Raw genomic sequence first — 121,896 nt, 5'->3', positions numbered from 1 at the left:
GCATCTACCGTCTTTGCGTTGTTTTCTCACCTGTAAAATGAGGGTGTTGAAAAAATAGCACACGACCCCTTCAGTTTTATGAGCAATACAACAGTTAATACATTTCAAGCGCTTATGACTTTACGTAGAACAAAGGAAGCCCTCAACTTAAATACAAATCAGGGTGGGTGGGAATGGTAGTGATTTGCAGCAACTTCGAGTGAATGTCGGGGAAAACCTTGTGGCGACACAGAATATTTCCAGAGCCTGTGTGAACTAGAGAACAGGAGTACATAGGGGCCCCCGGGCCCAGGATGAGCCGGACGGGACTCCCGGAAGATGACAGCAAGGAGGGCAGCGAGGTGACGGTAGGTCAATGATGAGCTTGGGATAGGGAAACACATTCCCAACCAGACACCAGGAAAGGACGCTTTAGCCCTTCAGTCTTCGGGCAACAAGAGTGCGGTGTCGTTTCCTCCTTTAGCCTACAGGATCGCGGGCTACAGCCCGCCAGGCACCCGGGGCCGCGAGCTCTCGTCTGGGGAGCTGGGACGGAGGCGGAGCTTGAGGGTCCCCAGCCTGGGCTGGGTTAGGGGCCAGGCGAGCCGGGGCTGGGACCCGGAGGGCGGGGGCGGGGCGGGGGCGGGGGCGGGCGGGGGCGGGGCAAACCCGGGAAGGGGCGGGGTCGCTGCCGTGGCGCCAAAAGGCGAACATGGCGCCGGAGCGGCTACGAAGCCGGGCGGTCTCTGCCTTTAAGCTGCGCGGCTTGCTGCTCCGGGGGTGAGTCTTCCCGGGGCAGTTAACGGGACGGGAAAGCCAGGGCCAGGCGACCGCGCCGGGCAGCCGTGCGCGCCGCGCGCCCGTCGGCGGCTGGGCCTTAAATCACAGAGACCCTTAAAAAACTTGAAGAAGTGAAATTGATGTGGCAGGGTCTAAAGGCTGCGATTCCTTCTTAGGTTTCCCCGACGTTCGCGCGGAGTCGAGACGTTTCTCCCAGGTGGGATGTGGCTGTCCTTCGGCATGTGCCCCATTGAGCCGGAGAGGCGGCCGTTTATTGGCACTGTGACTTGGGCACTTCTCAGCTCCCCTCCCCCAAGTCTGTGCCTTAGCAAAATGGGAATAATAGCAGAGCGACTTCACGTAGTTTGTGAATCATCAGTTGAGCGACCTGGGAAAGCCCATATGCGAGTCAGTAGTTGTCACCTTATTTTGTGAAAACTGTGAGCCCCCCCTTTCTCAATTTTGGGTTAGGTATTCCTGAGTGAGAATTCCCAGAGAGTTAAAAAGTGGGTAAGTTTGAAGCACGATACTAGATCTCCCTCCTACCCCCTTAAGCATTCCCTTTAGAACTTATCTGATAGGTTTCCTGGCCATAATCATGTTTTCTTGTACTTACAGAATGCACTTTTCTAATATTTTTCTCACTAAGTCTGTTTTGTTTTTTAGAATACAGTATTTTTTTTTTTTTTGGATACATATTTAAATACTTGCTGGATGGAATATACTTTTTTTGTACCAGGTTATGATTGCACTCGCTGTGTGTGGAGAGTTTTTGTTTGTTTTGAAATAATGAGTTTTATGAACCTTTTAACTTTGCTTTTGGCTTAGTAGTGAACAAGGGCAAGAGTGGATATGCTCTGGGAGAAAATAACGAATTGATCCCTGACATTTTACAAACATGAGCAGTTGATCAATTACCTTTTCTTTCTTTTCACTTAGAATTTGACCTAATATTCAGCGTCATTCATTAATTAATTTAGTCAGAAATATGCTGAAATCCTGTCTACACAGATCTGAGCCAGATCATTATAGCTTTTACAGGCTTTGATCTATCCTAAGATCACTGTGCTGGGGCAAGGAGTGCAAGAGAGAATAAGACACTGTGGAGCTTGGGGGACAGATAGCGTATTAGTTACTTATTGCCATGTAACAAATTACCCCAAAACTTAGAGGTTGAAAACAGCACACACTTATTATCTCATGTTTTCTGTGGGCCAGGAATTCAGATAGGCTTAGCTGGGTTCTCTTATTTCAGGGTCTCTCATAAAGCTGCAGTCAAGATAGGGTCATCTCAAATGTCAGTTGGACAGGATTTGCTTTCAAGCTCATTCAGTGGTTGGCAGGATTCAGTTCCGCCAGGACTCTTGGACTTGGGGCCTCAGTCCTTGCTGGCTGTTGGCTGGAGGCCACCCTCAGTTCCTTGCCATGTGGTCCTCTCCAACATGGCAGCTTCCTTCATCAAAGCCAGCAAAAGAAAGAGTAAGCCAGAAGTCACAGTCTTTTGTAACCTAATCAAGGAAGTGACATCTTGTTTTAAAAATTTTACTTTTAAAAATACAATACAAGAAAATGCTCCATTACTTTTACTATAGCCTATTGTTAGAAGCAAATTACTAGGTCCAGCCCATACTCAAGGCGAAGGGCTGCACATGGATGTTAGTACCAGGAGGCATGGGTTATTAGGGGTTGTTTTAGAAGTCTGTCTACCATGGATATTAAGTAGTTCACAGTTATTTAGTTTCACTTGTGAAAAGGATCCCAAGAAAGAAGTGCTCTGATAATGTATAGCAAGGTAACTACTCTAGAGTTAAAGAAGGGCTTCATTAAAGAAGTGGTTTGAACTGTGTTCAAGGATGAAGGGGACTTGAGTAGGTGAAGAAAAGAGTGGGGAGAAATGACCATATAGAGGCCCTGAGGCAGGAGAGCACTGGAGGAGCCTAAGAAGATTTGGCAGGGGCCAGATCCTGTATCCTAAGAACTTTCCCACCATTCACCCAAAATGTGTGTGATTTTTAGGGACTTCTTTTTTTAAAAAAAAATTTTTTTTTAAAGATTTTATTTATTTGCCAGAGAGACAATGAGAGACAGAGAGCATGAGAGGGAGGTGGGTCAGAGGGAGAAGCAGACTCCCTGCTGAGCAGGGAGCCTGATGTGGGACTCAATCCTGGGACTCCAGGATCATGACCTGAGCCGAAGGCAGTCGCTTAACCAACTGAGCCACCCAGGCGCCCTTTTAGGGACTTCTTACTCATCAAATATCTATGGACCACCTTCAGAATGCTTGGCACTCTGCCAGAGGATGGCACGGTTCTAGTTTTTAATTAGCATCATGATAAATTGGAGAGTCATGATACCCACACATAAAACAATCACTGAGCAACCCAAGTTAAGAAAATTAGTATGATGACTCTAACAATAACATTGACATTAAGTGTGAAGTTGTATGCTACAAAACAGAATGGCATGCAATTAGCTAATTGTTTAGACAGTCTTCATTCTGAGCCCAATTGGTATTTAAATCAGGGATTTGTATGGATTTTTTTTTTTTTTTTTAAGTTCAGCCTTATTGAGTTCTTTTGGAGCAGGGAGATTCTTGTGATTTCAATGAGTGTTGCTTCTATGACTATATTCATATGTCATAGTTTTTTCTAGTCTAATTTTCTAATTTTAAAATTGAAAACAGTGATGAATTTACTGGAATTTACTTTAAGCAGATCCATTAGCAAATCAATAAATATATACTTAAGTGTCTGTTATGTTCAGGACATTGAAGCAAATGAAACCCTGACTTAAATGTAAGGTGATAACTGGTACAAAGCTATTGTGATGTGTCAGATCTGAGGTGTATAGGAATTTTAACAATTCAGAAGGGAGGGGAGGTTGCAGCAGGTAGGGCTGGTCTAGGAAGGCTTCCTAAAAAAAGATGTGATTTGGGGCTTTAAGAATGGTTATGTTGCAGGGGAGAAAAGGAAGAATTTGTTCAGAAAGGACAGGAGAGGTGAGCACTGCTTGCAGCGAAGAGTGAATAGATTTTAATTTCAATGCCACATTGATGAGTATTTGTCAGTTTTGGGCATAAAACTTTGAGCCTCATCTTTTCTTTCCGTCCCAGTGAAGCCATTAAGTACCTCACAGAAGCTCTTGAATCTATCAGTGAAGTAGAACTTGAAGATGCACTGGAAAAGATCATCGATGCAGTTGAAAAGCAACCGTGTAAGTAATATTTTCTGATAGCTCTCACATTGTTAATATAGTTCTACATTCTCGATTAGATTTATAGATTTAAGTGGAAGTTGAGGATTCCATATTAAGATATTCCAGTGATATGAGACATACCCATGGTAGCACTTCTTCCCAAGGGGTAACCTCTGGTTCCGTTGCAACTTCAGGACGTTCCCCAGAGACCCTTACAGTTCTTTCCCCTCACGGAGCTCTCACTGCTAGCTGTCCTGCACTTGACTTCTGATTCTGATCTGGTCCCTACGGTCACTCTTGTCTCTCTGCATGCCTACTACTTTGTCTTACTGAGGTTCAGTACTCCTAAAAGTTTTTTGGGGAAAAAAGAATAAGTGAGCAGGGCTAATTCTTCCTTCTGGCTTCAGCCTTTCTCGAGGGATCTTTCTGTTAAATACTTAACCTTTTACCACAAGCCTGGGCCTACAAAGGAGAAATGCTTTTCTTCTAGGTACAGACGTCCAGTGTTTCTAGAACACTGAGGGACAGAAGCAGGTATGGCTTGCTCTCAGGTGTTGTATCGATGCTAGTTTCTTCAATTATGTAGGAAGACATACGTTTCATGATACAGGAGAGATTACCATTATGTCTCATTTTCAATTCTAAAGGCGGAATTTTAAACATACCTTTGCTTTTAAAAACTGCTTTATAGTTGAAAATTTAGAAAATTATTAATTGTGAAAAAGTAGTATATATTCCTTTAAGATGGCGCATAGTATTTTGCCTGAGAACATAACAAAGTGTTCAAGGGTGCCCACTCTGGAATCAGGTGTGGGTTTGTGTTGCCATGTATACTTTCTAGCTGGGCAATTTATTCAGTCTCTCAAAGTTGCACTTCCTCCCCCTTTTACATATTAGCATATGAACAACAATCTATCTATAAGGACAGCTAATCCAATGGCATAATGCTTGTGAAGTATTGAGCATAGTGTCACACATTTAGTGAGGGCTTAGTAAGTGGTAGCTGTTATATCTGCTACTATCATGCCTATGGAAACGTAGCATTGGTGATACAAAGTTCTACTAATGTAACCTTGGACCTAGGAGTTTACAGAAGTGTTTGTATAACTGAATTTATATTATTAGACAGTATTTAGAAAAGTAAGTCATTTGGCTATGTATTAAGATATTATAAGCGTATTTGAGTGTAGGAGATGAAGGTTTTTTGAGATAATGGCTTGTGTTATTGTTCTGACCTAACCCTTTTTTTTGTCCTGAAAACTATGTAATGAGAATCTCAGGGTTAGTCTTTGCAGATTATTTTTAGGAAAAAAGCGATCTGTGGAAATAAGTAATTTTTATGCCTGTTTCTAAGATTGAACTTCGAAATTCTCTTTTCAGTGTCATCAAACATGATCGAACAGTCTGTGGTGGAAGCGGCGGTCCAGGAATGCAGTCAGTCTGTAGACGAAACTATGTATGTGGATAAAATGAACTTTTCCCCCTGCTGGCGATATGAAGTGTTTATTTTATTTTATTTATTTTTTTAAAAGATTTTATTTATTTATTTGACAGAGAGACACAGCGAGAGAGGGAACACAAGCAGGGGGAGTGGGAGAAGGAGAAGCAGGCTTCCCGCAGAGCAGGGAACCCGATGTGGGGCTCGATCCCAGGATCCTGGGATCATTACCTTAGCCGAAGGCAGACGCTTAACAAATGAGCCACCCAGGTGCCCCTGAAGTGCTTATTTTAAATGATTTTCTTGGGGAAAGAATTAGTGGTCAGTATTTTTACAGTGGTTATTTCTTAGTGTTTCTTCTTAAGTGATAGCTTGCATTATAAACCTCATTAAGTGACTCATCTTTACTACTTTTTCCTGGGGATTTGAGATTACAGTGTTGTTTATACCATTACTAACTTTTGCCACTACCCATCGGATCTGACTTTATATTCTGTATGCTGCCAATAAATTGAATTGAATATTCAGAAGTATACTTTTGCTTTTGCTCTTAGGAAAGTGCAGCGTCCAAAGAAATTCAGCGACTTACGTTGGGTCACATGGTAAATGGCAGGGAGGGTAGAACCTTAGTTTTATGATTCTTTCCGCTAACTCATGTTATGAGAGCTTAGGAATTTATATGGCAATAATTTTTCTGGGTTTTATTTCTGAGTGTCCGTCTTTCCTTTCCTCTTTTGAATATGATACTTCTTTCCAAATTCACAGGATTTAACTGGGAGGAGAACAACTGGGAAAATGCATAGAGAGTATTAACTTTAATAGTTTTTTCCTCTTTGGGGCAATGGGGATCATTGGCAGGAGTCATTACCGTAAGAAAACAGAGAAATTGAGGAATTTTATTTATTTATTTATTTAAAATATTTTATTTATTTGACAGAAAGAGAGAGAGAGAGTACAAGCAGGGGGAGCGGCAGGCAGAGGGGGAGGGCGAAACAGACTCCCCTCTGAGCAGGGAGCCTGATGCAGGGCTCAATCCCAGGACCCTGGGATCATGACCTGAGCTGAAGGCAGCCACTTAGACTGAGCCACCACCCAGATGCCCCAAGAAATTGAGGAATTTTAATTTTCACCTTGCAAACTCATTACTTAAGATACTAGGGTACAATGACATACCCCTAAAGCCATCAATAGAAATTCAAAATGACTGTATCGAAGGGGAAGGATTGTAATCATAAAGTAAGCATTAAAGTTAACTCTTGTTTCTTTCTAGCTCTTTATATGCCACAGTTAGCCAATGCAGAGGTCCAGTGGGACTGAATGGTAAACAGTCTTTGCAGCTTCAGTTGTCAGAAAATTATTATATTATAGCATAAGAGAGGCTTTCATTTTTATAGATGAAGAAGTGACATGAGAAGTCAAATAACCTGTCAAGATTGACCCATAAAAAATGGTGGAACAGTACCTGGAATCTAGGTTTTCTTCAAGTCCATAGGTTCTCTGCTACTCTATACTAGGTGTTAGCACCAGGGTAGCAAGAATGTTTTTGACCATATTCAATCTGGGAGATAAACAGATAAAATTTTAGGGAAGATTTTTTAGGTTGGAATATTTATGCAGTAGTGCTGTGAATCTTTTTAAAACTTCGTTCAAACACGGTTATGTTATTAACAGTGTCTAAAAGTAAGTTATTTTGTTGAATTTCTGTAACACTATAAGCGTCAAGGATGTGGCGAGTATTTTGGGGGTTCTTTTTCTATTTTATACCTGGTTTCTGGGACACTTTTGCGTAGTATTTTGGATTAAAAAATTGTTGGAAGTGAATTGTATTCTTTAATAATATTATAGCTCATAACAGTAGTACCCATGGGGAGAGATTTCTTTCAAGATATAACTATTTTATACATACATGTTCTTTTTCAACAGATGACATTCTTAATTAGAAGTTAACTTGATGATGATGACGATGATGATTATTTTTGCTTGAGAGTGTTGGCAATGCTTTCTTGTCTCCGAGAGGAAGATTTTGCCCCCATATTATGACACTCTAAGAAATTATGTATATGACCTGTGGAAAGTACATTCGTATACCATAAGATTATAATAAAGTTTTTATGCTCACCTAAAATTCTTATATTTTAGTAAATCAGGTCTGTGTTTTTGTGGGCTGTTTTTCAGAGAACATATTTTCAATATCATAGGAGCATTTGATATTCCACGCTTTGTGTACAGTTCAGAAAGAAAAAAATTTCTTCCGTAAGTATACCATCTACTGATTTTAAGCTCATTTCAGATGTACATTTCTTTCAGAAGGCATATAGTCCATGATTCATTTTTGGCCTACCTTTGTGTATTGTGATAGGTATAAATAGGCATTTCTTTCTTTCTAGTCTATTAATGACCAACCACCCTGCACCAAATTTATTTGGAACAGCAAGAGATAAAGCAGAGCTGTTTCGTGAACGATATACCATTTTGCATCAGGTAAGCTGAGGGGGGAGATGAGACTGTAGAAGCTTAGGTAAGACTTAGTGTTAATTAGAGGATGGAATTTTGTAGTTCAGTGTTTGTCATTCAATAGACTCTTATTGGGCTTTCTATGTTTGAAACCATATGGAGGATAGAGAAATAAAAACAATTGTTTTTGTGATGATAAAAATAGCAGCTAACATTTATTACCTACTTTTAATATGCCAAGCACTGTGTTTAGCATGTTATGGACATACTTACCTCATTTAATCATCACAACGTCAGTGTATGTATAAATGCTACTATCCTCATTTTTTCCATTATTTTTAAAGAATATTATTTATTTATTTGACAGAGAGCGAGCACAAGGGGGCGGGGGGTGGGTGGGGGTGGGCAGAGGTAGAGGGAGAAGCGGGGCTGATCTGGATCATGACCTGAGCCAAAGGCAGACACTTAGCTGACTGAGCCACCGAGGTGCCCCACTATTATCCTTATTTTACAGATGAGGAACTGAGACCTAGATAAGTTTAGGAACTTGACCAAAGATCACATATAGTCAGTATAGACAGGATTTGAATCCAGTGTGTCTGACTCTGGAGCCCAACCTTTGCCTACTACACTATACTAGCTTCTAGCAGCTTACAGTCTGTGAAGTTAAAGACACAAATAAATATAAAGTAGAATTTTCTATGTGCTATAAAAGAGATACAAACAGAATGTATTCATTGGAAAAAGAAGGGAAGCCTTTGGGGAAATGATGGCATTTGACATGGGCCTTGCCTGCTTTGATCTCGTGGTGGATTACGAAATGGTGAAAAGGTGGTGGTAACAGTGTGAACAAAGACACAGCAAAGGGAAATAGTGGACTCTGCAGGAAATGATGAGCAGTTGGTCCATTTTGTGTTTGGAGGAAGGCTCATGAAGAAGAGTAGTATAGGATAGGTTTGGAAAGGCAAGTGGGAGCCAGATTGTGGGAACGCCTTGGATGCTGCTCTCGGCAGTTGGGATCTGGTTTCTTGGTACAAGGAGCCTTGGAATATCAGAGAGAGACCCAATCACAGCTGGGTTTTGTGAGCACTTCTCTCCCAGAAGATTTTGAGATGAATTAAGAATGCGAGAGAAGACTTAGGGGAGTCTGTGGTATTAGTCCTGCCAGAAATGACAGCTGGGGTGGGGGGGGCAGGAAGTGGCAAGGGTTGTAGACAGGGGGACCCCACCGGAGCAGTGGAAGCCATCATTCATGGTGACTGAGTGGATGTGAAGGAGAAGGGAGAGAGCAAAACTCAGAGATGATTAAGGTTGTGAGTCTGAGAGAGTAGGACAGTAGAATAATACATTAACAAATAAGAAAAAGGGAATGTTGGGCGCCTGGGTGGTTCAGTCGTTAAGCGTCTGCCTTCGGCTCAGGTCATGATCCCAGGGTCCTGGGATCGAGTCCCACATCGGGCTCCCAGCTCGGCAGGAAGCCTGCTTCTCCCTCTCCCACTCCCCCTGCTTGTGTTCCTGCTCTCGCTATCTCTCTGTCAAATAAATAAATAAAATCTTTTAAAAAAAAAAAAGAAAAGAAAAGAAAAAGGGAATGTTGGGGAAGATGATGCAGATGACGCAGGTTCTGTTTTAAACATTTGAGTTAAGGTTGCCAGTGGGATGTCAGGTGAAAAGTATACCTGGAGCTGAAGAAAGAGATCTGGGCAGAGAGAGATGTAGGGGCCATCTGCCCAGAGGAGTAGATAGAGCTGCAGGGATGGATGAGACCCTCTGGGAAAGAGAGGCAGCTGTGGGGAGGCGGCGGCAGAAGGGAAGAGGAGAGAATTGAGGGGGCCAGGCCAGGATGGTGTTAGGTGGCAGAAAGCATAAGAAGGTTTCAAGGAGAGGATGGGCAGCGGGAGGAAGCCTGAAAAAGGATGAAGAGGGTGAGCACTGGGGATGCCTATTCTCTCCTGCTTCCATCACCTACATAATGTTGCCAGATCAGTCTTCCTGATGTAGAGCTCTGGTATTGTCGTGATTTTGCACAAAAGTCTTTCAAAAAGGAGGCTTACTGCCTATTGAATTAAATACAGATTATACTTAGTGTTTAAGATCTTCCGCTGCATCTTTTTGGCCAGATCTCTACTTCTCCTCTAAAAGTTCCTCTCTGCTGGAACCAAAAATGAAATACAGAATTATTGTTCATTTATTCTCCTTTTTCTGTAACTTTGCTTATACTATTCACTCTCTGGCCTGCTCTTCCCTCTTTTCTCTGCTGCTGAAACCTTCCTAATTCTGGAAAGGCCTTCTTAAATTCCTCCTCTTTTCTAAACCTCTTCTTGATTGGTTGGATGCAATCTCTTCCTGCTTTAAACCACTATGTCAGTATGTCTCCTACAGCATTTACTAGAGTTAGCCCTGCCTTGCGTTTGGGGTGTTTATTCCTGTTATCAGACACTCCTTGTTTATTTTCTCTGCCACATTTGGCACAGTGCTTTCCATAGAGAAGATGCTCAAGTAAATACCGCATTTCTTTTTTGTTTCTGTGCTCTATCTCACGACCCTGAGATCATGACCTGAGCTGAAATCAAGAGTCAGACGCTTAACCGACTGAGCCACCCAGGCACCCCTTAAAAATTACGTTCTAAAGCCTATTATATTATTTTGGGTGTGTCACTTAACCCTTCTGAGCCTCATTTATTCTTATCTGTGAAATAAAAGGGTTGGATTTTAGTCCATTCACATTATTTATTGCAATTATCTCCCTGAGAGCAAATCTGATCGTATTATTATCCTACTTCAATATCTTTGTTTTCCATTGTCTATAAGATACACTTCCTGGCTTGGCATACAGAGTCTGTGTTGTCAGGGCTCTTTTACTGGGATTACAGAAACTCTGACCGACTAAAACAGAAAGAGGCATTTATTGGCTTTAGAGGTCCACCAGTTTCAAGCACGGCTGGATCCAGGATCTCACACGTCATGAAGCATCTACCTCTTTCCATCACCCAGCAATTTTTAAAAAATTGATTTCACTTTCAAACAAGTTCTCGCTATGAGATGACAGAGGCCCCTGTAGCCTCAGCAGCACTTGGAAAGGGAGCTCTTCTCTTCTCATAGTTCTAGCAACAGTCTCCTAGCGGCTCTTAGCTTGAGGCGCTTGCTCAACCCGGAACCATTCACTGGCTAAGGGGTGGAGGACTTTGACTGACTAGGCCTTAGTGGCCTGTTTACAGAAGGGGGAAGGGACACCAGCCCTGGCTAAACTCAGTGGATCACAGTGGGACGGGGGGAATGGTTCCCCAAACAGAGGCTCCAGCTCATCTCTTACCTTGTCTGACACTCCACTTTGTGCACCTCGCGAGCCAACTATACTAAACTTTGTATCACTGCCCAAATACTCTTTTACTCTTGTAACTCTTTCTTGTGACACATCCCTTCCTCTGCCTGAAATGTCTTGTCTCTTTGGTTTCTTACTAGCAAAGTCTTATTTATCATTTAGGGTCTCGTTAAATGCCCCCTTCTGCCTGGGGTCCTTTGTTGTATGGTGGCCCTTGACTTTTCTCTCTCACAGACTCCTGTGCTCTGAGGGTGACACTTGGTTCATTGTCTTCATATCCTCAGCTGAGAGTGCACTGCTGCCAGCTACACAATAGAGCTTTTTCTTTTAAAAAAAAATTATTTTAAATACTTTTTTATTTTCAAAATTGCATTGCTAAGTATTTGTATATTAAAATATGGGGGCTTTCAAATTTGTTGAGACTAGGGGGTAGTAACATTAGGTTAAGGACAGTGTTTTGTCAGAGTACTACTTTAATGAATTATTAAATTTTATTTTAATGAATTTTAGTTTAAAATGTCTGATTCAGTAATTCATGTGAATCTTTCTTTTTTTATAGAGGACCCACAGACATGAATTATTTACTCCTCCAGTGATAGGTTCTCACCCTGATGAAACCGGAAGCAAATTCCAGGTTAGAACATTACCGTAGTTGTTTAGGGGGGTGTAAGTATACAAGTTAAATATTTATTGCTTAATTTTAATTTATTAAAATTTAAATGTAAATGAATCACTGGTAACTGTTTAACCAACTAACTGACCTGGGCATGCTCACTGTTAATCAAGTCCATGCCCTGGGTCCTGGGTTCTGCAAATCTCTAATAGAAGCTACCACTTCCTTCTTTGGGACAGGCCCGGAGACTGTGGTAGCCCCCAGATGGTCTCTGGCCACCAACACACAGATCCCTAGTCCTCCTGGTCTATTTGCTGGATATGACATTGGCTTTCTGATCAACTATCAACATTACCCTTCCTCCCCTCACTCAAACTCCAAAATCCTGGTCTTGTTCCAGCCCATCCCTCTGGTGACCACCACACTTACTCAGCTAAAATGTGCTCTATCCGTTGAAGTGAAAAGTTTACTTAAGGCAGTAAGGAAACAACATTTATAGGATAAATGAGATAGCCAGACAGGCCACAGGGGTGTTGGGGCCTGAGGAAGAGGTGAGAGGGAGAATTTTTTCTGTCACATGCGCTCCTCCCACTTTTATACTCCTATACTCTTTGTTCCCTTTCGTTCCAGCAACAGTCACTGTCAGGGTTGTGGGGTCGAGCCCCCTATCGGGCTCTGTGCTTAGCTCAGCACGGAGTCTGCTGGGACTCTCTCCCTCTCTCTCTGCCCCTCCCTACCCCCCCATCAAATAAATAAATAAATCTTAAAAAAAAAAAAAAAAAGAAAAGCATCAGAAAGTTTTTTTTTTCTTTAGAGAGGGAGGAAGAGGGTGTGGGGGGAGGGGCAGAGGGAGAAGGAGAGAGAATTTTAAGCAGGCTCCTCACCCAGCATGGCTCTCACAACCCTGAGATCATGATCTGAGCTGAAATCAAGGGTCAGATATTTAACCAACTGAGCCACCCAGGCGCCCCAGAAAAGATTTTTAAAAATAGTGTCCCAATCATTACCACCTTTAACTTAATGAAAAAATATAATGGTCAGATTGAGAATGTAAATAATAATGACAACCTTTCAAAATACTAGTATAACTTTTTAAATAGCCCACTAATTTGCAAGAGGTACCGACCAAATAAATAAAATTTATGTTCTTTTCTATCTTTTAAAGGTAAATGCACTTACCATTATTCAGAACGCAGTAGTCCCTCTCTGTCCTTGGGGGATATGTTCCAAGGCCCCAGGGAATGCCTCAAGCCACAGATAGCACCAAACCTGTATAGACCATGTTTTCTCCTACACATACATACCTGCGGTAAAGCTGAACTTACAAAGTAGGGACAGTAAGAGAGTCACAACAATAATTTATACTCAAATAGAACCATTATAACAATATACTGTAATAATTATGTGAATGTGGTCTCTCTCTCAAAATTTCTGATAGTATTGTAACTCACCTCCTTGTGATGATGTGAGATGATAAAATGCCTACATGTTGAGATGAAGTGAGATGAACGATGTAAACATTATGACATAACTTTAGACTACTGCTGACCTTCTGACAATTCATCAGAAGGAGGACCATCTGCTTCTGGGCCGTGGTTGACAGAGGGTAACTGAAATCACGAAAAGTGAAGCTGTGGGTAAGGGGGAACCTGCTGTAATATGGTATGAGACTTGAGTCATTGCTAAGAGCCTGAGTTGGTATTTTAGCTTTTTATAGGATAAATTCTATTTTCTGAGTTTTATTTGATTTTCTGCTGTACAGTGGTGTAAATACTGAAATGTGTACTCAAAATTTACCTATTTATAAAAATATTAGTTTCTTCAAAAAACTTATTTTCAGTCTTTAAGAATTTATTTTGTCTTATTTTAAGCTTAAAACAATAGAAACCCTCTTGGGCAGTACAACCAAAATTGGAGATGTGATTGTTCTTGGAATGATAACCCAATTAAAAGAGGTGAGTTAAACTTAATAAGCATCAGACTGTTGTTTTCAGCCTTGGGACTGGTGAAATGTCAGTTACTATAGCATTCCTGCGGAGTGTACAGGGCCGTGTTCTTCATGGAAGGCTCCTGCCTCAGTTAGCAAGTGGCCTTTGCCCCCGCGTCCTGTTTCCTGACTAGACATCAGGAAGGAGAGTCTTACACAGGCCACTGATTTGCATGGTCTGAAAGTAGTCCCCAGTGACCTCTGGTTGAACCAAGAGGACCGAGTTTCTGAACAAGCAAGGCTGCAGACCACATCCTGCTCCCTGGGAGAGGGACACTGTTGACTCTGTCAGGTGGAGGTACCTGGTGAGGCCCGCAGGGCAGTCCGCCAGCGTCCTGCTTGCCCTCTCTGGATTTGCAGCCGTCGTTCTCCGTGTACCCTTGAGGAGGCTCAGTCTCAGTCAAGTGATGAATCTGAGGTGACCAGACTAGCAAAGGGAAACGCCTAGATGAGGAATTGCTCATTTTTAAAAAAGCTACTGTACTCTACTGTTTTCTGTTGTCAATGTTGTATTTTAATTATTTTCACCTAGTATTCATTTTTACATAAATACAGACATATTTCTTTTAACTTTTTTAGGGAAAATTTTTTCTGGAAGATCCTACAGGAACAGTACAACTGGATCTTAGTAAAGCTATATCCTTCTTATTTATTTATTTATGGTTTTCTTTATTGAGATTTTATTTTTTAAGATTTTATTTATTTATTTATTTATTTATTTATTTATTTATTTATGGGAGAGAAACAGCATGAGCGGGGAGAGGGTCAGAGGGAGAAGCAGGCTCCCCAGGAGCCCGATGTGGGACTCAATCCCAGGACTCCGGGATCATGACGTGAGCCGAAGGCAGTGGCTTAACCAACTAAGCCACCCAGGCGCCCTCTTTATTGAGATTGATGATAGTAGTTTTTTTTATTTTTTAAAGATATTTATTTGAGAGAGAGAGATCATGAGCAGGGAGGAAGGGCAGAGGGAGAGGGAGAAGCAGACTCCTCGCTGAGCAGGAAGCCCAGTGTGGGACTTGATCCCAGAACCCTGGGATCATGACCTGAGCCGAAAGCAGACACTTAACCGACTGAGCCACCCAGGCGCCCCTTTATTTTTATTTTTTTAAATCTATGTTACATGAGTTGGAGATATTGATTCCATATCATTCTCAAGTTAGCCTATTTGGGTTCCCTGTAACTTCCATATGGCGATGATATAGCAATCCAGACCTAATCCTAGGCAGAGACAAAAAAAAAACTTTAATTCTCCCTTATTTGGAGAATCCAAACAAATCACTGAGGAAGTTTAGAACATGTTAAGAATGATCCATACTGTCACTTTTACCAAACTACATCTTAGAATCAGACATGGGACATTTAAACCTAAAATTTTTAAAGCTGTCATCTATTCACAGTTTCAAGTGTGAAGCCTTTGCATTTATTATTTAGAAGGCCTTTGGGCCCAGAATGTGTATTGACTTTATCATCACCTCAAGCACAGAAATATTTTCCTCAACTGTTGTGTACCAGTTCCACAGTGGCTTATACACAGAGTCATGCTTTGTCTTAGCAGAAGGTAAGTCAGTATACTTTTTTCCTGTCCTCCTCATCATACTATAATAAAAGCATTTCTACCTTGGTTAAAATATATTAACATAATTTGGGAGAACATTGCTTATAAGAGCATACTTTTGACAACATTAAATAACTCTCAGACTGGTAAATGGGCCTGAGGTTTCTTTTTGGGGTGATAAAAATATTCTGAAATCAGTGGTGATGGTTGTACAACTTGTGAATATACTAAAAAAAACCACTGAATTGTATACTTTAAAGGGTAAGGTGTAATGACATGTGAATTACATCTTAATAAAGTTGGAAAAAAAACCCCAGATTTTACATAGGGTCATAAAATGAAGCATTTCCTAATCTTTATACCTTATCTCTCTGTACTCTAACATGTATTGTGAAATTAAGAAGTGGCAAGTTTTACTTCTGAACCTATTTCTATTTCATGACCTTTTTTTTCTATAGAACTGAGACTGTCTTTGGCTCTGAAGCTGTTATGTAGCTTGGGGGGGCTGGCAACCTCTGTGGTTAGTTGACAGAGGGTGAGACAGAAGTTTAGCATTACTGCTTTGTGTTCCAGTTTCTTTCTTTCAAATGAGAAGGAGAATTGGACAAATGAAGGTGATTTGTTACTTCTCTTTTTTCAGGGTGGTTTGAAGATCAGGTGTTTCATGTCAATGCCTTCGGATTTCCACCCACGGAACCCTCTAGTACTACGAGGTATAAGATGCTGGACTGCAGCTCTATGGGAATTTGTAATATTGGCAGTAGTGAATGTAAGATAGGATATCGTATCTCAGTTATTATAAGGCCTCAGGCTTTGTGTCAGATGCAAAAAGTAATAGACGGTGAGAGTCAGAAGACTGGGCTGTGTATGTAACTGAAAACTAGCACATTGATTCCTGACAACTTTCAGTCTCATCTCCATACCTTGGCTTTTTATGGGAAAGATTTCTAGTCTTCCTGTCTCACTTATCTGTAAGGTTGATTAGAAGTTCAACTGAAATAAGAGATAGGAAAACACTTAGAGGAATATAACTTTCATGTTAACATAAAGCCTTATTTTGTTTTCTACAAGTAGGCTCCCTGCCTGCTTATGATTTATTTTAATATTTGCTCTAGTCAGTTTTAAAAGACTCAGATACAACCTATTAAGTATTTATTTACTGTTTTTGTATTTCTTATTTTAGGACATTTAAATGTTTGCTTTTCAAGAGCTACAAATAGTATATTTTCATGGTACTATGTACACAGAGGGGAAAATAACCTCATTAGAGAGAAAGAAGCTAAATTTGTAAGATTATTAGAGAAACATCTCCAAAAAGGGGCACCTGGCTGGCTCGGTCAGTGGAGCATGCAACTCTCGATCTCTAGAGATTACTTAAACATAAAATCTTAAAAAAGAACGAAAGAAAGAAAAACCTCTCCAACAGAATATAGGGTAGAAGCTAATATTGTGTCATCATTACCTAGGGCATACTATGGAAATATTAATTTTTTTGGAGGGCCTTCTAATACGTCTGTGAAGACTTCTGCAAAACTCAAACAACTAGAAGAAGAGAATAAAGATGCCATGTTTGTGTTTATATCTGATGTTTGGTTAGACCAAGGAGAAGTGTTGGGCAAACTTCACACCATGTTTTCTGGTGGGTGCCGTTCTTTTCTACTCTTTTGAACTCAGTACAAGGGATCATATCTTAAAACTAAATTGTTAAAAAATGTATCTTTCTGAGTAGTCTATTTTCTTGTAAATGTTGATTCAGCAGTGAGGTATTTTAAATGAAACCATCTTAAACACTTAAATTTTTACATTTGAAAAATTACTCTGTGTGTTTGTGTGTGTATTCATGAGAAATAAGAATTAGTCCTAAGTATAGTATGAGAATGGATAAGAGCTTGGGCTTTGGAGTCTGACAGGAGTGGGTTTAAATTGCAGCCTTAGACCTTGGGCAGGTTACTTAATCTCTCTCTTAGCTTATAGGGATGTTGTGAAAATCAAGCCATTGCAGGTCCTGGCATATAGTAAGTGCTCAATAAATGGGCAGCATTGCTACTATTATTTAAAAATAATAGTTATTAAAATAAGTTATTATTAAACTAGTAAGTTTTTATTATTAAAAATTCATGGTTAGGGGCACCTGGGTGGCTCATTTGGTTCAGCGTCTGCTTTCGGCTCAGGTCATGATCGTGGAGTCCCAGGATCGAGCCCTGCGTGGGTTTCCCTGCTCAGTGGGGAGTCTGCTTCTCCCTCTCCTGCTGTGCCCCCCACCCCAGCTGTTGTTCTCTCTCTCTCTCACTCACTCTCTTTCTCTCTAAAATAAATAAAATCTTTAAAAAAAATTCATGGTTCGTTTCAGTTGGTGGAGCATGAAACTCTTGATCTCAGGGTCATGAGTTCAAGCCCCATGTTGGACCTGGAGCTTACTTAAAAAACAAAACAAAACAAAAAACCCCTTTAACTATGAGGGGTTTTAATCTGATTTCTAGACTCAAAAACTGATATTCATTTTATTCTCTTATTTTTAGGTTATTCACCAGCACCTCCAACCTGCTTTATTCTGTGTGGTAATTTTTCATCTGCACCATATGGAAAAAATCAAGTTCAAGCTTTGAAAGGTATTGAAGATCTACTGAATAAGTATTTCTACATTTATATAAACTAAACTGATAAGAAGTGATCTATAATATTTTAATTTCATTTAAAAGCTGTAGGATTGCATCTAATCAAATATAATTTGATATTTGTGTGTATTATATTCAAATTAAATTTAATATCCCTTTAAAATTTTAGATTCCTTAAAAACTCTGGCAGACATAATATGTGAATATCCAAATATCCACCAGAGGTAATGATTTCTACTGCTATATTTTTAAAAGTTTTTTTTTTTTTTTAAAGATTTTATTTATTTGACAGAGAGAGACACAGTGAGAGAGGGAACACAAGCAGGGGGAGTGGGAGAGGGAGAAGCAGGCTTCCCGCCGAGTAAGGAGCCCGATGCGGGGCTCCATCCCAGGACCCTGGGATCATGACCTGAGCCGAAGGCAGACGCTTAACGACTGAGCCACCCAGGCGCCCCTTAAAAGTTTTTTTTTTAAAAAACAAAAAATGAATTCTGTTTGATATCCATGATTATTAAGAAAAAAATGAAAGAAAAATTTGAGAAAGTTAGTATGCTAAGAGATAAAATTATGATAATGTATGTTACACTGTACTAGAGATTTATAGTGAAAAATATTAAAAGGAAGAGTGATACTTTCAACTATATTTTGAATTTCTTGGTGACATTAAATATCTAGAGCTGCACTCTTTAGTATGATAGTCACTGGCCACATGTGTCTCTTTAAATTTAAATTATTTAAAGTTAAGTAGAATTTACAGTTCGCTCACACTAGCCGTAGTTCAAGCACTCAGTACCTGGACGGTGCATATACAGGCATCTCCGTCACTACAGAAAGGTCTGTTGAACAGTGGTAGTCTGGAGACTTCTGGTAGCTCATTTATTAAAATGCATGAAATTTAAAAAATATTAAAAATTCATTATTGAGTTAAAGGCAATAACTTGTTTTTAGACTATTGCACAGTGTTGCAATAATTGTTTCTTTTAATGAATTATGTTAAATTTTGCTATAGTAGTCGTTTTGTGTTTGTACCTGGTCCAGAGGATCCGGGGTTTGGTTCCATCTTACCAAGGTAAGTTTTGTTTAGATTTTTCTAACAATAAAAAAAATTTGTACCATTCAAAGATATATTCTTTACCACATAAATTGTTTTTATAGGCCACCACTTGCTGAAAGCATCACTAATGAATTCAGACAAAGAGTACCATTTTCAGTTTTTACTACTAATCCTTGCAGGTAAATATTACCATTTTGTGTTACACTTTTTTTCCTTTCATTTCAAAATTAACTTGATTCTTAAACTGTGTCTCCGAACTTTGAGTACTGTGAGATAGAGAAAATTTCTCTTTATTTTAGGTTTCTCAAAACTTTTTTTAAAAAGTATTTTATTTATTTATTTGACAGAGAGACAGTGAGATAGAGAACACAAGCAGGGGGAGTGGGAGAGGGAGAAGCAGGCTTCCTGCCGAGCAGAGAGCCCGATGTGGGGCTCCATCCCAGGACCCTGGGATCATGACCTGAGCCGAAGGCAGATGCTTAACTGACTGAGCCACCCAGGCATCCCGGTTTCTCAAAATTTAAAAATATTTTAATATGATTTAATTGACTAATAATGAATTTAGAAGCTGAAAAACAGATGGAGATTTAAAAACTGATATACATTACACATCCTTTAAGAAAAGTTACAATGGAAAAGTAAAAAGATTATGCATTTACTGCATGTGCCGCTCACTGTAATCATAGGCTGTTACCCCCAGTCCTTGGTTCTCCTCTCTTTTCTGCCTGCATTCACTCCTTTGGTGACCCTATCCACTCCCAAGGCTTTCAGTACCATCTACCTATCGCCCTGTCAGCTCCCGACCCATTCTGTACCCTTCTTTATCAGAGTTCGTGGTACCTTTATCCTTCCAGTCACTCAGGCCAAAGACTTTTGGGTTTCTCTCACGTGTAGTTTTTCAGGAAGTCCTTCAAAAATTTGAAGGAAGTCTTCAAAATATATGCAGAATCTGGCTGCCTCTCACCACCTCTGCCTCTGTGACCCTCTACCATCTTCTCTCGCCTGGATTCCTGTGGTAGCCTCCTAGTTGGTCTCAAGCTTCTCCCCTTGCCCTCCTTCTATAGTCTGTTCTTAACAATGTGTCAGAGTGATCCTCTGACACACAGGCATATCACATCCTCCTTACTGATCCTGAAAGATGGGACCCCCTTGCGCCATTCAGTAACAGCCCGCATCCTGGCAGTGGTAGTCAGGGCCCTGCATGATCTAGCCTCCTGTGCCCTCTCCGAGTTCTCTCTCCCTCATTTATTCCAGTCGCTACAGCCTCCTTTCTGTTCCTCGAACATGCCCGACATGCTCCATCTCGGGGCCTCTGCTGTACCCGCTCCCTCTGTCTTCACCTATCTGCTTGACTAAGTCTCTCGCCTCCTTCAAGTCTGCGCTCAAATCAGACTCCATTACCAGCCCTGCCTGTTTTGATCATCCCACTTAATAGTCCAGCCTTCTGGCCCTTTTCTCCTCACAGATGATCGATCCCTAATAGCCTGTTTTTCTTTTTCTTTTTCTGTTTTCTTTCTCCCATACAGTTACATACCTACATCTCCCAATATCCTTATATAATTATCATGTTTATTGTTTATTTTCTCAGACTGTCCTGCCTCCATTAGAATATAAACTGCATGAGGACTGCGATCTTTTTGTTTTGTTCATTCATCCCTAGAATTGTGCCAGACACATATGAAGAGCTCAATAAATTACTGTTGAATGAGTGGATTAATAGATAGATTCTAGCTGAATTTTTGCTGTGGTAAACAATGGGAAGGGGGAATGGCTTTTATCATAAAACATTTTGCCTTTTAAACTATCTCCTATTTTTTCCTGAGGAAGTCAAATTCAACAACTATTTTCATTTCAGAATTCAATATTGTACACAAGAAATTATTGTCTTTCGTGAAGACTTAGTGAATAAAATGTGCAGAAACTGTGTCCGTTTTCCTAGTAGCAATTTGGATATTCCTAATCATGTAAGTTAAGAGTCTTCTTTATTAAACTGTCTTAAGTATTGCATTATATAAAATTTTGTTAAGCCACTTAATAATTTGCCCTTTTATGTTTATTTATGGTTCAAAATAACTTGAACATACTTTTGTTAGTAAGTTAATTTTTGTTACTAAGTCAGTGTTTCTCAACTTTCTCACTGAAGTATCCCCTAATGGGCAGAGGAAAACCTTAGAACAAACAGGAAATTTCTTTGAAGCTTCCCATTTTGCTTTTAAAACTCATAAATCTTACGTTGTACTTCAAAATATATGTATATTTGTCTTAAAAAAAATGCTTATGTTCCTCACATTCATTATATGGTATGTCCCCATCCCAGAGGATGTGTAGTGTTTTATCTTGTAACTTCAAGTTTCCCTGACATAAGCTTTTCAATCCCCGGTTACATGTAACCCCTGTACCACTTTGGGAAATGTGGAAGTAGATCATACAGAGCATGTTTAGTATTTATTTTATAACACTAAAGTTTATGTAGGCTGCATATCTATTCTTGGCATTACTGAAGCTGTGGAATTATTTTTAGATGAACATAATTAGTAACTGAGTTTACTATACAGCTATAATTGTTCCAATATGACTATTTGGGGGAGTAGCTTTTATGATACATGGTATTAAATGAAAACTTACAGATTTTTCCTAAAATACAGGATAGTTAATTTCATTTCATTTTTTAAAAAAGATTTTATTTATTTGAGAGAGAGAGAGAGTGGTGGGGCGAGGGAGAGGGAGAAGCAGACTCCACACTGAGCAGGGAGTCTGACCTGGGGCTTGATCCCAGGACCCTGAGATCATGACCTGAGCTGAAGGCAGACACTTAACTGACTGAGCCACCTGGGCACCCCTAGTATCATTTTGTATCAGTATTTCCTAAAGCTCTGTGATTCAAAGTCCTCCTAATTGTTTCTCAAATTTTGTAAGTCATTTTGGTAATTGATATTTAATTTAAAATGATTTGTTAGCAGTTTTAATTTTTACAAATGAACTGACATTTGTTTTATATCATTCTTTTATAGTTTGTGAAGACTATCTTATCCCAAGGACACCTGACTCCTCTACCCCTTTATGTCTGCCCAGTGTACTGGGCGTATGACTATGCTTTAAGAGTGTACCCTGTGCCTGATCTCCTTGTCATCGCAGACAAATACGATCCTTTCACTCTGACCAATACAGAATGCCTCTGCATAAACCCTGTAAGAATATAGTTAATGTTATATAGTCCTAGTTTGTCAAGATTAGAGTGTTATTTCTTTAAATTTAAAAAATATATACTTAGTAAAATTATTGTTGTATAAAAATGTACTATAAGTGCAACATTGAATTAATTTGGTATACACAGAAAGTTCTTCAATGTTCAGGAAAGCATGTGACTATAAAGTAATGTGACTTAAAAAAAAAATACACCAGGGCGCCTGGGTGGCTCAGTTGGTTAAGCGACTGCCTTCGGCTCAGGTCATGATCCTGGAGTCCTGGGATCGAGTCCCACGTCGGGCTTCCTGCTGAGCAGGGAGTCTGCTTCTCTCTCTGACCCTCCCCCCTCTCATGCTCTCTCTGTCTATCTCATTCTCTCTCTCAAATAAATAAATAAAATCTTTAAAAAAAAAAAATACACCAAAGCTTATAAATCCAAATGAGTATTTTCCCCTTCAAAGTAACTGCCTTGGGATTCCTTTCTGGGAATTGCTTTCAGAGCCTATATCTCAGTCTCTTTAAATATATTAATGTCCTTTGTGGATGATTTTGATTTTTAGAAATTTGTGCAAGTCCCAGAAATGCGTAAGCCTGATGAATATGGACATTCTTACTGGGATACAATTTCTACAGAAGTATGATTGCCTTTTCAAATTTTGGCAATGATTACTGCATAAATATTGATGTGAAACAGTATCTTCACTAGTGATTTTTAATCTGTATGTTTCCTTGATTCTTGTGAATTTTAGACTGTAATACTTTTTTTTGCTTCATCTAGGTCATTTCTAGAAACATCATGACTGTTGGTTACTGCTTTCCTCAAACACTCATTTATTTTGTCCAACTTCCTCCAAGACAGGGTTTCTCAACCATAGAACTATTGACATTTTGAACTAAATAATTTTTTGTTGTGGAGCACTGGCCTGTCCATTGTAGGGCGCTTTGCAGCATCCTTGGCCCTCATCCATAGATGCCAATGGCAGCCCCCAGTTGTAACAATCAAAAATGTCTTAGGATATTTGCCAGATGTCCCCTGGGGGACATTTTCAGTGGTTGGGAACTGCTCTAAAGATGAGCACAGTCAATGGATTTGGTTTCATGGTTTGAAATTTATGGCCTGATTTTCATGGAATCTTTATTCACTTTCCACTATTCTTTCACAATAAGGCTATTTATTTAAATTTAACTCTTTGGGTGTTCTCATAGTTATTGCTTTATTTGATAGCACCTTATTTCTGAATTTTTCCACTTTCTCTTCCTGTAGGCCAGTAAAACACCACCTCCTACACCATCATTATATAGTTTTTTACTTTATTTATACCTTTTGGGCAAGCCCAAAACTTGCTTTTCACATTGCTTCATCCCTTTCTTTTCTTTTTAAAGATTTATTTTATTTATTTAATTGACAGAGAGAGAGCGTATGCGAGTGCACAGGCAGGGGGAGGGGCAGAGGGACAGGGAGAAGCAGGCTCCCTGTTAAGCAGGGAGCCTGATGCGGGGCTTGATCCCAGGACCCTGGGATCAGGACCTGAGCCACCCAGGTGCCCCTAAAGATTTATTTTAGAGGGAGAGAGAGTAAGAGAGAGAGCACGAGTGGGGGGAAGGGCAGAGGGAGAGAATCTTCAAGGAGACTCCCCGCTAAGCGTGGAGCCTGATACAGGGCCCAATCCCCAGCCCAATGTCACCACCCAGGAGATCACTACCCAAGTCAAAATCGAGTCGGACGCCCAACTGACTGAGCGTCAGGCACCCTTCTTCCATCCCTTCTTGATACTTACTCACCCTAATGAATGCCTGCAATGGGCCCGACGTTGAGTTAGTGCCAGGGACACAGAGACTGAAATGAGAAGACCATCTCTGCCCTAGTTTAATAGTAGACAGTTGCTTTGGGGGCACCCCAGAGGGCCATCAATGCCGATTTTCACTGGAGAGAGGGGCAGGAAAGCTGTCTTGAACGTGATGTTCAAGTGTCTTATGTGCATATGTAGCATCACATGGTACTATTTATTTCTTACACTCCTAAGAATTTCCAGTTGCATCTGTTGGTATAAGGCTGTCTAGCCAACTTGAAAGACTTGCTTCAAGTGGAAACATTTTATAGTAATACCTTCGCTCTATAAAGATCAGGAAAAAAAATCTCTCACTACTTTACATCTTATAACTTTACTTTTAAGTCATGACCAAGGAATTTAATCTTAAAAATAGGAATTCTTTTACAAAGTTGAGTATTCACTTACTGGCATTTTTTTTCTCCAAAGGGCTCTTTTCCAAGAAGTGGATTTTCATTCAAAGTTTTTTATCCGTCCAACAAGATAGTAGAAGATAGGTAAGTGAACCCCCAGAAACGGCAAGTAGGCACTGTCTTTTGGCGTCGTATTGCTGAAAATCAGATGTCCTATAGGTGTGTTGAGGTTTTAAAAAATGTCTGTAGTGGTCCTTTGGAAATGTTTCAGGCTGAACTTCTGGTCATACTGTGGGACACAGAATTGTATGTACTTTATAAAAGAGATTAAGAACTGTCTTCTGAGGGATATGTCAGACCAGCCAGGGAAGTGGGCTAGTTCTTTTACAGGCTGACTCTTCATGATGTTTATTATTCTGAGAGGTCAGCCCCACCCTCCACGTGGTTGATTCTCAAAATCTAGGTAATCTGCCTTAAATTGACATTAAGGAAGTGTGTGGGGGGAACCCGGGGTGTTAGTGTGGTGATGGTGAGGGGTTGGGGTTGGGGGGGTTGTCTTGGGAATAAAGAATAATCCACCCGGGGGGGGGGTAGTGGTTTTCATAGGGTGATCTATAGACTACCCTCATCAGAACCCTCTGTGATCCTTTTTAAAAATGTTGTTCTCACTTAACCCTGGCAGGGGAGATACCATGATCATGAAAGTGGTTTTCCCAGGGCGAGGCTTATCCGTTGCACTCCCTATGTGCTGACCCCTGCGATTTCCCCAAAGTGGGAAATCTAGATGCATAATTTATGGTAGTGGGGGACTGTGTTTGTGCTCTCTCCTGGGGGAGGGGTGTTAAGTTCCAGGATCCCACTCCAGACTTACCAAATGACTCTCTAATTGTAGGGCCCAGGAATAAGCATTATTGACACTATTTCTCTTGGATTCAGGCATCCTAACATGCGATTTCTCAGTTAATCATATTTTGAAAAAGCTCCCCACCTTAGATAAGAACAAGTGACCAAATAACTGCCTTACAGGTTCTTGTCAGAGAATGTAATCTTGAACACACAGCCCAGTTGTCTTTATTTTTTGGTAATTAACGTATTTATTTAAATAAAAATGAACACAAGTACATGATAAAAATTTCAAACAGTGCTTAAAGTATAAAATTGTAAAGGAAAAAATACATCTGCTTCCTAACCTTGAAACCATGATTAAGTTTCTTGTATATTTTAAAGATTTATTTATCTGAGAGATGCGCATGCACCTGAGTATGGTGGGGAAGGGCAGGAGAGAGAGAGAATCCTCAAGCACACTCCTGGCTGAGTGCAGAGCTTGACTCGGCTCAATCCCAGGACCCTGAGATCATGACCTGAGCAGGTATCAAGAGCCAGACACTTAACCAACTGAGTCACCCAGGTGCCCCTCTTATATATTTCTTGAAAAAACAATTATGCATTGTTCTTGCTGCTCAGTACTCATGGAAGATGTAAGTCCATTCACTTTATGAGATATTGTAAGTTTTCCTCTTTTACTCATTTGACATATATTTGATTCTTACTGTATTCCACACACTGCTTGGTTTTTGGAATGAATATAACCAGACAGATACTGTCATTAAGGTCACAGATACGCTATTCTATAAGCCCCAAAAGTGTTTGACTTTACCTAGCCCATGTTGAATCCTGAAAAACCAAAATTGATTTGGAATGCCCTTAGGTAAGAGCAAGCACTTGCCTCCAGAGTCTTGGCTGCCTGTTGTCACCTGGATGCCCCTGAGGGCATTTGATTTTGTGACCCCAGGATTTTACTGAGGGCTGTCTGCCTGGAGCATATTTTGTCCACCTTTAGAATGACTTTTACTGAACTGCAATTTGATGTGAAACTTACTCTGCTATTAAAACCAATACTGGGAACTTTCAGCAGGGCTCAGGACAAGAGGATTCTGTGTCTATCCCAAGCAACTGTTTATGTTTATCTTAGGGGAGACTGTGAATCTTCTAATAAACTCCCTTTGCTTTAGCTGTTAGGAAGCCCAACCAAATGTGTAGCCTACTCCTCTACCTGCGGAGTCATTACTAGCGTAAATGTTGGGTGCAGCCCTGACTTCATCTTTTTTTTTTTTTTCTGAACTGTATTTTCCCATTACTTGAATTTCCTCATTTACTTTTATCTTTTTATTATATCTGTCTCTGCAAACCATTTCATATTCTTTTTTAAAAAATGAGCTGGGATATAAATAAGTAAACCACAATAGGAAATTAATTGATTTATTAATTAGGATAGTGCAAGACACTTCAGTTACATTTCTGGTTAATGTTCCCTGGCTGCCACGCAGAATTGTTTTGTGTTCTAAGCACTTTTTACAGAACTCTGTGATAGTTTCTACGTTATTGTATTAGAAGTCACATATGTACCTGTCTTCCTTAAAAGCTTCTAATATAGCCCTTGACTTGAGTTGATGCTCACCATTCATGGAGTTGAAATAGCTGGTTCCTTTATCTTCTTTTTTTTTTTTTAAAGATTTTATTTATTTATTTGACAGAGACACAGCAAGAGAGAGAACACAAGGAGGGGAGTGGGAGAGGGAGAAGCAGGCTTCCCGCGGAGCAGGGAGCCCAATGCGGGGCTCGATCCCAGGACCCTGGGGTCATGACCTGAGCCGAAGGCAGACACTTAACGACTGAGCCACCCAGGCGCCCCTCCTTTATCTTCTTTATAGACTCAGATACTGAAAAGCCTTGACATGATTTCCAAACTATAGTTTTTTAGTGCTTGATCAAACAGGTTGACGTACGTCTATTTTTGAGAGAACAGAAAAAAATTTCAAGATATAGTGGAATCATTTGGTCTTCCTGCTACTTAGTTTCTCCAAAGAAGAAATCTTTTGGTAAATTATTTGTGAAATCATATTATAGCGTTAATCACAGAAATGTAGTTAAAGTAGGTAAGGTTAACCCTATTTCAGCAAGGACTCTCATACGTTGTTTATTTAAAACATAGTATTGGTGATGTAGTGGAGAAATACCCATTTTCACATATAGTTGGTCGGAATAAAAAGTGGTAAAAACCCTTATGGAGGGCAATTTGACAGGATTTCTTAAGACCTAGACTGTATATACCAGCATGCACATTTCTAGGAATTTATCCTACAGGTATACTTGGGCTTATGCATAAAAGTAGATACAGGTGTTTTTATTGTAGTTTTTATAATAGCAAAACAAACAGTTTAAATGGTTACCTATATGGAGGCGCCTGGGTGGCGCAGTAGGCTGAGCATCTGACTCTTGGTTTTGGCTCAGGTCGTGATCTCAGGGTCATGAGATCGAGCCCCGTGTCAGGCTCAGCGTAGAGTCAGCTTGGGACTCTCTCTCCTTCCCCTGCTGCCCCCCAGCCAGACTCTCTCTAAAATAAATAAATCTTTTTAAAAAAATAAATAAATGGGTCCCCACTTAAATGTGTCTACTTCTTCAGAACTTTTCGAATGTATTTAAATTTCAAAGCCTTAAAGGAAGGGATTAGTTTTAAAAGTTATAGGTAAATATATTACTGATTGAAAAAAGGTGTAGAAGTGTTCATTGTATTCTACCACTTATGTATATGTTTTTAAAGCATATACCCCCCCAATAGATGCTTATATATGATTAGACTGTCTTTATAAGGATAAATAATTGCTTCCAGGAACAGAAATAGAGTGTGAGACTGACTTATTTTTCACTCTGTCCTCTTTTGAATTTGGAACAATGTGCATGTAATGACCTATTTTTAAAATTAAGTACTTAGAAATGTACAATAACTTAGGTTTCCAACATGTTTAATTTTATGAATTTCTATTTTCAGCAAACTTCAAGGGTTTTGAGATTCTTAAAGAACATCTGAAGAAAGAAAATTCATCAGTTTCTGCTTAATTTTATATTTATGTGATTTTGATAAGTTCCAGTAAAATTATGATAAACTCTACAAATGTTCTTAAATTTGTATTTTATGAAATTTTGGTATTAAGTTATAATAAACATGGTACACTCTACAAAGGTTTATAGCAAAAATATTTTCTGTATAGTCTTAATATGAAAATATGCATGAAGATACAATCCGATTATACATTTATGCTTAAAAACTGGTCTTATTATTTCTAGACTAGCCATATGCTAATATTCATTTTAAGAAAAATATTTAAAATTTTCTGAATCCTTATTTTGTCTAAGGTTTTTATCACCATAAGAGTTAAGAGTCCTAATGGTAGATTTAGCAATTTTCAAACTAAATTTCAAGTCACAGAATTTATTCTAATGATAGTGAAAACCTTTGTGTCAGGATATTACTAAGATAATCATTTCATAATTATCTTTTGGCACTGGAGAGTTTTTTTTTAAGATTTTTTTTAAGGTTTGGCACTGGAGAGTTTTTTTTTTTAAGATAACTAAGAAACTTAAGATTCACAGAGAGAGACAGTGAGAGAGGAACACAAGCAGGGGGAGTGGGAGAGGGAGAAGCAGGCTCCCCGCTGAGCAGGGAGTCCGATGTGGGGCTCCATCTGAGGACCCCGGGATCATGACCTGAGCCAAAGGCAGATGCTTAACCGACTGAGCCACCCAGGCGCCCTGGCACTGGAGATTTAAAAACACATAGTTGCCATAGATTTTACATTTAGAAGACACATTATTTTGAAGCAGCAGGTTTTGCTATTTGGATGTGATCACTTAACACCATCCCCTTACTTATCTTTTAGTTTACAGCATTGCAATAATAGCCTAGAAATGAATCTGAAAGACAGGAAGTCAGGGGTACAAAGAATGTTTCACATGTAGGAGTAATCTTAATATTACAAAAGGCCTAGAATGGAAGACATCTCTTTGAAAGAAAATTAGCTTTTTGGGGAAGAGAGACTGATAAAAAATAAAAATGACATATTGAAGGGAAAATTCCTCAATGAAATTTTATCTGAATGTAGTGGTAAGTGAATTAGTAGTTAAGGGTGAAGTGGCAGTTTGAGAAGTGGTTTGAAGATGGAAAATTTGGGGAGGTTAGTAGAGGCCTGATGTTAGAAGAGCACGATTTAGCTTTAATTTCAAGAATAGCCTAGAAAAAGTTAAAGATGAAATTAAGGCATAAATTCAAAAGCTATATTGCTTGGAAAATTTATAATCTGGGCTTTGAAAGTGGTAGTGAAATAAACACTGCAAGGCTGTTGGTCCAGTTATGAGAACCAGAGCTACATATGAAAGATGACGAGTAGGAAGTTATAAATGGAAACTCATACAGTGTTCCCTCATTCATTTGCTTCTATAAGATGAGCTTTTTGAGATCTTTTTACATTTAGTGGCTAGAAAGACAGGGTGCATTTAGGACTCAGCAAGGTGAAGTGAAGCAAGGCAGTTAACTACAAGCAGGTACGTTGCCAGAACCAAACACGTGTTAGAACAAGACCGGAACTAGAACCGGGTGGCAATCCTCACCGTCCAGAAATGCAAAGCAGAAGTCTGAAAGATGGGGCAGCAGGGGAGCAGCACTGAAAGGGTATCCTGCGCCTCTGTCTGGGGGAAAAGCAGAGAGGTGGTGTGCTCCCTGACTTGGGTGCTTAATCAGCTGGAGCGTGGCTGGCTCACTGCCAGAAGTCTGGGTCTGAGGCACTGTCATGAACAGGGGCCACGTAGATCACACAAGAAGACAGGCGTGGGTAAGATTTCTCTGCTGTGAGAAAAGCAACACTTGGTCTCATGTGGGGAAACCACAGGAAGTGCGACTGGAACACACAGGTGCACCTAACGGCCGCACCTGCCGCCATCCGCACCAGCCAGCTGTAGCCACGTGGGAAGCCGAGCCTAGCTGGCCATTCTGGAGAAATCTGAATTTTCAGGTAAAGCATCCTGACTTTTTAATCACCAGTGATTTAAATTACAGTCTGCACTAAGGAAGACATGATTACAGACTGAATTGTGCCCATGAATTGCTTTCTCTGCCTGATAAGCACAGGAACTTAATCCGGTGTTCTGTAAAATATACCTATTAAGTAAGATGAGTCGAGTCCCAATCATTCACCAAAAACGATTGTGGAATTTACTATGTCCTCTTATAGTGGTGGGGACCGCTCAGAGCAGGCAGGGTAAAATTAAGACGGGATGTTTCAGTACTGACTCTGTGCACATTCGTGTGTTTTCTGTGCAATGGAGGCCCTCACACACCATGTTCAACCAGCAGCACAGGCTACCCAGGAGCAAGGGTGTTCTGCCATGGAGGCCGAGGTGTAATGATCCAGGGGCTGAGTATGGAGAGGGCTACGGATCAAGGCATAATGGCCTTGTAGACACAAGTAAGGAATCTGGACGTGGGGCTCCTGAAAGGCATTCAGCAGATCTGGTTTTCAAGATCACTAAGGTCACTGTGTGGAGAAGAGATTGTAAGAAGGGAAGAGCTGAAGAGACCAGTCAGGAAGCTACTGCAGAAGCCTGCGATGGAGATGATGCAGTGGCTCAGACCAGAAATGGAAAGAAGTGGGTGTATTCGGGGTGTGTAAGAAGAGACCACAGGCCTTGGTAACTGAACAGTGGTGCAGGGTGGGGGTAAGAGGAATCAAAGATTACACTTAGGTTTCAGGCTTAAGCAGCTGGGTGGACAGTACTGTTTACTGAGACTGGGGAAATAACAGGTTTGAGAGGGAAAAAAAATCAAGATTTCTGTTTGGATGGGTGACTGGCTGGCGTTCAGTCAGTGGAATGTGCAACTCTTGATCTTGGGGCTGTGAGTTTGAGCCCCACGTTGGGTGTAGAGATTACTTAAAAATAAAATCTTAAAAAATTTTTTTTTCTATTTGGAGACGCCTATCACACATCCAAGTGGAGGTATCTGGTAGGTAGTGGCATGAGCCTAGAGCTCAGAGGTTAGATGTGACTGGAGATAAAATTCTGGAGTCACTAGTCTCAACCCACATGAGATCCATGAAGGCACGGATTTTTTTTTTACAAGTACATTAAAAAACTTTGCAACTGAAGTATAAGATAACATACATAAAGTCCCCTATCGTCAATGTGCAGCTCAATGAATTTTCACAAACTGCACATCCTGTTAGCAATACCAAGATTAAGAATCAGAACACTACCCCTCACCCCAGAAGCTCACTCCTGCTCCCCTCCAATCACAACACCCCACTCCCCCTCGAAAGGACAATCACTAGCCTGGTTTCTAGCAGTGAGATTCATTTTGCCAAGCTTTGCCTATTGTAGAATGGAATCATATAGTTTGTATTATTTTGCATCTGGTTTCTTTCATACAACCTTGTTAGTAACATTTATCCACATTGTTCATTCATGTCCATTGTGTGGATATACTTTTTATTTGTCCATTCTACTATTGATGGAAACTTGAGTAGTTTCTACTGTTTATCTATTGCAAATACTGCTATTATAAATATGCAAATTCTAGTATATGTCTTTTGATAGGGATATGTGTTTCTATTGGATATATATCTAGGAGTAGAATTTTTTAGTTATGAGATATACATTACAGTCAACAAAAATTTTCCAAAGTAATTGACCCAATAGATACGTCCAGCATATGAGAGTGCCAGTTGCTTCACGTCCTTGGAACACAATGATTTTGTTTTGTTCCATCCAGTGCCTGGAACAGTCCCTTACTTATATAAGTAGTAGGTGCAGCAAGTGTGCAATAAATATCTGTTGAAAGAATGAATCTAAACTTAGATGGCATTTAAAGCTGTGAGCTTGATTAGGATCATCTGGGAAGGAATACGATTAGGTAAGTAGTCTGATGAACAGACTTTGGGTGACTCCTACATTTAGAGGACAGGCGGGAAAGGAACAAGCAAAGGGGGAGGAAAATGGGAGAGCATGGAGTTCTTCAAACCAAGAGTAAAGTATATTTCAAGAGGGGCAGTCAACTGTTTTGAATACAGCCAAGAGATCATAAGATGAGGGCAGAGGTAAAGAAGTTAGATTTTTGGTCATTTCAAACCTGAAGGACATAAGCATTAAATCATTGAAATGGAGACCTCAAATGGGCAACTGGATATACGAGTTTGGAATTCAGAACCTGATATATGTCTGGTATTTGTGAGTGTAAAAATATTTGTGGAGAGAATGTAAATGGAGAAGAGACAGGATCCCAGCCTTGAGGCATTTCCACTTACAAGTGGAACAGAGGCAAACACGTGCAAAACAGACTATATAATGTCACGTGTCTGGTGAGGTAGGAGAGAAATCTGTGAAGTGTCTTGTCACTGAGGTAATGCCAACATCAACTGTGTTAAATGTGGATGAAAGTTTCAACAGAATGAGAACAGAAGAACAATCACTGGATTTAACAACTACAAATTAATAACTACCTTAGTCAATAAATATTATTCTATAACACCACTTTTGAATGCATAAAATCCCACTGTATGGCTATAGCAAAATCTGCTCGCCCAGTCCCACTGTTGAATTCTTGGATTCTTCCCAGACCTTTACAATCATGGGAAATGTTGCTTTGAGCACGCTCTTAGAATTGCTGGATGGAAAGAGTATGTACCTTCTAAAGGCTTTTATACAGCTACCAAACTACTCTCTAGAAAAGCTTTACTACCACCCCAAGGAAATACAGTAATTGTAAAAACAGCCCTTGCCATTTTGATAGGTAATATGTGGGATCTTACATTCGCATTTTTACTATTAAAGTCCTGGGGGGCCTGGCTGGCTCAGTCAGAGGAGCATGCGACTCTTCATCTCGGGGTCCTGAGTTTCAGCCCTAGGTTGAGTGTAGAGATTACTAAATAAAAAAAATAAATAAGAAACTAAAAATAAAAAGTCCTGTATGCTTATTGATCATTAGGTATTTATGAATAACCTGCCCATAGCTCTTGCCCCAAATGTGAGTTGTCATAGGGCAAACTTTATGGTGAAATGTCCAGAAAACTGAAATGTCGGTTTGGTAAAGTAAAAAGTGTACATAAGCTTAAACTTGAATTACAGCTTGTGAATACGATAACGTACATAAATGCTGGAAATTACAATTATTGTGACCGTTATTCTGCAGAAGTAATTGCACCATGGCACAGGAATCTAAACAGGCAGTATGTGGCGTAGTGGGTTGATCTGAAGGAACTAAGGCTATCTGTGGCGCTTCCGCCAGCCGGCTCCAAGTCCTGCCCCTCCTCCCGGCTGGTGGCGGTGTCACTATGGCAACGACCACGCGCTGCCCCAGGCTCAGTTCTCTGGCGGTTACCGAACCGGGCCGCCCCACTCTCCGCAGACCAGCGACTCCACGGCGCGTCCCACCCACCTGGCCTCGGGTCCATCTCCTCCCGCCCGAGGGCTAGGAGCCGCGGGGCAGCATGGCCAAGGCGGCAGCCTCTTCGCCGCTGGACGACTTGGACCTGAGCGGGGAGGAGGTCCAGCGGCTCACCTCAGCCTTCCAGGACCCGGAGTTCCGGCGAATGTTCACCGAGTACGCCGAGGAGCTCACGGACCCGGAGAACCGGCGGCGCTACGAGGCGGACATCACCGCGCTGGAGCGTGAGCGCGGAGTGGACGTGCGGTTCGTGCACCCGCAGCCGGGTCACGTACTGCGCACTAGCCTCGACGGGGCGCGCCGCTGCTTCGTGAACGTGTGCAGCAACGCGCTGGTGGGCGCGCCCAGCAGCCGACCCGGCCCCAGGGGCGCGGCGGCCGGCAGCCAGTGGTCTCTGCCCTACAGCCTGGCTCCCGGCCGCGAGTACGCGGGGGGCCGAGGCACCCGCTACACGGTCTACGACGTGGTCTTCCACCCAGACGCGCTCGCGCTGGCCCGGCGCCACGAGCGCTTCCGCCAAATGCTGGACGCCACGGCACTGGAGGCCATCGAGAAGCAGTTCGGCGTGAAGCTGGACCGCAGGAATGCCAAGACCCTGAAGATCAAGTACAAGGGGACTCAGGAGGCCGCCGTGCTGCGCACGCCCCTTCCCGGGGGCGTCCCGGCCCGGCCCGAGGAGGAGCTGGAGAGCCCTCTCCCCGATTTCCCCTACCCCTACCGGTGCCCTGCGGCGGCCGGAAACTCAGTGGTCCCCCCACCCCAGGCGCCCTCTCCTCCGGAGGCGGTCCTGCAGCCCGCCCCCACAGAGCCTCGCTACAGCGTGGTGCAGCGCCACCACGTGGACCTCCAGGATTACCGCTGCTCCCGGGACTCGGCCCCCAGCCCGGTGCCCCGGGAGCTGGTGGTCACCATCGAGCTGCCGCTGTTGCGCTCGGCCGAGCAGGCGGCGCTGGAGGTGTCGGGAAAGCGGCTGTGCCTCGACTCAAGGAAACCCGACTACCGGCTGCGGCTCTCGCTCCCGTACCCAGTGGACGACAGCCGCGGCAAGGCGCAGTTCAACAAGGCCCGGCGACAGCTGGTGGTCACGCTTCCCGTGGCGCTGCCCCCCGCGCGCCAGGAACCCGCCGTGGCGCCGGAAGAGTCCGTCTGCATGTCCGGAACTGACGGCGCGACCTGCGCTTCCGCTCGCAAGGGGGAGATGGGCCCGGTAGGGGGTTGTGCCGGTAACGGTGGCCCGGATTCCAGGCCACCCGGGGCTGCGGACGCCAGGATCACCACCCCAGCGGCCGCTGCGGAGGAGCTCGTCTCCGAGCCCGAGGAGCAGGACTTGGACGAGCAAGCGGTGTGGACAACGGGCATCGAGGAGGAGCCGCCTACCGTAGCAGGGAACTCACCTGGGGACGGTGGAGGAGGCTCCCCTGGTACTTCATCTGGGGACCTTGACAGGGGTTCTTCTGCAGGAAGAGAGAGTGCTCGTGGAGACCTCGGCGTTGAGACGCGAGTGATCGGGGAAGGCGCGGGCCGGGAGCCCTCCGATCGAGCCATGGGTGGTCCCGGGACCGGCAGCAAGGAACCTTTGTGTCCTCCTTTGCATTGTAATCAGGATGAAGAATCCCTGACCCTGCTAATTCAAGTGCCTCGGATCCAACCGCAAAGTCTTCAAGGGGATGTGAGCCCCTTCCGGTACAAATTAGGCTTCTCCACCCAAGACTTAGTTTATTATTCCTTCTTTTTGCAATTTGCTCCGGAGAATAAATTGAGTACCAAAGAACCTGTGGCTAGTATTTCTTCAAACAATGCAGTGATAGAACTGGCTAAATCGCCAGAGTGCTATGGACATTGGAGAGAGTGGTATTATGGTTTAAACAAGGATTCTTTGGAGGTAACAGTTCTTTCTAGACTCTTATATTTGAAATATTCCGTACCGCTTTTATAATTGACCCTTGAACAACACAGGTTGGATCTGCCTGGATTCACTTATAAGCAGATCTTTTTTGATAAATACAGTATAATACTATAAATGTATTTTCTCTAATGATTTTCTTAAAAACATTTTTTCTCTAGTTTACATTATAAGAATATAGTATATAATACAACATATAAAATATTAGTTAATGGGCTGTTTATGTTATAGGTAAGGCTTCCAGTCAACAGTAGGCTACTAGTAGTTAAGCTTTGGAGGAGTCAAAAGTTGGAGGTTGATTTTTCAACGGGGGGGGGGGGGGGGGGGGTGGAGAGGAGGGAAGTGTCGCCTAACCCCCTGCTGTTGAAAGATCAACTATATAAATATTTGTTAGAGTGAACATCAAGATCAGCTACACCTCTTGTGGGCAGGTACTCTAGAACTTGGGGCTGAGCATTACCTAGTTTACTTAGGACATAATTTTCACGAATAGTGTGTTCGATTGTAGTTGCTACTATACTTCTTAGGTTATTGAGGTTCTTGAATTTCAGATTCAGTACTCCAGTATAACTGACAATTTTTTAAAAAGATTTATTTATTTATTTATTTATTTACTTACTTACTTACTTACTTAAGTAGGTGAGGGGCAGAAGGAGAGAGAGAGAGAAGCAGACTTCCCCGCTGAGCGGGAGCATGCACTGGGCTCATCCCAGGACCGGAGACCATGACATGAGCTAAATCAAGAGTGGGTTCCTCAACTGGCTGAGCCACTCACACGCCCACCCCTATTGATAATTTTTTTAAAAAACTTTGTAAAATTTTAAGTTATAAGGAAAATTTTAAATTCATAAATTAACAATTGGTGGTTTTCATTGAAGTATGTATCAGTTTTACATGTAATTTTTTTTTAGCTTTTAACAAATTCAAGGGTTAAATTCCCATAAATGAAACTAGTTGCAGATTATATACTGAAAATTAAGTTTTTAGCCTTGGGTTTTAACTTGCCAGAAATTTTCGTTTCTTCCCTATGATTTTCCTAGATATTTGCTAATAAGTCATATTTTAAGAGGGGTATCTTCTGTGAGAAGTGGTTAATTTGAAACTCTCCCAAAATGGTAAAATAAATAGCCAGGGTGAGGTAAGATACTTTGTGAGAATATAATATGAAACTATCTGTTTATATCATCAGAAGGGGGAAATTTAGGAAAGGGCAGTCATTTTCCTGTAATTGTTTTATTTATCTATTTGTTTTTAAAATTTATTTATGTAATCTCTACCCCTCTACCCGGTCCTGGGGCTCGAACTCACTACCGGAGATAGAGTTGCATGCTCCTCCAACTGAGCCAGCCAGGTGCCCCTGTAATTGTTTTAATAAATATAAAAATAACAACTGGGAAGAAAGTTTTATGGATAAGCAGTTGAGAGAATACTAAAGGCTATTATTTTAATCTGATTTTCTAGAAGGCTAACATTATTTTAGCAAAGAAACTAGACCAAAATGGGATTAGGGCAACTGTGTTTTATATCTTTGATGCTTGAAATAGATTTGTAATTATTTTGTTAATGATCACATTTGCTAAAGCTGATGGAACCATTATATTCAGTTATTTTTCTTTACATTTCACTGGACTAGGGTCTAAGTATTAAAGTAAAATTTTTTAAAATCACAAGAGTAATGTGTGGGTAGACATATATAATGATTATATTATATGCATCATATGAAAATAATTAGACTGATTTGTGACTGTCAAGGTCAGAATTGTTACTTTACACATAAACAAGTATAAAATAGATTTATAAAAGCCTAAATATTCACTGGAAATTTTCCTAGAGCTTTAGGACCACTGAATTCAGTATCTTTTAGGGTAAAATCAGTCATTAGAATAAGGTGAGTTTATGCAAATACTTTGTTTTAATCATAACCATTTCCATTATAAATATTATTTTTCCTTGGGTTAACTAAAGACTAAAAGTATTTGGTGTATTTTTGTGCAATTAATGTGTCTTTTCCAGGGGCAGGAACCTTACAAATGCTTTTAATTGGGGGATGTTTCTATAATACAGTTATTCTGGAACTTTAAAATAATAGTAAGGAAATTACTCCAAATATAAGATTTTTCTGTACCCAACGTTCATGGTAGGTATTCATAAGTTTAAATACTATTTAATATAAGGGAACTTTAAACTTGTCTCTTTCTGATTTTGCCCTCCTATTTGGACCAAATAATGAACTGTTTATTTGGAAATTTGTTTTTATGAAAGTACTTTTATTTTGGGCAACATTAAACTGATTTTATGCATTTTAAATATGGTTATCCCTTCAGCACCCTAACTGTATACCTGTATTCACTTGACATGAATATGCACAAGTTGCTTTGTGTTTGGGATTCTGGTAAAAGTGACTTATGCGCTTCTTAATTATAGTTTGGAAATCTTTCCATGTCAGCCTCTTGAAATCTACCTCATTCTTATAAATAGCTATATGCTACTGTCACAATGGATTATCTCAATGCGCAAAAACAGAATATACTTCTCTTAAATATTATATTTGGCTCTTACCTGGCCAAGAACTAAAAGGCAAACTGGTCACACAAAATTTAAATAAATCCTGTCATATATATTTCTTAGCTGTCTCATTAGGAAGTATTCTAAAATTATATTTTATAGCAGCAACTGCATTTATAGCCCTAGAGGTGATGTTATTTTTATAAAATATTAAGAGAAAAAAGGAAAGGAAAATACCATTTGTAAGTAAGATTATCTCAGACTGTTAACAGAGACTTAGAGAAGGAACTAAGACTTTTTTCTTTTAGGGTCTTTTCTGGTATATGTATATACTCCTGCTATTCTTACTGCTCCGTACAATACTGTTTTCTTCTGCCAAGACAGCATAGGAGTAACATTAAACATTTTAGAAGTGTAATCCTGAAGTGTGTAAGCACTTGTATGAGCTGTTCTTAGATCAACTGTGTCAAAAATGACCTATAAGGCAGAATATGTTTTCTCATTTTATTTTAGGAAAGACTGTTTGTCAATGAAGAAAATGTTGATGAGGTTCTTGAAGAGGTCCTGAGCCCTCCATTTAATCAGACAATGTCCTTAACCCCACCATTAATTGAAGTTCTTCAGGTTACTGATAGTAAGATTCAAATTCATGCAAAGGTAAGGATTTGGTGGCCTCTGTAGTGATTTAGGACAAGGTTAAAGCCTGACAGATAACTTAATTTTTGATTTCTTGATGTCATAACTTTAAATTAAATGTACATAATGGCTGGGAAGACTTAAGAGGAGTAAAGACTTTTTTCGCATGTATTTTACTATGTGCCAAACACTTTGTGACATTCATTTTCACATATATCTCATTTAATCCCAAAATAACTGTCCACTGAGGAAGAGGAAAAAAACTAACATTTGGGAAGTTTGAGTATGAGTTCGGGGACAAACAAGTCTTTTTGACTCTCAAACCGTGGGATGGAGCTATGTCATCCAGTTTGTTTATTCTTTCTAGTTGAACCTGAAGTGTGGTTATTTTTAGTCTTCAATATTGGACACAAATAATTTAGTAACTAGCACAATTGATTTACATATGAATTGGGGAGGAGAGTGGTTTGAAGAATCACAGAAATTCAAGAAAATTCAAGAAATTAAAGAATGTCCTTTTAAGAATGACTACTGGGGCACCTGGGTGGCTCAGTCGTTAAGTATCTGCCTTCCTTCCACTCGGATCATGATCCCAGGGTCCTGGGATCAAGCCCCGCGTCGGGCTCCCTGCTCCGCGGGAAGCCTGCTTCTCCCTCTGCCTCTACACCTGCTTGTGCTCCCTCTCTGGCTGTGTCTCTCTGTCAAATAAATAAAAATAAAATCTTTAAAAAAAAAAAGAATTACTACTAAAGGGTTTTGTAGGCCAGGATTATTTTATTCTGAAGGAGATAAGGGGTCAATTCCTTAATTAAGGAATTAATCAAGAATTAATGCCAGGTTTGCACTGTCTGCATTGTTAAAAAATAACTGGCAGCATTTGGAAGATAACTTTGAGGGGGGAAGCCCAGAAGCCTATTTGCAGATCTGTAAGCATTATATATTAAAAAAAAAAAAAAACTTAAGAAAAATTAAAAAAAAAAAACCTATATCCAGAGAGTACAATTTAATTTTCTGTTTTTTTCAAAGATTCTTAATTTGTTGTTTCTCTTGACATAGTTGCAAGAATGTAGTAACTCTGAACAGCTTCATGAAAGGGAAGAAAAAGGCGCTGAAGGAAGTCATCTAACTGAAAAAGAAAATACAGAACATCCTACCACCTCAACAACTGATTCTGATTCATCTACAGCAGTTAAAGTACTAGAAACAGACAGTTGTGGTTCAGTTGTATGCTTGCAACAAGGGTCTCTTGATGTTTCTCACATGCTGTTTGGAAAGTCTCAGCAACCTGAGTCAAAAATGGAACCTGAATTTATAAAAGAAAAAAGTCCTGTTTACTCAAATGAGGAAAAAGATGACTTAAAAAAACCAATGATAACAGAAGAGAAAGAATTAGATGGAGATGACCTATCTTCATTACTAAACAAAACTACAGTTCACAATTTACCTGGTCTTAACAACATAAAAGAAACCAATATGCAGGACGGTAGTGTGCAGTTTATTAAAGATCATGTGACTCAATGCGCATTCAGTTTTCATAATTCTTTGCTATATGACTTGGACTAATTCTATATAATTTTAGAGTTTAAAAGTAAAAATTTTTTGGACTTAAAATAGATTATCTGTTAACTACTATCTTAAAGTATTCAAGAAAGTATAAAATTAAAATTTGCAATTTTGATTCTAATGGGGAAACTAGAGAGAATTTTTTTTTTTGCATGTAGAGTTTATACAAAGTTTTCTTAATTACGGAGATTTTTGTGATTCCTCTGATAGATGTATATTTTTTCTAATGGACAGTTAAACATTTAGTTTTAATACAACCTGTATATATTTGCTTGTTTGTTTTTGGCTTCTTTTGTTTACCATTACTTTAATAAAGTTTCAAAGTAAATATTCACTAAGTTGTGTCTGTTACAAAAAGTAATTTTCAAGAACGCAATTTACTAGAAATTAATCTGTATGTGTGTGTGGGTAGGGGTAGACATCTCCAAACTATGCCTTTAGGTTTCACTAAATAGGATGTATTTATGCTTGAAAAAGAGATTCTTAGAACTTTACTAACCAATATTAACCATCCAATTACAATACAAATACACTGAATGAAATTTAGTATTTTTGCTTCAACTCTGTATTTTATGTGTGTCACACACACACACACACACTATATATATATAGAGAGAGAGTTATACAGGTTATTTAGTGATGCCTTTAAAATTCAACTTAAAAGATGTTTTTGGAAGTTACTGTTGTTAAAACATTTCTTGGTTTTATAGAATACATTTATCAATTTTTTAAAAAGCTTTTAAGTTATCTCTATACCCAAATGTGGGGCTCGAACTTACAACCCTGAGATCAATAGTCAGACACTCCACCAACTGGGCCAGCTAGGTACCCCTACATTTATGAATTTTAGAACAATTAAAAATCTGGGAATTTGCTCCCATAGGAAAATTGTCTTCACTATATTACATGAAAACAAACCAAAAAGCCAGTGTTTTCTAGTCAGTTTCTCTTGTAATAGCTAAAAAGGGCAACAGATAATTTATCTTAACAGTGGCTAAGTTATTAATATTTATATTGGAGGCCAGGAGAAAATCCGAATAGGTTTTTTTCTCACAAAAATTTTTAGTACAGCATGAAAGAAAATGTAGAAAGGAAAATATTTGTTGATCTAATTGCAGACCCCAAAGCCATGAGCTAGTTTATCTGATCTATTTCTCATTCAAAATAGCTAATTCAAACCTCTGGCTTCCCTTAGTCCTGGAAATTAACTCATTTTTTTAGTCCTTTGAACTGGTGAAAGTCAGATCAGAGCACCAAAAGCTAGTACAAAGCCTAGCAATTCATCCTGATTTACATTTAGAACCCCTATAAAATCTGGAACCAAACTGGGCTGTGAGGGTAATAAAAATATAGCTCATAAAGCAAGAGATCTATTTTGTTCCACCTAGAACGACCACATGCATTTTGTCAACCATATGACTTAATTTGACGAAATAATTTCAAAATTGTCCATTTAATACACAATTTTCTTAGACTGAAATGATGTCCTATCTACACAGAAATTAGTGTCTGAGTAACTTCTGGGTGAATGCAATTACATACTATTAAGAGAAACTTCCACATTAAATATGGAATAAATTTTAAGCGTGTTTCCTATTATTTACTATGTCCTTTTAACAAGTATAATTTCAGTTAGAGCTGGCACTAGAACATTTTCTCTTTGGCATGACTGAACTTTCTATCATTTCTGGCTTTTGAAAACAATTTAGTCTGTATTTTACTTACACAGCAGCTTTTTATTGTTCATTATCTATGCTTGGCTAATTTGAAAGCCAGTCTCTTCTAAAGGGAATGCATTGTCCAGAGTGGGGTTTTCTTTATTTCAAACTCAGTTATATGATGTACAAATAGTACACATGAAGATGTAATGTAAACTTTAAAACTTCTAGAATGCCTTCACTGAATTTTGGTGTAAAGAGTAAACAAAATTTCTTCTGCAAAATAATTAGGAACCTTTTTATGCAAAAATGAGTATTTTATTTTGGCAGCACTAAAAGAAAAAAAAAAACCCACTGTATTTCTACATTGAGGTGAAAACAGTGTTTAAACTTTCTTATCAAATACATTCCAAAAGAAAGTGTGTTCCAAGAAGGTTCCAAAGCACAGGCAAATCTTAACACAATAATAGAGGAATCTGTAATACTGAAAATGTCTGTTCTGATAGGGTGTTTAACAAACATAACTTTTGAATTATAAAACCAGTGAAGCAATCCCTTCCTAGTAACCGTGTAAAGAGTGAAATTGGGCTTGTTCGATTAATACTAACAATTCCATTGTAATACTTTTTACTGCTATGACAGTTTTAAATAAAGTCTGCTGTACTTAAAATAAGTTTTGAAAGTGGAAAAGTGTACAAAGTTCCAGATAAAAAGATTAATAGATGCAATTTAAATAAAATTTCCCCTCTTTTCTTTTACCAATTAACAATGATTACCTTTAGCAGATACAGATTGAACTTTAAAACCCAACTCCTGAAATGAAAACTTGTGTTTAAATTTTAATCAGACATAGAAGGAAAAGATTACTATATTTGGACACCTTTTACAAGAATTTTTTTTTTTTTTCCGTATTAAAGCAGAAACCAGTTCCTAAACCCTTTTAGTCAATTGTATATTCTGTTTGGACAAATATCAAAAATAGAAGACTGTGACTTTTGCTTTTGTAATTGTGATTTTTCACTGCAGTCTTCTATAACTTTTACAGAGTTCATGGTCCCTAATATCTCCCCACCCTCCATTTTTCCTAGGTGGGGAAATGGCTGCCACAAACTTCTCACTGATAATTAGAGTTTCTGGAAACAAGTACTGTTTGTTATTATTTAAGAGTGACTCAATTTGGGCACTCTGGGTGGATGGTCTACAGGTTTTCTTGTGGTGCATACCACAGTCTCCAGCATGAAATATCCTAGGAACTTGAGGAACCAGTACTTTCCAGAATTTTGGAAGACAAGATACAGTTAAATATTGAAGAGTCCAGTCCCAGTTATAATCATCATAAGTACAGAAAGTGTCTGTGCACTCAATCAGCTTCTGATATGCATCCCGGGTCAAGGCTAGACCCATATTGTGCTCTGTGGATTTCCAAGTTTTCACATCTACCTTGTCAGCAATGCCATGGAAACTGCGAATGGCCGTATAGGTCCCCAGCGAGAGAACATCACACTCAGGACACTCTTCCTGCTTTAACTTCCACATCTTTTTAAAGACATGGTAAAAGTCTGGGGCTAAGTAGTGATCCTCCTCTAGGAAAAGTATGAGGCCAGCATAGTCTCGAAGAACTTTGACTCTTTCCCATACAAAATGCAGCTTCCACCACCAATGGTGTTTGGTTTGGGAGAACTTGGCCTCTCTATAATGGCCAAAGGAGTCGGGATACTCAGCATTAATGCATCCCATCTTCAAAGCTGCATTCTTCTCCAGGTCTCTTGGGCAATCTCTGGGGTCGCTGCCTGGAAACTCGCTGGGGTACAACTGAATGCTGAAAGGAAAGAACACCTGCAGAACCGGACAGAAATCCACCCCAGCGATCAGCTGATTGATCTCTGTCGACCAGAAGTCATGGCTAAAGATGACGAGGACGTTGTCAATGCCCTGGGCTTTTCGGAGTGAGTCCAGCAGCAGTCTGAGGTAATCCGGCCGGTTATGCACCTGGACCACCAGCACCAGCTCTCGGGGGGCCCAGGAGCCGGCCTTATCTACATTCCTCAGCGTCTGGTCAAAGTTCAGCTGGTACACCAGGGACCTGTACCGCAGCGTCAGGTTGTCCGCCTCGGGCTGCGGGGCCGCCGGGACCAGAGGAGCCGCCGACTCGTTGGAGACCCGGCGGATGCCCACGGACACAGCATAATGGTCCCCGCCCCGGCCGCCCGCTCCTCGCGCGAGCTCGGCGTCCAGCAGCGGCGGGGCGAGGGCCTCGTTCTTCCTTTGTCGCCCATTGCTGCTCCAGAGGACGAAGCCGCAGGCGGCCACCACGAGCGTCAGGATCAGCACCTTCCGCTTATAGATGCGGAACCTCATGGTCTCCAGGGCAGGGAGAGCGGGCGGGCGGGCGCGAAAAGGAGCTAGCGGCTTCTGCACAGAAGGGGCGGGCGGGTGGTGGCCGTCGCCTTGGCCTGTAGCAGTCAGAACTGGCCCCCGCGGCTGCCCCAGCTAACTCATCCCGGACCCCGGGAGTCCAGGGGCCCGAAGGGTCTCAGTTCCCCCGCGCCGCCCGGGCTCCACACATCCTCGCCTGGCAGCTGCAGCTCGGGCAGCGGCCCCGCCGCTAGGAGCCGCGGCTCGGCGTCGCCTCGGTCCTTTCCATTCAGCACGGGTCCCGGAAGAAGTCCCGCCGCGGCCCCACCGCACCCCCGCTTGGTTACCTGCGCCTCCAGCGGCCCTGCGTCCTCTGCGCTCTCATCCTTACGCGGGCCCCAGACCGCCAAGACCGAGCGACGTAGCCTCGCCCCACTCCGGCGCCGACCGTTCTGACAACCCGCGACTGGCCCGCGGAGCGCCGCGGCCCTTGGGTCCACACCCCTCCGGCCCGCCCCTTGGGCCGCTGGTTGGAGCTTCCCGGACGCGTCCGGAGACGACAGGCCCCCGCTGCCTGCTGCCTATTGGGCCGTAGCACTGTCGCTCACGCTCAGTTCCTACTTCCGCTTCTTCCTCCCTTTTCCTGTTAGGCGCGGGCAGAGCGAGGCGAGGAGCGCGGACGTCGAGTTTCCAGGTAAGCTAAGACGGGAGTGTAGCGGTCTCAGCAGGAGCCTCCAGTGCTCAGAATCTGGGGATGGACCAGGCCCTTGTAGGAACTGGAGGGCGAGACCCGCTGTCTTGGCAGAATTAACTGGCTTCTCCCCTCGGCAGGGGGCTCACGAATGGCGGCTAGTGGGCCGGGAGACACTTACTAAGGACACGTCAGCCTTCAGGGCTGCTGACGGGTGCCGGTGCCCCGGAGGGGAACAGTGAAGCGAGACTGCTGCGGTTCCCGGAGAAGGAACGGAGGCGGGCCGTAGCTGTAGCTACTGACTGAAATCCCGCACTGAACCGGGCTATACCCAGGAGCTAGAACATGGAGGAAGAGGGTGCGAGGAAGAGTCGGAGACTCTAGCTTTGGTCCTGTCTGAGAAATAAAATTAGATAAACACCACTATGCTTTTCTTCTTGGGACAGCCACTGTAAATTAAGCTCCAAAGGAACCCACTTTGTACGGGGAACTGGCTGCTGGGCGCCCCTGTACTGCTTTTTGCTGATTTTTCGTCTCATTCCATAAACGCTCTAAGCATTCCAAAAAGGTGTGCACTTCTAGGTGTATTGACTCATACGTAAAAGGAGTACTTGGTGGGTTTATACATTACTGATTTATGTAATTTTGTAATGTGTCCTATATTCTTAAAGCACTTTATTAAAAATGTTTGAAGTCTGTTATTGTAACTTAAAATGTTTTACATTTTCATCGTGCAGACAGCGCTACTGCAGAGATGGTCAACGTTCCTAAAACCCGAAGGACTTTCTGTAAGAAGTGTGGAAAGCATCAGCCTCACAAAGTGACCCAGTATAAGAAGGGCAAGGATTCCCTTTATGCCCAGGGAAAGAGACGCTATGATCGGAAGCAGAGTGGCTATGGTGGGCAGACAAAGCCAATTTTCCGGAAGAAGGCTAAAACCACAAAGAAGATTGTGCTGAGGCTTGAATGTGTTGAACCTAACTGCAGGTCCAAGAGGATGCTGGCCATTAAGAGATGCAAGCATTTTGAGTTGGGAGGAGATAAGAAGAGAAAGGGTCAAGTGATCCAGTTCTAAGCTTTGAGATTCTTCTTTTATTTTTGAGAAGAAAATGTTGACGCTGTAGGAAAATTAAACCTGTATGAAAATAAAGAGAGTGATATTTTTACCCAAATATTTTGTGTTTTTTTAGAAATCTAAATAGAATGACATGCTTAATGTGATTCAAAATTAAGGAAATAGCAAATGTGTCAATGAACTAAGGTTTATCCTCAAATTACTAAATTTAGTTCCACAAAATTGGAATTTTGTATTTATATATAAAGAAGACAGGAGTTCCACCTCCCAACTTTACAAACTAGGTTATGGATATAAACCACATACCAGGGAAAGAACTGCTACTTTCTTTACTTTTTCTGGTCAATTTCAAATATATGTGTTAGGTTAATTCATAATCACAATTGAGCTGCTGGGAAAGGTCTCAATCAGATTTTAAAAAAGGAAATGAGGATAAATTAGGCAGACTGAGTGGGGCAGAGTATCCAAGTTGGGGTATAAAAAGAGCTGACTTGCAAATTAGTGTCCAGTAGGGAGGACTAGCCATATATAGATATTTAAATAAGAAATGCAGTTCCTCAGTTACACTAGCTACATTTAGTGCTCAACAGCCACATATCCTGACTGGCTAACCTATTGGACAACACAGATACAGAATATTTCCATCAGTTTTTTTGGACAGCACTGTGTTAGACTGGTCCTGAATGTAAGGCAGCAGTTTAAAACTGACTTCTAACTGCAAGACATTCTGAAGCTAGTGAAAAAAAACCAGGAGTCCATGATGGCATAAACTTTTTTGATTCTTTTAGAAGTTACTCTGGGAGATACTCAAATGTTACAACTTCTTGGTTATTGGGAGGTTTGAGAAAGTACGCAGTTACCACTGAAAATAGAATGGAAGGCTGAAACTCAAAGTGAGCCTTGTAACCCATGGAAGGCAAAACATGAGTATCAAAAGCAAAAAGTGACAAAGGGTATGGGTTGTGAGAAGACAAATTCTGCATTTTGTACAAGAATTTTTAAGTTGGCCTAGATATTCACATGGGATGGCTGTAGATGAGTAATGCAAAGGGCTAGGGTGTAGGAGTAACAGCTGGTTAGCACTTAGTCCCAACATAGATACATCTGCATTTGTTGATGAAAAAGTAACTTTTGGGGCGCCTGAGTGGCTGTCAGTAAGCGTCTGTCTTTGGCTCAGGTTATGATCCCAGGGTCCTGGGATCCAGCCAGTTTCTGGCTCCCTGTTCAGTGGGGAGTCTGTTTCTCCTTCTGCTGCCCCTCCGCCCCCTTGTGCACACTCTGTCTCTCAAATAAAATCTTAAAAAATAATAAAAACAACTTTTTCTACAAGAACATGTAAAAATCAGATACACACAAGTTAAATATGCCACAATACATTTTTAAAAGAACCATGTTTTAATGTAGTTACATATTTATTGGTAATCCCTCACCATTTTGAGTTTAGAAAATTGTAAGATGTTTTACTTAATTATAGAATTCTTGGTTTTAAAGAGTAAAAGTGAATTAACTTTAGAAGGCGTATAAAGCCTGGGCTTAAAATCTCTGATCTGGGTTCATGGTACCTCCTAGGGTAATTTGTGAGGATTAAATAAAATACTGTATGTAAAACACCTGGAACAAAGATGCAGCTAAATGGCAGCTCTTTTTATTTAAGTCATTTTTGCATTATATATGAATTTTTTAAATGAAAAACTAAAAATTATATAGAAATCTTTTGCGGGAAGAACTGAACTGACCACAAGAAATACAAATTTAAGGTCACCCAAGAATTACTCTGGACAAAAGAATCCACTCTGAGAAGAAACTATGTTTTGGAGATCATATACATAAAGTTTTAATAAAAATCTAACAGTTAAAACAGTATTTACTCAGGAATATTCGTAATTTCAGAAAAGAATAAAATGCTCCAAATAAATATTTTAGGACAGAGGAAGTAGTTACCCTAAACCATAAGAAATAGTCTTACACAGACTACCTGTAACTCCAGGCCCAAAACAGCAATGATATGCTAACACCTAAGAGGGTTTTCTCCAGTAACTTTTACTCTTTCACCTCCTTTGTTCCCAGAAACCAGTTATGAGGCTATTACAATGATCTAAAAAAGAGGCTGATCTGAAGGACCATGGGAATGAACAGAATGGAGCAGTTCTGATTCCATTTTCCACAATTCTTTCAAGCAGCTTCATTTTCCATTCCTTCGCCCTAGTTCAAATCCTCATCATACTATAGCCGGTGTATTACCACTTTTTAAATTAAAAACATAAAAATATTAAGTGACTAAAATAATAAACAGAAAAAAGAACAACCTTCAAATACAGAATGTAGTCAGTAAAAAGTAGCAAATTTCTATACCTCCTACCCAACCCTAAAACCTTGTTCTAACTCTGAAAGTTAAAAAACTTAGAAATCACAACAAAGATGTGAGTAACATTATAAAACTTATAAAAGCTGAAGTCTGTTTATCCCAAAGCAACTCCAACTTTATGCTTGAATATAGAATTCCATATGTAGAATAATATACCTGAAAAACACAAAAAGGGGTATGCTTATGTAGTTTCATACCAAAGTTTTCACTAAAATTTAGACTTAGTCCTCCAAGATATATTTTCCACATACAGGAATTCAATTTCTTTAACCAAAATTCAAGAAGAAAATTGATAAGAAAATTCTATGACTGGAGCGATAGGAATCAGTATCTGTTTAACATTAAAAGATAATCCCACAACCCATTCTGGAAACACTAGGCTGAAATCAACACAAGTGCAATAAACTGATAAAAGTTTCCTCACAATAAAATTAAATAGGTTTTAATGAAATTAAGGTTTTACAGTCAAATGATCGAATATGTTAGAGTAACACCTTCTTCCCCTCAAGTACACGAAAGGCTTCCCTTTCTCCAGTTTGACACAGTTAAACCATAAATGAATCCCAAACTGGTCTGTAACTAAATGGAATTTCTTTTTGTGGTATCACCTATTACTTTAACATATCACAGGAATTTACATAACAGGCTAGAGAACAGAAGTAAGAGATAACAGGTGCTTCAGTACCACCCATATTATCTACTAAGACCACAGTGTGAGCCACAGAGTGCAGATTCATGGTAGTAGTTCCCTGAATAAAAGAGTTTAGACAGAATCTTCCACAAACACAGGTTTTTGCAGTATCCAAATCTTGGCAAAGATGAAAAGGAATGATATGAGAGCCATATGGAATCCTATTGGAAAAAAAAGTTCAAAAAATATTTTTAAATACGTTACTAGATTCAGGACTTCATGTATTAGGTCATGAATTACTGGACACTGAATTATAACCATGGAAAAATAAGATTACTCTATTAAGTGACTCAGTATATTGTCCTCTCTTCCAGTTAAGAATGGGGAAAATACACTAAAAACATCATATGACATATTGTAAACCAAAGAGGAGCTATACTACTCCATAAAGTATCTTTCAGCACTGTCACTTAATAGCAAAACCCATGGAATAGAATGAAGAGAGTCCTTTATGCATCTACACTGTATACCAGTATAACATGATCGTTTAAAGGTACAGTTCTGTTATACAATTCTCATAATGGTAATGGGGAACTTACTGACTTCTGTGAAGAAACATTTATGTAAATAAATCCAAATATTCTCCTAGGCATCCACTGTTGCAAAAGGGACTTTTAAACTGTGAAACAGATTTAAAACACACATTGTTTGGGGTATTTGTTTTACTTTACTAGCTGAGCAAGTAAGGCTGATCTCACCTTGCTTAAATCACTCACCCTCCTACTTAAAACTTCCAACGGTGCCCAGTGCAATTAAAATCAAGTCAAACTCTTTACCCTCATCTATGAGCCACTACAAGATGGTCTCTTGAGGTTGCCTGCCCACTGTCCAACTCCTTCCCCCAAACTCAACCATGCCCCAAGTCACTTTGTCTCCCACAGAGTCTATTCTTTGTTCTCTAATCCCTAGCCTAGGCCGGCACAGAATAGGTGTTCAGATCTTTTTCAACAAATAAATAAAACCTACTCATAATTTAAACCGGGGTTCAGCAGCCCTTCTAGAACAAGTCTGAAAAGATACATATCAAATAAAAAATAGTTTCCTTTTCATAAGGGATTAGGAAACAGCCTTGTCTGCAATTCATTTTTTTTTTCACATGTACTAATTTGTTGCTTGTATAAATAACAATTTTTTTTAAAAACTGTGCTAGGGGGACGCCTGGGCGGCTCAGTCAGTTAAGCTTCTGCCTTCGGCTCAGGTCATGATCCCGAGGTCCTGGAATGGAGTCCCGAATTGGGCTCCCTGCTCAGCAGGGAGCCTGCTTCTCCCTCTCCCTCTCCCTCTGCCTGCCACTCCCCGTTTGTGTGCTCTCTCTCTGACAAATAAATAAATAAAATCTTAAAAAAAAAGAACTGTGCTAGGAAGTGTCTACCACATGTTTATGTTAATCTCTTTCAGGCTGTTGGCTATAGCCTAAGGAAACAGGTTAACAGTTAAAAACTGTATTTTCTATCTTAACATAATTTAAATTCCCACATATTTTTCTAATAGACCATAACTTTGTTTGTAACCAGTAGTTAGGGCAATTTCTCATAGCTTTGGATCTGTATTCTTTTAATAACAAGTGGGCTGAAAACATGCAAAATTATACGTTAGTAAAAGTTAAGGTCACATTAAAAGAACCTATATCAGGAGAGGTCAAGTTTAAAAAACAATGTAAGTACTACAATGCTAAATCATTCAGCACTAACAAATTATTTTTCTACCTTCCCTATTATATCATATTTTGATAACCTATTTTTTCTTTCCACTTTTCTATGTTGGATGTCAGTCCTGAGCCAGCCACGTGCCCCTAATCATCAGAATTTTTTTTTTTTTTTTTTAAAGATTTTATTTATTTATTTGAGAGAGAGAGAATGAGAGACAGAGAGCATGAGAGGGAGGAGGGTCAGAGGGAGAAGCAGACTCCCTGACGAGCAGGGAGCCCGATGTGGGACTCGATCCCGGGACTCCAGGATCATGACCTGAGCCGAAGGCAGTCGCTTAACCAACTGAGCCACCCAGGCACCCCCCCTAATCATCAGAATTTTTAAAAGCTGCTCAGGTGACTCCAAATGTGAACTAAAGTTTGAAAATCACCACTTTAAACCGAGAGCTCTTAAATAAAAATGGTGAGGAGGGAGGATTGGATTGATTTCAGAATCCATGAGCATTATAAAGCTGTATGCAAAATTGTGTATTTTTCTAGGCCCATAATGTCTGTTTTTTTTTTTTAGACCTTTTCCCCAATAAAAAACCAATCCTGTCTTTGAAATGTAGTCTTCCTACTATTTTATAGGCACTTGATAATAATTTGGTCTACATCTTAGTCTCCTATATGAAAGAAGCATGAACCAAATGAATAACTAGAGTTTGGTGTCTCATGAAACCAAGTGCAGTTAGTGTTCAAAGACAAAGGGAAGAGAACCAATAGCTATTGAGGCCTACTATATGCCAAATACTTTGGCATTACATTAGCTCCTTTATCTTCACAATTATGTTAGGTGGGTATTATTGTTCCTATTTCACAGATGAGAAAATTGAATCAAAGAGTAACTTGCTAAAGCCATACTAAGGGGTGAAGCCAGGAATCAAACTCAAGTCTGACTCCAAAGACCACATTTGATGGCTATGACAGACTGTAGTTCTCAAACTTTAGAGTGCCTGGAAGCACTGATTAAAACACAGAGGGCTGGACCCACCCTCAGAATTTCTGATTCAATAGGTCTGTAGTGGAGTTGAAAACCTTGCATCTCTAACAAGTTCCTAGGTGATTCTGATAACTGTTGGTCAGGGTACCACACTTTGAAAAACAATTGCCATTCATTCATTCAAGTATTAATTAAATGCCTAATATATGGTAGGAACAGGGGAATATCACATTTTAGACCCTGGGGAAACAGTGGGTAATAAGAAAAAGTCCATGCCCTCATGGATCTTACATTCTAGTGGGGAAAACTGACAGAAAAACAATTGTTAAAAAAGATGTAATGCCAGGTAATAAATCCTATGACAAAAAAGTCAAGCAATGTAAGGGGGTGGGGGATCAAACTAAATAGAGTCAGGAAAGGCCTTTCTGGGTGCCACTGGGGAAGAGAACTGGATGAAGTGAGAAAGTGAGCTATGGAACCTTCTGGAAGAAAAGCATTCCAAGCAGAGGTAAGGGGCATCAAGGTCACTGGAGCAAGGGGTCAGTTTGTGCACAGCATTGTAAACTACGTTAAAGACTGTGACTATTACAATGAGGATGATGAGAATACCAGAATGCTAACAAAGATGTCACATTTTATGACTATTAAAAGTCTTACCTATTACATAATACAGCTTGTGCAGAGGATTCCAATAAAGTTAATGGTGTTTGAAGCATTATAAGTGGAAGGATTTTTGGTTGTTCAAAAGTATTTCCAAAAAGATCCAAGTACTCAAGGGATAAATTTTTAAATTCACTAGGCAAAAAGGGAAGCTTATTTCGAGCTGCTGACAAAAAACGCAGTTTTGTCAACTGTCCCATCTTGAAAGGAAATCGAATCAATTCATTATCATCAAGTTTCAAATCTGTAAGTTCTCGGAGATGGCAAAACTGCACAGGGAGTGCCTTGATTTTGTTCTTGCTGAGATCCAAACTCCGAAGTGACGTCTGGAGTGTAGACTGACACAAGGCTACACTAAATGACTCCAAGTGATTGTCATTCAGGTTAAGTTCTTGAAGATGGATGAGGTCTCCAACTGTAGCAGGAAGCTTTTTTATATGGTTGTGACTCAAGTCTAATTTCCTTAGGTTTCTTAAGCAAAGCATACGCGTATCAATTCGGACAAGCCCACAATAAGAAGTCTGAAGATGTTCCAGAGAATATGGGAAGTTCTTGCTTAGAGGATAGTCCTTTTTGGATGTGATAACCATTTTAGTTTTCAATTTTTCAAATTCTGAAGTCTTCACTGGAGTGAAGGTTGAAAGTGGTACTTCAATATCACAACCTCTATGAGCCAGTCTCACAGCTGAAAGGAAACTCTTTAAACTGCTGGAATTGGCCTGAATAAATAAAAATAAGTCGTACAATTATAAACTCCATTTTAGATAATACATGCATGCTAATGCATCCTATAACAAATTCTGTAAAGTTATACATGCAAAATGGTGCAATCATTTCTTGAAAATGGCTGTAAAAATAAATTTTTTAGTATTTTATTTTGACTAAAATTCAATATAGATACAAAAACTGAAAATTTTTGAAAAAAGATTATGTTGAAAGACACACTCTAAATAAAACCATTCAAAGGGGAACCAAAAGAGCATAAAATAAGACGAGAAAGCATGAAAAGATTCCACTTAAGACTTGGGTTTGGGGTGCCTGGGTGGCTCAGGTCATGGTCCCAGGGTCCTGGGATCGAGCCCCGCATTGGGCTCCCTGCTCGGCGGGGAGCCTGCTTCTCCCTCTGCCTGCCGCTCCCCCTACTTGTGCTCTCTGTCAAATAGATAAATAAAATCTTAAAAAAAAAAAAAAAAAGACGGGTTTAAGATGAACTGAGACAGGGCACCTGGCTGGCTCATTTGGTGAAGCCTGCAGCTCTTGACCTTGGGGTTGTGGGTTCAAGCCCCACATTGGGTGTAGAGATTACTTAAAGATAAAATCTTTAGGGGCGCCTTGGTAGCTTAAGTCCGTTAAGCATCTGACTCTTGGTTTTGGCTCAGGTCGTGATCTCAGGGTCCCGAGATCAAGCCCCACATGGGCCTCCGAACTCAGCTTGGAGTCTGTTTGAGATTCTCTCTTCCTCTCTCTCTGCCCTTCCTGCTAGTGCTCTCTCACTCTCTCTAAAATAAATAAATCTTGGGGCGCCTGGGTGGCTCAGTCGTTAAGCGTCTGCCTTCGGCTCAGGTCATGATCCCAGGGTCCTGGGATCGAGTCCCACATCAGGCTCCCTGCTCAGCGGGAAGCCTGCTTCTCCCTCTCCCACTCCCCTTGCTTGTGTTCCCTCTCTCGCTGTGTCTCTCTGTCAAATAAATAAAGAAAATCTTTAAAAAAAATAAAAATAAAAAAAAAAAAAATAAAATAAAATAAATAAATCTTTTAAAAAAATTTTATTTTAATGGTTTAAGTATTTTCTAAAATGATAATAATAAATAAAATACCCCCCAAATTTTCCTAATTGCATTTTATCTTCTTTTTTTACACCAAATTTAGATTTGCAACCTGATTATGTTGGCAAAATGTAGACTTGTGCCACTGGCCTGATAGAGTTCCCCTCTAAGAACACTCTAAGGCTCTCTGGAGCACAGAAATAAGTCATTCTCCTTCCTCCCCATCCTGCATAGCCTTACTAGGCTCTCTGCACCTTCAGAGCTGGGCCAGCATGCCAGAGAAGCTGCCATTGCTTCTTCAAACACATCTGCCAAGTGTCCATCCCTATTCAGCTAAGTGGGATATCAGGATGCTCAAATAGCCTCTTCTATAAAGAAAATACAGCCAACCAACCTAACCATTAATGTTTTTCATACCATACCTTACTTAGACAGATATCCACAGGAGGCTCCTTTAACCGAACAGTAGCTTTCCCCTCATCCATAAATTTGGTGAAGAATTGCTCAATGTTCTCCTTTAGCTGTTTAAAACCAATGAGAAAAAAGGACAAAACCAGGTATTGTTATTCAATAATATTTATTACAACTAGAAAGTGCCAGTCACTTTGCCAGGCTTTTAATCAAGTCTGGGTGTTTTGTGGTTTTTAGTTTTAATTTGTTTTTTTTTTTTTTTTTTAGCATTTGGGTAGCTACATTTCTTATCTAGCTTCTGGTAGATATTACTGTTTTATCAGCCCAGTAACCCTTTCCTGTTAATCCCGTTTGGGAGAATGCTCCTCTTCTCCCATTCCAACTATGTGACCGTAGTAGGAGCTGCCAATAGTAGTTACTTGCCTTCTTAACTTCAGTCCATTAGTCTCGAGTGGACACACCTCCCACAGGATTATAAACTCCATGAAAACAGGAATCTTGTTTCCTTTGTTCACTACTGTATCCATGGAACCAAAACAGTGACCGACACATAACAGGTGCTCAAAAACTTTTAATGACAAATGTTGCTTCGGCTTTAGACTTCAACAGCTATTTACTGAGAAGCCAGTCTGTACCAGGTACTATGACGGGGGCTTGAAACAATAGTAGTGAATAAAACCAACATGGTAATTACATTTATAAAGTTTATAAAGTTGTCAGTCTGATGAAAGACAATTATTAAATAAGTAATTACAAGCAACAAATATTAAGATAAGGGAAGTACAGATTGCTCTAAGACCTTATATAGCAAAGGAATCTTACCTGGTCTAGGGAAAAGAAGGTGACCTTAAAGGTGAGAACTGAAGGATCAGATGTTGGGCAAGTGAAGATACTGGGGAAAGAGAGGGAATAGTACACCGATAAGGAAAAATGTATGCAAAGCCTTGAAGGCAAGAGAGTTCGGCAGCTGTGAGGAGCTGAAAGTTCAGTATGGCTAAAGGATTCAGTGAAGAGGCAAGTGAACCTGGACAGGCAGAGGCTGAATGGTGGAATATTTTGTAAACCATGTCAAGAATTTTGGGGCGCCTGTGTGGCTCAGTTGGTTGAGCGACTGCCTTTGGCTCAGGTCATGATCCTGGACTCCCTGGATTGAGTCCCGCATTGGGCTCCCTGCTCAGCGGGGAGTCTGCTTCTCCCTCTGACCCTCCCCCTCCATGCTCTCTCTCATTCTCTCTCTCTCAAATAAATAAAATATTAAAAAAAAAATTTTGGATTTTATTCTGCAAATGATATCCACTGAATGACTTGAAGCTGGGAACATAGATCTTCATTTTGCTAAGTTCCCTTTAACCACAGTGTAAGGGGTGCCTGGGTGGCTTAGTTGGTTGGGCGTCTGCCTTTGGCTCGGGTCTTGATCTCAGGGTCCTGGGATCAAGCCCTGCGTCAGGCTCCCTGCTCAGCGGGGAGCCTGCTTCCCTCCTTCTCTCTCTCTGTCAAATAAATAAAATCTTAAAAACAACAACAACAACAAAAAACACAGTGTAAGAATGAACTTTGGGGGAGGGGAGATTGGGATGGGGCTGGGTAGAGATAGGAGTACCTTTTAAGAGACTAGCCAAGCAAGGGGTAATGGTGGCTTAGACTGCATGGGGACGGAAGGAGGTATGAAAATCTGAAAGATACCTAGGAGGTAGAATTGAAAGGATTCAATATTTTATTAGATACGGGAATGCAAAAGCTTTAAGGTTTCTGGATAGAACAGAGCACTATTTTTTTTTTAAGATTTTATTTATCTATTTGAGAGAGAGAGAGACTGAGGTGGGAGCAGCAGAGGATGAGGGAGAAGCAGACTCCCCTCGAAGCCTGACTCAGGGCTTGATCCCTGGACTCTGGGATCACGACCTGAGCCAAAGGCATATGCTCAACCAACTGTGCCACCCAGGCACCCCAAGAGCAGAGCACTATTTAATGAGTTGCAGAACACCATCAGAAAAACAAATTTAGGGGTGGCAAAGAAAATTAATTTTTAGATATCTTAGTTTGAAATGCTACAACGCATCTAAGTGAAGATTTCCAATTGATAGGAGATTCAAGTTGGAAATTAAGGGAGAGGACTAGCTAAAGATACAGATTTGGAAATCACAGTGAGATGGGCAGTAGGTGAACCATAGAATGGAAAAGTTGGTGTAAGAAAGATCCCCAAGGTTCTTCCACACTTAGCACTAATACCTAGTCTTCAGGACCCAGGACCAACACCACTTTAATTCATCCAACAAATGTTTACTGAGCACCTACTATGTCCCAAGCCCTGTGCCACCATCTCTTCTACAAAACCTTTCTCGGGCGCCTGGGTGGCTCAGTTGGTTAAGTGTCTGCCTTCGGCTCTGGTCATGATCCCAGGTCCTGGGATCGAGTCCCGCATCGGGCTCCCTGCTCAGCAAGGAGACTGCTTGTCCCTCTCCGTCTGCCCTGCTCATGCTCTCTCAAATAAAAAAAAAAATCTTAAAAAAAAAAAAAACACCAACTTTTTCAAGCCTCTGTAATCAAATTCATTTTGCTTTTTGATACTATACTATTCTACTTCTACCTTTATTATAGCACTTATCATAGCCCACCTTGTATTGTAAGCACTGGTTTTTATTTCTTCCTTTCTAGTCTTGGAAGGATAGTGACTATATCAAGTTTATCTCCCACAGCATCTAGCATTGCATCTTGCACACAGTAAACCTTCAACTCGCAGTTCACAATAAACTTTTGATTAGGATTACCACCTACAATTATTAGTGTACCTTAAGTTTTAAGGAAGAGATCATTACAGACTTTTTAAAAATAGACAATACTTGAGCTGGGCATGAAAGCGGTTTTGGGGAAGACAATGGTGAAGAGGACACAATTCTTGTTATGAGTGGGCTTCTGTCACCTTACAGTTTTCTAACCTATAAAATGTTGAGTGATTGCTTAAGTCTTTTCAAGGTGAAAGATTATATGAGTTGATTCCATGAAGAGGGAGAAATTACTTACACTTTCAACTGTCTATATCAATTACTAAGTGTCTCTGAATGATATGTAATAAACCCTTCCGTCAACTAAGAGTATTCACTGTGGAGTACAACACTATGAGGTCAATAATCCCAGAAACTGTATAAAATCCAGACAAGAGTCCGATGCAAGGGTGGGAGATGAGTTGCCCCCTCAACTTTATTTATAGTAGACACAAGGGTATTCCAGTCATTTTGACAAAATAACATAGTGCCCTGTAAAATGAGGAAAAAAGAATTTTATAAAACTTGTGTTTTGAAAATTCTATTTCAACTTTCAACTGTTTTTAGAGAGTTTACTACTGCTATGCAGATGAGAAAAAGCCCTGGCCCTAGAAAATCAAGTCTTAGGAAATTAAACATTTAAGGAGAAAAAAGAAAGAGAGGGAGGGAGGGAGGGAGGGAGGGAGGGAGAGGGAGAGAGAGAGAGAGAGAGAGAGATGCAGTAACCAGTAACATTAATAAAAATATCAAGATGCAACACAAAGCTTTACTGCTTTACTACTGTACTAATCTGGTCTAACGACCTTGGATACTATTCATCAGAACTTAAAGCCTTAAAAAAAAAAAAAAAGCTAGCGAAAATACTGTGGGAGAAAAAAACTTACTGAACGAAAGTGCAATTATTTTACTGGTCCCCCAAACTGGAATGCTGTTTCATTTAAAGTTTAGTTTCACGCAGGCCGAGTTTCCAGAGGCTTTAAAAGGGCAGGATTACTATCTACTACTAAACAGAAAGGGTGTCAATTTAAAGCCAAAGAAATGGGAAAGAAAAATAAGAAGAAGGTGCCCTCTCAAAAGCTTTCCTCTTTCGGGTCCACAGGGAGACGCCCAGAACTCGGGAGTGGTGGTGGGGCTCAGGTATCCGCCCCCAGGACAGGCTCCAGCCTCTGGAACGGGCGAGCAAGCGAGACCCGAAGGGGAAGAGCTCCTGGCCAACTCCCGAGGCAGGGCCGGTTCGGTCCACGCACCTCATAGCGGGTCCCGCGCTTGTCCTTCAGGGTGGAGATGAGCAGGCAGGGGGGGTGCGGGCCGCCTCGATCGCCCCGAGCCCCAGCCCGAGGCTGACTCCTGGGCGTCTGCTGACAGAGGCTCAACACCGCCCGGACACCCCTACCCCGGTTCCTCATTCCCAGAGCCGGCAAATGTCGACTGACTACCTCGACCTCGCAGTGCAGCTTCATTTCGCCCGAGCAGCGATAGCCAAGTCCACAACTCTGCTTTGAAACTGCCCCCTTCCCGCCGCGCCGCGCCGCCGCCGGGGTCCTGGAGCGCGCGGGCTGTCCCCGGACCTGCCTGCCTGCTCGGCGTGACAACAGCTCGGGTTTTCTCAGAACAGCGGCTCTATGGGTCTGCGGGGGCGACGGCCTTCCCTTTCACTTGCAGGGTCGAGTCCTCACTGTGGCTGCCGGTCGGCGGAGCGCGGATACCGGCCGCCTGAGAACTCGGCTCGCGCCTCCCGATGCCGGCGACTGTCGAAGGCGCAACGTCCTATCCCAGGAACGCTTGCGGCTGGCGGCGCAGGTGGTTATTGTTTGGGGCGGAGTTCTAGTTTCCACTGTTGACACTTAACGAGTTTCCTGCACTTGTTGGGTCGTTGAGTTTCCCAAAGGGAAGCGGGTGCCCCTCTGTTAAAGGGAAAGTCTCTTTACCTACATAGCTTCGGAACTTGGGACTTTACGGGTTGCCCATTGCCAGCCAGGGCGCGGCATTTCCCGGAGCTGATGGATTGGTGTTTGTTTTGTTTTTGGTGGCTCCCCTCCGGAGGCAACACCTGTCACGTCAGAACTGAATTTGATAGGACAATATTTGATTTGGCAATTTCTGTCGAACAAATGCCCACTTTGTAACCGCTACTAGGTTGGATGGAGTCACTGGCTTAACTGCATCTGACACTTGGAAAGACCGTCCAGACCCCATATGCCCTTCGGACTCCTTATTACATTTATTAATGGAGGGCCAGGCCGTAGGTGGGGCGAGGGAGGTGCTCTCAAGGACGTAGTCTTGTCTCCTTAAATTTTGTGCCCTAGGCGCCTCTCTCACCTCACCCTAGTCCCGGCCTTTTATTAAACGTTCATTTCGTTTGAGCTGTACTTTCGCAAATTTACAGAAATACCGATTTTCAATTCAATTGTGACAATATAATGATTTATCCTTAAGTGAGCATCCGTGTTTACAGCATGTTGAACCTAAAGTGTTCTCTGTTGATTCTAATTCTGAAAAACGTAATTGGTTCTTAAAAATCAGTGATTAATAAAGCACTACTTTTTTTACCCTATTACTCTTCTTGCATGTAGAGCAGGAAAACACGACTCCGCATTTAGCAACAGTTTATCTCATGGCCAGAGGGAAACAAGACTAAACTAAAACGACACCTTAGAGTTTTCAAAGACCGACTTTATAGGGATTACCCACTTTTGTTCTTTGAGTTCTTTGAGTAAAACAAAATAATAAAACATCAGCCTAAATCATGACAGGTACATCAAATATACTCTGAACTTCCAGGGACAGTTGGGAGCTGGGAAAATCTTAAATGTGTAAACTGATGTAATTTTAATTAGAATAGAAATGTACAAAAACTAAGAATACAACAACAATAACAAAGCCTCAACCTTCTATTTGGTGTTACCTGGGTTACTGAAGCACAGATTCAGTGATGAGATGTTAAATAAGCTAAATATATGAAAGTTACTTAACAGTTCCAAGGTGATTTTAGAGTAGAACAATGGTGTTGATTTAGTTTTTGAATGTTGTTGGTGATGGGGTCTGGAGTCCATGGCCAAGAAAGAATTCTTGAGAGGTCTTCCATGCAAAATGGTGGTTTTATTAAACCGTGGGGACAGGCCCCATGGGCAGAAAGAGCTGCCTCAGCCGCTACCTGCTGCTCCCCACTGCCCCAGGATTATGAGGAGCAAGTGATTATATATACCTTGGGGTTAGGGGAAGTAAAGATAAGGGAGGTTCCAAAAGGACTTTCATATGTTAAAGAAGACTCAAGATCCCAGAAGAATGTTACAATCTGCCTATCTCAAGTATTTGTCAATGGGCTGTCGGTTATAAAGAGATTTAATTTTATCTACATTTCCTTTTGCCTTTGTTCCCCACATCGGTGTGCACAGCCAAAAACTTATCTTCCTAATTGCCAGATTCTCAAAGATGTGTGCTTCCCAAAATATATAAATAAGATTATCTTATTAAGATCACATAAAATAATACTGGACTGAAAGTAAAATAAACATATATCAGTTTTTGAGATCTCATCTCTCTCCCTACCCCCCAGCTTCCCCTTAGATTCCCCATTTTTTAATGACTGACATATTTGGATATGGCATTTATTTTGGTCTTTCTGGACTGTTTATGCAGCAAAAGATTCTTTAGGGGTGCCTGGCTGACTCAGTTGGTGGAGCATGAGACTCTTGATCTCAGGGTAGTAAGTTTGAGCCCCACATTGGGTGTAGAGATTATTAAAAAAAAATTCTTTGATTACCCATCCACACTTCTGTCTTTACTGCCATACAAATAAAGTCTGCCTCTTGATCTCCTCTACCCTTAATTACCTCAAGCTAGTTTGAATTGCAGACTGACTGAACGTGGAAATACAAGGCATTTTAAAGTGGGCTACAGTTTTTAACAAAAGGAATCAAAGAAATGACATCTAGATGAGTTTTCCTTCTGTAAAATTGGTTCCTCTTCTTCCTGGCCTACATACTACACTTATTCCCTCCCCTCTGTTTTCTTCATACTAATTGATCCTGTTCATCTTTCAAAACCCAGTTCAGTTTCCACTAGCTATCTTTAACAACTTGTTCTTCTTTTTTGGAGTTTGAAAATTCAATTGCACTTAAAATTACCTTTCATTTCCTTTATTTTCCTGGGTTTCTGGTGCATACAGGATCCAACAATTAATTCATTGAATCTCTGATTTCCCCCTTCATTTGTACCTGTAGTAAACTTTACTCACTTAGGTTTGTGGCTCACTTGGGTTCAAACTAGTAAATCATAGTCACATCATATTATTAAACAGTGAAGTCATAATCTATGGACAGTGTAGATTTGTCTGCCCTAGCACATTGGGACCAGATCTTAGATTTGGTTTTTTAAATCATAAACTTCCATTAAATTAAAAAAAGCTAAATAGTTAACAAACATACACTTAAGCATTAGACCTATATAGTGCTACCTTGCCCCTGTTGATGCTCCTTAATTAGATCTTATAAGTTGTGTTTCCACAATGATTTCCTAATTAATATCCACCTTTCCCTTGTTAGTGCTACCATGTCAGCTGAGAGCTGCATTACTTCCCTCCAGAACTATTCCTAACTTACTGGGTCTTCTTACTTCAATACTTATTCATTCATTTAATATTTATAGTGTTCTTGATGTATGCCAGCACCTATTTTAGATGTTTAGAAGGCAGAGATGATTTTGCTGTGTTTAGGAGAGACGTTATACTACAATGGGATAAATGTCAGACATTAGAGGAGTATAAAGTAGCCAGATGATGAAAAGAATTTGTTTGCTAAACCAGGGCCTTTGAACTTTAGCCTGAAAGTACTGGGAAATGTTGAAAAATTTCAACAGGGGATAAAATTCAGACCTATTTAGGAAAGGTTACTGTGGTCAGTAAAGAGATTACTTTGGAGGTAGAGCAAGTCTAGAGGCAGGGATCAGCTAAAAGTCTAATGCAATGATCCACCATCTATACTGCTGCCACATTAAATCCTTTTAAAGAGTCTCCTGTCATAGAATCTGAACTTTGAGAGCTGAGACACAGTTTACAGATATTCCAATTCGATTCTTTCATTTTTCACAAAGGGAATAGAGGCTGAAAAGAGTAAAGGGATTTGCTCACGACCTCTAGATAGTCAGTGTTACAACTAATAGTGCTAGAACTCAAGGTTGAAATCAACTTCTTCCAAACTCCTGATCATGTTGATACTTTGACCTCTCCCCATAAATCACAAATGTTCTTAATGGCATCTAGAATAGTGAATCCTTTCCAGGAGGTTTTCAATTTACTTTCCCCAGATCCAATGGAGGAATCGTTATATATGGCTGCCATAGCCTTACAAAACAGATTTCTTAAATAAAAAGACTTGAAAGTTGAAATGATTCCTTTGATCCATGGGCTGCAGAATGAATGTTGTGTTAGCAGGCATGAAAATAACATTAATCTCATTGTACCTCTCCATCAGAGCTCTTGGGTGACCAGGGGTATTTTCAATGAACAGTCATATTTTGAAAGGAATCCTTTTTTCTGAGCATATGTCTCAACAGTGGGCTTAAAACATTCAGTAAGCCATGTTCTAAATGGATATGCTGTCATCTAGGCTTTGTTGTTCCATTTATAGAGCACAGGCAGAATAGATTTAGTGCAATTCTTAAAGGCTCTAGGATTTTTGGAATGGCCAGTGAGCATTGGTTTCAACATTAAGAACTACTTGAATATCAAGATAGGTTTAACAGATTATTCAAGTGTAATAATTGTTTCTTGTTTGTCCTTTTCCTTTTTGCTTTTAAATGAGTTCACATTTCTTTAGGCCCAAAGGATTCTATATCAAAGTGTTGAAATATTTATGGATTTGATCTCAGAACCATTGTAATCTTTTAAAAATTATGTACACAAGCTAGGAAAGGTCTGAGAAGCCTGTAGGTGGGGAAATGTTAGATTAACTTTTGAGAGGCACATGAATTTTGGAAACTACACATTAATGACTGATATAAATTCTAGGAAAACTGTGGAAGTTTGACATTGGACCCTCTACAATCAGGCTTTATGATAAAATACGTTTGTTTTATCTATCACTAAGGTTTTTGTGCATCCTCAACTCTAGTTATACAAGATTGTTCACCTTCCACAACTCCATTCTTTGGCTCAAACTCTTCTTGTCACCAGGCCTTCCATCTAGTGCTGCCTGTAGAAATCCCACTCTTCAAGGCTTACTTCAACGGCATCTTAAATATACATCAAGCTGGAATTAATTTCTCTCTTTTTTGCTCCTCTTGTACACCATGAGTACATCCATCATAAGACACAGAATCTTTGCTTACTTAGTCGCATACAGGTCATTAAGTCACACAAGTTGAAACTGGAAGGAAGGGCTCTTTAAGATAATCCTATTTTCTTCCTTATATCTGCAAGTTTTAAGAACAGGAATCAAGTCACATCTGGTTTTTTAATTTCTGACTTGCCTTCTTCCTTCATCATGCACCAAAATCCCTAATTTAATGATTGGGAAGGGCCCCCCCTCCAGAATCCTGAAATAGCATACCTCAAGAAGTTTTAATATAAGAATTAATGTGTAAAATTTTATTGGATTATTTCACTCTGTGGTACATTTCGTAGATCTAGTTAAAGCTTTGATTTTGGAACCATGTACAGTTTTAGGTTTATCTAGAGACATCATAAACGTCCATATGGAATTTAGACATCTTTCAACGGATTATCAGATGGCATTTGTTTTTTAGTAGTTGTAACCAAATCATCCCGTCAAAGCAACATACATATGCAACTTGTTTCTCACTAATATTCAACTACATTTAAATATCAAATACAGTAAGTCTCTCATTTTTCTTGATTGTTGTAGGTGTATCTCTAAGAGTGTGCCCCTCAATTAAAAAACGAGAAAACGTATTCTGTTTAACAAAAGAGAAACTCCTACTGTTGACTCTTAATTATTACAGCTGACTCTGTTATTTTATTAATTTATCCCAGCAGGTGTCAGTGCTGAGTCGAGGCAAAATCCTTTTTCCAAGTGTAAAATTTTAATTTAAAAAATGTGAATGGGTCCGGCGATGAAAAAAGATACTTAGATCACCGATTTATCTATTTCTTAGGAGTTCAAAATTCATTCCTTGGGCTTCAAAAGAGACGGGGTCTCGCTATGTTGCCCAGGCTGGAGTGCAGTGGCTATTCACAGGCGCGATCCCACTACTGATCAGCACGGGAGTTTTGACCTGCTCCGTTTCCGACCTGGGCCGGTTCACCCCTCCTTAGGCAACCTGGTGGTCCCCCGCTCCCGGGAGGTCACCATATTGATGCCGAACTTAGTGCGGACACCCGATCGGCATAGCGCACTACAGCCCAGAACTCCTGGGCTCAAGCGATCCTCCTGCCTCAGCCTCCCGAGTAGCTGGGACTACAGGCGCGCGCCACCGCGCCCGGCGCTCGGGAGTAGCGCAAGTTGACACTAGAGGCTGAGCTGCGGTGACGTCATCAGCTGTGCCGGCCTAGAATGTTTCCAAGACCGCTCGATTCACTCCCTCGAAACCGCGTAGTCCCACAGCGTTCGCGTCATTTGTCAGCACTGCATTCTGGGTAAACCGTGTCTCAAACATTTTTTGAAGAGCGCATGCGTTCGCTAGCTCCTTCCTTTTGCCTCGTTGCATCCGAGAGAGCAAGATGGGTCACCAGCAGCTGTACTGGAGCCATCCGAGGAAATTTGGCCAGGGTTCTCGTTCTTGGTGAGAAACAGAATGTGGTTTCAGGGAAGGGTTGTACTGGGTTGTGACGCGGCCAGAACTCATGGAGAGGAGCCCGCGGCGGCGCGTGGGGATAGACCGGTTCTGGAGCTGTGACTGCCGCCATTACGGGCCTCTGACGGGTCGGGGAAGACCCGCGGTGAGGGTGGTAGCCCCCGAGTGCAGAATCCTTCCATTTCTGCGGCCTGCAGTAACGCCATCTCTCTTCTTACAGCCGCGTCTGCTCAAACCGGCACGGTCTGATCCGGAAATACGGTCTCAATATGTGCCGCCAGTGTTTCCGTCAGTACGCGAAGGACATAGGCTTCATTAAGGTACGCGGCCGCGGATGCCTTCTCCGGGTTCTGTGTGAGCGCGGGGAAAGTTCAGATATTTCCTTATTTTGAGCTTTCGACCAACACCGTTTTCCTCTTTGTCTTAGTTGTTAGCAGGGCTTTTTGGGGTGTCGGACGCCACTGTTAAAGAGCTTTGGCAGGGTAATGGGATAGATTTTACAGTCTAACCCCTTTTTACCAGTGTCCGTCAGTTTTAGAAAACACTGGAAATTAAGTTTTAGATCTCTTTAATCGTATCTAGACATTTTCCAGCAAAATACATGTGTTGGCTACTGCCCCGAGTTGTGGGATAGCATCATATACTGGCATGAGCTTGAGGATGATTGGGGCCAGATAGACCTTCTTAGGATTCAGATAGAAATCTATTTAATAATAGTCCAGTGACTTCAGTCCAGTCACATGAAGTTCCGTTTCTGCCTGAGAAAAATAAATGGCAGGGTTGTTGCAAATCTCTATATGTGGAGCTGTCTTGACTCCTAAAAATCAGTTAAGTGCTAGAGTGTTTTCTTCCCCCTATGGTGAAAACTACCACTTTCTTGGCCCTTTGAGATACAGTTGCTGGTGTTAAAGTATGATCTCTGGTAGACACAAAGTATCTTAAGCTTAGACTTTTAGTTTTGACCAGATACTTAGCAAGTATATGCTTGTTACAATGTGGAAGTTCATATATCTCATTCAGTGGGATGGGAGGTGTTGATCAGTGTATCAGTGATGAGAATGGACTCAGGCTCTTGAGCTATTAACTTTGTGTCCCCAGTTTCTCAGAGGTTAAGATTAAATGAGTTAATTTATGAACGGTCCCTATAGTAGTGTCTGTCACATATTGAATACCAAAGTATTAGCTGTGTAGTTACCTACTTAACCAGCCTGAGGTTTTGGTAAAGATTATTTTATGTAGTAGTGTCTTTCTAGTGGGAATTCTTCGAGGGAAGAAGTGAATGCTAATGCTAAAATTTACAGTCTTAAATTGTTGTGGTTTGTGGAATAGCTTGTTGTAAGCATTCAGTAAATATTTTAAGCTATTTAGAGCTTGGTAGCTAGTTTGGGTAGGTCAGATTTCCAGTTTAAACCTCATTCTTCCATAATAAGAACCAGTGTTTGTGAGAATAAAATGGGTATTTAAACATTTTGAATTAATACATTTCTTGTCGGTTTTTTTTCTTTTCAGTTGGATTAAGTGAACTTCCTTGAATTGGTCATCCAGGATAACCTACCTTAACTGCAGATACCCAAGATAACCTACTTTAATGCCAACACATTGTACATAAAATAAAAATGCTTCAATTATGAGTGCTTTAATGTGAATGGAATGGTCAATTGATCATAGGAATCTCCTTTTTAAAATGCACTATTTTCTCAACAGTTCATCTTCAACATGTGGCTTAATTTCCTTCAGTTATATAAAAGTATTCATGCTGGACTCTGATAAAAATGCCAGTGTTGTTTTTATATTTCAAAAAAACCTTTTTTATTACATAAAGTGACTTCTATATAGGAGCATCTATATCATTTAACTTGAGACAACTGTCTCATAAGTAATTGGTTTGCTACAGTGAGCTAGGCAATAGAAGTAAAACTGTTGAGATACGTTTTTTTGAAAAAAGATATCACTGAAACCTTGGCATTGCCCAGAGGAGGGAAGATAGCAGTCCTAGCTTTCGGGGTAATTCACAGATAAAATATTGTAAGTTTCTCAAATGTTTGTATGTGGAAGGGGGGACCAGTGATTAAAAGTTCATGGGTCTTGGGCACCTGGGTGGCTCAGGCGTTTAAGCATCTACCTTCAGCCCAGGTCATGATCCTGGGGTCCTGGGATGGGGCTCCTGGCTCAACTGGGAGTCTGCTACTCCCTCTACCCCCCCCCCCCATGATCTCTCTCAAATCTTTTTTTTAAAAAAGCTCTTGGGTCTTGTCAGCAAGATAACGAGGCAAGGATGGAAGGAGGGAAACAAGTCTGTTGGAATAGTTTAGGCAAGTGATCTTGGACTAGGATAAAAGGGAGTGGTTGAGGCAGTCTGCATACAAGGCTTTTGAAGAGCAAGATGACAGGATTTGTTGAAGGCTTGGATGTGGGAGATAGAAAATAAAGGATTCTAAGGGTTGGCCTGAGCAATGGGAAGGCTATAGGTCTTACTGAGCTAGGACTGAAAAAATGGTTTGGGGAAGAATTAAGTATGGGGTGTAGTAAGTTGAAAGTGCTTCTAGACTTTGATGTGGAGCTCCCAAGTAGGCATTTGTGTACATTCCTCTGGAATCCTTGGGAGCTTGGGACTGCTTGTACAATTTTGGTTGTCCTCAGAATATGAATAACTGCTAATTTGGGATCTCATCATTGTGACTAGAGATCCAATTCCTAAAATCTAGGGAGTAAATAATATATGAACAGGACTGTTCTGGGTTACTCCAGGGACAGGTGGGAAGATGAACAGACTGAAGGAGGGCCAAGATAATGGTATACTGGAAGCCAAGCAGAGTGATGAGCTAACTGCTCCTGATACACTTGGGTTGATATCGTGTCCTCTCAGGAGGGGAAGTGTGGCTGGAAACAAGTGGAAAAAACAACTGGTTGTGGTTAAGCTATCTAAAGTTTTCAAAAACATGACAAATGTATTGTTATTATAGGAGGTAATGGAAGTTGGGGACAACTGAAGCTTAAATTTCATGAGCTTTATGGTAAATCCACCTCTGCTCCTAACCTTGAGGCCCAAGAGTATGGGATAATAAGCTGCAGTTGCTGCTGGGGAAATGTCTGGGTAAGGAGATGTAAAGAATATTGGAAGAAAAGCTGGAAGATGTAGGAGTTTCTGGGAATGGAATGGAGCTGCTTTTGCAGGTAGGGTGGGTAAGACCTGTGTTAGCTGAGCAAATGTGGAAATTTCAGATAAAGATCAGATAGGCTCACACACCTAGTGATTTAGGTAAAAGGTTGTGAGATGGGTGATTTGGTATGACACTCTTGGATGAGCTGAACTCTTGGGATGGCGCTGTGTAAATGTTCCCATATGTATTGTGCATTGGCCGAGGGGACATGCCCTAGCCAGTCCTGGCTCTGTGTATGTGGTGGGAGTGAGTGGGAAGGTTGGTGTGAAAGGTGGTCTGGCTTCTCTACTAGGAGTTGAATAACTTACGGCTTAAGACTTAAATGTCTGTGCCAGACCTGCCAAGTGTCTTAAGTGCATTATTTTTTTCAAGTCTTTTTTCAAGATTTTCGAGACTTTCATAGACATGCTCATTACACCACTGAGATAACGGGCTTAGAGATGCAGTAATTTCATTACCAAAGTCTACCCAAGTAAAGGGATCAGAACTGGTCTAGAGCTCGAGTCTGTCTGATATCAAAGCTAATGTTCTCAATGCCCACTACATGCTCTTCTCCAGAAACAATTAGATTAAGGCAGGAACTATTTCCATGTTTACCACAGCACATAGCAGGTGCCTTGTATATTAATAGTAGGTCCCTAATTATTGAATAGTTAAATTACCTACTAAAAGTTCAATGATGTTGATGGGCAAAATATGATAGATCCTATGAGAGAAATCTCATTGGAGCATAGGGAATACATTCTTAGGTTTCGGTCCCTTGACTTAATAAATTAGCTCTGTATGGGATCTGTCAAAGAACCTGTCAAGGGTTTTACTTAGCTTATTACTGAAACCAGTAAACTGTTTCAGCCCATTCAAACAATTCAGAACATCCCTAGTAGGTGAATCAAGGATATTGAAATGAGCTTAAAAATAAATGTAAAACTGACCTTTTCAACAGGAGAGGGAAGTAAATTATCCACTGGACAGAATTAGTAGTTGTCTATGGACAAGGATCATTTATGTACAACTTTCAGGGTTGTAGACTACCTCGAACACAAAGGCTTGGAGTCCCTCACCCCAAGATTGTGCTAGATAAAATCTCTGCTTTCCTTGAAAGAAACCCAGCAAACTTTTGGTCCATTTCAAAATCTTTCACAATTTTTCTCCACAGACTTTCAGGCTTTTACCTATAATTGGTAAAAATTTCAAGTGCATGTTTTGTGCCAGGCACAGTTCTTAGTGCTTTATTGGAATTATACTCTTGTTGTGAGGTATAACTCCTATTTTGCAAATGAGGCAACCGAGGCAAAAAGAATAAGTAACTTTACCAAGGTAGTATTGTTAAGTGAGGTTCAAACCAGGTAGAGTATCTCCACAACTGCTCTTACCATTAAACTGTAAATGTCCAACAATTATGAAAAGCTTTGGTAAATTTTAGTAGTCTACAAAATAACTTAGAGAAATAAATTTCAATAAAAAGTAGAAAATTGTATATGTGGTACAATTTCACAATGGTAGAAAAAAAAAGGCACAGAAGAAACAGAAGGAAACATACCAGTATATTAGCAGTGATTGCCTTTGGGTGATAGGTGATTGGATTTGAAGCAGTCAGATTTAAGATTTATTTTGGGGCGAGGTATCCAGTGAGTACTGCAGTATCTAGTGCCCCAGGTACCAATATTGCTAATGAAGCTTCCGCTCCTTCCCAAACAGCTCATTCCATTTTTAGACTGCTCTGGTAGCAAGTTCTTTCTTAGCCTTGCTGTGATTCTTTCCATTGATTTCCACGCATTGATATTAATTCTACGTGGTCTGGTACAAAACAAGTCTAATCTCTTTTCTGCAAAAAAAAAGGTTAAATATTTAGGCATGGGGGCTCTCATGTTCTCCCAGAATCTTCTTATTTTAGGTTACTTTGTGATTATTTCAACGGTGCCTCAGAGGACATGATTTAAAGCTATCTCTAGTGTTCTCTGAATTAATTCCACTCCATCTAGATCCTGATAGTGCCTGACATGACACGTTTCACAGGGCAGGCATGCAGTAGAAATTTGTTGAATGAATGAATGAGCAGATTTGATTGACTTTGATTTGGTTGGGCATCAGTGTGTCTTCATTTTTCATGGGCCCTCTATTACCATTACAGAAAGTCCAGAGACCATAGCCTTGGACAGCTATCTCCATGGCTAATGCCCCGACAGCTTTAAAGCAGTCTGCTTTGCATAACCTCTGCCTAGGATATAGTTCTTGTTGAAAACTATCCTTCACGATTGGTGCCTTAGAGATGTGGGCTTTTAGGTAGGCAAAACAAAGCTCTTCCACGGGTATAATTAAGAAGGGTTTACCAAGGTGTTTGAATTTCCTGAATATCCACATAAGTTGAAAAAAAGGAAAAAGGAAGAGAAGGCTGAGCTACTAGATGTTTCTCAGGGTTAATTTAGAAAATTAAAGGCTCAATTTGTTGATATCACTGAGTATATGTGTATACAGGAGTCAAAGCTATATAGGAGCCAAAGATTAGATTATTACCTGTGCTAGTTGCAGGTCCTTTGTCTTTCATAGCTTTAACAGAATTGAGATTGGAAGTGACAAGCTTGATCTAGATGGGCTAATTATCATTTAATGTCTCAATTTAAAGTCATTTGGTTAATTAGAAAATAATTTAAAGAAGCCAGGACTGACTTTTTTGTTTACTGAAAATCCTTTTGTTAAGTTTAGCCCATTATGTGTGTCAATGGTGACCACTCCCTTGAGCTGATTCCAGACTGGACCTTCTGATTCCTGTAAACAAATGCTGGATTCCCTGACCCATGTGTTGAAGGCCTGTAGAACCATAGTGCCTTCCTTTTCCCTTCATCGCTTCTGCCACCAGCCCCCCTCCCCCACCCCAATTGCCCCCGTTGTTCTTCTTAGTCCCCTTAGCCTCTGGACACCTTTCCATCTGCTTAGAAAGAGATCCCTGCCTGCCTGTTGTTTGAGAACCACTGATTTTGGAGCAAGGACTAAAATGTCACTGGATCTGGAAGTGGCTGGTGTGGATCTCAAGTGGACTCCATCCCTGGAGTTCAAAGGACACATTTAAGGAAACTGTGCTCTGGGCTAAAATGACCAACATTGCCTTCTCTTTGGGATGTGTGCCATTGGTCACTCGCCTGGATTCCTTTCCTCAGACCCTCACCCTCCCATCTTGCTGTGGGTGACTCCCAGTGTCACCAGTGCTTTTTTTTTTTTTTTTTAAAGATTTTATTTATCTGACAGAGACACAGCGAGAGAGGAAACACAAGCAGGGGGAGAGGGAGAAGCAGGCTTCCCGCTGAGCAGGGAGTCCGATGTAGGACTTGATCCCAGGACCCTGGGACCATGACCTGAGCCAAAGGCAGACGCTTAACGACTGAGCCACCCAGGTGCCCTCACCAGTGCTTTTGATATCCTTGGTCAGCTCCCTTTGTCAGACAACAGGGTGCCACTCAGCTGTTTTTATTGTAAGACTTTCGTTAATTCACATAATCTTAAAATATTCTCATAATAGCATTTACCAATAAGAAAGGGAGGGGTGAATGTCCATTGACAGAGATTGACCAGAGTGGCTGGGGTCTGGAGGAAAGGGAGGCGTGAAGTGTCTGAAGAGGCGAGGATAGAGTGGGGCTAGTGCTAAGAGAAAAATCATGCCTTCTGGGGCGCATCGGTGGCTCAGTCATTTAAGCAGCCAACTCTTGATTTCAACTCAGGTCATGATCTTGGGGTTCTGGGATCGAGCCCCACTTCAGGCTCTACATTATGCAGCGAGTCTGCTTCAGGATTCTCTTTCCCTCTGCCCCTCTCCCTGCCCACGTACACACACTCTCTCTAAAATCAATCAATCAATCAATCAATCAATCAATCTTTTAAAAAATCATGCCTTCTTTCTGCTTGTATATTACCATGGTTCTGGGGCCAGTAATGCAGGATCTCACTGATTTCTCTGACCATAGTTTAGACAGGTCCAAATTCAGGAGCTGAATTTGTAACTTCTCACTCTGTATAATCCAGGTTTCAGAATAGGATCTCTGTGGGTGTGTTTATGATTTTAGATGTTGCAGCAATGAAAGGAAAGAACAGTTTTGTTTAATAAAGTTGTAAGAGTGTAAGTACCAGTAGCCTCATGCACATTATACAACCCAATAATAATTACGCTGATTGTGTAAACAGCTCCCCTGTGTAGACTAGCTGAGCCTCCATCACCAAACATCAAGCATTAACAGCAGGCGCTACAAAAATCAATAAGCCTTCACCCAGGGAACCAAAGATATGTAGGTTACTAAAACTCCTAACAGTTACCTATAAATAATAATATCTCATTATATTAATGCTAAAGGAGGTTTTGTTTTATTTCCTAAACAATAAAGAGATTACACATTAAAGCAATAGTTGACAAAGTGATAAACATTCATGGCAGCAAAGACAAATCAATAAAAGCACAAAGTAAGAAATGGAACCTGTTTCTTGGCAATCTCATTAGCTGAACTTCATAGACTGAGTCTGGTTTACCTTGTGTTCTCTTTTTATATACCCACAAATCCCATTTTATGATGACATTTATACATCTGTTCTTCCTTTGATGCTAATTAACTCCTATTACTATTCATGAAGATTAAGTGTGGACATCTAGCACTGATGATATATTCAGCCAATCACCACAGGAAAAGGTTTGTGCAAATGAGTTCAAATATGGAACTTTTCTTGTAGGTAATCTCCTTAAACACAATTTCCTTTAAAGTTTTCTCCAAAGTCAGGAGCCTTTGTTACCTGTTTCCTGAGTATTCTAGCTTCTTTATTACCAAGGGAGCAAATCATGACATTGAATGCTCCTCATTTGGGTCCTTCATTATAGGTTTTCTAAATAATCTTATCCTTTGTTACTGACTTTAATTTGTTCTTGAAAACCCTGCCACAAAGTTAAAAGCTGTTAAATTAAAAAAAATTTCATTAATTTTATTGGAAAAAAGTTATGATGTATTCCATTGCACCACCAGATTATCAAATAGTTTTCACAAATAGAAAAATATACCAACTAAGCAATTAAAGAAAGCTTATAAAAGTTAACAACTTAAAAAGATGCTGACACCAAATGGTGTACTGAAATTCAATTCTGGCACAGATTCCTGAATTTAAAGAGCGTAATCTCAAAGCACTATGGAGTGAGTGTCTTGGCCATCCCAAGGGGTCACTTTTTCTGGAGACCAGTGTCCTATTTTCACTGATGCTTTCCCTGCTCCAGTGTTCTTGCACCATTCAGGCTCTTGATCCAAGAGTGTTAGGCCTGCAGATAGAGGTATGTAGCATTTCTTAGACTAAAACCCTGAGATGACTGACCATTCAATCTCAATAGCACACTGAGGAAAAACAAAAGTGAGTAAAACCAAACTGTCAAGGGGTCTGAGTTGAGAACATTATTTATGGAGTGAACTGTCAGTAAGAATATCTTCTGTGTGTTTGTCACATTATCTTTTATTGACGCTTATCCTTCCAATTCATTCTAAACTTTTAAAAACTGGTCTGTCTCTTTAAAAATTTTTTTAAAGAATTTGAGTACAGTTGACACACAATGTTTCATTAGCTTCAAGTGTACAATATGGGGATTCAACTTCTCTAAACATTATGCTATGCTTACCACAAGGGTAGCTACCATCTGTTATCATACAACACTATTACACGGCCATTGGCCATATTCCCTATGCTGTGCCTTTTATTATTGTGACTTACTCATTTTATAACTGGAAGCCTGTATCTCCCACTCCCCGTCACCTGTTTTGCCCATCCCCCACTACCCCCATTCTTCTCTGGTAACCACAGATTTATTCTCTGTATTTATAGGCCTTATTCTGCTTTTTGTTTGTTTATTCATTTCTTTTGTTTTTTAGATTCCATATATAAGTGACATCATGTGGTATTTACCTCAGTCTGACTTATTTCACTTAGCATAATACCCTCTAGGTCCATCTAGATTGTTGCAAATGGCAAGATCTCATCCTTTTTTATGGCTGAGTAATATTCCAGTACATGCTTGCTCATGTGCACGTGCATGTGTGTGTGTACACCAAATTTTCCCTATCCATTCATCTATCAATGGACACTTAGATTGCTTCCATATCTTGGCTATTGTAAATAAAGTTGCAGTAAACATAGGGGTGCACATATCTTTTCAAATTAGTGTTTTTGTTTTCTTTGGGTAAATACCCAGAAGTGGAATTATTGGATCATATGGTAGTTCTATTTCTTTTTTTTTTTTTTTTTGGTAGTTCTATTTCTAATACTTTGAGGAACATTCATACTATTTTCCACAGTGGCTGCAACAATTTACATTCCCACCAACAGTGCATGAGAGTTCCTTTTTCTCCACGTCCTTGCCAACACTTATTTCTTGTCTCTGATTTTAGCCATTCTCACAGGTGTAAGGTGATACCTCATTGTGGTTTTGGTTTTCATTTCCCTGATGATTAGTGATGTTGAAAATCTTTTCATGTGTCTCTTGGCCATCTGTATGTCTATTCAGGTCCTCTGCCTATTTTTAAAGCAGATTTTTTGTTTCTGGTGTTGTGTAAATTCTTTATATATTTTGGATATTAACCCCTTATCAGATATATCATTTGTAGATTTCTTCTCCCATTCACTAGGTTGCCTTTCTGTTTTATTGATGGTTTCCTTTGCTGTGCAAACACCTTTTATTTTGATGTAGTCCCTTTTATTTTGTTTCCCTAGCCTCAGGAGACATATCTAGAAAAACATTGCTATAGCCGATGTCAGAGAAATGACTGCCTGTGCTCTCCTAGAATTTTTATGGTTTCAGGTCTTACATTTAGGTCTTTAATCTATTTGGAGTTTATTTTTGTGTATGGTGTTAGAAAGCAGTCCAGTTTCATTCTTTTGCATATAGTCATCCAGTTTTCCCAGCACCATTTATTGAAGAGACTGTATTTTCCCCATTGTATATTCTTGCCTCCTTTGTCATGATTAATTGACCATATAGGTGTGGGTTTATTTTTGGGCTCTCTATTTTGTTTAATTGATCTGTGTGCTAAACTTTTTTTTAAAAATTGAGATGTAATTGACAAATAATATTGTGTAAGCTTCAGGTGTACCACATGTTGATTGATACATTACATATTGCATTATGATTACCATAGCATTAGCTAACATCTCCAACATTTCACATAACTATCATTTCACTCTGTGGTGAGAACATTTAAGATCTAGTTTCTTAGGAACTTTGAAGTATATAATACAGTATTGTTGTAATCACAATGCTGTGCATTATATCCTCCGAACTTACTCATCTTCTGACTGCAAGTTTGTACCCTTTGAGCAACTTCTCCCTGATTCCCCTATCCCACAGCCTCTGGCAACCACCATTCTATTCTCTATTTCTACCAGTTTGGTTTTTTCAGTTTGCACATATAAATGATATCAAAAAGTATTTGTCTTTCTCGGTCTGACTTATCTCACTTGGTATAATACCCTCAAGGTTCCATCCATGTCACAAATGGCATAATTTCCTTCTTTCTCATGGCTGAATAATACTCATTTTACATACATACATATATATATATATATATATATACCACATCTTTTTTTTTTTAAGATTTTATTTTTTCTTTTTTTTTAAAATTTTTTATTATGTTAATCCCCATACATTACATCATTAGTTTTAGATATAGTGTTCCATGATTCATTGTTTGTGCATAACACCCAGTGCTCCATGCAGAACGTGCCCTCCTCAATACCCATCACCAGGCTAACCCATCCCCCCACCCCCCTCCCCTCTAGAACCCTCAGTTTGTTTTTCAGAGTCCATCGTCTCTCATGGTTCTTCTCCCCCTCCGATTTCCCCCCCTTCATTCTTCCCCTCCTGCTACATTCTTCTTCTTCTTCTTTTCTTTCTTAACATATATTGCATTATTTGTTTCAGAGGTACAGATCTGAGATTCAACAGTCTTGCACAATTGTGCAAGATTTTATTTTTTCAACAGAGAGAGAGAGAGACAGCGAGAGAGGGAACACAAGCCGGGAGAGTGGGTGAGGGAGAAGCAGGCTTCCTGCTGAGCAGGGAGCCCGATGTGGGACTCGATCCCAGGACCCTGGGATCATGACCTGAGCCGAAGGCAGATGCTTAATGACTGAGCCACCCAGGTGCCCCACCACATCTCCTTTATCCATTCATCCCCTTGATAGATGCTTACATTATTTTCATATTTTGGCTATTGTGAATAATGCTACAAAACATTGGGATACAGATATCTCTTGATATCCTTTCATTTCCGTTGGATATATATCTAGAAGTGGGATATCTGGATCATATGATAGTTCTATTTTTAATTTTTTGAGGAAACTCCATGCTGTTTTCCATAGGGGCTGCACCAGTTTGCATTCCACTAACAGGGCACAAGGGTTCTCTTTTTCTCCACAGCTTTGTCAACACTTGTCATCTCTTGTCTTTAATGACAGCCATTCTAACAGGTGTGAGGTGATACATCATTGTGATTTTGATTTTCATTTCCCTGATGATTAGTGATGTTAAGCACCTTTTCATGTATTTGCTGGCCATTTGTATGTCTTTTTTTGAGAAATGTCTATTCAGTTCCTCCTCCCATTTTTAATTGGGTTGTTTGTTTTTTTGTTATTGAGTTGTATGAGTTCTTTTTATTTTTTTTTAAAGATTTTTCTTTATTTACTTGACACAGAGAGAGCGAGAGAGCAGGAGCAAGCACACGTAGGGGGAGCGGCAGAGAGAGAGGGAGGAGGAGGCTCCCCACTGAGCAGGGAGCCTGATGCAGGGCTTGATTTCAGGACTCCGGGATCATGACCTGAGCCAAAGGCAGATGCTTAACCAACCGAGCCACCCAGGCGCCCCATATGAGTTCTTTTTAATTAATTAATTAATTTTTAAAAGATTTTATTTATTTGACAGAGAGAGACACAGCGAGAGAGGGAACACAAGCAGGGGGAGTGGGAGAGGGAGAAGCAGACTCCCCGCTGAGAAGGGAGCCCGATGCGGGGCTCGATCTCAGGACCCTGGGACCATGACCTCAGCCGAAGGCAGACGCTTAACGACTGAGCCACCCAGGTGCCCCATGAGTTCTTTCTTAAAAAAGATTTATTTATTTTAGAGAGTGAGAGAACGTGTGAGTGGTGGGGGAGGGGCAGAGGGAGGGAATCTTCAAGCAGATTCCCTGCTGAGCGCAGAGACTGACTCAGGGCTCAGTCTCAGGACCCATGAGATCATGACCTGAGCCAAAACCAAGAGTTAGATGCTTAACCCACCGAGCCACCCAGGTACCCCATGAGTTCTTTATATATTTTAGATATTACCCACTATCAAATATATGATTTGCAAATATTTTCTCCCATTCTTTAGGTTGCCTTTTCATTTTGTTGATTGTTTCTTTTGCTGTGCTGAAGCTTTTTGATGTAGTCCCACTTGTAGATTTTTGCTTTTATTGATGGTGCTTTTTGTGTCATACCTGAAAAATCATTGCCAAGACCAATATCAAGGAGTTTTCTCCTGTGTTGTCTTCTAGGAATTTTATGGTTTCAAATCTTATGCTTGTTTTTAATCCACTTTGAGTTAATTTTTGTGAGTGGTGTAAGACAGAGGTCCAATTTATTTTTTTTGCATGTAGTTATCCAGTTTTCCCAGCACTGTTTATTTCATTTTTTTTTTAAAGATTTTATTTATTTATTTGACAGAGAGAGAGAGCACAAGCAGGGGGAGTAGCAGAGGGAGAGTGAGAAGCAGGTTCCCCGCTGAGCAGGGATCATGGCCTGAGCCGAAGGCAGACACTTAACTGACTGAGCCACCCAGGCGCCCCACCATTTATTTCAGAGACTATCCTTTCCCCTTGAATATTCTTGGCTCCCCTGTCAAATATTAGTTGACTGCACCATACTGTTTTGATTCCTATAGCTTTTTAGCTTGAAATCAGGAAGTGCAATGTCTCCAGCTTTATTCTTTTTCAGGATTGCTTTGGCTATTTTGGGTCTTTTGTAGTTTCATACAAATTTCAGGATCGTTCTATTTCTGTGAAAAATGCCACTGGGGTTTTGATAGATATTGCGTTGATCTATAGATGACTTTGGATAGTATGGACATTTTAACAATATTAATTCTTTCAGTCCGTGTATATGGGATATCATTCCATTGATTTGTGTCTTCTTTAATTTCTTTCATTAATGTTTTATAGTTTTCGGTGTACAATCTTTTTCCTCCTTGGTTAGATTTATACATAAGGGTTTTATCATATTGACACTATTGCAAATGGGATTGTTTACTTAAAATTGCTTTCAATTAGTTTGTTGTTAGTGCATAGAAATACAACTGATTATTTTATGTTGATCTTGTATCCTGCAACTTTGCTGAATTCATTTATCAGTTCTAGCTCTAACAGGTTTATGTGTGTGTGTGTGTGAGTGTGTATGTAGTCTTTAGGGTTTTCTGTAGATAATATCCTGTCATCTGCAAACAGACAACTTCTTTTTTTTTCTGAGAGAATGAGAGAGGGAGAGCACAGGTGTGCCAGTGGGATGGGGGGAGGGGCAAAGGGAGAGGGAGAGAGAGAATCTTAAGCTGGCTCCACGCCCAGCAAGGAGACTGTCCTGTGGTTCTCACGACCCTGAGATCATGACCTGAGCCGAAACCAAGAGTTGGTTGCTAGACCAATTGAGCCACCCAGGTGCCCTGTTGAGTCACATTTTTCTTTGTGAGCTCCTGTGTGTAGGTATGTCATGAAATCTGTTTTTTTCCTCTTGCTAATACATCTTTTTTTTTTTTTAAGATCTTATTTTTATTTATTTGACAGAGAGAGACAGCCAGAGAGGGAACACAAGCAGGGGGAGCAGGAGAGGGAGAAGCAGGCTTCCCGCAGAGTGGGGAGCCCGATGCGGGGCTCGATGAGGGGCTTGATGCGGGGCTCGATCCCAGGACCCCAGGATCATGACCTGAGCCAAAGGCAGATGCTTAATGACTGAGCCACCCAGGCGCCCCTTGTTAATATATCTTTTAGCAGCTTGATCTGCAGGCCCCAGCCACTGAAACTTGTAAAGTAGGGGAAGAGTTGTTTTGTCCTCTCCTACAAACTCCAACAGCTCCTCTCTCTATTTATTCTCCTGCAGCTGAATGGGACTACTTCCTGCCTCAGGATAAGTTGCTTCTGCCCATCTCCCCACCCTCAGTTCAAAGCACCTCTTCATCTCCCCAGTGGTTTCTCAAGATATTGTCTGTGTTTCGATGTTTTCCCTTTATAGTTCCTCCAGAGTTGATCTGGGAATCGGGAGTCCTCATGAGTTCAGTGTCAGTGGGAAATGGAGCTGGAACGCTGGTATTCTTAATTTGTTCTTTCTGTGGAGACAATAAGGCTGCAATGCTCTTGGGAATATTGACAATAAGGAGTGATGCTTAGACTTTGGAGGAGACCTTAGGAATGGGGGAGAGGTGGGTCTCAAATGTAATAAAAGAATTTTCTTTTTATCTTTGATCACAAAGTCTTTAGGCTCAATTCTTACTCTATTATTATGAGATATTATAGTTATATGTTTTATATAATGGGAGAATAATAATAATATCATCATCATTTGTTGAGGGTTTTGTAGCCATCTGTCTCTGCCAGAGACTTTTAAATCCTCACAAAAGCTCTGAGCGGGAAGAGCTTAATTTCTCATTTTACACATAAGTAAATTTGAGGCTCAGAGAAGTCAGGTCAATTGCCCAGAAGTTGAGCTGGGATTTGAATTCAGGCTGTCTGACTTCAAAGGGTAAGGTCTTAATTACACACTGCCCTGCAGACAAAGCACATGGGGATGTTAAGTAAATTGTGGTCCCCCCCGCCCCAGTGATGTCTTAGTTTTAGGAAACTCTGGGTACTGTTTGGTTGTATGAGTTTCCACATCTATGCTATGCTATGTTTTTGGAATATCCTTATATAAGGAAAGGAGAAGTAACCACTGTGCTTAGCAATTTGTCTATAATATGGTATCTGAGGTTCCCGACCGTGCTGAAAAAAAGCATGATTCATCCAGGCTGGTTTAATCAGGTAATTGGAGGATCATAGGGTTCTCTGGGCCTATAGGTCACCCCTTCAATGACACTCAGGGTATGTGGCTCAGACATGAGGCTGAAACCCTGGATGGATAGCTGTGTTGTCCTTTCTCTTGTAGACCGAGTCTGGGGACTTCGGTGAAATTCAAAGGGACTTATATCTCTTTTTCTTTCTGCTACCTGATTTCCACTCTTTTCCCAAATTGCCTGAAAAGAAAATAAGTTCTCTTAGAGGATTAAAAAACCCCATAATTCATAACTCTTTTACAGATAAAATGAATAAATTAATGAGAGAAAAAGTAAGATGTTACAGCCAGTTCAAAGGGGAAGTTCAAAGAGCAGAGGCAAAAATAAGCCATGAAATAAATTTACAAGTGGATGCATACTGGCTTTTTCTAAGGGTAGGAGGAAATCAACTGTGCCTCCAGTAGGTGGAATCCATTTGCATGTCTGTAGACAATAATTCTTTGCATTGCCTAGAGCTACCCTATGACCCAGCAATTGTACTACTGGGTATTTACCCCAAAGATACAAATGTAGTTATCTGAAAGGGTATGTGCACCCCAATGTTTATAGCAGCAATGTCCACAATAGCCAAACTATGGAAAGAACCAAGATGTCCATCAACAAATGAATGGGTAAAGAAGATGTGGTATATATATACAATAGAATATTACGCAGCCATCAAAAAACCAAAATCTTGCCATTTGCAATGATGTGGATGGAACTAGAGAGTATTATGCTAAGTGAAATAAGTCAGTCAGAGAAAGACAAGTATCATATGATCTCACTGATATGAGGAATTTGAGAAACAAGACAGAGGACCATAGGGGAAGGGAGGAAAAAATTCAACAAGATGAAACCGGAGAGGGAGACAAACTATAAGAGACTCTTAATCTCAGGAAACAAACTGAGGGTTGCTGGAGTGGTGGGGGGTGGGAGGGATGGGGTGGCTGGGTGATAGACTTTGGGGAGGGTATGTGTTATGGTGAGCGCTGTGAATTGTGTAAGACTGATGAATCACAGACCTGTACCTCTGAAACAAATAATACATTATATGTTAAAAAAAAAAGATAGTAGGAAGGGAAAAATGAAGGGGGGGGGGAATCGGAGGGGGAGATGAACCATGAGGGACTATGGACTCTGAGAAACAAACTGAGGGTTCTAGAGGGGAGGGGGGTGGGAGGATGGGTTAGCCTGGTGATGGGTATTAAAGAGGGCACGTTCTGCATGGAGCACTGGGTGTTATGCACAAACAATGAATCATGGAACACTACATCAAAAACTAATGATGTATGATGACTAACAAAACATAATAAAATAAAATTAAAAAAAAAAAAGAAAAGTATGGGGTGCCTGGGTGGCTCAGTCGTTAAGTGTCTGCCTTCGGCTCCGGTCATGATCCCAGGGTCCTGGGATCGAGCCCCACATCGGGCTCCCTGCTCAGCGGGAAGCCTGCTTCTCCCTCTCCCCCTGCTTGTGTTCCCTCTCTCGCTGTGTCTCTCTCTGTCAAATAAATAAATAAAATCTTTAAAAAAAAAAAAAGTAAAAAAACCAAAAAACAAACAAAAAAAGAATTCTTTTCATTGCTATCAGTTATTTACAGATTTATAAGCAGATCAAAGATAACAAACCCCATAGAACCAGATAACCCAGAACAGGAATGCTGTAAACAGCACATATTTGGAAGCACCCAGAAATTCTTTTGGTCCATTTCAAAGTTTTTCACAATTTTTCCTGACAGGTCACATTGCATATCTGATCACTTTTGTACTTAACCTATTTCTTGTAATTACACTTGATCATCGAAAGTGGATTATGGAATGAGGAGTGTACCTTTATTTTCCCCTCCACTCATTCTAAACTAAAAACATTTTAGAACTAGATGCCTTAGTTGAAAGAAATTTGTTTAAATGCGGGTGCACGTGTGTGTGTGCGTGCACGTGCGTGTGTGCGTGTGTGGCAGGGCCACTCTGGCAAAACACAGTAGAACTTTAGGACCTTGATCGTAACGGAGCACAAATCCATTAATAACAAAGGACCAAACCCATAGGAATATACTCAGGTCCCGTTCTGGGTGAGAACAGGCTTGTCTCCGCTCTGCCACTCGTGTGTTCACATTCTGCTGGCTACAGGGGCCTCTGGCCTGAAGGAAATGAGGACATTTGCTTCTTGAGGTTGGTGACTTTACTAAAGCATACTGTTTTAATGTGATTTCAAACACAGGTTCAAGCCCAAGCAGATTTCTCTCATTTCCTGAGGGGCATGCCACCATTTTCTAGGAACAATAGTATTTCTACAATAAATACTATTCTTGCTAACTTAGGGGTAGCAGGGTTAAAGAAACTGCTGTTAACAGAACATGCACAGACTATTAGAAAAAGCTTTCTCTTCGACTAAATTTATAAGATTTAGTCAAACAACAGATGGATGCTCAGGGTTTTATCTGTTGGTCTTTCATGTTAACCTTACCTACTTTAAGTCTAAAATCTGCATTCCAGATTCTTGAAAAAAATGAATGCTATTGCATTGATTTTTTTTTTTAAACAAGCAGAAATCTCAACTGGCTCAGGGGTCTCTCACAAAATTGTAGACTGACCTTTCATACAAGGACTTCTTCCTCTTGAAGAGGAGACATTATGTTTCATATTATTCCCACGGGGTGTGTGTGTGTGTGTATGTGCGTATGTGTGCGGCATCACTGAACATTAAGTAATTTAAAACAATGCAGTGCTTGGTCCTAATATACCCCAGCAGAGTCTCATGAACAGTTATATAGGCTTAAGAAGCTAGATGGCAGAGTGATCACACAGTTTAAAAGGCTTTATTTGGAGTTGCAGAGAGAAGCTGAATCCTATCTTCAATTTAAAAAAATGAATTCCTGCTTACTTGTCTGAATGGTAGAAAAGACGTAATCTAATGTGATGGTTTCAGAGGAACAATTTCTTTTCCAGCTTTATTGAGATATAATTGACATATAACATTGTATATGTTTAAGGTTTGCAATGGGTTGATGTGATACATTCATATATTGCAAAATGATTACTGGCAAAGCATCAGCTAACACCTCCATTCCATCACATAATTACCATTTCTTTTTTGTGGTGAGAAAATTTAAGATCTGTACTCTTAGCAACATTCAATATATGATACAGTATTATTAACTATAATCACTATGCTCTACATTAGATCCCCAGAATTTATTAATCTTACAACTGCAAGTTTGTACCCTTTGACCCGTATCTCTCCATTTCTCCCACCCTCTGTTTCTAAGAGGAACAGTTTTTAGGGTTCAAAAAAATCAGGAAAATCTCCCCCAGGCCAGAGGTTCGAACATGGAAAGCAACGTCATGTATTAGGGTTCTTTAAAGAGTGATGGGGTGTGTATTCAAGGCGTGGAGCTGGCAGAAGCCTGGACAAGGAGTGCCTTCCAAGCCCTTCTAATGATTAGCCTGTTAGTTAAGCTTCTATCCTCTGTATTTCTTTCTCCTCCTTCTGGCTCTCATCTGTAAAGTGTGTATCAACTTCTTTAAGTTATGATGTTAAGTAACAAATACAAATGACTTGAAAGTACTTAAGACAATGGATCAAAAGGTGATGCAACCATGGCAGCATATAATAGGGTAAATGTTGTCCCAGAACTCTGTGGAGGTACCAAGCTTCAAATCCTCACTCCTATGATCTTGGTCTAGTTGTACAGTTTCTCCAAGAGTCCCATTTTTCTTATTAGTAAACATGGAGATTATAATAGTATATATAGAATAGAATATAACAGTTCATACATGATAGTATTACCACTGCCTTTTATTTATATAGCTTTGCCCTTAAATGTGCACATTTATCTGTTGGTCTTTCATGTTAAATAAATCCTCATGCCCTCTGTGAGGCAGGAACTGTTGTCTCCATTCATTTACTTACAGTGGCGACTGGGCTGGACAGGGTCATCAGTCTGAAGGGGGGAGCCTGGCCTTGACCCAGACTGGACTCCATGTTCAGGGCTCTTCCCAGTTGCCTTTTTGCTTTCTAAAAATAAATACTACAAATGAGGAGTCTTGGGATCCTTTTGAAATGTAGGCAAATCTAAACAGTCCTGAAGGGTAAAGCCTCTTCAGGGTAGGAGAGATAGAAGAGTTGCTCATGCTCAATCCATGAGCTGGGGGCCTATAGGACTAGGGCACACCCAGAATTCAGGTGCCTAGTCTACATCTCCTGAGGGGAGCAGAAGGTGACTAGAAAAGCCGAGGTTAGTTCCAGTACCCTTAGTCCTGGGGTTTGGTGAGGCTGCTTTGAGATCCTTGAAGGCAAACACCTTCACTTTTGTACCCCATGTCCTAGTGTGTAGCACAGTAGGTGCATAGTAAGTGTTTGCTGACCTGTATGTACCAAACCCTAGGAAGAAATCTTTCTATTATAATGACTACATTGGGATAGGATAAAAGTTACCAATGGGAGGGTATTTGTGGACTCCCCATTCACGCTGGAGCCCATCTAAAGAATTCTTCAAGGGCCAGCCTGGGTTCTCTACACCCCTCTTTACTGGGAGATATTTCTCTTTCTCTTTCTCTGTGTGTGTGTGTGTTTAAATTACACTCTGTATTAGTCTGCTTGGGTGAAGTCTCTCTTGCAGGCTTGCAGACACCCACCTTCTTACAGAGTCCTCACATAGCCTCTTCTCTGTGTGTGCATGCACACCTGCTCTCCCTTCCTCTTCTTATGAGGACACCAGTCCTATTGGTTTGGGTTCCCACCCTTATGACCTTATTTAACCTTAATTGTGTCCTTAAAGGCCATGTCTCCAAATATAGTCATATTGGTGGTTAGGGCTTCAACATAAGAATTTTTGGGGTGGGGGATACACTTCAGTGCCTAACAGCCCTCTTCAATATTAATCGAGGCATAGGAATGCAGAAGAAATCTCTTTAAAAATATTTTTACCACTCAACACTGCACTTCTTTGACTGTGGCACAGTTCCGGGGCTGGCCGGCAGGGGTCCACAACTTTACTAGAGTCACAAAGTATCCTAACTAGCAGAACTACCTGCAGACACACTCGCGTAGCTGGAGGAGGGTATCGTGGAGTACAACTTCTCTTTGGCTTTGTTTGAAGTACAAACTTAGTTGACTCACTTCTGGGGTCTTATTCCTCATACATCTTTTTTTTTTTAAGTTATTATTTTAATTCCAGTTAGTTAGCATACAGTGTCATATATACATTTCAGGTGTACAAGACAGTGATTCAACAATTCCATACAATAGCAGGTGCTCCTCACAAGTGCACTCCTTAATCCCCATCACCTATTTCACCCATCCCCCACCCACCTCCCCTCTGGTGACCGTCAGTGTGTTATCAATAGTTAAGAGTCTATTTCTTGGTTTGTCTCTCTTTCATTTTTTTTTTCCTTTGCTCATTTGTTTTGTTTCTTAAATTCCACATATGAGTGAAATCATGTGGTATTTGTTTTTCTCCCACTGATTTATTTTGCTTAGCATTACATGCTCTAGCTCCATCCATGTCGCAAGAGGCAAGATGTCATTCTTTTTTGTGGCTAATATTCCATCGTATATACGTACCACCTCTTCTTTATCCATTCATCAATTGATGGACATTTGGGCTGCTTCCATATCTTGGCTAATTTTTTTTTTAAGATTTATTTATTTATTTGGGAGGGGGTGGGGAAGGACAGAGGGAAAGGGAGAAAGAATCCCAAGCAGACTCCTCGCTGAGTGCAGAGCCCAATGTGGGCTGGATCTCACAATCCTGAGATCATGACCTGAACCAAAATTGAGAGTTGGATGCTCAACCAACTGAGCCATCCAGGTGCCCTACATATCTTGGCTATTGTAAATAATTCTGCTATAAATATCAGGGTGCATGTATCCCTTTGAATTAGTTATTTTGTATTCTTTGGGTAAATACCCAGTAGTGTGATTGCTGTATCATAGGATAGTTCTATTTTTAACTTTTTGAGGGACCTCCATACTGTTTTCCACAGTGTCTGTACCAGTTTGCGTTCCTTTTTTTCCACAGTCTCCACCAACACTTGCTTTTTGTGTTTTTGGATTTAGCCATTCTGACAGGTGGGAGGCAATATCTTATTGTAGTTTTGATTTGCATTTCCTTGATGATCAATGATGTTGAGCATCTTTTCATGTGTCTGTTGGCCATTGGAATGTCTTCTTTGGAGAAATGTCTGTTCATGTCTTCTGCCCATTTTTAAATTGGATTATTTGTTTTTTGGGTATTGAGTTTTATAAGTTCTTTATATATTTTGGATACTAGATACTAATGCTTTTTTTTTTATACCAACCCTTTATCATATATGTCATTTGCAAATATCATCTCCCATTCTGTAGATTGCCTTTTAGTTTTGGTGATTGTTTCCTTTGCCGCGCAGCTTTTTATTTTGATGTAGTCCCAATAGTTTATTTTGCTTTGGTTTCCCTTGCCTTAGGGGACCTATCTAGAAAAAAGTTGCTATGGGCTGATGTCAGAGAAATTACTGCCTGTGCTCTCTTCTAGGATTTTTATGGTTTCAGGTCTCACATTTAGGTCTTTAATCCTCACTCATCTTTTTGATTCCTTCCTACTCAATAAAACCCAGAAGGATGGCTTAACACTGTTTGCATTTCTGGATTGTTTAGTCAGTGTATGGAACTGCATTCACATTTTAAGCCTTGATCTCTAATTACAGAAGGAAAGACTTGTCAGGAATCAGCAGGCTAGTGGGGAGAGATTTCTTTCCTTTTTTTTTTTTTTTAAAGACTTTATTTATTTGAGAGAGAGAGAGAGCCTGTGTGCGCACGAGTGTGTGTGGGGGGGGGAGGGGCAGAGGGAGAGGGAGAAGCAGACTCCCCTCTGAGCAGGGACCCCCTGCCCCCATGTGGGGCTGGATCGCAGGATCCTGGGATCATGACCTGAGCCGAAGGCAGATGCTTAACCGACTGAGCCACCCAGGGACCCCTAGGCCTCCTTTTAATATCAGCCTGAGAATACCTCTTATTTAGTCTCTTCAGACAGGACCAGGAAGAGGCCAAGGGATGTGTCTCCCCTCTAGGGGGCACCCCAGTCTGTGAAAGCTGATGGAAATCTGCTCCTGGGTCCTAGGGAGCCCTGCCCTGGCACCCATTCTGTGGCAGGAGGTGTCTCTCTCTCCTGGCTACCTCTCCTTGCTGTGTATAGCCAGCCCTCTTTTTCAAATTTGCTAAACCTTACCCCAACCTTTCTCAGGTTTTAAAGATCAGGACTCCCCAGTGTACATTTTGCAATTTCCAGCCAGTTGTTCTAGAAGAGCTGATAATTAGAAGCAAATGACTATTATCTAATGACTGTTTCAGTGTAGAACCCTCTCCTCTCACCACCTGTCCAGAACACAAGGCTGTATCTCTTATGTTATTTCCATTTCCGATCAGTTTACTGATAAAACTGTGTTGGAACTGTATCTTCTTTGGTCATAGGAACACTTCTAGAAAGTATAAAGGAAGCTGCAAAGAAAACTAAGCTTATCCTTGTTGGACCTTAAATGTGGCCGACATTTTTCTGTTCAGTATTTGTCACTGGTATCTCCTTGCATTATTTTAAAATTCAGCATCCCCATTACTGGGCCTGGATGGAGGTCTCTTGGTAAAATATCTATAACAAATGACAACGTCAACAGCTAAAGCCTGCTTGGGCTAAATGACACCACACCGGAAAGAGAAGGAACAGCACCGGAAGCATCGGATGACCTCCCGGTGAGGGCGGAGACCCGGCCGTCTGGGGGCGGGAGGCCCTGCCCCGGGGGCTGCTGGGATCGGCAGGAAGGAAGGGAATAGGGGTGGAAAGAGGAAGGGGATGTGGGGGCAGGAGGCCAGGAGAGCTCGGCAGACGAGTTGAATGAATCCTTGCGAAGAGTAATGCTAGCTTAATAGTTCACATTTATGGAGGCCTTCTCTGAGCCTGGCACAGTTTAAAGCACTCCGCGAACATCATCGGGCAATGCTTACCAGTGACCTTGGGAGGCAGTTGACCTTATCCTCATGAGAAATGAAGTTCAGAGAGGTTAGGTCACTTGCTCAGGGTGGCCCAACTGTGTCGGAAGCCCATGTTCTTTTTTTTTTTTTTTAATTTTTTATTGTTATGTTAATCCCCATACATTACATCATTAGTTTTAGATATAGTGTTCCATGATTCATTGTTTGTGCATAACACCCAGTGCTCCATGCAGAACGTGCCCTCCTCAATACCCATCACCAGGCTAACCCATCCTCCCAACCCCCTCCCCTCTAGAACCCTCAGTTTGTTTTTCAGAGTCCATTGTCTCTCATGGTTCTTCTCCCCCTCCGATTTCCCCCCCTTCATTCTTCCCCTCCTGCTACATTCTTCTTCTTCTTTTTTTCTTTCTTAACATATATTGCATTATTTGTTTCAGAGGTACAGATCTGAGATTCAACAGTCTTACACAATTCACAGTGCTTACCAGAACACATACCCTCCCCAGTGTCCATCACCCAGCCACCCCATCCCTCCCACCCCACCCCCCACTCCAGCAACCCTCAGTTTGTTTCCTGAGATTAAGAATTCCTCATATCAGTGAGGTCATATGATACATGTCTTTCTCTGTTTGACTTATTTCGCTCAGCATAATACCCTCCAGTTCCATCCACGTCGTTGCAAATGGCAAGATCTCATTCCTTTTGGTCGGAAGCCCATGTTCTTAACGGCCGATTTTGTCCCTGTGGAAAAGGGGTGTAGGCCAGGTTGGCGGGAGAAAAGAACTTGAGAACACTGGGGAATTGGATGACTTAGCAAAACGAGAAGGTGTGGTTCAAAATTGAAGCATCCCAGGTTCCCAGGGAGTCCTGGATAATTCAGAGCCACATCTCGGGCTGTTGTACCGCAGTGAAGAATGAGGCCTCGCTCAGCAGGTAGCTCTTCCCTGGAAGATGAAAACACAATGACTCCACTGTGGTTTCCTCAAGGACAGGGCTGAGCATTTACATGGGCGGCGGGGGGTGGTGGTGGTGGTTGTGGCGGGAAAGCGGGTAAAGGGAGGCAGAGTGGGAGTAAAAGGAAACGCTGAGAGCAGCTTCAGAGAAGGCAGAAATAATAAGGCAAACCCCAGGAGAGGAAAAGAGGTGGGCCAGAGCATTCAAAACCCAGGGATGTTGTTATTGTTATAACCAGAGAGAGAGCAAATGTTGGAAGGCAGCATTTCCTACTAATAAAAGATCTGAAATGACTGAGGAGTTGACAATAGCTGAGAGGTGGTCTTCTTTGAAAAACATGGCGGCTAAAAGGAATTCCCCTTTTCTATTTGCTCAGCATTTTAGAGTTTGCAAGCTGCTTTTTCATGTGTGATCTATTTGACAGCAGTGCTGTGAAATATGTCATTATCAGTATCGTGTGACAAATAAGGAAGTTTGTTTCATTTTTTAAAAAGTTTCTTTATTTTTTTTCCAGTAGGCTGCATGCCCCACATGGGGCTTAAACCCACGACCCTGAGATTAAGAGTCACATGCTCTACTGACTGAGCCAGCCAGGCACCCCAGAAGTCTGTTTTGAAAGGGAAAGGCCTTATTTGAGGTCCTATGACTGGTTAGCTAGACTGAGACCAGGAGTCAGCAGTTACCATTGCTGACCTTTGGCCTCATCATAACACCAGGAGGACACGCGGGGCCCCCACGAAGTAATGAACACTTTGGGAAAGAAGCTACAGGGCTGCCTTGGAAAAGCTGAGCTCCGTGGAAAATTTCTGGGGAGTCTATTAGTGTATAATGACTTTGGAAAGTTTCTTGAAATCCTTCCAGTTAAGCCTAAATTCACAGGAACATCGCATTGATTTATACGCTGGTGACCAGAAAAAGCAACTCTGAATACAAAGAGTTTGAATGATCTGATACCCCTTGTTCTAACAGCAGAAGAGTAAAGTGTTCATTCTTGATTAAAAAAAAAAAAGTCTGATGATTTGCCTTTGGTCTTTTTCCCCAAGGAGAAGACTTTTCTGTTTTCACTCTCTCTTTAATGATAGCGCTTTGCATTTGTTCAAAGTGCCCAAGTTCCTTCTGGAAGGGCTCCCTGCAGTAACAGAGCCACCTCCATGAGCTTAGGGGGGCAGTGTCACTACTGGGCTTGTTGTAGTTCATAATATTTATTTTTGCTCTTTCCCGTATTGACACCCTGGCATTTGTGTTCTCCAGTTTGCTTCTCCCGATGCTCTCTATACACATAGGTGATCCATTGCCAGCCCATCCGTCTTTCTCATTCACGGTCTCTGTGTTTCTCCCTCGTTCTTCAACCAAACCCCTGATAATCTGGAATTTTATTGTCTCTCCACATTATTAGTTATTTATTGCAGTGTAACAAATCACCCCAGATTTGGCAGCTTAAAACAACAAATGTTTATGATCTCATAGTTTTTGTGGATCAGGAATCCAGACATTGGCTCAGAATCTCTCGTGAGGTTGCAGTTAAGTGGTTGGCCAGGGCTGCAGCCATCTGAGGGGCTGGAGGATCCATGTTCAAGGTCTCTCATGGGGCTGTTGGCAGGAGGCTTCTGTTCCTTGCCATGTGAGCCTTTCCATAGGGCTTCCCCCATAGTAAGTGATAAAGGAGAAAGAAGGGGGGTGTGAGGGCCCCCCAGAGGGAAGCTCTAGTCTTTTTATAACCTACTCTTGGAAGTGACATCCTATCACTTCTGTCCTATTCTATTCAATAGGTGTGATTCAGTAAGTGCAGTCCCACACTCATTCAGAGGGAAATGAAATTCTGCTTCTTAAGGGAGAAGTACCAAAAATTTATGGACATATCTTTAAAACCATCACACTAGATAATTATTGATGGAATTACAACTATGTGCTAGATGCTGTGCTTAGCTTTGGGGTTTTAACAAGGTCCCCAACTGCATGATAATTTTAGTGTAGAGCGCAAGCTCTTTTCTTCTTTCTATGTCCTTTCTATTCCCTTTTGTCCAAGAAGGCACCACTGAGACCCGATCTCAGAAACTTGTTCTCTTTTCAAATTCCCTGCTAATGTCAGCTGGTGGTTAACAGCCCGACAGAGTGGCTGACAATTTCCATTCCATCTGGAGCACCAGGGCTGGAGGAAACTGAAATCCTTTTTTTAAAATTAGAAATCTGTCTGAAGTTCTTGGAGAGCCAGTGATTTTGTAGTTGTCCCATAGTTCTTAGATATTCTAATCTTTTTTTTTTTTTTTTTTAAGCCTTTTCTCTTTACTTTTCCATTTTGGAAGTTTCTATTGACATACTCTCAAATGCAGAGAGTTTTTCCTTTGCTGTGTCCAGTCTCCTAATGAACCCACCAAAGGCATTTTTCATTTCGGTTACAGTGGCTTTTTTTTTTTCCCTTTTAATTTATTTATTCGTTTTAAGTAATCTCTACACCCAATGTGGAGCTTGAACTCACAACCCTGAGATCAAGAATCACATGCTATTCTGACTGAGCTAGCCAGGTGCCCCTACAGTGGTTTTGCTCTAACATTTCTTTTTGTTTTTTTCTTAGATTTTCATCTTTCCACTAACATTACCCATCTGTTCTTGCATGTTGTCTACTTTTTTTCATTAGAGCCTTTACCATATTAACCAGAGTTGTTTTAAATTCCTAGTTGATAAATTCAACATCTTTGCCATATCTGATTCTGATTCTGTTGCTTGCTCTGTCTCTTCAAATTGTGTTTTTGACTTTTAGTATGCCTTGTAATTTTTGGTTGAAAGCAGGGCATGATGTACTGGATAAAAGGAATTCCAGTAAATAGTCCTCAGGTGACGTGGTGGTAAGGTGTGAGGGAGCAGGCGTGTTCTATAGCCTTGATGAGGTATCAGTCTTTTAGTGTGTCCATGGGACCATGAACTTCACCAGTGCTTCTCAGTGCTTCCTGATGTTAGGTGGGACAAGATGGCGAGAGGGGGCTGGAGTCGGGTATTTCTCTTCTTTTAGGTCAGTCAGGCTCTGATGAAACCTCAGTAGGTTAGGCTTTGGTAAAATAATTTCTTTTGAGGGCAGGCCTTGTTAAGAAGAGGAATAGAATGCTCTGGCGTTTTCCAAAATGGTTTCTTTTCCTCTTCCCCCTGTCAGAAGCACTGGGGGATTTTTCTCCTATCTTTGCTGTGAGAACCTGGTAGAGCCCCTGGATGTAAAATTCACAAAATTTCTCTCCCCAGCCTAACTCCAACACCCCTAGTGCTTGGGTTACCCTGGAGTTTTTTCTCTCAGATTTGTGCACATTGAGCCTATAGCAATTCATCAATTACTGTTCAGGTTTTCTTCCTCCCTCACTGTTTCACACAGAAGTTTCTGCTCTGATAAGTTGTAATTCTCTGAATCTGCTTGTCTGTCTGTCCAATTTTGGTGGCAGTGTTTGCCCTGCAAGCTCACTTCTCACAAATCTAAGAAGAGTTATTGATTTTTTCAGTTTGTTCAGCTTTTTACTCGTTAGGATGATGTGACGACTTCCAATCTCCTTACATGCTGACTGTAAGCCAGTGGTTTTGTAACATTATTATTATCATAACGATCATATCACCATTTTTTCTGGCCCATTTTCTGCTCAGGCTTATTGAGCAATTACTATATGCCAAGCTCTGTTCTTTTTTTAAAAAATTAATTTATTTATTTAAGAGAGCATGTGTGAGCCAGGGGAGGGGCAGAGGGAGAGGTAGAGAGAGAATCTCAGGCAGACTCCACACTGCACAGAGCTGATGCAGGGCTCGATCCCATGACCCCAAGATCACGAACTGAGCCAAAACCAAAAGTCAGACAGTTAGCTAACTGTGTCACCCAGGCACCCCACCAAGCTCTGTTCTAAGGGCTCTACTTGTGTTAGCAATAGTCTGCTGGAAGTAGTCCTGATTTAGTTTGGGTTTCCTAAGAGCAGAGCCTGCAACAGTGATTTGTGTGCCCGAGATTTATTAAAGAGAATGATTTTAGGAAAAACTGGCAAGAGAGAGAGGGAAGCAGAATAAGGAAAGAGAAGGTGCTACATAAGGGCAGGATTTCAGGTGAGAATAGAATTCCAATGATCCAATGAAAGTTCTGGAGTGTGAATTGCACCTTGTTTCATTGTTGAGGAAGGGAGTAGGGCTTTTATACCCCACCCCAGCTAGTCATTAGTTATGAACCATGCTGACGGCCCTCCTACCCTTTCCATTTTACAGATGAAGAAATTGAGGCACAGAGAAGTTGAATAATTTGCTTGCATTCACATGGCCAGAAAGTGGTAGGATTGTGTTTGGACACCAGGAATTTTGGCTCTGCAGATATATATTTTTATATTGCATTCAACTACTTATCTCATTTAATCTTCCAAATGCTCTATAAGGTAGTTGGGGTGTCAATGATTATTCTGATTTTTTTCAGATGTGGAAATTGTAGGTCAGATCTAGTCTCTCTCTCTCTCTCTTTCATCCAGGTCCTGATCTTGTTCTGTATCCCTGTAATGCTTTGCTCTTTTAAATCAACCAGAGTTTGTTTCCCTGACCATATGATTAAAACAGTAATCACCTGATTTAGGAGAATATAACTTGGAGAGTTAGGGTATCCATACTTTAAGCTATGATTGAAATGGACAACCTTCTCTAGTCAATACGGGATTGGCCCTCACTTTTACTTGATGTTATTTTATTTATTTTTATTTTAAATTTTTATTTATTTATTTTTAAAGATTTTATTTATTTATTTTGCCAGAGAGAGGGTGAGAGCATAAGCAGGGGGGACGGGAGAGGAAGAAGCAGACTCCCTGCTGAGCAGGGAGCCCGATGCGGGGCTTGATCCCAGGGCCCTGAGATCATGACCTGAGCTGAAGGCAGATGCTTAACTGACTGAGCCACCCAGGCATCCCCATACTTAGATGTTATTTTAAATCACTGACTAGCTATCTGTCAAGGGAATGGTTTTACTGCTTTGTAATTGCAAAGTAACAACAAGAACAGCATCCTGCTGCTAAATTCCTGATCGCAGAATTAAAAATTGTGTAAAAAAATTATACATGGAAGGAACTTAGGATGTTCTTGAGGAGAATCATACAATTATTTATTATCTTCATCAGTATTCTGGAAGAAAACAAATTATAAGTTAGCAAGGAGATTATAAATTTCAACAGAGAAGGAAGAAGGTATTTCATTTGGAGAAAAGCTATTTCATTTGGAGAAAAATAGCTTGAAATGGAGCTTTTTAACACTCAGCTTTTTGGAAGTAGTTTCCTGAAAATCTCAGGAATGTACTAATGCCAACAGGACAAAGTTTGCACTGAAACACCGAAGCAGCACGAATGACAGCACATTTACTGCTTCTGTTTCTTATGCCTCAATTCCTTTTAAATCCTCCTAAATCTGATTTCCACCTAGTTAGTTGTGGTTGCTTCCAGATTCGTTCTCTTCTCTTTCCCTGTTGTGTCTGTATCCAACAGACATTTTTGAGTCGGTTTGACCAATGGGAGCTAGCTGAAGACTGCAGGTGATTTCTCTGGTAGTGGCTCAGTCTCCTGGGTCATTTTCAGCTTCTGGAGACTGTGTCCTTTTCCTGTGGTACCAGCTCCTGGGCAGCCTCTGCCCTAGTTCTAGTTCCCACCAGCAGTCCTGGTTTCTGGGCTCTGGTCTCATCATTTCCTTCTTGTGTTCCATCAGCCCTAGGGCTGGCAAAAACTTCCTGGTGTTGCTAATCTCTGCGTTACCCCATTGTCCACTTTGTGTCTCAGCTCTTCCATCACTCGGGTAACCAATTTTCTGTATCATATTTCCTCTACTTGAGTTGCCTCTCCTCAATTTTTATTTGTGCCTCCTATAGCTCTGTTCTTGCCCTTTGCACTTTTCTCTCCAACACTCCCTTAACTAAGTGAACTCATCTACTCCCACACCTTCAACCATCATCTCTGCCTCACATGTCCTTATCTCTAGTGCCATTTCAACCTGCCCAGAGGATGTCCCCACCTGGCAATGCTGTACAACCTTCGAGATCTGTTTGCCTCAAGTTATTTAAAGGACAAAGGTGATGGTGGGGAGCTGCTTGGCTCAAAGATATTTGGAGATTTGAAATCAAGGTTAGGGGGGCATCTGGATGGCTCAGTTGGTTAAGCATCCTACTCTTGATTTCAACTCAGGTCATGATCTCAGGGTCATGAGATTGAGCCCCAAGTCAGGCCCTGTGCTCAGCATCCGAGTCTGCTTAAGATTCTCTCTCCCTCTCTCTCTTCCCCTCCCTGCTAGCTCATGCATGCACGCCCGCTCTCTCTTTCAAAACAAACAAACAAACAAACAAACAAAGAAATAAACAAAACAAACTGGGATGAAGTCAGTGGTAGGGAATGGCAATAAGTATAAAGAATATTGTGGGTAGGTGACTTGAAAGTTAGGTGATTTTTCTGCTTTCCACCTGCGTGGCTCTCGTCCAGGATCTTGAGCTGCAGTCCCTACAGAGTTCCAAGCAGGTGACATAATTGATTAAAGTGGGCTGGGTAAAAGACAAATGGTCTCTTGATTTATGTTCTTTTTATACAGAAATGCTTTGTGTGCATATTAAAACAGGTTAGGAATACTCTTCCCTTCCAGAAGGAAAATGTCCTCTTCCATTTTTCAGGAAAAATTCTGCCCTCTTGGTCTATTGTTTTCCTACTTTGGTAGAGACATAAATGTAGAAAAATGCTTTTCTACTATGAGAAAATACCCCTGCAAGCCTGATGCTGATTGACAAGTCCAAGGTGAAAACGGACACTTGACCTCAATGTTAGGCATGTAAGGGAAGGTTGTAGGGCCTGAGGAAAATTGGTGAGGGCATACCCTGTCTAAAGGGGCCGTAGTTAGGTCCAGCTGGGTGTTGCCCGATAGGAAATGGATCTAGTGTTGTTAGATGATCCAATTCTTACATAAAAGTAAGAAATCTTTTTATGTGGTATCTCTTGATTTGAAAACACTTGGAAACATGTGCTGTCTTTGATTTGAAAGTATTTATACACATACGTTCTATGGGCCAAACAAAACCTACATGCTACGTGTCTACATGCTGAATTTCCTATGGATTCGGTTTGTGGCTTCTGGTCTAGTCCCAGTCTGCATGCTAAGTCTTCTGTATTTCTTTAAACCAGTGTCTTTGAGTTAAAGACACATCTTAGGGTATTACCACAGTTCTTCTTAATCCTTGCTAACTCTGCTGGATATTTGTTTCTTCCTTCTCCTCATCCACTATTCACCCTTCTCCTTCCTAATCTCTGTCCTGGGAGGCTGACTGGTATGTCCTGCAGCGAGGGCCTTTCTCGCTGGCTTCCTACTGGGTTCAGCCAATGAGAGGCACAGGTAGGAGATGGGGAGAAGGGAGGAGAGTGAGGTCACAAAGTAGATTACACTCATGGCTGGGCAGGGAAGAACACTTCTCTTGGATCATGATTTTGGCTATCCCTGAGGAGATTCAACCTGCTATCCAAAAGGCTAGATCTACACCTCCACAGCCACAGTCCTTGATCAGTCCTGGTATAGAATATTTTAGTTGCAACCATTGTCAGAAGCAGGAGTTTGCATCTCATTGATCTGTCTTTCCCTGATTGTCACATCAGAAGCAAGACCTTATTTCTCATCAGCTTCACTGCCTCTAGCTTTTTGTATAACAATTCCTGTTAACAGGCACATTTTTTTGCAGTTAGCCATTTTAGAAGAATAGAAGGTTGCTTTTACTTTTTTTTAAAAAAGGTTTTATTTATTTGACAGAGAGAGAGAGAGAGCACGAGTGAGCAGGGGGAGGGGCAAAAGGAGAGGGAGAGGGAGAATCCCAGCAGACTCCATGCTGAGCGCAGAGCCCAATGCGGGGCTTGATCTCCTGACCCTGAGATCATGACCTGAGACGAAATCAAGAGTTGGACGCTTAACAGAATGAGCCACCCAGGCACCCCATGCTTTTAGTTTTTAAAAGTAGTATTTGCAGTTCATAAACACACTTGGCTTTTTACTCCCCCCTTCCCTTATTTCCCAAGGTAGGATAATCACAATCGGATAGCTTTGGTGATATCCCATTATTATTAAACATAAGATCCAGTCTTTAACATTTCCTTTAATATGGCTGTGAAATCCCACCTGCTTTCTCTCTTTGTGCTAAGTCTCCAGTCTCCCTTATTCTTCTCTTAAGTCTATCAGTCCCTTCCTGTTTTCATTTCTTTATCTTTCCAGATGAAGTTTCATAGTGTACTCATCTTTCAATCTCTCCCTTGCAGGCATCTTTAATTTGTTTGTCCCCATGTCCATCTTCTATACCTGTTCTGCAACCCCCCAAATCATGTCTTCTTCATATCAGAGGCGCTCCTTCTCCACCATGTACTGGTGTAGTTTTGGTCTAAAGTGCCCAATGTCAATGGAGTGTACAACCCTGTGTGGTGATCCTTTAACATTTCCTTCCACGCTCTCCCACTTTTCTCAGGCTCCCATCCCCATGCCAGCTTCCTCACTTTCTATGAACAATCTTATTTAATGTTTCTCAGGAAAAAGGCAGACAGGAATTGCTCCCCTACACACATTTGTCTGTGCAGCACCAGCCTTTACATCTTGTCTTGTCGTCTTTGGCTTTCTCTTTCTCTTCATTGGCTTCTTCCCTACAGAATAAAAACACTTTCAAATTTCTCCCATTAGAAAAACAATGGCAATAAAAGAACTGTTGATAACCCAGTTTCTCTTCAAGATAGTCCTCTCCCCATCCCCAGCTCTCTCCTTCCCATTGCAGTCAAGTCTCACAAAGGGCTGTCTACACTGCCTCTCCTTCATTTACTCTTCAACCCTCAGTAATCTGCTTTCTGTTCCCATCTTGAAAAGGTTACCAGTGATTTTGCAGTTGTTAAATCCAATAGACACGTTTTGGTTGACATTTTATTTGAACTTTATGGGACATTTGGCCTTTTGGACCTCTCCATTCTTGAAATTCTTAATTTCCTTGGCACTGTTCTCCTGGTCAATCTAGCTGTCTTATTCCTTCTCAGTGTCTTCTGTTTTGTACTTAAACATTGGTTTCCCCTAGGGTCCTGCTCTCAGCTTCCTTGCATTTCTTATTCTGTATCTTCTTGGCAGGCAGTCTCATCTGTGCTTATGACTTCAGTCACCACTGATGTGCTGTTATTTCCATATTCTCTGTGTCCAGACTAGACTCTTCTCCTGAACTCTAGGTTTGTATAGTCAACATATTTTTGTTGTATATTCCAAAGGTACAGAAGAAACACCACTTCCAAAGCTGAACTGAACTCATCTCTCCTTCCAGCAGCCCACATCCCCATGGCGCCTCTCTGGAATTCTCACCACTCCTTATCTCAGTGAAGCACCCTATCAGAGCCCACGTTCTCTGGGTAAGAAATCTGGGCATTATTCTAATTTCCTCCTTTTACTTTGCTTCTACACTTCCTATTAATCATTCTTACCTATTCTATTTTCTTTTCCTCTCTCTTTCTTTCTTTCTTTCTTTCTTTCTTTCTTTCTTTCTTTCTTTCTTTCTTTCTTTCTTTCTTTCCTTTCTCTCTTTCTCTTTCTTTCTCTCTCTCCCTTCCTTTCTCTTCTCTTCTCTTCTTTTAGAGAAGGAGAGAAAGGAGAGAAAGAGAAAGAGAGTGTGCGAGTGCAGGTGCGCAGGCACCAGCAGGAGGAGGGGAAGAGAGAGAGAATCCCAAGCAGGCTCCATGCCAGGGTGGAGCCGACCTGGGGCTCTATCTCCTGACCCTGAGATCATGATCCTGAGATCATGAACCTGAGGCTTAACTGGCTGAGCCACCCAGGGGCCCCGGCTATGTCTGGTACTCCTTTCCACCCCGTTGCCTCTCCTCTCTAAGTTTAGACCCTTCTGCTTTCCTCTTTAGAAGGAAATTCCTGAACTCTGTGATCTGCCTCACCTGCTCCCAGTTCCAGCATTTCCTGCGGGGCAGTCACACACTTGCCAAAGCACAGCATTCAAGTCTCCCAAGAATCCAGTCCTGAAAGGCTTCCTACTTCAGGAAGAATTCCTTGCTTGACTTCATCAGAGATCACAGAGGCCAGCACAAACTGCAGACCAGAGAAGAACATTGTCTGGCTCTTTTGCTGTTAAAAACGATTTCAAAGACTCGGGCTTCTTGAGCTTCCTGCAGGGTGATCTGACTATTTCCTCACAGGTAGATCCACCTGGAGCCTATCTGGCTGCACTAGTCTGGATTTCCACATCTTGTTGTTTTCCTCTATATTATGAGTGAGGGAAGCAGATTGGAATTTAGGCTCAAGAATACAACTTCCTTACTGTTTTTCTTCCCTTCGTGTGTGTCAAATCTTCTCCTGCTTCCCATCCCCCCCTCACCTATCAGTGTGATCTTTCTTATATTTAATCAGACTCCTTTCCTCCCATCTCCCATCTGCAGCACTCAGACAAGAACAAAAGAGATGTGGGCTCTTGGGTCCGGGATAGTGCAATATGGAGCTCTCCCTTTTGAAGCTTTGGGGCTCTGTCACACCAGCCTTCCATCCCATTAGGCAAAACTCTAAGCTTTCCTCAAAGTTCAACCTCATAGGCGGTTGTCTGCTCTGCAAATCTGACTTGAGGGGGTCTTGCAGCCTCCAGTGAGTGCTCAGTATGTATTGCTGCCTCACTAAGTGCTCTTTGTCTCTAGCAGCCCACTCCTTCCATTGCTTCCGTGGTCCCCCTACTTCCTACCCTGTGGATGGTCCCGACATGAAGTATTAGAAAGGCTGACACAGAGTGGGGAAGTTTCAGAGAAAAGCAACAAAAATGATTCAGGAAAGAAAGGGATTGACATATGAGGAAAGATAAAAAGAGATGTATTTATCTGCCTGGGCTGGGCTCTAGCTCAGAAAGGATGTGAACACCCAAGAGGGCAGAGGATGGGCTACATCTGTCTTTTTTTAGGTACTTTACAGCTCCAGCTCAATACTTCTCTCTCTGTGGTCTCATGCTGAAATTCAACAAGGATTTATTGAGTGTAGGAGGCTTTGCTTTTATATTCAATGTATTTCCAGAGGCTGCATCTTAAGCGGATCACTTGTAAGGTAAAAACCAGTGGGCACCTGTGTGAGTGTCTTCATCTGAGCTGAGGTATTTTGGCATCGTGGTTGGAAGTCATCACACGAGTGGGGTGAGATGGCAAGATATGACTTTTATACCTGAAAGAGACCTGAAAGATCATCTAATCCTCGTTTTATAGGTGTGAAGGTGGAAGCTCCAAGGAGTGAAATGATCTGCCCTGTCATATGGTGAAGTTGGTGACCAGGGAGTCAGGGAGGCATGCTGATTAGAAAGAATAGCTCGAACAAAAGCTGTGAAAAAGAACCAGGTTGGCCATATGTAGATATATCGAGGGACTGCTTTGTACCAGGCCCAGTTCCAATCTCTGAGGTCTAGCCAGAAATCAAACAGGCGGGCTCCCTGCCCTCATAATACTTACACTTCTTTTTTTTAAAAGATTTTTTATTTATTTATTTTTGAGAGAGAGAGAGAGAGAGAGAGAGAGAGAGAGAGAGGGAAAGAGAGCGCATGAGCTGGGGGAGAGGCAGAGGGAGAGGGAGAAGCAGATTTCCCATTGAACAGGGAGCCTGATGCAGTGCGGGACTTGATCCCAGGACCCTGAGATCATGACCTGAACTGAAGGCAGACACTTAACTGACTGAGTCACCCAGGCGCCCATATTTACACTTTCATAGAAACTATAGTGGTTGGCAAAATCCATGTTAAGCCCAGCTGTCCCTCCTGGATCTGTACCAAAGCAGCCAAGAGTCAATGGACAAAAACATACAACTCTGCTTACTGGTCTTTCTTTAATTCATGAACACTTATTTCAAATGAACACTTAACACAGCCCTGCAATTTTATGCTTTAACATTTTTGTTTTTCTGCTTGTAGTGGTTTAGAAATATGTCTGCTAAGTTTTTGACATTTCTTCCATTAAGAGATAGAGTCTATGTCCCTGTCCTTCCATCTGGGCAAGACATCGTGACTGCTTCCATGAGTGGAACACAGCAGAAGGGACATCGTGTGGCCATGATGATTCTGCCAATTTCTTTTTTTTTTTTTTCTTTTTATTTAAATTTTTTATTGTTATGTTAATCCCCATACATCATTAGTTTTAGATATAGTGTTCCATGATTCATTGTTTGTGCATAACACCCAGTGCTCCATGCAGAACGTGCCCTCCTCAATACCCATCACCAGGCTAACCCATCCTCCCAACCCCCTCCCCTCTAGAACCCTCAGTTTGTTTTTCAGAGTCCATTGTCTCTCATGGTTCTTCTCCCCCTCCGATTTCCCCCCCTTCATTCTTCCCCTCCTGCTACATTCTTCTTCTTTTTTTCTTTCTTAACATATATTGCATTATTTGTTTCAGAGGTACAGATCTGAGATTCAACAGTCTTGCACAATTCACAGCGCTTACCAGAACACATACCCTCCCCAGTGTCCATCACCCAGTCACCCCATCCCTCCCACCCCACCCCCCACTCCAGCAACCCTCAGTTTATTTCCTGAGATTAAGAATTCCTCATATCAGTGAGGTCATATGATACATGTCTTTCTCTGTTTGACTTATTTCGCTCAGCATAATACCCTCCAGTTCCATCCACGTCGTTGCAAATGGCAAGATCTCATTCCTTTTGATGGCTGCATAATATTCCATTGTATATATATACCACATCTTCTTTATCCATTCATCTGTTGATGGACATCTTGGCTCTTTCCACAGTTTGGCTATTGTGGACATTGCTGCTATAAACATCGGGGTGCACGTAGCCTTTCGGGTCCCTACTTTTGTATCTTTGGGGTAAATACCCAGTAGTGCAATTGCTGGATCGTATGGTAGCTCTATTTTCAACTTTTTGAGGAACCTCCACACTGTTTTCCAGAGTGATTCTGCCAATTTCTCTTGGGATGCTAGGAGCTTTGGCTGCTATGTGAAAGATCCAGCTCTCCGAGGCCTCCATGTTCAGAGACTGCGTGGATGGACTATACGTATGTATATACAAACAGTTGACCCTTGAACAACATGGGGGTTAAGGGCATCAGTCCCCACACCAATGAAACTTAACTACTTAATTACTAATAGCCTACTGTTTCCCAGAAGCCTTACCAATAACATACACAGCTGATTAATACATATTTTGTATGTTATGTGTATTATATATGGTATTCCTAGGGTAAAGTAAGCTAGAGAAAAGAAATGTTATGACCCCAGGGAAGAGAAAATACATTTACAGTACTGTACTGTATCTATACACATATAAAAATCCATGTATAAGCCAACCCATGCAGTTCAAACCCATGTTGTTCAAGAGTCAACTGTATGATATATATGTATGGGTATATATATGTACATATGCATGGATGTGCTGGTGTTTGTGCATGCATGCATCTGTGAGGGAGAGACACAGAGAGAGAGAGAGAGAAAGAGAGAGAGAGGCAGAGACAGAGACAGAGACAGAGAGTGACAGAGAAAGAGAGAGGGAGAGATCTAAGGAGTTGGAGCTGTAGATTTCCCAGCTCAGGAGCCAGACTTGTGTGTGCACAAACCTTCAGGATGACCTGGTCCCACCCACAGTCTGATTGCAATTTTATGAGGGACCCTGAGCAAGAACTGCTTTGCTGGGCACACTCAACCTTCAGATTAATGAGCAAAATAGATTATTATTATAGTCGCCGTTTTGGGGTGACTTATTCATATAACTAATACATAACGAATGCATAAGTATGGTTAGAAAAATCCAAACAGGGCCAGTAGGTATACACTGAATAGGCTGCCTGCTCTTCTGGTCCCTAAGGGAAGCCACGTTTAAATCATCGCACACAGACGTACCGTATACTTTTATTTTTTTATTTTTTTATTTTTTTATTTTTTTTAAAGATTTTATTTATTTATTTGAGAGAGAGAATGAGAGACAGAGAGCATGAGAGGGAGGAGGGTCAGAGGGAGAAGCAGACTCCCTGCCGAGCAGGGAGCCCGATGCGGGACTCGATCCCGGGACTCCAGGATCATGACCTGAGCCGAAGGCAGTTGCTTAACCAACTGAGCCACCCAGCTGCCCAGACGTACCATATACTTTTAAATAACATTATTTATATGATTCACTCACTCATTCGTTCCTTTCTTTTTTTGGGCCCGGCTTCTGTTCTAGGGATACAGTGGTGAGCAAAACAGAGGTAATTCCTATTTTCATGACATTTTACATTTGTGGCATATGTGGTGGCCTTCATGAGGACCTTCAACAGATTCCTTTTCCTTGCCCAACTTCTGATCGAATTGAAATAGAAAAGCCATTGACCAAAGATCATTTACCTCTATTGTTACTCAGGGCTAAGTTGAAAGCTATAGGATGGTATACAAATCACATGGACTTCCTAATGCTGCTGTCCCGAGCTGGGCAGCCGTCCCCACCCCCTCACAGTCAGGGCTGATCTGGAGTAGGCTTCCCCGTGGTGCGGACTGTTTGGTAAGGCACTGGGGAGGAGTGGAAAAGAGCTCTTGCCCCTGTGATAAGAGGGAGTTGCTGAGGAGAGTATGGCCAATTATTTCTCCCAAATTTACCAAGTGCATGAGCTACTCTACCTCCCCTGCATTGAATGCAGAAAGGTAGAGAGGGGTCAGCAGTGCATCACTCCCGGGGGCTCTCTCCATATGGAAGGTGATGAGTGTTCTCTCCTCACAGGGAGGAAAGGCTATCAAACATACAGAGGTAAAATTTACATTGTTGACATGTCCCTTAAGTTGGGGTTCATGGTAGTTTACTAATTTATCGACGGGCATTTCACACTCCCTTCTTTTGTTCTTACAACGATGTAGCACTGAACATCCTGGGACATAGCTCTAGTAATATATTTGCTGACTAGCTGGTGCTAAGTAAATTCAGGAGTAGAGTTGCTGGATCAAAGGAAATGTGCATTTTGATGGCTAGTGCCGAATTGCTCTCCAAGAATGTTGCACCAGTCTGCATTCCCATCAATGGTGTATGAAAGTAGTTACAGGCTACAAGAGAAGCATAAAGTCTGTTTTAAATGATTCAGATAGAATGTTCCACTTATACAAAATCATATAAGGTGATAGCAGATAAGTTTATAGAGCATTTGCTAGGCACTTTACTCATATAATCTTATTTAATCCTCTTTCCTATGAAGAGGATATTATGATTTCCATTTCAAAAAACGGTGATATTGAGGCTAAACAAGATCAGACTGTCCAAGGTCACAGAGCTGTAGATGGCAGAGAGGGTTCGGATCCAGGCAGTCTGCTGCCTGTAGTCGTGCTTGGAGCCCTCGACACCACAACGCCTCACAGCGCGCCAGCCGTGACACACAGTGGCTCTGCGAAGAAGAAGAGATCCTAATAAGACGGTGGTGCTGTAAAAAGATGAATTCTTTTAAGAAAAGGTTCTGCTTTCATGCAAATGTTCCTGATAATAAGGAGTGTGAAAGAATCATTGACAATGTGTGGTGTATATAAGAACTGCTAAATAAAATGTTTCCCAAAGATTTGCATGAAGCATCAGCTGGGTTTTGATGCTTGCTGGTTGTTTAAAATGTTTATTCATGTTGAACAATGTTTATTTATTGAAAGTACCATCTATTTAAATCAAATTATCTCCATAACTGAATATTTATATGGATGCTTTATTGAATATTCCTCAACATTTGCCCAAACCACAAACGATTGATTCACAGTTATAAATGTTTACTTCTTTAGAGTAAAAAAATTGCTTAAAAGGAACTTAAAAACAAATTGACATTTCTGTAGTTTGTGAACATCTGCAATGCTTTCTGCACATTAGCTGTGAGATAGTTCTGCCTCAGAAAATGGTTAGATATTCTAATTATTTATGTTCAATAAAATATTTAAAATTTACATAGTATCTCGTTTATTGTGTGTTATATAACAGCAACAGCTCTTGGCTCCAAGACAGGCTGGTAATAGATAGATTTTGAGATTTTTCAAGCACCTCAGCTTTGCGCCAGCATTTAATTAGCTGAAACCCCATTTATTTCGCTGTACACTCTGACACCATGAACATTAGGCCTTAAGTAATCCTGGGCTGAACAGATGCCTGTACGAGCTGTGAAAAAAAGCTATCAACAAAATGATATAGTGCCTCACAGTTTTGTTCACTGTACTGAAGGTTCCAAGGGACTAGATTTGGAAACTTTACTCATATCCGTAAAGGATCACTGACTCCCTGATTGATGGGCGCAACAAGGCGCTTCTCAGGCTTAGGGGAAGATGAGCACTCTCGAAGTCTGGAGGCCTAGGTGGAAAACGTTGATGTCCTCACCTGTAAAGTGGGGGGCTGCTCCCTCTCTTTCTGGGTGTGCCCATTCCTTTGTTATTGCTGTCTTCATGAGCACTGTTTTATTGTTTTTGAATTAGGTAGGGGGGGTCTCAGTTTTCCAGGGTTACCCTCAATATCCTCTTTCCCCAAACACATGCACCCATCCAGTGTCATCCTTAAAATACTCTGTCTTGGTCCCACGACTGAAGCAGTGAACACGTTGGGAAGACTGGAGGGGGGCAGTCTGGAGCAAAAAGGCACACACTTGCAAGGAGGTGGCTTGGAAGGCTGAGTCTAGATGTTCTCACTAGCCCTTCTGTTCTCCACTGCATCCCATAAGCCTCAGATTCTTGTGTGTAAGGGGATACTCACCCCAGGGTAAGGTCTGCTGTAATGGGAAAAGAAATCAGAAAATAGAAAGGGGCTAACCTCAACCCTGTGAATCTCTACTCTTCTCTCCATCATCCTTTCCTCAAAGTCCTCTTTCTCTTCTTCAAGGTGCAAGAACATTATGGGAGAAATGAGGGGAGAAAATCAGAAGAATGTGGAATGGATGAAGAGGAAGAAGAAATAAATGAGGTGACTTGGATTATTTCCAGCCAGGAATGTAAATGGGGTAGGCAGCCAAGAATAGATACAGATGGGGCTGCCCCTTGCTCCCCAGCACCCACCTATTAGTTAAGGGCCAGAGATGAGACAAAGTGGGAAAAGAGTGCTTCTCTTTGGGGGTGGGGGGTGTGGGGGGGCGACTGCGAGACCACTGCCAGGGCACACAAATGATCATATATCCCTTTGTTCTTTGGTGACTGTGGAGGTGGCAGGAGTGATCGTGCATGTGAATGGAAGGCAGGATATACGATTCCTCTCCATGCTTCAGCTCGGCTTTCCTCTGCGCCTGTCCACAGTCATGCTCGTTGTGAACTAAGACACCTGCACGCTCAGCTCACCTCCGTCCTGCTCCTGACCGTGTCACATTAAGGTGGCTGATGACGGAGGTCAGGCTGACCGCTGTAGCTCACTCTGCTTGGGTGTGCTGCTTGGCTCACCCTTGCCTTTCATTTCGGGGACTGACTACATGAAGTCTGGAGGACAGGTTGACTAGCTCTCTTAAGAGGAAACTTTAACCAAATATTGCCATAGATGCGTGTTTTTCTTAGCTATAAGAGAGTTGTTGACTGTATGCCCAGAGAGGAAATTTTTTAGTTGAAGTACAGTTGACACACAATGTTCTATTAGCTGGAGGTGTACAACATAGTGGTTCAACATCTCTACGCTCGCTACAAGGGTAGCTACCGTCTGTCAGCTAGACGCTATTACAATATCACTGACTGTGTTCCCCACACTGTGCCTTTCATCCCTGTGACTCATTACTCTGTAATTGGAAGCTTGTACCTCCCACTGCCCTGCACCCATGTTGCCCCTCTCCCCCGCCGCCCCCCACAACCATCAGTTTGTTCTCTGTATTTATGGTGTGTTTCTGCTTTTTGTTTGTTAGTTTTGTTTTTTAGATTCCACACATGAGTGAAATCATATGGTATTTATCTTTCTCTGTCTGACTGATTTCACTTAGCATAGTACCCTCTTGTTCCAACCATGTTCTTGCAAATGGCAAGATTTCATTTCTTTTTATGGCCAAGTAATATTCCATAGTGTGTGTGTATTATATTACATATATATGTTACATATATATGTTAATATGTTGATATTATATAAAAATATGATATATAAATATATAATATATGACATATAACATAATACATATATTATATAATATAATAATTATATATATGTATATATATTACATCTTTGTTCATTCATCTATTGATAGATACTTGGGCTGCTTCCATATCTTGGCTGTTGTAAATAATGTTGTAATAAACATAGGGGTGCATGTATCCTTTCAAATTAGTGTTTTTATTTTCTTTGGGTAATACCCAGTAGTGGAATTACTGGATTGTAAGGCATTTCTATTTTTAATTTTTGAGGCATCTCCATACTGTTTTCCACAGTGGTTGCACCAGTTTGCATTCCCACCAACAGTGCTCGAGGGTTCTTTTTTCTCCACATCCTCGCCAACACTTGTTATTTCTTGTCTTTTTGATACTAGCCATTCTGATAGGTGTGACCTAATATCTCATTGTGGTTTTGATTTTCATTTCCCTGATGATCAGTGATGTTGAGCATCTTTTCATGTGTGTGTTGGCCATCTGGATGTCTTCTTTGGAAAAATGTCTGTTCAGGTCCTCTGTCCATTTTTATTTATTTATTTATGATTTTTATTTATTTATTTGACAGAGAGAGAGAGATAGAGCAGGAACACAAACAGGGGGGCATGGGAGAGGGAGAACAGGCTCCCCGCTGAGCGAGGAGCCCAACGTGGGGCTTGATCCCAGGACCCTGGGATCATGGCCTGAGCTGAAGGCAGACGCTTAATGACTGAGCCACCCAGGCACCCCCTCTACCCATTTTTAATAAAAAAAAATTTTTTTTTGTTGTTGTTCTGAGAGGAAATTTTTTTTTTAAAGATTTTATTTATTTATTTGACAGAGAGAGACACAGCGAGAGAGGGAGCACAAGCAGGGGGAGTGGGAAAGGGAGAAGCAGGCTTCCCGCGGAGCAGGGAGCCCAATGCGGGGCTTGATCCCAGGACCCTGGGATCATGACCTGAGCCGAAGACAGATGCTTAATGGACTGAGCCACCCAGGCACCCCTGAGAAGAAATGTTTTTGACTTTGGGTTGAGGTGTAGGGATTTAGGTTAATTAGGAAAACCAACTACTGGATATATATCTTCTCGATTTTAACTCATGATTTTTCTTTGTTATTGTTTAATTAAGCACTCAAAAATTATAATCTACAAAGTATTTCTTGTAAAAAGTAAAGATTCCACCCCCCCATCATCCCTCCATTGTTTGAGACCTTATTCTATAGTTTTGGATCATACTTTGTCTTATTAGCATAGTGACCATTTAAAAAATAATTTTAAGAATATAATGGTGTCCAATCCATTACCACTCACCCAGAGAGTGTGAAACTGATAGTAGCTCAAGAATAATAAATGTCACTTGGGACAGAATTGATAAATCATCATGAAGCTATTCTTTTGTAACCATTTTATGGAAGTTAGAAACTTTCCTTAATTTTGTCTTAAGACATTAGACTGATTTTTTATTGTATGCCTATTCTTATCCTAATTTCTATGGTTTAATTTTGCTTGGTAAACACGGTAGCCTTTTGTAAACTTGTTAACACTCTCTCTGGTTAAACTAGGCAAATATCATTTAATACAGGTGATTTCCATCATGGAGTTTTCCAGGAGGAGCATAGGTTTTTAAAATAGTTTTCTATCATATGTCCTCTGACTGTTGCCTCTCAGTTCCTCCTGGAGAGCAGTAATGACATCTTACCCCAGTGCACAGAACAGTGACGTCCCTTAAAAAAAAAGAAACGTTCTGTTGCATGAATAAAGGAGGTCTGGAAGGCTCTAGGGAGTAATAATGATATCTTACATCTACCTATGTAGGGATTTCCATTTTTTCAAAGAACTTATATTCTTCATCTTATTTGTTCCTTAAAACAGTCCTATAAATTGGATACAGGAGATCTCCCCTATTTTTACAGATGGAAGAACTGATACTCAAAAATCGTGACAGAAGTGAGACTTGATCTTCTAGCCTGGAACACTGAGGTTTCACATTGCACGAGACATCACAAAATTAGTCCTTTTTGTTTTTATTACTTCAAAGAGTCATACAAGTAATAGATAGATACATTTTAATTTACTTTTTTTTTTAGAGAGGGAAGGGGAGGGGCAGAGGGAGAGATAGAGAGAGAATCTTAAACAGGCTCCATGCCCAGTGCAGGACTCCACACGGGGCTCGATCTCAGGAAGCTGAGATCATGACCCAAGCTGAAATCAAGAGTCAGATGCTTAACTGACTGAACCACCCAGGCGGCCCTTCATTTACATATTTTAAGTAATACAGAAACTCAAAGAATGTTATATACGTTCCCTTGTTCTACTAACACCATCCCTACTTCTCTCCACCATGCCTGCTCATCTGGCCTCCACAGTGTGATATCTTCTAATTCCTCCTTTATGCAATTACATAAATAGCTATATGTACACATGTATGTATTCATGTAAATAGAGTCTGATTTATTTTATCACTTAACAGTCAATTTTGGAACATCTTCCATGTCCGACATTTAACTCTACCTCCTTTTTTAAATGGCTACTTAGATTTCCTAGTGTATGGATGCACCATCTTAAAAACAAATTACTTCTCTATTGATGGTCATCTAAGGTTGTTTCCAATTTTGAACTTTTACAAAGAATGCTGCATTTAACATCCTTGCACACACATCTTCATGGACATGTGTGCAAGAATTTCTGTAGGATATGATTCTTATCTCACCTGAGAAGAACCTTCATTGCTGAATGAGTTAGTGTTTGCTTTCTTTGCCAAGTTCTTGCTCATTTCCAGGCTGGAATTCTTTTTTTTTTAAATAGCAATTTAAGCCCATTTATCTTCAGGTTGTGTGGTTTTATCTTGCATCATAAGATTAAATGATGGTACATACTACTTTAACTATATCTTTTTTTAAAAAGATTTATTTATTTATTTGAGAGAGGTGGGGAGGGGCAAAGGGAGAGGGAGAAAGTGAGAGAATCCTAAGCAGAATCCCTGAAGCAGGGCTTGAACCTGCACCCTTGAGATCATGACCTGAGCCGAAAACCTGGACGCCCAACCAACCGAGCCACCCAGGTGGCCCTACTATATCTTAAGACTAGGCAAGATTTTATGATTTAAGAGAGAGAGCATTTTGGTTTTTCTTCTTCATACTTCATGGAAGATACTGCTCAGTCTCCCCCTCCCTAATATCATTCTCCTCCATGTTCCTTCCTAACAACCCAGATTTTGTTTGGGGCAATAATGGGATAGCTAAAACTAGATTTCTCAGGTTTTCTTATAGATAGAGTGAGAGAGTTCTGGCCAATGAGATGGAGGTCCAGGAAAGCTATTCTTTTCCTGACAAAAGGGATAGACTCATGAGGCACACATTTGCCCTTCCTCTTTCCTTTCTTTTGCTGCCTGGAAGAAAAGACTTAATGAGTGGATGTTAAGTAGTCATCTTGTGACCACAAGGACAATAGCCACACACGAAAGATGGAGGTGCAGGAAGTGAAAAGCCTAGATCCTTGGTGATTTCCTGGAGTGGGTGCCCCAGCCATGGATATGTCTGCCTCTGGATTTCTGCTTCCATAGGAGAAATAATGTCTAATTTGTGAAGACAGTGCAGTTAGGTTCCTATTGCTTGCAGCCAAACACAGTTCTAACAGAGTCATATCTTACTGAACAAACGTAACTCAGCCCAAGTGAGTGAGTTATCTAAAGAATTTCTATCTCTGACCTTCAAAGTTGTGTGTTCTAGGTCAAAGACTAAGGTTTTTTTCCTAGCAAAGTATTCTTACTTATTATTTTATACTTATTAATCTTTAATATAATTATTTTTTGAACCATTATGCCAAAAATTAAAAATATCTTGATCATGACAAAAATTTGTGCTTGCTTAGTAAATTTTTTTGTTCTTGGTCTTTGGCATTGGCTATCTGTTTTATGAGAAACTGAATTTAAAACTTCTAATATGTGGGACACCTTTTTCTGAGGAAAGACAGTGTCACATCAAACACTGTTGTCAGGTTGTTGTCTATAGAGCATACAGAGTCGATTATTTCTCTTGGTGCCAGGTTTGAAGGGTGGGGGAGCCTGTCAAACAGCAATAATGTAATGTTGTTTAAAATAAATATTTCATCAAAGTAAAAGCATGTGGGAGAAACATCTTTTTCACTTCATTGACAGGTTGAGTTTGCTTTCATTAAAGAAAAATGTTTGAAAAAAAAAGTTTGAAATTTCGCAATGGCGTGCATTAAAGGTTACCGTTACTTTCCTGAGTCATTGAGATAGAGATCCGGGTGGGGTGGGATTCGCTGGAGGATGGAGTGGCAGTTAAAATGAATATGTCAGAAGAAGTGTGGCCTGTGTTACACAGCTGGAAAAGCAAGGTGCATTAGTTTCTTTCTTTTCTTTTTTTTTTTTTTTTAAAGATTTTATTTATTTATTTGCCAGAGAGAGAGAACGAGAGCACACACAGCAGGGGGAGCAGCAGAGGCAGAGGGAGAAGCAGACTCCCTGCTGAGCAGGGAGTCCAATGTGGGGCTTGATCCCAGGATCCTGGGACCATGACCTGGGCTGAAGGCAGACGCTTAACCGACTGAGCCACCCAGGCATCTCGGCGCATTAGTTTCCTAGGGCTGTTGTAACAACAGATGGGGCAGCTTAAAACAGCACACCTTTATTGTCTCACAGTTCTGGAGTCTAGAAGTCTGAGATCAAGGGGTGAGTGGGGCCATGCTCCCTCTGAAACCTGTAGGGGAGAATCTTCCTCGCCCCTTCCTGGTTCCTGGTGGTTTGCCAGGCAGTCTTTGGTGTTTCTTGGCCTGTGGATGTGTCACTCCACTCTTCTGTCTTCACATAGCCTGTTCTCCCTCTGGGTCTGCACATTGTCTTCCCTCTCTGTATGTCAGCCTCTGTGTCCAAATCCTCTCTTTTATAAGGATATCGGGCATATTGGATTAGAGCCCACCCATGATGACCTCATTTTGACTTGATTGCCTCTGTAAAGACTCTACTTCTGAAAAAGGTCACATATAGGTACTTGGGGGTGAGGATGTCAAGTATCTCTTTGGAGATGACACAGTTTAACCTATAACAAGAGATTTCCCAAATCTAACCTGAAATAGTTGGGAAGGAGTTTCTCCCACATATCCTCCATTACTAGAATTTTGGAGCAGGAAAGAAAGCATAATGGTCAATTTGATGCCATTTATTGTAAGAACTTCACCTCTTCTTTGAGGGTTCCCCTCTTAGCTATCATGTTCCTTTTTGCCATCCAATAGGATCATTGCCTGGTACTCATCAAGTTCCATTTAGGCCTCTCTTAGTGGTGCCACCATGTTCTTGGACTTTTGGGACTTCCTCCCTCTTATCAAGAGTGCTAGGATTAAACAAGTCATTTTTCATGGCCACCTCCCCCCACTGGGGTTGGAGTAGTACCACGGGGCTAAGTCCATCAGGGTCATCATTGAGATGTTCACTGTTCATTCTCACAATGCTGTGTTGCCATCTCTGGGGACTTACTCCTAAGCAATATGGTTGGTCTCCATCTGCAACTTCTGATTTCTTTTTCCCTTCCTAGGAGAATGACACTTTTCCTTATCCACTGCCTTCTCTTCTAGTCTCGCCAAATGTTTGCCACCCCACCCCTTTCAGAGTGGGGCTACTGGTTTATCAGGAGGTTTGGGAGTTTTCTTCTAGCTAGGCCTAGATCCTGGGACCGCAAAAGGGCATGTCCACTTTTCCTGGCAGGTCTTAGCCTTTAAAAATGCTGCAGGCCGTAGAATAAGGGAAGAGATGCTTGTGGTCCATTCTTGGAAAGCTTGCTTTATCTACCAGAGTGGGCAGAATGACTTCTTGTAAATACAGCAAAGAGGAAGACAAACAAAGTGAGGTTTCGTGTTAAAAACAGGTTGGACATTTGCATCCTGTTATAGGTGGATTCCCCGGGGCCAGTCTTGTTTGAATAGGCTCATACGTAAACTTCCTGGGGGACTCAGGAGTGAGTGGGAGGCAAGAGGGTTTGTCATGGATTTAATCTGTCTTTCCCTTTTGCAGACACATAGTAGTTACTCATTCAGAGGTATACTTTTCAAACCTGAAATAACCTTGAGTTTTTTTTTTTTTTAAAGATTTTATTTATTTATTTGACAGAGAGAGACACAGCGAGAGAGGGAACACAAGCAGGGGGAGTGGGAGAGAGAGAAGCAGGTTTTCCGCAGAGCAGGGAGCCCAATGCGGGGCTCGATCCCAGGACTCTGGGATCATGACCTGAGCCGAAGGCAGATGCTTAACGACTGAGCCACCCAGGCGCCCCTTTAGTTGAGTTTTATGTGAGAGGGCTCCTGCTGGGTAATTTGGGTATTTGTTATATGCTGCGGCTATACAAATTACCATAAATTTGGTGGCTTAAAACATGAGAAATTTGTTCTTTGTCAGTTCTGGAGGCCAGAAGTCTGAAACCTGTATCACTTGGCTGAAATCTAGGTGTTGGTGGGGCCGCATTTCCTTCAGAGGCTCACTCTTCCAGCTTCTGGTGGCAGCTGGTGGTCCTTGGCTTGTGGCTACATCACTCCAGTTTCTGCTTCTGTGGTCACATTATCTTCTCCTCTCTGTGTCAAATCTTCCTCTGTCTCTCTCTTCCAAGGGTACTTGTGATTACATTTAGCGCCCACTTGGATAATATAGGATAACTTCCCATCTCAGGATCCTGAACTGAATTACATCTGCAGTTTTTGCGATGTAAGGTGACATTTACAGGTTCCAGGGATAAGGACCTGATATCTTTGGGTACCATTGCTGAGCCCACCCCAGGTGTTATGTGTGGCAGACAAACATCTACATCCAGGTGCCAGGGACTTCTCCACACTGGGCTGGCAGCCTTTTGGATAGGCCTTTGTCTCAGCCGGTGGATCTTCTCTTTGTTATTATGAAGGTCCCCAGCATTCTCCCTGGTCACTGGTATGTTAGCAGGGAAAACTGTAGATATTGGTTTTCATGTTGCCCAAGATCTCTCTCTATACACACCCTTAGCAATAAATGGCAGACCAGAGATCTTTGGTTAATTGCCTTGGCCCAGAGAGGTGCATTGAGGGGTGTGTGTGTGTGTGTGTGTGTGTGTGTGTGTGTTTCACTGTGTTCATGTTAAAGAGCGATGTATTCTCTCCTTGGCTTTGGGACTTGGCTTTTGCTCTGGACTCAGGGACAGCAGAGCACTGACCTTTTGCTAAGAGGCTCACAGAAACCTTGTCCTGTGAAGTTCCTCCTACCTCTCGACAATGGAGTGAAGCATTTCTTTCTCAGGGTCCTGGTACCCCTGGAGCCCGGCTACCTAGAGGCCACAGGTGATAGGAGGCAGCCTCAGATGGGGCTCAGGATTCTTTCTCTAGCTCAGTAGGGTGTTCAGTGCTGGTCTGTGTAGGGCATCAGGAAAGTTTGGCTTGACTTTGAAGTCTTCCTTGAGGCTTGTTATATCTTGTTGAAAGCCCCAGGGGATGTGTTTTCCCCTAAATTGATCCCTGGGATTTGGCTATGCTGTTTGCTATTGATAAGGTTTTGGGAAAATGGTGTAATTTAACAAATGTTATTGGTTTTATTCTCCTGGTGTTTCTTTAATTAGGCTGCCGACACCAAGCAAGGCAGGGGTTTGACATTCAGAACAAGGGTTAGAGCTGTAGCTAGATCCAAACTTGAAGTCACTAAGGACCTGGGAGGTAACTTTCCTGTACCCAATTAGCATTTCAATTTAAATCCATCAACTTGGCTCTTTGTATGCAGAACTTTCCCCTCATTTACCTCTTTCAAACAGGAATGGATGGCACGAAGGTTATCAGTATATTAACAAAAAATGTAGTTTGTCATAAAATACCTTCCCCTTCTTGTCTTGTGTTAGTTAATCCCTATTTATATTTTTCTGAGCCCACAGGTTCTCCATCTCAGGGAAGTCACTTAATCCCTTGCTCTAGTCTGTATTTCTGGTGTAGACAATACCTCTCGATTCCTGATGCAGAGGAGAGACGTATTCCTATTGTCTTCTGAGGAGGGCTGCATCTACCCGGCTGTATCCCTTTTGGGTTAATTGTGGTCATTGCTTCGCTGCCTCTTGGATGATGTTTCCATTTGGGAAAGGTTAACCAGTGAGGTTGTTGGAAAGGGTATAGGAAAATCAGCAGTTCCCGGGCTGTGTGGATGTGCGACGCTGCCGCTTCGCCTCTGACGTAAGGCAAGGGCGGAAACACATCAGTGGAAGGAGAGATGATCCGGTTGTTGTTTTAAGATTTTATTTATTTATTTGAGAGAGAGAGAGAGAGAACCAGCACAAGTTGCAGGGGTGGGCAGAGGGAGAGGGAGAAGCAGGCTCCCCGCTGAGGGGGGAGCCCGGAGGTGGGACTCGATCCCCAGGACCCCAGGATCACGCCCGGAGCCAAAGGCAGACGCCCAACTGACTGAGCCACCCAGGTACCCCGAGATGATCTGTTTTAAGTTCTCTTCCAAATGGTTCTTAAATTATCGGCATCGACTGTTGCAGGCAAACTTGAGCACTGTCAGTGGGGAGATTCCGAGACCGCTGCTGTGGCTTCAGCTGAGTTATTCTTCCTGTGGACTCAGGCTCTCTTAGCTGTAATGGTGCTAAATCGCAAACACCTGCTATGGTATTACATGATCGTTCTCTTTTTTTCCTGTTAATACAAATGTTTCTAAGCTGTGTGATAGACTAAATGGGTTTCATGGTGTTAAAAGGATTTAGGTGACTCAGAGCTGAAAGCCTTTACTCAGCTGATGTGCATCCGGGGGCCCCTGTGGGCCAAGTGATTCCTCGGTTGAGCAGGCTCAGATCTTTCATCTGCGTGGTTTTGGCTTAGGCAGTGGTTTTGGACATTCATTGCTACAGCTGGATGTTGTTCTCCTGGGATCCAGATAACCATAACAACAGGATTTTCTGAGGACAGTTTTCATAAGCCTTGTGGTTGACTGGCTCACTGGAGTCTGGGGGGCAAGGAGGTGGTTACCAACAAAATAGAAAGAAAAGGGGACAAAGGGAGAAGACATGGCAGAAACCAAGGACCCTTTATCATGTTTGTCTTAAGCCTTTGTGTGTTTTATAAAGCACCAGGACTTCCTTTTAGCAGTTCTTTCCTTTTAGCATTTTGAGAATTACTAGGATGAATGATTGGCTTCAAGTGAATTCCATTTGTAGAAAGCGATAAATAATCTATACATATAAATTATAAATATTTATATTATATTTAAAATATCATATAACATATATGTTATATAAAATGCATTAGAAGAAATAAATTATATAATTATAGCACATATATTAAATATACATGTAAAATATAAATATATAAGATAAAATATTCTGTAAATAAATATTATATTTATTATATAAATTAAATATTATATATAATATAAGCATATGTTATATAAAATATATATTATACACTGGTAATAGCCGAGATGTGGAAGCAGCCCAAGTGTCTGTGAACAGATGAATGGATAAAGAAGATGTGGTATATATATATACACACACACACACACACAATGAAATATTACTTAGCCATAAAAAAGAATGAGATCCTGCCATTTACAACAACATGGATGGACCTAGAAGGTATGATGTTAAGTGAAATAAGTCAGAGAAAGACAAATACTATATGATTCCACTCATATTTGGAATTTAAGAAATGGAACAAATGAATAAACAAATAAAAAAAGAGACAAAAAACCAGACTTAGATACAGAGAACAAACTGGTGGTTGCCAGAGGGGAGGAGGATGGGGTGATGGGTGAAATAGATAAAGGGGATTAAGAGTACACTTATTGTGATGAGCACTGGGTGATGTATGGAATTGTTGGATCATTATATTGTACACATGGAACTAATATAACACTATATTAATTATACGTCAATAAAAAAATAAAAATTATTACATTTAATATTATAAAAATAAAATACATATTATAAAATATACTTACATAACATACATGTATTATATTCTAAATATATTATATAAACAAATTATATTATTTAAAATAAATATGCTCTATAAACATATAATATAAAAATAAACTATATATAAATATGTAAAATCTGTGAAACTCAACTGTTAGGATTTAGTAATTTAGCAATCTTAGATATAGTCGCTCTTTACCTAAGAACAGAGATAGAAATTTAACCCAGTCCCACACGGGTGTTAGGAAGCTTACTAATAACAGCTACCATTTATTAAACACCTTCCTTATCCCGGGCACTTTATTTTTTTTTTCAAGATTTTATTTATTTATTTGAGAGAGAGAGACATACAGAAGTAGTGACAGAGATAGTGAGAAGGAGTATGAGCAGGTAGGAGAGGGAGAAGCATGCTCCCCCTGAGCAGAGATTCCCGACTCCTTGGGGCTCAATCCCAGGACCCTGAGACCCTGGGACCATGACCTGAGCCAAAGGCAGACTGAGCCACCCAGGGGTCCCACAGGCACTTTACATATATCTTAAAAATTACTTATATCTGCAAAGTAAACACCTGATTATTTATTTATTTATTTATTTTTATTTAACAAATACTCAGGAATAGATGGAAAAATGATTTTGGGGTGGTTTTGAATGGGCGTTTAGTCCTCAAGATGTGCTCATGGTGCTCATGGCCCTTGCTTTAATTTTCTATGTTGAACAAAAATGAATAGTGCTTAAATTATTTCACAATCTATGGCGTTATTTCCATGTAGTTCTGACAATTCTATTATATATCTTATAGTTCCAAAAGTTTTGCTTCCTTCTGGGCTTGCAGGAGTTACTTTGTGGGTGGGCTTGGGGGGTGCAAGTTGAGAGCCCTGGTTCCCCCCCTTTTTTTAAGATTTTATTTATCTGACAGAGAGAGAGAGAGAGAGCGCACAACAGGGGGAGCAGCAGAGGGAGAGGGAGAAGCAGGCTCTCTGCAGAGTAGGGAGCCCAATGCCAGGCTAGATCCTGGGACTCTGGGATAATGACCTGAACTGCAGGCAGATGCTCAACAGACTGAGCCACCCAGGCGCCCCTGGTGCCCTCTTTTTATGTCCTGTACCGCTGATGTTATGCATTCTCTAGAAATTATGTATCCGAGCAATTGTTGTCTTAAGAGATCCCCATGGGACTGATGGTATACCTGTTGCTGTTGTTGTCTAAAACATAATAGGAATTCTTGGTCTGCTTTGAGAACCAGTATTATGAGCTACACACATTTCAAAATTCAGTCTCATTGCTTTATAGTCATTTTGGATGAAAAAGTAGTTTTAACAGGCTATATTCTCCACATTATTTACCAATTTTGGCTCTAAGTTCTACTTAGCTGTTCTCAGTCATCAAATTCTTCCTTCCCTTTAGGGAAAAAAAAAAAACCCACTAGTTAGGATAGACCAAAGAATATATGAATGAGGAGGCAGGAGTACTTGACAGATAAATCAGACACAAGATGTGAAGGCCAGGAAGCAAGTACAATGGGTGGAATGACTGTTTTCGGTTGTAGTAAACTATAGTTTTGGGAAGGGGGACACAGAAGAAGAAGATGGGGCAGAGAAACACAGTCAGCTTTGGGATTAAGACTATCTAGGAATAGCTCCAGTGGTTGCCGCCATTGCTACAAGCTGGCGTCTGTGTGAGGTGTTCCTCTTCGGGTTTGGTAAAATTCGTTGAAGGACTCGAATGAAGCTTAAGGCCAGGACAATGGTTATGAAAAAAATGGCCAAACTGGGTGACCTAGTAACATACCCAATGGCTTCTCTAAGAGAAAGCTAGGATTTATTAGAAGATTTGTCAGGTATTTTATAGGAAATAGATAAAGCCATGAGCTTTCATCTCCTATATGCTCCAAGTCAAGGGAAGAGGGTCTCCAAGAGGACCCATTGGAAAGGCCAGGGTTGGAGACCAACATCTTACATATGACTGCGTGCTTATTGAGCTGCTGAACCGTGGACTCAGGGCCTGAGGGACCGGAGCAGAGTGTGGGAGAAGGTCCTTGGGAGAGTTTGACTATGTGTGACTGGAGTTTGGGAGGCCTGGAAGCTATGCCTGAGGTTGGAGGCTGGCTGGGGCAGGAGTGAGGCGGCAGGGGGAATAGGCCTCAGAAGAAATCAATCCTGCCAACACCTGGGTTCTAGCCTCCAGAACTGTGAGAAATTAAATTTTTGTTGGTTAATCCGCCCAATCTGTGGTACTTTGTGAGAGCAGCCTTAGTGGACTACTCTAGGGATCGGAGCTAGAGAGGCAGTACGGCATGGGGCACAGGCCCCGGGGTCTGCTATCCTAGAAACACCACTTACAAGTGCATCACCCTGGGCTATACTTAACGTTTCTTGTATGCAAAATAGGGATGAAAACACCTCTCCAGAATAATTTGGGTATTCACTTATTTAACATTCACTTACATATCATTTACTATATGCCAGGTGATGCTCTAAGCACTTTGAAAATATTAGGTGAAGATCAAATGGGAATAATATAGGTAATGTGTTCAGCACAATGCCAAGCACACAGTAAGTGTACAACAGATAGCTGTCATTGTTAGTCTTCACATGTGCTCTATAAGAAATTCTTTCTAGAAAAATCCACAAATATCTCGCTCGGGAATTGAGACCATTATTTAGCAACCACCACTGTCTCTGAGAGTTAAAGCACAGTATGTTAATGATTGAAATGATTAATCTGTCAGTATTTTGTTGGAAACTAATTTTCTACTAAATGTGTACTTTTAAAAGTTCTGCTATGTTTTAAGGTATGATCTTAATGATACCTCAGGGACCATTTCAGTGTGAACACATAACTGAAGTACTCATAAGTCAATAAGAACAGAATTTGATTTGCAAAAATATGTCTACATCTATGCGTTAGCACTGCAGCTCTTCTTTACCGCAACACAAATTATGTTATGTTCCAGAAGTATTAAAGAAAAATTTGGTACCGTTCCACAGGTAGACACTAGGCGGCGCTCTTGTAAGGCAAACTCAGGCTTCCCTACTAAAAAACACGTTCGGGTTTTGCTGGTAATGTGTATTCACTCCAAGTTGATTCTCTTGTTTAGAAATAAGATATTCAACTTGCTAAGCGTGAGGAATGGAGAAGAAATGATTTATTCAGGTATCTGAGAAAGACACTACAGGGAGCAATCTTAGAAAACCCTACGAATGCAGGACTTAATGGGGGACCATATTTTGTAGGGGGGCCCAGAACACAAGAAAACAAGTACTTTGGGGAAAGTGGGTAGTGCTCATTCCTATTTTGGACACTGTAAGGTCAACTCTTATAGAAAGCTATGTCTTTAAAGCAATTTTTCTTGTTTCCAGTTTGTGCTTCCGCATTCAACAGACGCTGTTTGGAAGGAACAGGTGAAGAAACAGTGGGAGAGAGAGGACACCGGGGTGCAGTTTGGGAAGCTTCATTTTCACCTACATGCAATTTAGCAACAGTTCCTCTTTCCAGAAGAATTGAGTGCTGGATTTTGAAGAGTATACATAGGTTCAGGAGGCCTGGGTCCGTGCTTCCCCTTTCCCACGGAGTTGGGGTTGTCTAAGGAATCTTGAGTCTGTGCAGATTAAGTGTTCATTTCTACTTCCTTTTCTCTCCCGCTGATCCTTCACCCATGATACTCTTCTCTCTCCCTCTCTCCTGCCTCTCAAATGTGCTTCAGACTCTTGTCTTCTGCAGCAAAAAGGAATGGATTTTTTGTTTGGTTGATTTTTATTAATCGTTACATATTCTAAAGATGTGAGAGAAGAGGGAAATCAGAGTGAAGTCATCAAACGAGGTCTCAGTCTTTTAACAATGTTGCTATGACAGGATCTCATTTAGTATGGGAGAGACTTAGAAGGATCCTTTAGTTATAGGTAATTTTGATATTAAAAAAAGAATTTATGTTGGTGGTAGGAGGACATAGTCTATCCTGTCTCCTTACCCTCTCTCCACATCCCATGTAGTCTGCTGAGGATGCTGGGTCTATTTTTACCCTCATTGTTCGTTTTCTATCCATCCATCTGTCCATCCATCCACTTCCCTCAAGCTGGTTTCTTTGTCTCGGTTGGGAAACATGCCTCAGTGTACCTTATACAACCACGGCCCCAGCGGAGATCTTTTTGAATCAAAGTTGGGTTTTCTGACTTTTTCATTTTAGCTCTACACTTCCAGTTTCTAAGTGTTATAGGGAAATGTCCCTTCCTCACTAAGTTACCCACCAAGAGACAGAGAACCCTGACTTTTCCAGAACCAAAAGAAAAAAAAAAAAAAAGGAAACAATATAGTTGTATATGTATCATAAAGAGTAATTTCAGAATTTATAAAATTAGCATTGGAACACATTGGCTGATTTTCTGCTCTCTTTGAGCTGGGGAGGATTGAAGTGGTTATGAGTACCTTGCCCTGTGTCCTCCTCCTCTAATCCTGTGCTGCATTTGAGTCTTTGGGTCCATGCTTTCCAAGTAAAGGCGTGTCTTGGAAGATAGGACTTGCATTGAGCAAATGAACAATGAGTTTCATTGCTTCTGGTTGTTGCTTCTGAAAGGCCCCTACTCCCACCCACTCCTTGCTCTTGGAGCTTTCACGGCAAGATTCCATGGAGTTTGCTGTTCTGTAGTTACTAAGAGGAGATGGGGCTCAGTAATGTTCAGGTGACATAAAGATGTGACCCAGTTTCATGCTTAAGCCATGGGTTTCTGTGACAGGAGGCAACTGTGTCACTTCTCCCTCCTACT

At 41.1% G+C, this 121,896-nt stretch overlaps 6 protein-coding genes and 1 non-coding gene across 9 annotated transcripts; 5 read left to right on the top strand and 2 right to left on the bottom strand.

The window, feature by feature from the left end:
* The first annotated feature begins 685 nt into the window (after window positions 1-685).
* On the top strand, window positions 686-28,771 carry POLE2 (DNA polymerase epsilon 2, accessory subunit). The gene is made up of 19 exons (XM_032404587.1): window positions 686-759; window positions 3,872-3,972; window positions 5,335-5,410; window positions 7,568-7,645; window positions 7,780-7,873; window positions 11,728-11,802; window positions 13,653-13,736; window positions 14,348-14,404; window positions 15,281-15,329; window positions 15,967-16,039; window positions 16,793-16,965; window positions 17,846-17,935; window positions 18,111-18,165; window positions 18,951-19,010; window positions 19,097-19,174; window positions 20,851-20,959; window positions 22,007-22,183; window positions 24,440-24,507; window positions 28,193-28,771. The coding sequence occupies exons 1-19, from the start codon at window positions 692-694 to the stop codon at window positions 28,209-28,211; spliced, it is 1,584 nt and encodes a 527-aa protein (XP_032260478.1). The 5' UTR covers window positions 686-691; the 3' UTR covers window positions 28,212-28,771.
* Window positions 25,029-25,193, top strand: LOC116633415. Its single transcript, XR_004299697.1, has one exon. It is a non-coding gene; the product is annotated as a U1 spliceosomal RNA (small nuclear RNA).
* A 143-nt stretch (window positions 28,772-28,914) lies between the features above and the next one.
* DNAAF2 (dynein axonemal assembly factor 2) lies at window positions 28,915-40,898 on the top strand. Its single transcript, XM_032405034.1, has 3 exons — window positions 28,915-35,516; window positions 38,556-38,699; window positions 39,735-40,898. The coding sequence occupies exons 1-3, from the start codon at window positions 33,678-33,680 to the stop codon at window positions 40,239-40,241; spliced, it is 2,490 nt and encodes an 829-aa protein (XP_032260925.1). The 5' UTR covers window positions 28,915-33,677; the 3' UTR covers window positions 40,242-40,898.
* A 116-nt stretch (window positions 40,899-41,014) lies between these two features.
* Window positions 41,015-44,792, bottom strand: MGAT2 (alpha-1,6-mannosyl-glycoprotein 2-beta-N-acetylglucosaminyltransferase). The gene has a single exon (XM_032405032.1). The coding sequence runs from the start codon at window positions 44,255-44,257 to the stop codon at window positions 42,917-42,919; it is 1,341 nt and encodes a 446-aa protein (XP_032260923.1). The 5' UTR covers window positions 44,258-44,792; the 3' UTR covers window positions 41,015-42,916.
* A 61-nt stretch (window positions 44,793-44,853) lies between these two features.
* Window positions 44,854-46,117, top strand: RPL36AL (ribosomal protein L36a like). The gene is made up of 2 exons (XM_032405033.1): window positions 44,854-44,948; window positions 45,683-46,117. Exon 2 carries the CDS (start codon window positions 45,700-45,702, stop codon window positions 46,018-46,020), a length of 321 nt encoding a protein of 106 aa, XP_032260924.1. The 5' UTR covers window positions 44,854-44,948; window positions 45,683-45,699; the 3' UTR covers window positions 46,021-46,117.
* A 1,441-nt stretch (window positions 46,118-47,558) lies between these two features.
* Window positions 47,559-58,944, bottom strand: LRR1 (leucine rich repeat protein 1). Of its 3 annotated transcripts, XM_032404583.1 has the most exons (5): window positions 58,553-58,640; window positions 55,366-55,435; window positions 54,555-54,653; window positions 52,364-53,085; window positions 47,559-49,237 (listed from the first exon to the last, which is right to left on the bottom strand). In XM_032404583.1, exons 1-5 carry the CDS (start codon window positions 58,555-58,557, stop codon window positions 48,997-48,999), a joined length of 1,137 nt encoding a protein of 378 aa, XP_032260474.1. In that variant the 5' UTR covers window positions 58,558-58,640; the 3' UTR covers window positions 47,559-48,996. The 3 variants fall into 3 exon arrangements, with proteins under 3 accessions (XP_032260474.1, XP_032260476.1, XP_032260477.1); XM_032404585.1 differs by lacking the exon at window positions 55,366-55,435 and having other exon boundaries at window positions 58,553-58,944; XM_032404586.1 differs by lacking the exons at window positions 52,364-53,085; window positions 55,366-55,435 and having other exon boundaries at window positions 49,079-49,237; window positions 58,553-58,809.
* Window positions 58,945-64,886: 5,942 nt separating this feature from the next.
* RPS29 (ribosomal protein S29) lies at window positions 64,887-66,697 on the top strand. The gene is made up of 3 exons (XM_032404582.1): window positions 64,887-65,045; window positions 65,278-65,377; window positions 66,567-66,697. Exons 1-3 carry the CDS (start codon window positions 64,984-64,986, stop codon window positions 66,573-66,575), a joined length of 171 nt encoding a protein of 56 aa, XP_032260473.1. The 5' UTR covers window positions 64,887-64,983; the 3' UTR covers window positions 66,576-66,697.
* The last annotated feature ends 55,199 nt before the right edge of the window (window positions 66,698-121,896 follow it).

This window comes from Phoca vitulina, unplaced genomic scaffold, assembly GCF_004348235.1.
Source record: "Phoca vitulina isolate PV1807 unplaced genomic scaffold, GSC_HSeal_1.0 scaffold7, whole genome shotgun sequence".
NCBI lineage: Eukaryota > Metazoa > Chordata > Mammalia > Carnivora > Phocidae > Phoca > Phoca vitulina.
The sequence above is the reverse complement of the archived record's forward strand: the minus strand, read 5'-3'. Positions and strand labels throughout refer to the sequence as shown.

Coding starts and splice junctions, on each gene's coding strand:
- POLE2 (XM_032404587.1), top strand. CDS start 692: ATGGCGCCGGAGCGGCTACGAAGCCGGGCGGTCTCTGCCTTTAAGCTG. Junction 11,803..13,652: donor AAACCGGAAGCAAATTCCAG/GTTAGAACATTA, acceptor TCTTATTTTAAG/CTTAAAACAATAGAAACCCT. Junction 18,166..18,950: donor TATCCAAATATCCACCAGAG/GTAATGATTTCT, acceptor ATTTTGCTATAG/TAGTCGTTTTGTGTTTGTAC.
- DNAAF2 (XM_032405034.1), top strand. CDS start 33,678: ATGGCCAAGGCGGCAGCCTCTTCGCCGCTGGACGACTTGGACCTGAGC. Junction 35,517..38,555: donor TAAACAAGGATTCTTTGGAG/GTAACAGTTCTT, acceptor ATTTTATTTTAG/GAAAGACTGTTTGTCAATGA. Junction 38,700..39,734: donor AGATTCAAATTCATGCAAAG/GTAAGGATTTGG, acceptor CTCTTGACATAG/TTGCAAGAATGTAGTAACTC.
- MGAT2 (XM_032405032.1), bottom strand. CDS start 44,257: ATGAGGTTCCGCATCTATAAGCGGAAGGTGCTGATCCTGACGCTCGTG.
- RPL36AL (XM_032405033.1), top strand. CDS start 45,700: ATGGTCAACGTTCCTAAAACCCGAAGGACTTTCTGTAAGAAGTGTGGA.
- LRR1 (XM_032404585.1), bottom strand. CDS start 58,765: ATGAAGCTGCACTGCGAGGTCGAGGTAGTCAGTCGACATTTGCCGGCT. Junction 54,654..58,552: donor AGCGCGGGACCCGCTATGAG/GTGCGTGGACCG, acceptor GGTTTTAAACAG/CTAAAGGAGAACATTGAGCA. Junction 49,238..52,363: donor CAAGCTGTATTATGTAATAG/GTAAGACTTTTA, acceptor TTTTTCCAATAG/GATTCCATATGGCTCTCATA.
- RPS29 (XM_032404582.1), top strand. CDS start 64,984: ATGGGTCACCAGCAGCTGTACTGGAGCCATCCGAGGAAATTTGGCCAG. Junction 65,046..65,277: donor GGCCAGGGTTCTCGTTCTTG/GTGAGAAACAGA, acceptor CTCTTCTTACAG/CCGCGTCTGCTCAAACCGGC.